General features: G+C 31.5%; 19 protein-coding genes across 38 annotated transcripts; 9 read left to right on the top strand and 10 right to left on the bottom strand.

The window, feature by feature from the left end:
- Nucleotides 1-7,385: 7,385 nt before the first annotated feature.
- Nucleotides 7,386-8,624, bottom strand: LOC110611769 (ethylene-responsive transcription factor TINY). The gene has a single exon (XM_021752236.2). It carries the CDS (start codon nt 8,379-8,381, stop codon nt 7,542-7,544), a length of 840 nt encoding a protein of 279 aa, XP_021607928.1. The 5' UTR covers nt 8,382-8,624; the 3' UTR covers nt 7,386-7,541.
- Nucleotides 8,625-14,493: 5,869 nt separating this feature from the next.
- On the top strand, nt 14,494-14,823 carry LOC122723253. The gene is given in 2 exon segments (XM_043955020.1): nt 14,494-14,610; nt 14,612-14,823. Coding segments are annotated over 2 exon segments (240 nt in total). The 3' UTR covers nt 14,735-14,823.
- Nucleotides 14,824-14,982: 159 nt separating this feature from the next.
- Nucleotides 14,983-22,839, bottom strand: LOC110611768 (xylogalacturonan beta-1,3-xylosyltransferase). Its single transcript, XM_021752235.2, has 6 exons — nt 22,525-22,839; nt 21,131-22,147; nt 20,912-21,042; nt 16,017-16,365; nt 15,880-15,943; nt 14,983-15,120 (listed from the first exon to the last, which is right to left on the bottom strand). The coding sequence occupies exons 2-5, from the start codon at nt 22,061-22,063 to the stop codon at nt 15,926-15,928; spliced, it is 1,431 nt and encodes a 476-aa protein (XP_021607927.1). The 5' UTR covers nt 22,064-22,147; nt 22,525-22,839; the 3' UTR covers nt 14,983-15,120; nt 15,880-15,925.
- Nucleotides 22,840-23,062: 223 nt separating this feature from the next.
- LOC110612385 (sugar transport protein 14) lies at nt 23,063-25,202 on the bottom strand. The gene is made up of 4 exons (XM_021753160.2): nt 24,821-25,202; nt 24,409-24,731; nt 23,697-24,326; nt 23,063-23,597 (listed from the first exon to the last, which is right to left on the bottom strand). The coding sequence occupies exons 1-4, from the start codon at nt 24,960-24,962 to the stop codon at nt 23,163-23,165; spliced, it is 1,530 nt and encodes a 509-aa protein (XP_021608852.1). The 5' UTR covers nt 24,963-25,202; the 3' UTR covers nt 23,063-23,162.
- Nucleotides 25,203-28,273: 3,071 nt separating this feature from the next.
- Nucleotides 28,274-31,812, top strand: LOC110611826 (ninja-family protein mc410). Of its 2 annotated transcripts, none has more exons than XM_021752336.2 (3): nt 28,274-28,412; nt 29,413-30,538; nt 31,102-31,812. In XM_021752336.2, the coding sequence occupies exons 2-3, from the start codon at nt 29,497-29,499 to the stop codon at nt 31,596-31,598; spliced, it is 1,539 nt and encodes a 512-aa protein (XP_021608028.1). In that variant the 5' UTR covers nt 28,274-28,412; nt 29,413-29,496; the 3' UTR covers nt 31,599-31,812. The 2 variants fall into 2 exon arrangements, with proteins under 2 accessions (XP_021608028.1, XP_021608027.1); XM_021752335.2 differs by having other exon boundaries at nt 28,284-28,412; nt 29,381-30,538.
- Nucleotides 31,813-33,878: 2,066 nt separating this feature from the next.
- Nucleotides 33,879-36,106, top strand: LOC110612299 (E3 ubiquitin-protein ligase ATL42). Its single transcript, XM_021753047.2, has one exon. It carries the CDS (start codon nt 34,710-34,712, stop codon nt 35,970-35,972), a length of 1,263 nt encoding a protein of 420 aa, XP_021608739.1. The 5' UTR covers nt 33,879-34,709; the 3' UTR covers nt 35,973-36,106.
- Nucleotides 36,107-41,283: 5,177 nt separating this feature from the next.
- Nucleotides 41,284-43,322, top strand: LOC110612397 (anthocyanidin 3-O-glucosyltransferase 7-like). The gene is made up of 2 exons (XM_021753170.2): nt 41,284-42,705; nt 43,097-43,322. The coding sequence occupies exons 1-2, from the start codon at nt 41,330-41,332 to the stop codon at nt 43,320-43,322; spliced, it is 1,602 nt and encodes a 533-aa protein (XP_021608862.2). The 5' UTR covers nt 41,284-41,329.
- Nucleotides 43,106-49,795, bottom strand: LOC110610914 (casein kinase 1-like protein 3). Of its 8 annotated transcripts, none has more exons than XR_006350188.1 (16): nt 49,545-49,795; nt 49,417-49,457; nt 49,184-49,253; nt 48,945-49,093; nt 48,767-48,862; nt 48,587-48,657; nt 48,338-48,399; nt 48,134-48,197; nt 47,872-47,956; nt 47,664-47,790; nt 47,483-47,565; nt 47,230-47,296; nt 46,474-46,589; nt 46,045-46,232; nt 45,749-45,924; nt 43,106-44,593 (listed from the first exon to the last, which is right to left on the bottom strand). XR_006350188.1 is itself a non-coding variant. In XM_043954804.1 (15 exons), exons 1-14 carry the CDS (start codon nt 49,618-49,620, stop codon nt 46,053-46,055), a joined length of 1,287 nt encoding a protein of 428 aa, XP_043810739.1. In that variant the 5' UTR covers nt 49,621-49,795; the 3' UTR covers nt 43,106-44,593; nt 46,045-46,052. The 8 variants fall into 8 exon arrangements, 4 of the variants coding, with proteins under 4 accessions (XP_043810739.1, XP_021606681.1, XP_021606680.1 ...); XR_002487290.2 differs by having other exon boundaries at nt 43,106-44,580; XM_043954804.1 differs by lacking the exon at nt 45,749-45,924.
- A 5,976-nt stretch (nt 49,796-55,771) lies between these two features.
- LOC110610573 (transmembrane protein 234 homolog) lies at nt 55,772-56,555 on the top strand. The gene has a single exon (XM_021750552.2). The coding sequence runs from the start codon at nt 55,837-55,839 to the stop codon at nt 56,245-56,247; it is 411 nt and encodes a 136-aa protein (XP_021606244.1). The 5' UTR covers nt 55,772-55,836; the 3' UTR covers nt 56,248-56,555.
- Nucleotides 56,556-56,713: 158 nt separating this feature from the next.
- LOC110610572 (probable xyloglucan endotransglucosylase/hydrolase protein 26) lies at nt 56,714-59,141 on the bottom strand. Its single transcript, XM_021750551.2, has 6 exons — nt 58,937-59,141; nt 58,720-58,792; nt 58,300-58,601; nt 58,058-58,158; nt 57,602-57,795; nt 56,714-57,340 (listed from the first exon to the last, which is right to left on the bottom strand). The coding sequence occupies exons 3-6, from the start codon at nt 58,478-58,480 to the stop codon at nt 56,932-56,934; spliced, it is 885 nt and encodes a 294-aa protein (XP_021606243.1). The 5' UTR covers nt 58,481-58,601; nt 58,720-58,792; nt 58,937-59,141; the 3' UTR covers nt 56,714-56,931.
- Nucleotides 59,142-60,927: 1,786 nt separating this feature from the next.
- LOC110610946 (aldehyde oxidase GLOX1) lies at nt 60,928-63,059 on the bottom strand. The gene is made up of 3 exons (XM_021751028.1): nt 62,541-63,059; nt 62,277-62,437; nt 60,928-62,092 (listed from the first exon to the last, which is right to left on the bottom strand). Exons 1-3 carry the CDS (start codon nt 63,057-63,059, stop codon nt 60,928-60,930), a joined length of 1,845 nt encoding a protein of 614 aa, XP_021606720.1.
- A 2,408-nt stretch (nt 63,060-65,467) lies between these two features.
- On the bottom strand, nt 65,468-67,513 carry LOC110612364 (protein SPEAR3). Its single transcript, XM_021753134.2, has 5 exons — nt 67,052-67,513; nt 66,852-66,965; nt 66,134-66,204; nt 65,916-66,000; nt 65,468-65,805 (listed from the first exon to the last, which is right to left on the bottom strand). Exons 1-5 carry the CDS (start codon nt 67,256-67,258, stop codon nt 65,689-65,691), a joined length of 594 nt encoding a protein of 197 aa, XP_021608826.1. The 5' UTR covers nt 67,259-67,513; the 3' UTR covers nt 65,468-65,688.
- Nucleotides 67,514-81,095: 13,582 nt separating this feature from the next.
- On the top strand, nt 81,096-87,089 carry LOC110611968 (polyprotein of EF-Ts, chloroplastic). The gene is given in 5 exon segments (XM_021752560.2): nt 81,096-81,218; nt 81,221-82,903; nt 83,409-84,227; nt 85,251-85,962; nt 86,186-87,089. Coding segments are annotated over 5 exon segments (3,927 nt in total). The 5' UTR covers nt 81,096-81,151; the 3' UTR covers nt 86,832-87,089.
- Nucleotides 87,090-87,280: 191 nt separating this feature from the next.
- LOC110611969 (rRNA N6-adenosine-methyltransferase METTL5) lies at nt 87,281-90,130 on the bottom strand. Of its 2 annotated transcripts, none has more exons than XM_021752561.2 (9): nt 89,970-90,130; nt 89,842-89,898; nt 89,591-89,688; nt 89,321-89,390; nt 89,013-89,061; nt 88,749-88,837; nt 88,593-88,640; nt 87,755-87,814; nt 87,281-87,602 (listed from the first exon to the last, which is right to left on the bottom strand). In XM_021752561.2, the coding sequence occupies exons 1-9, from the start codon at nt 90,027-90,029 to the stop codon at nt 87,492-87,494; spliced, it is 642 nt and encodes a 213-aa protein (XP_021608253.1). In that variant the 5' UTR covers nt 90,030-90,130; the 3' UTR covers nt 87,281-87,491. The 2 variants fall into 2 exon arrangements, with proteins under 2 accessions (XP_021608253.1, XP_043810508.1); XM_043954573.1 differs by having other exon boundaries at nt 89,842-89,894; nt 89,970-90,108.
- An 878-nt stretch (nt 90,131-91,008) lies between these two features.
- LOC110611100 (DNA-directed RNA polymerases II and IV subunit 5A) lies at nt 91,009-95,666 on the bottom strand. 9 transcript variants are annotated; one of them, XM_043954662.1, is made up of 8 exons: nt 95,434-95,666; nt 94,699-94,774; nt 94,384-94,432; nt 94,132-94,231; nt 93,491-93,770; nt 92,641-92,820; nt 91,763-91,876; nt 91,010-91,538 (listed from the first exon to the last, which is right to left on the bottom strand). In XM_043954662.1, exons 5-8 carry the CDS (start codon nt 93,686-93,688, stop codon nt 91,413-91,415), a joined length of 618 nt encoding a protein of 205 aa, XP_043810597.1. In that variant the 5' UTR covers nt 93,689-93,770; nt 94,132-94,231; nt 94,384-94,432; nt 94,699-94,774; nt 95,434-95,666; the 3' UTR covers nt 91,010-91,412. The 9 variants fall into 9 exon arrangements, with proteins under 9 accessions (XP_021606922.1, XP_043810597.1, XP_043810599.1 ...); XM_043954664.1 differs by having other exon boundaries at nt 94,699-94,768; XM_021751226.2 differs by having other exon boundaries at nt 94,699-95,666.
- Nucleotides 95,667-96,589: 923 nt separating this feature from the next.
- LOC110610819 (auxin-responsive protein IAA27) lies at nt 96,590-99,407 on the bottom strand. The gene is made up of 5 exons (XM_021750898.2): nt 98,418-99,407; nt 97,751-97,980; nt 97,377-97,518; nt 97,088-97,149; nt 96,590-96,932 (listed from the first exon to the last, which is right to left on the bottom strand). Exons 1-5 carry the CDS (start codon nt 98,894-98,896, stop codon nt 96,895-96,897), a joined length of 951 nt encoding a protein of 316 aa, XP_021606590.1. The 5' UTR covers nt 98,897-99,407; the 3' UTR covers nt 96,590-96,894.
- A 9,326-nt stretch (nt 99,408-108,733) lies between these two features.
- On the top strand, nt 108,734-112,308 carry LOC110611742 (transcription factor bHLH68). Of its 3 annotated transcripts, none has more exons than XM_043954518.1 (8): nt 108,734-109,307; nt 109,451-109,775; nt 110,032-110,109; nt 110,324-110,389; nt 110,635-110,700; nt 110,858-110,929; nt 111,639-111,722; nt 111,962-112,092. In XM_043954518.1, exons 1-7 carry the CDS (start codon nt 109,006-109,008, stop codon nt 111,717-111,719), a joined length of 990 nt encoding a protein of 329 aa, XP_043810453.1. In that variant the 5' UTR covers nt 108,734-109,005; the 3' UTR covers nt 111,720-111,722; nt 111,962-112,092. The 3 variants fall into 3 exon arrangements, with proteins under 3 accessions (XP_043810453.1, XP_021607869.1, XP_021607870.1); XM_021752177.2 differs by having other exon boundaries at nt 108,735-109,307; nt 111,639-111,683; nt 111,962-112,308; XM_021752178.2 differs by having other exon boundaries at nt 108,735-109,307; nt 111,639-111,678.
- Nucleotides 112,309-115,442: 3,134 nt separating this feature from the next.
- Nucleotides 115,443-116,419, top strand: LOC110611747 (peroxiredoxin-2). Its single transcript, XM_021752183.2, has 3 exons — nt 115,443-115,680; nt 115,831-115,910; nt 116,020-116,419. The coding sequence occupies exons 1-3, from the start codon at nt 115,526-115,528 to the stop codon at nt 116,271-116,273; spliced, it is 489 nt and encodes a 162-aa protein (XP_021607875.1). The 5' UTR covers nt 115,443-115,525; the 3' UTR covers nt 116,274-116,419.
- A 4,412-nt stretch (nt 116,420-120,831) lies between these two features.
- LOC110611745 (peroxiredoxin-2) lies at nt 120,832-121,733 on the top strand. Its single transcript, XM_021752182.2, has 3 exons — nt 120,832-121,067; nt 121,199-121,278; nt 121,380-121,733. The coding sequence occupies exons 1-3, from the start codon at nt 120,913-120,915 to the stop codon at nt 121,631-121,633; spliced, it is 489 nt and encodes a 162-aa protein (XP_021607874.1). The 5' UTR covers nt 120,832-120,912; the 3' UTR covers nt 121,634-121,733.
- The last annotated feature ends 5,418 nt before the right edge of the window (nt 121,734-127,151 follow it).

The raw sequence follows: 127,151 nt of genomic DNA, 5'->3' as shown, positions 1-127,151 counted from the left end.
AGAAAATTATTGCTGCTAATTTTAACATTTAAAAAAAAAATTAAATGAAATTCTAATAAGCTCGGCTCATTAACTTTTTTGACCATATTGTTAATTTTCAATAAATAATTTCTAATAAACAGAGTCATTAACGTACATTTTTTACTTTTTATTTGACATAATTTATTTTTTAAAAAAAAATTATAAATTCATGCAAGATTTAATTTTTTTATAAAATAAAAATTTTTTAAATTAAAAAAATTAAAATGTTTTTGTCAAATAAGAAATTTTATTAAAATTATTATAAAAAATCAATTAGATTGTGTTCGTATAAAATGTTTTAATTTTATACAGAGGAATAAGACTAAAATTTAAAATACTTCTATAAATAATTAAAATTAATTAGACTAGATATATTATTATATCAAAAATTACTAATAGTAGAGTTAAATTTTGAAACTTCTAAAAAATTTAAAACTTCTCAAACTAAATAAAAAATTTTATTGTGTGAATTAATTGCTTAATTGGAAGGGTTATAGATATACATAAATCAAGATTATGATTTTTGTATGGATTATGATGACTGCCGGATACATCCGGACGTGATAAAACTCAATGTAGAAAAACCGAGTCTAAACTCCTAAGGACTTAATATGTGATTTTAAATTTTTATGGATTTAGACTCTGTTTAAACTAATTGGACTGGATATGAATTCATCCATACGATTTTAGCCTTAAATACTTATTTGAATCATGTACAGATGATACAGAAAATAATTAAATGGCTGCTTGATAGGAAAAAAAATACGGTATATTTATATATGTTGTCAACATAAATATTGAAGGATAATTACATATTACTTAAAAATAAAAGGGTAAACTGTAATTTAGTCCCTCTGGTTTAGTGAAATATAAACTTTCGTCCCTCTATTTTAAAAAACCTTCAATTTAGTCACTGTGGATTTTAAAAACTATATAATTGGTCCCTCCCGTTAGATTTTCAGTTAAATCACCATTAATTTTAATTAAAAGACTAAAATACACATTCTCTCTCCTTCCTCTTCCTCTTCCTCTTCCTCTTCTTCTTCTTCTTCTTCTTCTCCTTCCCGATCTTATTCTTCTTCTTCTTCTCCTTCCCGATCTTCTTCCCGATCTTCTTCTTAAAAATTTAAAAATTTGGCTAACTACTGATTACATACTGAAATAAATGGATTGCGAGTACTCTGCGAGACTGCGATTGCGAGTACCTCTTTTTGCTTATCATTATAAGCTTCTTATTTTCTATCGCCCTTATTTTTCAGTTCTTTGATTAGTAATTATTCAATTTCTTCCCTAATTTCTTCTTTTCATTTTTGTGTAATGCTAATACCCATTCTTTGCAGGCGCTTTTTGGCATTACCCTGATGGTAAAGGCTCGGAAATTGGGATTTTTCTCAAGGGTTCTTTGCAATTTTCATTTTTTTTCTACTGGTATGCGGATAAAGATCCTTACTAGCAAACTGACCACATCATCATCGGAAAAGTGAAGAAGAAGAAGAAGAAGAAGAAGAAGAAGAAGAAGAAGAAGAAGAAGAAGAAGAAGAAGAAGATCGGGAAGGAGAAGGAGAAGAAGAGGAATGAGAGAGAATGGGTATTTTAGTATTTTTAACTAAAATTAACAGTGATTTAACTGAAAATCTAACGGGAGGGACCAATGACATAGTTTTTAAAAATCACAGTGACTAAATTGAAGGTTTTTTAAAACAGAGGGACGAAATGTTGTATTTCACTAAACCAGAGGGACTAAATTACAGTTTACCCAAAATAAAATAAAAATAGAATTAAAAAATAATAAAAAAATAAAAATTAAGTTTATCAATATATATCTTGAATATAGACTCATTCTTATCAATCATGGGATTAGAAGTTGTTATGAGTTGAATTTTTGAACAAGACAGATAGCTTTGGATTTGTTATCCATCACATCGACCTTAAATTAATTTTACATAGAAGATAAAACAATTGATGGATCTTGATTAATCATCGTTCTAATAACTCTACGCACCGACAACTAATCAAACCTCTAATCTAACTGTCCGTTATAATTTGCTTATAATAATAGTAATATCCTCTTCACTATTTCAAGTTCGTCAAATATCTGCATTGATTTTAAATTATTTAATCCTCCATTAATTTAAAATCTCAAATTCAACTTTTGTTTAAATACATAATATTTTTAAAATTTAAAAGGTACTACTATATTTTAAATTTAAAATAATGATATCTTCACAGCAATTATGAAATTCATAGTATAAAAATTTAAAAAAGACAAACCAAACTATCCCTTAATATGCGAGAATAAATCATAGTCATAAAAAGAATCAAGTGAGATGATGAGTATTTGGGCCAAAAGGAAAGTTCATGCAACTCTCCTATCTGCAGTACTACTCAATGATGTGTTTTTGCTGTAGAGAGTGACAAAAGTTGTCATACAATGAACTAACAAAGCAGAAAAAGACATGTAGTTCTCTCTTTTGAGCTCCTTCGTCCGCAAATGAAACACGTTTTTGCTTCTTCTTGATTATACAATTTGTTAATTTCAAGTTTTGAATAATTATGTTCCTTAAAAGTAGCTACTCATGCTCTGTTTGATGAGCTTTATATTTGTCCACTTCTTTTAATTTCTAGTTTTATCGAAATTCTATATTAATCGAAAAATATATGGATAAAATTTGATTTTATTAAAATTATCATGATTTTAATAACGGTTCAGATTTATTTTTAATTTTTATACGTATATTTTTATCTTTGAGAAAAAAAATTTTTTTTCAGATCATATATTATTCCTTCTAGCTCGTGTTAAAAGTTTCAATAGTAGATGCTTTTTGTCTAAATTTCAATCCTTAATGTTTACTCTAGCCACCCACCTGCCCACTTCTCCATTTTGTCAACTCTTTTGTTTTCTTGCCTCACCTTATTGCTAAGAATTTATCATTATTTACTTTTTTTTTTTCAATTGGTGGGCAATGTAGAGCAAATTATGTTCTGGTTCAGAATTAATAGAAAAATCGATTCGATTCAAAATTAAAATCGATTAATTAATTAAAAAATTAATCAAAATAGCAATCAAACCCATTAATTATAAAATCGAATTGAAAAATTTAAAATTGATCGGGTTTGATGACCGCTGGATTCCTCCATCCCATTACAAGGCCGGGCCGACAGTAGCAGCCCACAATCAGGAGGCTCCTAAGCCCCCGAATAAATCAGGCCCAACCCGTCCATCCTCCTGATCGGATTCCTATTTAAGTCACTCAATCAAACCGGTTCAGCCCATTTCAGCCTTAAAGCCAGCCCTTTCCTAGGTTCCTGTTCTTTTCCATCAAATCCGGTCACAAGAAGAAAAGACTGTTAGTCCAGTCATTTCGCAGTCATGTCCACTTGCACGCCGAAGGGAATTAAATGCTTGCCTAACACAGGGATGGTCCTAGAGTTGTCTGTACGTACGGACCTGCACCAAGGGGTAGGTGGTCCTATAGCAAAAAGGCCATCTCGCGTGACAGAAATGAAAGAGAATAAAATGGAGGAAACACTCTCCTCTAGGGTCAAGTTTTTGTAAGTTCACAAAACTCTTATAAAATCCTATTTTCTGAATCTCAGATCGATTGATTATTTCAATTAAATTGAATTATGTTCATCCACTGAAAAAACAATGGAGTTAATATATTCAGTAGGATTAAATGCAATTAGGACACATGCAGAGGCCAAAACTACTAGAATCCATGATATTTCTCTTTCAAAAGACTAAAAGCTTGAGGAGCCCACTCAACTCAAAAACTGAAATTGCATTTGCAAGTAAATAATGCTCAAAATAAGGAATAAATCTTGTTAGAAAGCATTTCTTAGGAACTAGAAAAATGTAAGTTAGGACCACTTTGAAACAGATAAGATTCAAAGAGTTGGGAGACTGTGTCCTAATGAAACCCCAATAGCTTAGGGTATCAAACTTGGTAAATGCTGATAAATGACCAGCTACCTGTTAGGAATTAAAGGTGACTGCTGCTGAAATGGCTGTGTCACTAATTATCTTTTTGCTTTTAATTTCATGGATGCATCTCCTCACATTCTTCATGCCTCATTTTCTGCTATACCTAACACTTAATACTCTCTGTTTAATTTAATTACAACCATTTGACTACCGTCATATCTGCATTTATTACCTAATTTAATAGAACAACGGTTCAATAATATTTTATCCTACTTCACGTCAATTTAAATTAGTTAAATAAATATTTAATTTAAATTATAGAGATTTATAATTTAATTCCTATATATTGTCATTATTAATAAGTCAGTCTCTGCATTTTCATAAACCTATTAAAACGTTATTATATTTTCTCTCCGTCAACAAAATAGTTATTTCGTCTATTTCTACCATTAAAAATATAGCAAAAAATCAAATCGTTTTAATAGATATAAGAAAAGATAAGAATACTATGAGAAAATATAAGAACGTTTTAATAAATTTCTGAAAATGTAAGGATTGACGTGTTAATAATAGCAATATTCAATGACTAAATAAGGAGTTTTATTTGAGGATAAAATTGAATTTTAAAAATTTTCTCTCTCATCCTTTATTTATTTTTAACCGAAAAAATGATGAAATGACTATTTTATTGACGTTTTAATAGATTTTTGAAAATGAAGGGACTGATTTGTTAATAATGACAATATTCAGGGACTAAATTATAAATTTTCCTTTAAATTATTATAATTAAAATTAGATATGATTGTAGTTAAATTTAAGAATATATTTAAATGATTTTGTAAAGTTGTTGCTATAAAATCAGAAGCATGATTGATATATTTTGTGATAGAGGAAATGTGAGAGTGGAGTCCACCCAGTTATTGGAACATAAGACTAATTAATGGGGATGCAATGAATCAAAGAATGGGATAATCTTTAAAGATATGGTGACCACTCCTCTTGGTCTCAAAATCTCAATTACCATCAAATCCCAACCACCTCCCATACAACTCACCTTCTAAATTCAATGGTTATAGGGCTACATATTAGCTGGGGTACCCTTCATAACATCGTAGGACATCTTCCTTTACTAAATTTATCCCTCTAGATAGATGGTACGGTATATGGGGAACGGGTTAGGTTTTTTTTTTTTAAAAAAAATTAATTGAATGCTTGATTTGAATGATTACAAGGTTTTTTTTTTTAAATTTCTCATTGATTAAATTTTAATAAAATTTTAAAGTGTCAATATATATTTGATATAAATTTATTAGCGTTCTTGATGATCTGAATAGGATGAGTATTCGATCGGTTCATTTTAAAATCAAATCGAACTGGATGAATTAAAAATTAATATTTTAATGTTTATAAAAATTGAACTGATTTTAATTAGAAATCAAATCGAATCGAATCAATCTGATTCAGTTCGTTTTGATCAATTTAAATTTTTAATAATTTTTATTTTTTATATTTTAATTTTAATATAATTTAATTTCTTTATATTATTGAAAATAATTTATTATTATCATTAATTAGTTGGATTTATTTTTTTAAATTTTTTCGATTAAAATCAAATCGAATCGAAATAATAAAAATTTTTAAAATTAAAAATTTAATCAAATTAAAATAAATTAAAAATTAAATTAAAATTTTAAATTAATTTAATTCAAAAAAATTTTTTAATTTAAACCAAATCAGCAACGCTAACAGGAATACTAAAATAATCTAATATTAATTAATTCATGAGTGATGGATGTAGTATGGTTAGGCATTAAATCAGTATTTAGGAATAATTAGTTGATTGATTTGACAACTAATTGATTTGTTAAATTAACGAAATCAAATCGCATATTCTATTGGGTCTACATCATAAAATTCATGATTGTTAAATTAAAATAATCACACATGATTAGTCCTCCATTTTTGAAGCATGCAACGTGCTTTATATTACGTTTGCTTGTGTACGGACACTGTTTCACCTGATATTACCCATTTATGTAGCTGCGGGTACCTGTTTCCTATCTGCAGCCCACTCTATTATAATTTAATTTATGAATTTTTATTTTATAAATAAAATTTATTATATTAAATTTATTATTACTCAATTAAAATTAAAGAAGTAAATTTAAATTAAAGAAACTAAATCGATATAATAGTAAAATTTAAAAAATAAAATTTAAATAATTGAGTGAAAAAGAAAAAGAAAAAGAAAAAGAAAAAAGAAAAAACTCCTCATGATAACTGTCTGTCTACCTTCCTTAATATTTCCAATTGCTAGATTTAGTCTTCTACATAAAATGGTAATAAATAAATGGTTATTATTAATTATTAAAATTTCTAAATAAATAACTAGACAAAGGTATATATATAGTATCCTATAGCTAGGCAATGGGTGACCATGCTTTGACTTATATATTAATTTTATTATTAAAAAAATTATTTTCTTCATCCATTTTATTTGTCATTTAAAAAAAATTATGTTGTTCATAATCATAAAGAGAATAATTGAAATTGAAATAATTAGGTTAAATAAATTAATGAGAATTTTGCATTTTGTTCTACAATTTCTGGATTTTTACCAAATTCCAAGTTTTTTTTTTCTAAATTAAACCTAGTGTTTTATGTGAGAAAGATAAAGGGGAAATTATGGAAACCATCCAAAATTTTGTGAGCTAGATTTTAAGCAAGTAGGGATATGCCTTAATTATGCTAACAAGTAGATGAGATTGGTGGGGTTCTTCAATGGAAAATCAATAATTTATTCACAATAAATATATATATAACTGGGTGTAAAATAAATCCTAATTAGTATATAGTAAGTAAATAAATAAATTTAATAAAAAAAAATTTAATTTTAACATTTAATAAAAAAAATTAGGGGTTCTTCTAAAAGGAGGTATTGAGAATTATTGTGGAATTCTCCTCCTCCACAAGAAGAGAATAATATCCAAAAATATATTACAGCTATTTATTCTGTCACCCTCCTAGACCCTCTTAATGAAAATTAATATTACTATAATTTAAAATTTTTTATATTACCACTTTAACATAAGAAAAAAGAAAGAAAAGGTGCCAACTTTAACCAGAATGGCTTCATTAGTTTTAGAAAAGCAAAGGAAACTGGCAGCTGGATTTAATGGGTACTTAGTTTCAGGGTTTTAACTAATTAATATGATTATAAAAAGTCCAAACACTTCTTTAGCCTAAATCATTTAATGGTATAATTGGTTTTGATACGGTGCGAATTAGTACTTGTCAACTTTATAGACAATTATAGTACTAATGAATTAGAATCCATTAGAACTGCTTGCTTGACAAATCAATTAATGAAAGAAAAGTTGTTTAATACCCAAAAGAAAGAAAGAAAGAAAAAGAGCAGAAACTACAAGAAGAGAACACCTTGACAAGTAAGAAAGGTATTTTGAGCTCTTCATATAAAATTGGAAAAAGGGCTCCTCACAATATCAAAATCCCCAAAATATATTTTTTTATATATAAAAATAATTAAGTCACTCCAAAAAGCTAAAAAGAAAAAAGAAAAGGGTAATTAAACACACTAATTATCCCCCAAAAAAACCTCAAAGCCACCGGTGATCATGCTTTCTGGTATTATTGGTAACTGATGATCGCTGAAGTACCCGCTGCCCCCGTAATAATCCTCGTACGCCGGTGGATTATATAGCCACGTGTCACCGAACACGAACTCGTCCCTCAACTCAAGCGATTCTTCCAAACTCGATCCCAAATTCGGTAACTCTACTATCTCGCTCAGCTCGTCAGGTGTTGTCACGTAACAGGGTGATGACGTCACCTCCGCTGTTGATGAGGAAGAAGATTGCGTTATCGTTGAGGATGATGATGCATTGTTGTTGCTGATATAGTTGTTGTCATGATCGTGACGACGGTGGGGATGATCGTCGACTACGCTGTTGCTGTTAATGCTGAACTCCATTGAAGCAGCTTTAGCTGCGGCAGCTTGAACGTCCCTAGGAGAGTTAGAGGCAGGTCGAGGCAGAGAGCTGGAGAGTTCCGGGAAGTTGAGGATCACCGAGTCGCCTTTAATGCTCAAAGCAGCAACGTCGTGAGCACGAGCTGCCATTTCCGGTGTAGAGAAAGTGCCAAGCCAGATCCGGTTCTTCTTCCGAGGCTCCCGGATCTCCGATACCCATTTACCCCACGTCCGCATTCGGACACCTCTATACACCGGATGCTTGCTATTGTCCCTAGCCCTCTTGGGCCTTCTAGGATTCTCTTCCGAACAGGGTTTGTTCACCGGGTTCGGAGACAATAATCCAGAGGACGAAGGAGAAGAAGGAGAACAGGAGGAAGAAGACGATGAAGAGTTAAAACTGGACTCAGTCTCAGAGTTAGAGTTTGCTCGTATGGGGCCAGCCATTGTTGGTGATCACAAAACTTCAAGTGAAGAGTTGAAGAGCTTTGGGCTTAGTATAGGAAAAAAAACCCAGAAAGCAAATTGATCAGTGTGATGTATATCGCAGAAAATGGACGAAGAACGGTGGGCGTTACTGGGGAGGCTTTATAGAGGACGTTGTCGTTAGGAGAGAGAGAGAGAGAAGGTGAAGTAGTAGAAAGTAGAAAGCAGAGGGCAGCGAGTGGAGAAGATGGGTCAAAAACGACAAGGGGATGCAAAACGTGTAGTTTATGACACGGTGAAACCGCGACGTTTAGATTTTAAGTTATGATAATTTATAAATTAAACGAATAAATTAGTTTAATAAAATATAATAATATATACAGCCATAGCCCACTTTTATATATTTTAATAAAATTAGTTTAATAAAATATAATAATTTTCTTAATTTCTCTCTTAATTTTCTCATATTATCTTAATAAATTAATAAAAAGAAAATTATTCATAAAAGGAATTGGAAGATATAAAAAAATAATTTAATTTAATTAAAAAGCATTTGGCTATTAACTCTTTATAATCCCTCTATTTTCAAAATACATTAAAAATTTATTATATTTTTAAAATATTGCTATTTACTCTCATTTATTAATTATCATAATTAAATATATATTTTAAATTATAAAAATTAAATGGCTACTTTTTAAAATTAGAGATATTAATTAGAAAATAACATCTTAGTCATTTTGCATATACTTAAATAAATAGAAGGATTAAACATATAACAATTTAAAAAAGATAATTATTGAGTGTGTTTTTGAAATAAATAAATAAAATAATTAATTTTATAAATTATATAGACTAAATAATATTTTTTATAAAAAAAATTCTCTGAAAAAATCTTAAAATATATGCAGAAATGAAAGAAACAATAAATAATATATAGAATTAAAGATTTAATATTCTTGCAAGGGAAGTTATGTAAATAGAAATAAACATATTTATTTAAAAAAAAAGTTATTTATACTTCAAGACTTAATCTGATGGAAAGTGCATCTTATAGTGTTGAAAGGTCTAAGCTTCGACTTCTGAGCCCTATTTTTAAAAAAAAAAAAATCGTTATTTATCTATATATATATATATATATATATAATTAATGGTGAAAAGAGGTATAAGAGGCGGCCCAAGGATGAGAGACGAAGGTGGTCACGGACACAGCTGGCAGCCGACTGGTAGGAGTGGGCAGTGAGTAGGATTTTAACATATGGTAGAATGGGCTCTAGTTTTTATTTCTTCTCACCCTACTTAAATATCCTCTTCCTTCTTTATTTCTGATTTCTCCGCTTTTAAAATTTTCATTTATCTATTTTTATTTTTTATATTATAATAATATAAAAATTGATTATTATAATTTTATTTTATTTGTAAAAATATTTTAAAATATATATTAATATTTAAATGTAACAATTTATAGTTTTTAAGATATTTAATTCAAATTTCATAGTATTAACTAAATTATAATCTCAATAATAATTTATGATTATTTAAATTTGCTGCTAATATGGTATACTGTGTTATTTGAAATTAGAGTTTTTAATTACTAAAATTAACTGCTAAATTTTATATGAAAGTGTATTCATAAACTTAATATAATAATAAATATATCTAAATAAATTTAAAAGATCTCAAATTACACTCATTAATTTTTAAATTTTATTTTAAAAAAAACTTGTTCAGAAACTAGCCATAGCCTTTTTTTTTTTTTAAATAGGGGTTGAGGGAGTCGAATCTTAGACTTTTCAAGATTACAGAATGCACTTTCCACCAGACTATAAGAATAGCCATAGCCTTTTTAATTTGTGTGTTGTTTTCGTGTCCACATTTGTTTTTTAATGGTGAGATAAGGTGTGAAGTATGACAGAAAAAAACAAATTAAAAAAAAAATCACTTTCATCAATGTACAGTCACAGGATAATATACTTTAATTCTATGATTTCAGCCAGTTTTCCTAGGTTTAAATTACTAGAGAGAGACAAAAATATTAATGAAGAAAAAGAAATTCAGAGAATGAAAAAATAAAAAAAAATTAATGAAGAAAAAGAAAGAGAGAATTGGTCCAAAAAAGTGGAGACTGTTATTATATTATATATGTAAAATTAAGAGTCAACTAATTAATTAATTAATGAGAATTGTTTAAATTAATTAAATGGGGGTTTCCAGAATTTGTTGCTCTAGTCTGTGGATGTGTTGTCTTTTCTTTGATATTGAAAAGTACAGGCAAGATAATTTTGCAAGTCAAATCAAGGGCCCCTTTGCATCGCATTGGATTGACATTTTCCATCTGTAATTAAAATGTGGGCGGAATTTGTATAAAATCAATAACCTTTTATTTATTTCACATCGGACCAAATCACTCTCTGCTTGCAATCCTAGCTAATGGAGGTTATGTTTGTCCAGTGATTTTCTTTCCTTAACTTTACATATATAATAATTATAAAAAAAAAAATCAATTTTTTCAATTTCACTTTTACTTGCTGTCAGTTTACAGTTTAGTGCTTAAGATTATTGATTGAAATTACCTTTTCCTCTTCACTTTCTCTAGTAATAAGAGTTTATGACAACTTCTTCGAGTGATCCGTCCGGTTGTCCTATGGCTTTCTCTCTGTAAATTTATTGTTCTAGAGATTTATTATTTAATTTTTAAATATTAATATTAATATTATTTATAAATTAAATTTTATATTTTAAAAAAATTATTAGAAATATATAATCATTTTATCTAATTTTACCACCGTTAATTCAAATGAGAAAAATTAAATTATTCTTATTTCTTAAATTAATTTCTATTCTTCCTAAGGACTATCAACCTTTTAATTTTCTATATCTTTGACTCTTCATGGCTATCATTATTTTTTTTTTCTTTTCTCCGACTATCCTTCTCTCCTTATTTTTCACTCTTTTATTGCCTTCTTCATTTTCTTTTTCTTTGACTACCCTTCTTTCCCTATTTCTCACACTTTCATGGCCTTCTTCTTTTTCTTTTTTTTCTTCTTCAACTATTCTCTTTATAAATTACTTGATTCATCGGTGTCACCTCTTTCGTCAGTAGTAATAGAGAAGAATACTAATGCAGATAAAATCTTTGAAATTGACATGAATATTAAGTCAAAGGAAAACTTTTCACATATGGTGAAAGTTAATCTCTCAATATAAATGGAATTACCGTGTCCAATTGGAGAGCACCGAACTAGCATCCAGGTATAATTGAAGTAGAGTCTGATTAAATCTAAACAAGGATGAGAAGAAATATTCGAGCGAAGACGAAGCACAAAATGAAGCCAAAGCTAAAAAGGCTTCTGAATGTCATTAGTAATTCCATCCACACAGAATATCGACAGATCAATCTTTGCATTATTTGATTTTTATTGGAATTTAGCTTTTAATTTTGGTTTGTGGGTATACTTTAGGTTTGCTTAATTTTAGGTAGTTAATTTGATTTAAGAATGTTATTGTTGAGATTATTGATTTGTACCTTGATTCAATGTTTCAAATCAAAAGCTGAAGATTTTTGTAGCTTTGTCGTAAATGAGGGATTTTTTTAATTTTGTTGGATATTATATTCAATTTTTTTAATTTTGCTGGATATTATATTCAATTATGCTCTAATGAGTGAAGTGTTGAGTTTATGCCGTGGCTAAACAATTGTGATGGATTCTGATTTGTGTTTAGAATGGAAAATACTTTCGTTGTTATGAATTTTACTAATATGTTATATTAGAATAGAAATTATGGTAATCTATCTAATATGCAAAAAAGAAGGTGGAGGATACGGTAATTTTGATTTAATATAGTGGTGTTAGTAGGAAGAGGATGCTTAATGATTGTAAGAGTAGTTTAAGATTTTAAAAAATTTACCTTTCCATTTACCACAATTTTAATGTGAAAAGTGATTAAAATTACACGAAAAAAATATTTCGTTAATAAAATAAAAATTTAATAAATTTTTAAAAATATAAAGACTGACGTATAAATAATAATAATATTCAAACTAAATATAATAAATTTTCTCTATTGTTTTCGTGTCTTCATCTTGTTTTGGGAGTTACCTCAGATTCTCAAAATAGTTTATCCATTTTGGGACCCTGATTAGGGGTGTTGATGGTGGTTTTAATTGTGAATTTGTGAAATGGGTTTTTATTGGACTTCAAGCCATGGAAGGATGCACTTCTATTTAGGTCATGAGGATGGCTATCTTCGAGGTCTTTAACTGATAAATTTGTTGGTCTCTTGACTCATGGCAATAACAAAGTTTTAGAAACTCTAGCCATCGACTCTTATGTTGTGTTTGGATGAACCTCTTGTGTCTATGAGTGATGTGTGGATGGTGGTGAGAGGGAGAGTTGCTTGGTACTACTGACGCCAATATTCTGATTGGTTATTTCCTCTTTCGGTGGTCTAGGTTATTCAGTGAGTCTTGGGTTGTTTCAGATTCAAAATTATAATTGACATTATACAAAAAATAGTATTAGCAACAAAAAAATATTGGTAGTAGATTCACTATTTTTTTTATGGTGTATATATAAAATAATATATACATTATAAGCTAAACAAATTAATTCTTTGCCAATTAAAGAATTCAAAATCAATGGGCCACTTGTATTTATTTGAAATTTTTTATACTTATCTTAAAAATATCAAATTTATACACTTAATTTATAAGGGATAAAAAAAAAGAAAAGAAAAAATATATTATAAAATTTTTTATATGGGCAAGTTTGCATGACTGCATTAAAGAAGTGGAGCCATTTGATAATTTATTATTGTTTGATGAAGTAAGATATTTTTAAGAGAAGAGAGTTTAATTATTGTGGTGGATTTCACATGCCAGTCATGTGACACCCATACCCAAAGGTAATGAGGACCTCTCATGATTTGTTTCTCCAATCTTGAGGTCCCTTGAGTAATTTTTCCCAGCTACCTTGGTTCTTGCAACCATATGGCATCCCATATATTATGGACCCATTTGTTATTTCACTAATAAACAAATGTTAACTTGCTTCTTGCTTCATCCTTTGCTATAAACCTTCTCATCATCAAGATTTAAGAAATAAAAAAAGATTTGATTTTGGGTAGTTGGGTATTTTGAAGATGAATTAAAGGGCATTAGTTAATGGGCTGGGGTCACTTTGGGCCTACCAAAATTTAATGTATCTGAAATTTTCAGTTCCTTTCTGATGGGCTTTAAAAAGCAAGAATCAGAATTGGTTTTGGCCTCCATAGTACATGAGAATTATACACACCACACACCCATGATTTTGTTTTCTGCAAGAAAATATTCTTCCCTTTATACCAATTTTGCATTCACCTCACCGAGTGCTTTCCTTTGGAGGGACCATTAACCAAAATTAAGAAGCTACTTGATGATCTACAGTACAAGTACTTCCATGAATAATAAATAAGCCTATTTAGGGCTTCAGACATTGAAGGCTGGTAACCCTTTAGAAGGCCCAAAAATCTGACAAAAAATGATGTTCAAGTGTTTTTTTTTTGGACTCATATGGTTGAAGATTGAAATTGATGGTGGTTTGCAGTAGCAGAGCTGGGTAGCCATGGTATTATAAAACCTTAATATTTATGAAGAGTGATGGAGATGGGCTGGCAATGGAATAGTACACATATAAATACACATCATCAGCCAGCTACACATCAACTATTTTTTTTTTCTTTTTTAACTCTGATTTTGTTTCCACTAAATTTTAACTTGAAATTTCATGAATGGTAAAGAAGATTTTAATAATATAATATTATAAAAATAAATTAATTGATACGATGTATTTTTTAAATATAAATTATTTTTAGCAACTAAGCTGTTTTCTTCTGCTGACAACATCTGAGAGCTTGTGCATTGCCAAATGAATCAAAAATTTCTTTAACAAGAGGAAAAGTGTTGTACACAGATACTATGATACAAGAGATTTTACATGTTATTTCTCAGATTTAACCCGAAATCTCTCTGCAGCTCGACAGTAAATGACCTCGTCTTGATTTCCTTCGACCTTCCTCCCAATTTCCTGGTTGCTTTCTCACTGATGCCCTCTTATCTTGGTTTTATCTGATAAACTCTATTATACCAAATAGAATGAAGTGTCATGTGAAAGAGATCGTACTTCACCGGGTTAGCGTGCCAAAGAAAATGACGTTGAACCTTCTTGACTCCGAGTTGCATCTCAAGATACTTCTTCTGGGGTATTGAAAGTAATATTTCTTTCAGATTGGGAATGTCTTTCTCTGCGATGATTACTGAGAATGCTCCCCAGTTGAAGACTTCAAAAAACGGTGGCACAAAATTATCAGATATAATGACAGGTACACACTCGTAAAAGATGGCTTCGACAACTCTCGGGCTGTTGACCTCGTAACCCTTGGGACAAATGCAGTACTTGCTGCTCTTCATGTGTTGGATGTAATTCATTTTGCTTGCAACACCAGGGGGCATTGGGCCGAACATCTTCATTGAAGGGTCTTTGTCTTTCCAGTACTTCAACAAGATGGGCCGCAGATAGCCATGCATACTACCAGCATAGAAGGCAAGAATGTGCCTCTGAGAAGGTGGGTTTCCTCCAAGATCCCGGAGAGGATTTCTGGCGGATCTGACATATGTTTCAGGAAGAGACACATCCCTGCCTATTTTGAAGCCTGCCGTGACGTCAGCATTGCATAGGGCTTTGATGCAATGCTCCATATGGTGCCTTGTTTCGTATGGAGCCTGTAAGAATTCCATGCATCATATGACATAAATGGCTAGCAAAAGATCAAAGGCATAACTCACAATGCAGGGGCAAACATGCAAATCATAACAAGAAAACACACCGTGTTTTGATTTACTCAGGTTAGTATAGGGAGAAGCCATAAAAGTGGATTCCGAAACTGCTGCTTCAGAAATTCGCTTTTGTAATTTTGCATGGACTTAGTTTAACAGACCAAATTACTACATATCACGTAGATTTTCATTTGCATTGATTAAGGCAACCTGAATATCATTAAAGTATCAGTGAAAATGCCTTAACATGGTGTCAGTAAGCGAGAATATCTCTCTCACGCAACAAGGCCTCATCACATCAAACAAGCCAAACTCAAAGCATACAACGAAGGAAAACCAAATAAATGACACAAAGTGTAGTTGACCATTTACTTGCGCAGATTTTCTGTATCTAATGCTAGAGATTCTTACAATGTAAATCCTTGATGTACTGTAAATTTGCATAAGTATAGAATTCTCCATGCAGTCTTTTCATCTCAAACCATCACTTATGAAGTTACTTACGGTATTAAAGCAACTCCACTTAACAAGCCTACGAGTCTTCCTTGAGTATTGTGATTGATGCTTACTTATCAATATCATTTTTTTTCTTTAAGTCCATCGTTATGCCACACGTTACTCATTCCTTCAACCCCCCCCACCCCCGCCAACAAAAAAATACAACAAGAATTTTAAGACATCTTGATTAATATACCAAGCTTTTACCATTGGGATTGTTCCCTAGGGACTCTCATTATCATGATTTACGTCCTCATCTCCCAACATTATCCTAGCAAAAGAATATGCTTCATGAGCATTAAAAGTAAAGAAAGACACAGAGAAAGATTAAACGAAGAGAATACCCAATCATGGCAAGCTACAAGAAAATGATCTGCTCCACCAGTTCTGTTCCAGTAAGGATATTTTGCTGCAATTTTCTCAGAGTACTCCTTCAAATATTGGCGCAGATTTGTCCTATTATGGGAGTTACGCACGTAGAGTGTGTATTCCAGCATTCGAGAACTGAATGGCATATAAAATAGGTGAGCCTTTCGAGGGTCTTTCACAATAAAATGCTTGCTTCCCTGCATCAGTTTCATAAACCACCCCTCTGAGGCATACAATCCCTTCAATATTGGTAGATGAAAGATGGGTTTCTTTCCATCCTTGTAGATGTAGACTTTGAGAATGCGTTCCATGAGTTCATAACTCCTGGAATAAAATAAAAGGAAAAGTTAGGTTTGAATTTATATGCTGTCAGAAGAATATATCAGCCGTTCAATTTGATCATCAAACCATCAGAACTAGGTGTATAATTGAGCAGACTCAAATAAATATAGTATACTACTCAGACTTGAAGCTCAAAATTAGAGTACCTTGATCAAGTCATAAACATATTTTCTTATCATGCATGAACTCAAACCATTGAAATACTTCAGTCAACTCGATCACCATTCTAAATTAGGTAAACTTGTATGTAAATCTCGAATTGAAGTTTAAATAAACTTGAATATGCTTGAGTTTTAGCACTAAGTTATAGAATATTATTTAAATATTACATAATGTTAAAGTATATTTATTACTAAATATTATATAGTAGAGATATATATTCAGAATTATATAAAAATATAAATACTTGATTAAGCCAGGTTCTTCAGCTTTTATTCTTGAACTGGACTCTACTCAACTTGCTTCTTAAGCTACTGGACTTTAAAACTGAGTTGAATTTGATTATTTTGGGGGATGAATTGATGTAGGACTATTTAGACTTCGTCAGGAGTTTTAACCAATATCGTTTGGTTAAGACGAAATAAGAGAAAAGAAGGACTATTTAGACTCCGTCAGGAGTTTTAACCAATATCGTTTGGTTAAGACGAAATAGGAGAAAAGATAAGCTGAAAGACTAAAAGTCTTATTGAAATTTCTCAAAGATTGAAAAGTGAAAAGTGCCTTTCTAATAGCCAAGGGAGGCTATTTATAATAGAAATAAAATAATCATAATCCTAATAGGAGTCTAAAATCCTAATAGCCAAGGGAGGCTAAATAGAAATAAAACTCTAATATGCAAAATAATCCTAATCCTAATAGGAGTCTAAAATCCTAATAGTCAAGGAAGGCTATTTACAATAGAAATAAAACTCTAATATGCAAAATAATAAAAATACCCAAAATATCCAAAATAATAATTAAAATATAAAAGTTAACCCCGGTCCAACTCTGCCGTAAAATCCAAGACTAGTTGCCCCGTATCATTTCCTTCCACTTGTAAATAACTCGTCCTCGAGTTGTCATCAGTAGGGTAGTACTGAAATAGATCTGCCACATTAAATGTCTTCGAAATTTTCATTTCATGTGGGAGGTCAAGAGCATAGGCATTGTCATTGATCTTCTGAATGATCCGGAATGGACCAATCTTCTTGGCGTCAAGCTTTTTCTGTCCTCCACCACGCTCCTGTTTGAAAACATCCACGTGCTGCTTTGCCAATTTGCTTGCTGCAATACTGTTGTAAGCAAATTCCACCTGGCCTTGGAGGTTTTCACTCTCCTTTGGACTCATCTTGTAATGAGGCAAATTCGGTAATTTTGATCCAGGAATGAGATCAATCTGATGTTGGATATCCCGCAGGGGTGGATGCTTTGATGACTCCTCCACTATCTTAGGAAACTCCTTTAACAACTCTTTGACGGGCGGTGGTAAAGATGGTGCATCCTCCATTGTACCTTTTGCTCTCATCAATAAGGCTAGTGTGCCTTCAGATTTCTCAACTGCGCCTGATAGCTTCTGCACTTCCGTAGAAACAGCAACAGTATGCTTCCCTTCCACCTTAGAATGTTTCGCAGAACCGGAAGGCAAGATAGTAATCTTCTTTTGATTCCACATGAACATGTATGAATTCTCCTTCCCTTTATGCAAAGCATCAACGTCGAATTGCCAAGGTCGACCTAGCAAAATTCCACAGCAATCCATATCCACAACATCACAATTAACAAGTTCAGTATAAGATTTACCGATCGAGATAGGCACGCTGCAGATTCTGTTGACCTCAATTGTCGGTCCTTCCTTGATCCATCCGACTTTGTAAGGTGAGGGGTGAGGCTGTGTAGGCAACTGTAATTTTTCTACCAATTGCTTAGCTATCAGATTCTCACAACTGCAGCTATCTATAATTAGCCTGCAAATTGCCTCTCCTACTCGACACTTTGCCTGGAAAATCTTCCTCCTTTGTGTCTCGTCCTCCTGTTTTGTTGAGCATAAGATCTTCTTCACCACATAGGTGACCTCTCCATCTTCAGAACCAGCAATAGATCCGTCATCGTCATCCACTTCCTCGTCAGTTTCAGCCACCTGCTCAACTATATTAACCTGCCGGCGGTCAGCATTAACTCCTCTACGTTCTGGACAATTATTTGATCGATGACCAGATTGCCTGCACCGGTAACAGATGTCTCCCGTTGGCTTCTGGTAAGGATTGGTCCTGCCTCCTTTGTCTGTTGTAGTGGTGACTGCCTTGCCCTTACTGTCTCTCCTTTCTTCCATGGTATTCGGAGGGTTGCCAGAATTTACAACCTTAGAAGGCTGCCCGCTGTAGTTGCCTCTATATTGCTGCGTCCCTGTTGAACTAGAGTTTCTGTAATTGAAATTCCGGTTGTACTGCTGCTGTCGTGGCTGCCAATCAACACGCTCTTCTGCCCTTTTTGCCATCTCAATAGCGTCTGCCAGGGTGAAAATCGCAGCTACTCCCATCATACAACGAATTTCGTGATTCAGCCCCCTCTGATAATGAGCAACCTGTTGGGCCTCGTTCTCACAGTTTTCACATCTCGCCTGCAGCCTTAGAAACTCCTCGGTATACTCATCCACCCTTCGGTTCCCTTGTACACAGTCATGATACCGGTTATATAAAACCTGAGCGTGATCGCTAGGCAAGAACCGTTGTTCAAACATCTGCTTCATCAGCACCCAGTTTCGTATGGGCTCCAGCCTCTTCCGATAGCGTTCGTTTTGAATCGAATTCCACCAGGCTGCTGCACCCCCTTTCAACTTATAGGCCACAATTGGAACCTTGCGTTCCTCTTCCACGTTCATAATTTCAAAGAAGCGTTCAACCTCTGCCAGCCAATCAAGAACAGATTCAACATCTAATGAACCAGAAAAGTTTTGAAGGTCTACCTTGATCCTGTAACCTTCCTGATAGTTCTGTTGGGGATTTGCAGGCATAGGATTGACGACCACAGGATTGGCGGCCACAGGAATGGCGGCCACAGGATTGGCGGCTACATGGGGATGTGCGGCGGCGGCGGGTTGGTGGATTCCCTGCTGCAGGGTCAGTTGTCCGATCATCTCCCTCAATTCTGCCAAGGATGCCTCAATCGCAGCAAGTCGCGCCTCTTGGTTATCTGCCATGGTCGAACTTCGCTCTGATACCAATCTGATGTAGGACTATTTAGACTTCGTCAGGAGTTTTAACCAATATCGTTTGGTTAAGACGAAATAGGAGAAAATATAAGCTGAAAGACTAAAAGTCTTATTGAAATTTCTCAAAGATTGAAAAGTGAAAAGTGCCTTTCTAATAGCCAAAGGAGGCTATTTATAATAGAAATAAAATAATCATAATCCTAATAGGAGTCTAAAATCCTAATAGCCAAGGGAGGCTAAATAGAAATAAAACTCTAATATGCAAAATAATCCTAATCCTAATAGGAGTCTAAAATCCTAATAGTCATGGGAGGCTATTTACAATAGAAATAAAACTCTAATATGCAAAATAATAAAAATACCCAAAATATCCAAAATAATAATTAAAATATAAAAGTTAACCCCGGTCCAACTCTGCCGTAAAATCCAAGACTAGTTGCCCCGTATCATGAATCCTAGTAGCTCAAACCATAATTAAGACATAGATGAAAACAGAGATGTCAAAGCTTTCATAGAAAAAGATCTAGGTTTAACTACATCAGGCAATTAGTATACAAGGTATCTAGGTTCAATATTCACCGATCAAAAACATTAAAACGTGGAGAGAATAGATGCAAGGTTCAACAATATTAGGTGATTCGTGTATAACATATTAAGATGTTGAAATTTGCCTATGATTTTCAGGCTGAACTTAGATGCATATGAATGTATAAGAGCAATCCCACGATAGAGTGTGCTATGCGCCTGGAGGACCTTATGCCCAAGCAGGACTAGAAATGAATATCGGTGACTGGTTAATTCCCAAAAATAAGACACCATAAACAAATAAATATAAAGATAAAGGTAAAACCAAATTACACATTTCTCCATTCTAATTGTGTACTACCTCAACCGAATAATTTAGCATCCTTAGAAACAAGGTTGGTCACTTGACAATACATTTGATTCAAGTCCATCCTTGACACCAAGATTACAAGTTGATAATTCTATGGAAACCTAAAGCAGCATTTCATAACTCAGAATGAATCAGAAAAGCATAAATTAAAGAACTCAATTTTCAATGTCATCTAGATTTGCATGTCAGTAACAAATTTTGACAAATAAAATCCAGTGAAAAATCACCAACGTGACCCGGTCCCCCCCCCCCCTTTCCATTGCTCTTTTACTGTTTCCAGGCCTTTACTTTTTCATGTTCTACTTCACCTTCTATATCATGGCACTAGACCAAATCAATGTTCATCGTAATGGCAGTGCAGGAATTAAAACTGAGGCAAAGCTGTTCAGAGCAGAGGCAGAATAATTTTTATTGATCTGATGATATATGCCATGAATTAGGCCTACCTTTTAAACTTGGAAACATTTCGAAAGAGGGGAGCATAAAGATCTCGATCATTCACTGGAACAGGAGCATTCTCTATCTGTGACTTTGCAGCCAAAATCTCCTGATCATGATGGGAAGACCATCTTGGTCTCTACAAGCAGATACAAAATGGTTCAGATTTCCTGTCTACAGATAAAGCATCAAAGCAAATACTCTGTTGTTTACTAAAGAAATGATACCATTGAACGTGAGGACCGACGATGTCGCACTAATATGCGGTTCATCTCATCTATCAATGTTATTGATTTTGGAGGCATCTCACACCTCATCTTTTTCCTGCCAGGCTTATCCATCCTTGCAGAATTATTTTTCGAAGAAAAACCAATTTTCTGAATAGCAGAACCAACAGAGGAACTTCCACTTGATCTTGAATAACTGATGTTTGTTGATGAAGTTACTACCTCTGGTTCTACTGACGGTGACAAGAGAGCAATTTTTATGCGCCCCAACTCTTTCTGTGGCGGATTACTGTCTGTAAAAAATTCAAGGTTTGATTTGCCATTTTGACCAAGAAGAGGAAAGTCATGTTTGCCTTCAGTGGCAAATTCAATGACAGAAATACTTTCTTGACGTTTGATGCTTTCGAATGTAGAATTCCCACTGCTATTCCCAGATGAGAAATTACTTACATTTCTGTCTACAACCAGCTCAATAGGATTGTCCAGATCCTCTTCTACAAAATCATCATCATCTCCATCATTATCCACTGCAACCTCAATAGGATTGTCCAAGTCTTCATCCTCAGATGCAAACTCAATCTCTGTCTCTCCACTGTTTCTCTGTGATCCCATATCATGTGTAACTTCTCCACTGCCACCTGAAGAGACAGCATCTTTCACCACCACCCCATCAAGGATGGAACTTTTATTCAAACTTGAAGGATCAACAGTGAGAGGATTGCGAACCATCAGAGACTTTGTGGAAAAGTGTATGATTGGGAAGCTGCTTTTATCATATATTAAATCATGGCTGTTGGGCAACAAAGAACTGAGAGCATTTCCATACGGAAGCAATAGAGATTGAAACAATGTATGAGTTATAGCTACTGCCCCCACTACAAGAAGCCATCTTCGAGTTTTAATTTGGCATAATTTATGAAACCGGAACTCCATAACAGAACAGGAACCGAGTACCAAGTGATACAGAGATCACCTGCTTAGCATTGAAAATAAGTTCCAACTTCCTTCTACGATTCACTATCAAGAAGTAGAAAGAGAAAAAAAAAAGTGTAAGGAAGATATAGCCAAAAATAGTGTACTTGCAGACTGAAATTTCAATTGCAAAGAAGAAAAGAGAAAAAGGAAGAAAGAATGGGAAAACTCAGTGAAGAAAGATCCCAATTATAGATTTTTAATTGCATTGAACAAACAAACGCATTCAGAAAAGAATACCCAGAGCGTAAAAACCAAGTTAAAAAATTAAAATAAACTGGATAAACTCAAAGAAGTAACAATAGGTTCAATTGAGTTGAGCAATACTTTCTCGCAGCCAAACAGGCACAAAAGCGATCGCACGCAACATGACCATACTAATTTTAAGTAATGAGAGCTAAGAAGTGAGAAATGAAAGATACCCCAACCTCCGTAGCTTGTCGCCGGCGACGCCGAAAAGACCAAGGTTTGAGCTTTAGCTTACAAAAGTGCTTAACAAGATGCTCTGTGCTGCCTCGTCGCTGTAGGGACCTAACCCAATTTTCCTTTTAAACTTAAACCCATTAAAAAAATAGTTTTTCAGAAGAGGAAGAAAAAAAAAATCAGTGAGAATTTCTCATCGGCTGTTTGCAGATTGCCATCGTTGTTTAAAAAGTTCTCGTTTTTGGATCATTACTTTGGCCTTTTTGTCATTTGCATTGCGCATGAAGAAGGGATTGGGTTGGTTGCATTTATTAATTTACTTTGTGTCAACTTCAGCGGAAATGGTAACTGTGAGAAAGAATAGAGTGAGGTGCAGACAATGGACAGTGACGCAGTGGTCCCATCTGAATTACGCCAATCTAGAGAAAGAAAAGGTCCAAAACGTCGTCGTTTTTCCACTCTAACCCTGTTGCTCTCTCACTAGAGGCATGACCAGTGACCACCATTAATTGCTTTATTAAAATGTCGAGCGGAGAGAAAATTTAAAATTATCATTAATGAGAAAGCAGGATACATAAACAGAACAATTCCTAGAAATGAAACAGAGCAACATGCGTTTCCTCTTTTCAGAAGATAATTAAACATGTAATTCCAACTTGCCTTGTTCTGACACTATTTTCTTCCAGAACCAGTGATTTTGCCAGAGAAGATAAACCTCTTCAATGGGTACTTGCTTCGTTTCAGGCAAGAGGAAGAAGACAAAGGCACTCATGATAAAAATCAACCCAGCAAACAGCAAGAAAATTCCATATTTAAGGTGGCAAAGAGAAACCAGGAAGCACTGCGCAACCAAGGCAGTGAAGATCATGTTAACGCAGACCACAATGCTCTGCCCAGCCGATCGTGCCTCCAAGGGGAAGATCTCGCTCGGAACTAGCCACCCAAGAGGCCCCCAGGACCGCCCGTAAGCCAACACAAACAAACAAATCACAACCACAAGGAAGACACCAGTTCCTTTGGAAATTGGTTTCCCATCTCCAAATTTCAAGGCCAAAGTTATGCCCACAGCAACCTGAAAAAAAGAAATCAACGGGTTATACATATGCAAAGGAACTGAGCCGAGCCAAACATTAATAATCTCAAATTTGGTTGATTTAGCAAACAAGTTTACCATGACGATGAACATCTCAACCCCAGCTTCCAAAAAGAAAGCTCTTCTGCCAAATTTGTCGACGAAAGCCATGGAGATTAGAGCACCAACAACAAGTGCTGCATTGGTTATAACAGCTGAATACAAAGCTGCATCATTGCTGAAACCCAAGCTCTGAAAAATGACAGGAGCATAGAAAAGTATAGAATTATTCCCAGTGAGTTGTTGGAATGCTGGAATCCCCAAAGCTCCAATCACCAGCTGTGGACGATTCTTGCGTTTAAGAAGATTCTTGAAAGGATGCTTAATGTCTCTTGCTGCATTACTTGCATCCACAAGATCATCAAACTCAGCATCAACTTGTGTGGTTCCTCTAACTTTCTCCAGGATTTTTCTTCCTTCTTCTAGCTTGCCTTGTTCTATAAGACTGTTTGGGGTCTCAGGAAGGAAAATTCCACCAACGAACATTATAGTTGCAGGAAGAGTTGCTAAACCAAGAGATAATCTCCATCCCCATGGATGAATCTTTTCAGTTCCATAATTTATAAAGTTTGCAACCAGGATTCCCAAACACGTCGTTAGTTGAAACAGCTGGTTAATTGCTCCTCGGATTTTCGCCGGAGCCATTTCTGAAAGATACAAGGGAACAGCCTGCACCATTTTTCATCAGAAAAGCTTTCAGTAAGATAATATGAGATTTTCTTTTTCTTTTTGGCTTGGATTTTGTGCTTACCTGGTTGCCAAATCCAATTCCTGCACCAAGAAAGCATCGTCCGATGATCAACATGGCTATATTTTTTGCAAATGCATTGACGAGTGCTCCGATGAAGAAGCTGGTGGATCCGACGAGAATGCTAGCTCTCCGGCCTCTAGTTCTGGTTACATATGAGGCTCCGAAGGTGGTAAAAAGGGCTGCAAAGTACAGTGAGGAAGTAAACAATGTGAGGATTTGGTTATCATATTTACAGTAATCTGTCTCGTGAAGATGTGCATGCTTCTTTTCATACACAGTTGGGAAGAACTCCTTCAAGAAGTCATCCATAGAAGTGACTCCACCTGAAAACAACCACCGCATAAGACCAATAACTTAAATTTTTGAAATCAACGTCAACAGACCTAAAGCAACAGGCAAAAGAAGAGATTACCTGAAACACCGAGATCGTAACCAAAAAGGGATCCACCTGAAGCTGCAATAACGCAAGCGAAAATGAAGTAACCTGTTATTCTATACTCATAAAGATGAGCCCTTTTAAGGTTTCCTGTATCTGTAAATCCTCCACCAGCCATTGTTGCTTCAAGAACAGAAGCTAACCCAAAAATCAGTTATATACTAACACAAAGACTAAGCTAGTTTACACAGAAAGTCACTCGAAAATCAACAGTTCATCCCCGAGAACCCAAGTGGAGGAGAATTGTTGGTATTGTTTGCATAGAAAGAAAACTAAGTTGTGTACTTACAGCCCATTTGATATTAGGCTGAAAAATTGGAAGAGATTATAAAGGAATCCTTCGGGATTAACCGATAATATCGGCAGATACAACAGCCGAAGAGAGCGAGTCCATTGGTGATATTTATCTTGAAAGATAATTCTCAATTTTCTGACATGGCTATAGGCAGTATTTGTAGTTTTGAGAATGGTTTGACGTGGAGGTTGATCTAATTATTCAATTTGTTTTCTATGTCAAAAATGCAAAATTTTAACCATATCCTCACGATAATACCTCAACTGGTATTACTTATCCTCTCTGCTTAGCTACCCCGAAAAGAAAAGCATTACATATTTTTCCATATTAATTCTACCAGAGTTGATTCCATCTGGATCCCAACATATTAGGGAAATTATTGGATGCTTCTAACGTATGATTATATAAAATTTATTTATTTACTTTTTTTTTATAAAATGCCTTTACCCAAATAATTTTTCTCACTGATCGCCACTGGGTTTCATCATCCCGTTATAAGGTCGGACTCATAATGACAGTATTTATCTGAGGGCCTCTAAGTCTCCTGAATGGGCCGACCCAATCCGTTCGGCCCTAAGATTAGACCTTTTCTGGACCTCAGTCTCAATCTTTCCTTCCAGCTCGGTCAAGAGGGGAAGAGGTAATTAGCCCATTCGCTTAGGGGGTCCGTTCGCATGTGTGCCAAGAAAAATTAAATAGCCGTTCAACGTGGATCAGATATCTAACACCTTGATACATACGAATCCGTATAGCAGAGATAGGTGCTCAATAAGAATAAGGCCGTTACACCGTTACTGGTAGGTAAAGGAAAAGAATAAAAGGAGATGAGCAAGTCTCTCGGACTAGGCTTATAAATCTCTTGTAAAACCCTATTTTTTGGATCTCAGGTTATCGCTTCCTTTAAACAATGTAGGATTCTTATGTTTGGTTGAATTATTTAAAAATAAAATAAAATAAAATAACTACAATATAATCTCTTATTTCATATATATATATATATATTACATAATTAAATTTAAAAAACAATTAATTATCATTTTATTTTATCTCATTATTAAAAGTTTTTATTATTAATAAAGAATATTATACTATAATCATTAATATTAATTACGTTATAATTCTATAATCGGTCGTTAAAATTATAATAATAATAAATTTAATATAATAAATATTAATTATATTATTGGTTATTATATATATATACCGACATGATAAAGTTAAATCAAACTTTTTTTTTCGTTAAAAGCTATAATTGTGGTGTATCTCTCTTTCTGATTTATCTAAGCTCAAATTTTTAACTTGGGGCTAGGGAGGTTTTCAACAGGAGTAAGGAGAATAATCGCAACTTGATGTCTATTTTCTATGGTCATTATGAAAATGCCAAAATGCTTTTGTTTGGAGAGGATCCCTACCATTCATTTTTTAGGTAATGTCTTAACTCAACGACTCAATAATGAATGCAGAAATTCAATTGAGAAATCTAATTTAAATAAATATTTTTTATTTTATTATTTTATTGATTTTTTTATTATTATTCTAAAATTATTATTTAATTTCTTTTATTATAATATCATATAATTCACTATTATAATTCTATTTAATTTTAAATTATTTTTAAATTAATCAATCATTAATTATTATTTTTCTAAATAAATATTTAAAATATTTTTTAATATTTAATAAAATTTAATATTTTTAAAATAATATAATTAAAAAGTTAATAAAATAAATTATTATTTTAATATATATGAAAAATTAAAATGGATAAAACGTATAAAATAAAGAGAATGTAAAATAAATATATATTTAAAAAATAAATTTTTATAAAGAGTGAATAAACCATTATAATTAAATCAGAGTAATTTTTATCTATTTTTTATTTATTAAAATATATTTTTAATGATATTATTATCAGTAATATTTATAAATATATATTTAATATAAGTTATGGATCAATTATTTATAAATATATAAATCTGATTATCCAATTATTTTTTAATTTTTTTTATAAAAATCTTTAATATCACTTATAATGTAATAAAATGAGTATTCAAATTTAATCTGATGGTAAATAAGAAATCTCATATTCTATTTTTTCAATTCTCAATTCTTATTTTAATAAAATGAGTAATTAATTTTAATTATTTAATATTTATTCTGCCATTGAGATATTAATCCCTATATACAGCAATTTATTGTCAATGAAGCTGAGGTGGGTTGAGTTTGGTTAGACAGTTGATTGAGATTATATTTTATATTATATTATATTTTAATTATATTCTTTTTATTCTATAATTTTTGTTTAAATATAATTTTATTATTATATTCATCTTAAATATATTAAATTTTATTAGATATTAATAAATATTTTATAATTTTTTAGAAAAAAATAAAATTAATTATTATAATTAAAAAATAAATAATAATTTTAAAATAATATATATAAATAATTGCGAATATAAATTACGGCCTTTTTATGGCCTCATTTTAATTTTTGATAATACTATTTTCTCATAATTTAAGCTGAGCGCGTGGTTTGATTTAATTTCTAAGATTATATCACTGTCATTACTGTATTTAAAAAAAATTCAGAGATAAATAAGTGGAAATAAAATAAGCTACAATTTTGATTTAATATAAATAAAAAAGTTTTAATCTGAAAAAGTGGGAAGACGAAAAATTACGATAAATAAATAAAATAGAGATATTTATAAAAATTAATTATTTTTTTATAAAAATAATACTTTTTATAATTTTATTTTTTTATTAAATTTTTAATTATATTCATTTTAAATACAATAAATTTTATTAAATATTAAAAATATTTTTTTAAATAAAATAAAATAAATTACAATAATTAATTTATATATTATTATAATATAAAAAAGTAAATAATTATATATATTATTTAATATTTATATCATTTCAACCCTTAATTTTAACTATATATTGATATATATATATATTATTTAATATCTTTTGTTTTAAATATATATATATATATATAATATTTAGTTATTCTAATTAAAGTAATTTCAAAATGAAAATGAATTATACATTTTAAAAATTTAAGGGTTTAATAGTAATTCTTGCTTTGCACGAAAATCACATGCGGAATGAAAAATAAACAAGAGTTAAAAACAGGTGGTTTTGAACAGTTCTTCCACTGGCCGAACATCTACCTTGTTTTCCCTTCTCTTTCTCTCTCTTCTGTTCACAGGTCTCTCTTCGCTTGACCTTTGTTCCTCTCTCTCTAACCGTCCCTTGATTCAGGTATTTCTTTCTACTTTCATCTTTTCTCTTGATTCTTAATCTGCGTAGGAGGTTCTGATTTATTATAGATTCTTTCCCTCTCCTGTTTGTTGATTGAATCTGTGGGAATTTGGTGAAGATTTTCTTGCGTTATAGTTTGCTGTTGAGTGTTTCTGGATTTTATTTTGATTTCGGAGCTCATTCGAACACGATATTTGCTGCTTACAGACATATGCTTAATGGGTACTAAAATTTTCTGTAGTTTTTGGTCTTGCAATCGTAATTTGATGGGGGACAGATCTGGGTTATCTTTTTTACTTGCTGATAAGAAAATAAAAGGAAGGTGACGAACAATGAAATTTTGGGCCCTTCACTTGGAGTTAAAAATTTAGCTCAGCTGAGCCACATGGGTTCCGTCTGTTAATGAATATTGAGAGATTTAGGGTCTTTGCTTGTCGATTCCTTACTTCTTTCTTACACATACTCTCACTCGGCATGGAAATAGGTTCTCTTAATTTGGGTCCTAGTTCTAAGTTGGTGTTGGAGAGAGCTTGTGTTTGAAGATAGTTTATTTATGTTCCATTCTTTGGATAATTCTGCATAATTGTTATATCCACAGTTTGTGTACTGCTTAAACTAAACCACTGCAGTTTCCAAACGCTATCTATAAACTTGCATGAGAATTGAGAGCACCATGAATATGTCCTCTGCAAAGTGTGTTTGTGTGTTTTTTTTTCCTTTGCAAGTTCAGCATTTTTGTAAAACAAAAGTCTCACTTGTAATGATTTAAAGTGAATCATGTGGGATGTTATTAGATACCGTATAAGGTTGAATTGGATTGGGATTTAATGTTCAATTATTCAAAACCTTGTATTTGAATTAATGATTTGTATGTTGCATCTACTACAATTTTATATATCAAATCTGTAGGAATGGAGTTTTTTCTTCTTCTATCTCACTTACTTGAGTACTATTGACTTTTGTGCTAGGTTATTTTGAGATGGTTATTTCTTTATACCAGGTTACCATTTGAGGGCTGGTCTATATGAAAGTGGGGATTGCAGGAGGTCTTACTTTGCAAAGTTGACATCTTTTGATTGCTGACATGGAGGACGAGAATGGCCTTGAGCTTAGCCTTGGTCTAGGTTGTGGAGGATCATCTATAAAATCCAAAGGTAAAAATGGCTGCTCTTCAGATTCTAGGACAGAAGAAGGTCATAGAGGCAACAAATTGATAGATAATTTCAAAAACTTCCTTCATGCTGGCGCCCAGAAGCAGGATTCAACTATTGGATCTCAAATAAGTGATTCGGTGAAACATCAGGAGAACTTTTTTAATGACCTGTCCAAGGCCAATGCTGATGCAGATGGTTCAATAAACTTGAATAATAGGGGGCTTTGGGTTTCGAGCAGCAAAATATCTGCTGAAATTGAAGAAGAAAAAAGGCCAGAGGTAGGTAAAAAACGTAAAACATTGTTTGATGAGATAAATAATCGGAGGAAACAGGAGAGAGATGCTCATCATTTTGATGTACATGATAAGAAAGCTTCACATGTTTCCATAACAACAGAAGATGGTTCTACTGCTGAAAATGAAGATGTCGCCGAGTCTGATATAGAGGGTTCAACTTCGAGGTTTTTCCATCAACATGATGATGGCCCCAAGCGTTTTATTGGAGCTGGTGGTCCTGAGGTTCCAAAGGAGGTCCATGGATTTTCTGATTCCAGTGTTGTAGACTTAAAAGGGCAAAAGAGGCCTAATGGTTCATCAGAAACTGAAATTAAGCATGGGAACTTGAATTATGGAGTTCCATTCTCTGTCCGACCAGTAAATATCAGTAACATGCCATGCCCATTTCCTGTAAAAGAATCCAACTCTATCGGAGTTCCCAGCTCTTCTGGCCACCCTCTGCCAGGAGTAACACAGGTGATCCCTACTTCAAATAGTGAGCAGAGAACAGGGACTCAGTCTGTCAATCCTGGAAATTTGCCAGTAATGTTTGGCTATTCGCCTGTCCAGCTTCCAACATTGGATAAGGATAATTCATGGGGCTTGGTCTCTCATCTTCAGCAGTTCCAGCCTTCCAATGCTGGCAGAGTTCCATCAAACTCAGATAAGCAAAATGATGGATTGAAAATTGCTCCAGGTATTCTTCACTACTTTACCATGAAATTTCTTTTAACGCATGGATAATACATTGAAAATGTCAGTGAATATGCCTGCTTTTCACAAATGTATACCCTCTTCCACAACTATCTTTATCTCCTTGCAGAGTTTCCTTTGAAGACCAGAGAACTCAAACATGCTGTTCCTAGGAGGAGTGTGCATGCTAGTTTCAACTAGTCAAAAGTATCGCCTCTAGACTAGAACAATGTCTAAGATGCTGTAAAAATAACATATATATATATATATATATATTCTTTTTCCAAAAAAAAAAAAAAGAAAGAAAAACCATTGCTGTTGATTATATATATATTCTTTTTTGTAAGTGGAAGCTGATTCTAATAGTTTGGTTTCTCATATTAACGATCTGATATATTAGCTTAGATTTTGGGTTATAATATGGGTACAGATTTTGGAAGCTTTACTGATGCATTGGATTATTAATATTTTTGTTTCCATTTTGCATTATGCACTCATGATTATGGATCGGTTTCTTATGATTTGAAATCAATTATTTTCTTTAATTTAGTCTTTTTCATCTTCCAGCCATGCAAGTAATTTCACGAAATTCATCTGAAGCTACACTGTATGATGGGAGGACGCTAGAACAGGTCAAAGGTGATGGCAAACAGCGCATTGCAGAAGAAGGCTCCACTTCACAAAATGAAGAAGATGTAAAAGGAAGCAGCATAAACCTTCGGGCAAAAGACACATCTGGGGCATCAACATCAGAAGGTTTATCTTTTGATTTTCCTGCCATAAAACCAGGTATTGCCTCAGACGTGAAATTTGGGGGTTGTGGTTCCTATCCAGATTTACCATGGGTTTCAACCACAGGTTCTGGTCCAAATGGCAGAACAATTTCTGGTGTAACTTACAGATTTAGTGCAAACCAAATTAGGATTGTTTGTGCTTGCCATGGTTCCCACATGTCCCCTGAGGAATTCATCCGGCACGCAAGTGAGGAGAATGTTAATCCAGACAATGGCAGTGGTTTAGCCTCATTTCCGAGTACCAATCCTGCTGCCTCTGCTCAGAGCTGATTGTAATAATCTTTTCCAACAATACATCATATATGAGACGGTTTGTCAGGTTTTGTTGCTTGCTTTGCTTATGTATTTGCTTTTACCAACTTAGTTGCTGCAATTAAACGTTGCAGGTGTATGTAGTGATGTTGTAGCATATCTGAAGTTGTTTCGTGTATATTAAAGCCAAAGCTGTTCAATCTAAAATTCCAACCACCTCATTTCTTTTTTATCAACTGTGATCATGCTTGTATTGTTGATGATTAATGTACAACTGTGGATGTCAAATGGGTTGGTTTTGCTTGATCACTGTTCACCTTCATCATCATGGAAGTGATGCTTTTGAATCTAGTAGGTTGAAGTTATAATATTTAGTATTTAGAGATTAAAAGGAATAGATTGTGAAAAGCTACTTGTTTTAATGAACATTACATGCTTTGGTATATTATGATGGAGTGTATTTCCGTACATCTATTTTTTTTTTTTTAATAACTTAAGATTTTAAGTATTTTTAAAAATTTTCTGCACACTTACTTCCCCTGTTTATATACAAATTTTGATTCGCACACTACTTATAATTTAATATAATTTGTCCCTTGTAAGTTATTGATGACTATTGCTTCAATCTTGTCGAAAGGCAAGATTATTTATATACACAAAGAACCTTATCAACAAAAAATTCCCTTGTTTTATTATTATTATTATTATTGAATTGAGTAAATTAATTTTTCTATTAATTTTAGTTATTTAATTTTCAATCTCAAATTAATAATTTTACAATAAATTAATTCAATAGATTTATTTTCTAATAGTTTTTTTATTTGAAATAAAATAAATTTATTTTTTTAATTTTAAAAAAAATATTTTTATATGATTTTATAAGAATTAATTTAAATTTTTTTCTAAATAAAATAAATTATGATACAGCGTAGATATACTATAAAAAAATTATTAGTTACTCTTTTAATTTTATAAAATATTTTTATTAATATCATAATATTTTAAAATTTTTATAATATTTAACGATTAAAATTAGCGTCTTCAAATTCTGTCCTCTTACAAACAAAGTTTTTTATTTCTCAAATAAAATTGAATTCCTCTCATTAATTTAACTTGGAGAAACTGAGTTGTTGAGACATGAGATTGTTGAGGTACAGACAAGAATTTGCAACCTGTAATGGTTTTGTGATTCTAGAAGAAGGCATGTGGTTGTTTAGGAAACACTGCCCGGGTTTTGTGTTTTTGTCTTGGCCTTCCAAAATTGATTGAGGGAGGAACATGCTTCCTTCTTCTTCTCCTCTTCTTTTCCTTCACCATTTTTCCTTTATCTTTAAGCTTTTGATTTTTCCACCTCCGTCCAACATTAGCAATTATGCACTTTCTGATTTTCTTTTTTATATTTTTATATAGATAAGTTGATTAGCATGTATTCACCCTTTCTATATTGCTGCCATTGACATACTTCAGCACGCATGATTCTACATTCAAGTTTTGTTTATGAACCTGAAACAGCCAACCAGGAAAAAGGTGGCAGAATGGATTGGGTTTATAAAATAAAATTTTATTTATTTATTTCCAACAAAAATAAATTTTTACATAAATGTTATTTTGGTAATATTATTATCATTTTCAAGATCATAAGGTCTCATCATTTAAAAAAAAAATCATAAGGTCTCATATTTGAAATTTATCAAAATTTATCTTAAATATAATTTAATAATAAACAACTTTATGAAATTAAAAATATAGAATAGCAAATAAAACTTTTTTTTTTTGCTTTTTCTTTTGTGTTTAAAATAATATAAGAGGTGAAGTTTATCATGACGTTTGAGGTTCATGAATTCTTTTTATTTATCATGAAAGTCCCTTACTTTGCTAGTCACGTAATCAAATTTAATTAATTAGAGATTCTATTTGAAATTCTAAATATGAAATATTTTTAAAAATTTAAAAATAAACGCTTTCTATTCTACGTGAATCGAATTAGTCAAAATCAGTAGATTTTAAACAATAAATAATTTATAAAAAATAAAATTATTTTCAATGTCACTGAACAGTAAATAAAAATGAAGAGTGAATTATAAAATATAGTTATTGTCTAAAATTTAGATTCAAAATTTTATAATTATAAATAATATTATTATTCAACAACGTGAAAAAAAAAAAAACTATAATTTTAGAAAATTCTTATCTATGGTTGGTCTAGTATAAATATTTGAAATTTTATAATTTATATCTATATAGACTTAATTTATGTGAATTTTTTTAATAATTTAGATTAAATGGCTGACTTTTGAGTACTTAACCTGCCCAAAATTTCAGCAAAGTTACATAACAAGAAAGAATTAGAATAGCAATAATAGAAAAAGAAGTATTAATTTGAAATGATGCAAGTTGCAGCTATATTAATTTGCATGGATGATGACTTATTTGGCTCCTATGTAATGAGATCAGCTGCCTGCTTTCAATGGCCAGGTGGGGACTGCTTGACTTTGTTGGTTGTTTCTTATGCAAACTTAACATTGACTTTAACTTCAACCACACATAATACCTTCATAATCTCTGATCATTGCCCAAATTAATAATAAGCTGTCTTAAAATTTATTTTCTAAGCATAGAGAGACACAAACCATAATAAAATATTGTCAATAATTAGAAGTGGTATGAACAAACATCTTTTGAGGTGTTTGGACGAATAAAAGAACTTCCAATTTTGTAATTTGGATGATTCTGCCTTTTCTTTATAATCTAGATTTACTACTTTATGTAAGAAAATGGTTACCAAGTCAGAGTCCAAATTTGCATGAAATTATTTATCCTCTTTCAGTCCCCACCTTGTCATCACTACTGAATTCCAAAGTTAAAAAATCTTGTATTATGATTAAATAAAATTTTTTTTATCAATTTGGACATCCAGAGAAAAGCCTAATATAATCATGAAAACTGCCAAACCATATAGATACCCTTTTGGAAAAATGACATTTTAAAAAGGCTCACATGCTCCAATCTCCATTCATTGACCTTGAAAGAGTTCTGCAGAAACAAGATTCACAGTTTCTTCATTTCTGACAGAATGCTTTCTGTAGAATATTGAAATCCTGACAAGTTTTGAAGGCCTTGATTTTTCCGATGATTCGATTTGGCTTGCTGTTTCTGCTGCATCTCTTTTTTGTGTTCTTTCATGTTGAAGCACAAGTTAATTCTGTTGGAGATGAAGGATCTCCAAATTTTCAACCAAGTTTAGCTGTTGTTATAGGAATTTTATGTGTCATGTTTGCTTTAACTTTTGTTCTCCTTGTCTATGCCAAATTCTGTCATAGAGTAGCTTCTGTTCGTGGTGATTCTCAGAATCTTCCTGCACTAATTAGATCAACATCAAGATTCTCTGGAATTGATAAAACAGTGATAGAATCACTTCCTTTCTTCAGATTCTCTTCTTTGAAAGGATCTAGAGATGGACTTGAATGTGTTGTCTGTCTGTCGAAATTCGAAGATATTGAAGTTCTTCGTTTGCTGCCTAAATGCAAACATGCTTTTCATATTAACTGTGTTGATCAATGGCTTGAAAAACATTCAAGTTGTCCTCTTTGCAGGTGTAAGGTCAGTGCTGAGGACCCCACAATCTTCACATATTCAAACAGCATGAGATTCTTATTTGGTAATCAATCTGAGCTTCAAGCAGACTCAAATGTTGAGCTATTTGTTCAAAGAGAAGAAACCCATCGAGGATCTTCAAGATTTAGCATTGGAAGCAGCTTTCGAAAAGTCGAAAAGGGTAACAAAGATGAAGAAGATGCATTAATTCAAGTAGAAGAAGAAGAAGCTGATACTTCTCCTGATGATGATCAGACAAAGATCTTTGATAAGTTCAATCACAAGATTGTACTTTCTGATGTTGTTCTTAAGAATAGATGGAGCAGTGTGAGTTCTTCAGACTTGATGTTCCTGAGCTCAGAGATGCTTCAAGAAATGTCAAGCAACAGATTCTCTTCTTTGGATTCAAACAATGAGGAATTTACAGCTACGAGAACCATTGAAGGTAAGCAAATAATGAAGATCAAGGAAGAAATGGAGATGAAGAGATTGTTTGAAAGCAAATTTAGCTCAATTAACAACTACCCATTTCCAGATCATCCTTCTACATCGGATTCAAATGCGACATCAAGTATTATGAACTCAGCTGGCAGAAGATCAGTGTCTGAAATCACAGCTCTTTCAAGATTTAGAAATTTGAGTGTGAAGAATACAATTAGAGAGACACTTTCAGGTGGAAACAACACAAATTTGGAGAGGCAGCAGCGGCTTTGGTTGCCAATTGCTAGAAGAACAGTTGAGTGGTTTGCCAATAGAGAAAGAAGATCTGGGAAAACAAAGCATACTTTGGATGTCTAAAAAGATTGAACTTTCCTTTCTTTTCTTGGGAAATTTCACATGGCATGAAGCTGCTCAAATTTGAAAATAGTTTCAGATTCTGGAATAGGCTTCTTGAATAGGAATAAATACAGAATTTTCTTCTTAATTTTTCATTTTATTTTCTTGAATTTTACAAAATCTTCATACTTTTCTGCTAAACAGATGAATCAATCACACATGCAATCATAGAAAAGAAAGTACAGAAAGTGATTGATGATGTATTTAACCCATCAGTAGTAACTAATAATTTAATAATATTAAAGTCCTTTTCAAAACTATTGGATTTATAATTAAAATTTCAATCAAATTTAAATGATTTTTTTTTTTTTAAAAAAAAAAGTGAATCTGAAGATTTGAATCACTTTTGTTTTCCTCTTTTTTAAAGGTCCAATCACAAGGCCCTATTAATATTTTTTCATCAAGTAACATGTTCTTGATCTATATATTTTTTTATTATATTATATTTTTATAAACTAATCCTTAAAAAAAAATAAAAAAATAAAAAGAACTTTCAACATTAAGTCTCAAGAAATTGCTTTTGCTTGCCACACTGGCTGTGTATCAGGCAAGGATTTTGTGTATATATAAATATTAATTTGCCTGTGAGCTCAAGGTAATTTATTTTGTATTGTTTAATTTTAATTTAAAAAATAAAATATATTAATTTTTTCTCCTAAAAAAATAAAATATTTTTTAAAAATAATTTTTTTAATAAAAAATATTTTTTGTTAATTAATTTTTTAAATATTAGAAAATATAAAAAAATATTTTGTTGATAAATATTTTACGGGAGATAAATGGAGGCTAAAGTCATAAAAATTATATATTTTTTTTCATCAAGCCCTTTGGATTTTTAATTTTAGGGCTTTGACTACTTGCTTGTTCCATGAATCACGTTTTTTTTATTTTTTAAAGATATATTCACTGAATAAACTGGCACAAGGCCGATTACGCTTAGCATTATAAGCTTGTAGAAACGGCTACAGAAGACCCAAAGGAGTTTCTCAATAAATAAGGCCGACGGTCCATTACAACAAGAAGCCTAGTTTAAATCTGCGAATTCGTCGAGTTTAATTTTAAATTAAATTAAATGAAATAAATTAAAAATTAAAATTTTAATATTTATAAAATTAAATTAAATTAAATTAATTTAAATTAATTTAAAATTAATTTAAATTAAATCCATTAATCAGTTCAATTTTATTCAATTTGACACTTTATTTTTAATATTTTAAAATTTAATTAAAATATTTTAATTTTAGTTATCACCCGATTTTTATATATTATTAAAATAGTATAATATTACTCACAAATTAATTTGATTTTATTAAAATCAAATCGAATTAAAATAATTAAATTTTTTAAAATAAAAATTAAATTAAATTAAAAATAATAAAAATTAAACTAAAATTTTAAATTAATTCGATTAGTATAATTTTTTCAATTTAAACCGTTACACTCACCTGCAGGCTAGCAGAAACAGAAGTCAAGCACGATCGATGGTTACTTGATTGATTGAGCAAAACAGGGATGACTAAAAGAATCAACCTTGAGCCTAAATTTTGTCTAAGAGCCTCTAGTAAGTAGTAACCCACAACTATAGTTATCCAAGAGCAAAGACCCCAAAGGCAAACAATATTGAAATTTAATTCAAATAGGTTGATTTGGTTTTAGAATATCTTTAGGATTTTGGATTGTATATTTTTTTAATTTTAAAATTTTAAAATTTATTTTCATTTATTTAAATTGTCTAACATAAAATAAACATAACTATAATTTCTTAATAAAAAATAAATATATAAAATAATAAATAAATAATTTATCTTATAAATATTTTTAAAAAAATACTTAAATTTGAAATCTTAAAAATTAAAAATAAATTTTTTGAATGCAAAAAAAAAAAAAAAAAACAGAAATAAGGTGATTAAAGTTGCAATTTCCTTGATGAAAAAATTATTATTAAATTTCTGAATTTAAAAAAAATTCACTATTTCATCTCAATATTAAAATCGCTCGAGTAAAATTTCTCTTTATTTTATAAAATTAAATTGTATAGTAATTTATTTAAAAAAAATTATTAGTCATTTTATCCTTATCATAAAAATTAAATAATATAAAGATTTAAATTTAAGTATATTAAATAATATGTGTAGTTAAAATTATAGAATTAAATAATATAAATATTTAAGATACATCCATAAATTTTTTGATAAAATGATTAAATAATTTAATTTTATAAATAATTTTTTTTTTACTTGTGTAAATTTCAAATCAGAATGAAGGAATGAATTATTTTAAAATTTAAAGGCTTAAAATTTTTTTTAAAAAAATAACCTAAACGCTCATAAGTAATTTAAAATATAGAGGTGATCAATATTCGGTTCAAATTAAAAAAATTGACCAAACTGAATTAATTTGAAAATTTGATTTGATTTTTTATTTATTTCGATTCGGTTTGATTTTTAATTTTAAAATTTTCGATTATTAAGTTTTGATCTAAAAAATCGAAAAAACTGAATCGAACTGATTACTATATTATTTTTAATAATTTAGAGAGATTAGATCGTATTAAAATTAAAATATTTTAATTAAATTTTAAAATATTAAAAATAAAGTGTAAAAATTAAAAAATTAAAAAATTATTAAAAATTTAAACTGATCAAACCGAATTAAATCAGACCAATTCAATTCGATTTAATTTATGATCAAAATTGATTCGATTCAATTTTTATAAATATCAAAATTTTAATTTTCAATTTATACGATTTGATTCGATTTTAAACCGAATCGATCGAATGTCCACCTCTATCAATATGAGTTTTTCTCTATAAATAGTGTCCGTAAATAGTAATATATACTTTAAATTTATTTTTAATAGATTCTATTTATATAATTAAAATAAAAATATTAAATAATTCTCTATAGATAATAGACATGAAACATCAAAACAAATGCACATCAATATCAAAATACTCTATAGATAGCTTAAAATTTAAATCAAAATCATAATCAAAGGTGTTACATCCAGCCTAGCCTAGCCTAGGGGGGTCCAAACTCCTTTTTCGGGCTAGGAGGAGAAGCCTCCAAGGGAGAAAGATTACACATAGCAGAAACAAAAAGACTAACCCTGAAAAAGAAAAAAAGTCAAAGAAAAAGAAACTTTTTCTAGAGGAGGAGAACTCCCATGAATCACGTTTTTTCAGGTTTGTAGGATTAATCCCACTATGAAACGTACCAGTCACTTAGCCATATTCTTTTTTTTTTTTAAATGGAAATTAGTGATTGAAAATTAGAAAATAAAATCTGAAATCTCTTAAATTTATTTAGATATACTTACCGATATTTAGCTATATTCTTTTTTTTAAAATAAAAATTAATGATTGAAAATTGAAGAGTAAAATTTGAAATCTCTTCAATTTATTTAGATATACTTATCACGATACTAAGTCTGTGAGTGTATTTTTTTTTTATGATGATAATTCTTAAATTATAAAAAATATAATATACTATACTTCACCAAATAGATTAATAATAGGTTTAATGCAATTGAAAAATTTACACAGTATTCATTTATTTTAGACTCAAGATATAAATAAATATTTTTTTAATATGAAAATTAAGTGAAATTTATGTTTTATATTATATATTTATTTAAAATATAAATAATAAATTTTCATATATTTATATAAATAATTAAAAAATAATAAACTTGGGTTTAACTTTTCAAATGCTCTTCATTTTTTAAATAATGCGTACACGACTTTCTTCCTTTCTCTATTCAAATAATTTGGACAAAATTGGGTTGTTAGATTTCGTTTTAATCATAAATTGGGTTGTTAGAAGGAAAATTACTTTTTAGGTTAGAGATATATATCTTTTTATTTTTAGAACTTAATAATTTCATTATTAAAATTTAATTTCATCAAAATCAAAATTTAAAGTGTTTTATAAAAAATTTTTGTTAAATAAATGAATTTTCAAAAAAAAGTTTTGTTAAATAAATAATTTTCATTTAGTCAGAAAGAAGCAAAAAGGAGAATAAATATAATTTTAAAAAAATATCTTTATTAATAATAAAATAAAAAAATTACTATTTAATTTCTATAGTATAGAAAAACTTGCTATTTAGTTCTTCAATTTTAAATTGAAAATATATTAAAATGTTTCTGATATTTTAAAAAATTTACTAATTAGTTTCTCTATAATTTTATCACTAAATGTTTTACTATTTAATTTCTATAATTTAAAAAAAATTATTAATTGGTCTATCAAATTATTAAAAAGTTTACTAATTAGTCCTTTCATATCAGGGGTATTTTAGATTTTTTTAATAATATTTAACGACTAAAATTAATGAAAAACTAACCAGTAGACTTTTTAAAATATCAGAAATATTTTAATAAATTTTTCAAATAGTGAGTAGTGATCTACAACGAACCACATCACAAAAATAATTTTTATTGAGTTTTAACTTTTTATTTTTAATAATTTAAATTTTATATATTTAAATTTTTATTATCTGAATTTGAATCTTAAATTTATTAAAATTTTTATTTGTTTATGAATATTGAATTTGAGATTTTCTTTAATTTTGACGAAATTAAATTTCAGAAACTAAAGTGTTGAATTCGAAAAATAAAGAGATAAATATGTTAATTATATAATATTGTAAGAATGAAAATTTATTTTTCCTTTAATTTTTTGAGAAAGAAATTTATACATTTGTAAAAATTAAATTTTAAAAATTAAAGTGTTGAGTTTTAAAAAGGATAATTCAGTTCTTTTCTTATCATTAACGGCATTTTATATGGAGAGAGCTCTAATTTTAATAAAATTAAATTTTAGAGTAAAAAATATTGAGTTCTAAATATAAATGTATGAATCTGTTAATTATATTATCATTAATTTTTTTTAAATAAAATAATTTAATTGACTTCTAAATTAAAATTGAAGAAATTAATTAAGTTGACAATTACACCCATATGAAAAATAAAGTCTCGTTTGAAAAAGTCGTTGATAACTCGAATATTATTCTCATGACATCTCATAGTTAAATTCAAATATTAATTTTTAGCTTTTTATTTTCAATTTTTGTTGAAATCTTTATTTTAAGTTAATTTTTAACCTTGAAATTTACAAAACAGATCGCGTAAAAACAGCCAAATCCCTGCAAGAAGTTTAGAGCTTGGGTATGTCATGTCATCAATTGAATAATTAAAATATTATTATTATTATTATTATTATTTTAGGCTTTGGTTACGGTCTTCTTTCGACGCTGCATAGGGTCAGTGAACACAAAACTCAATCTCATCCTCGAACTGTTGGCAACCTCCGCAATGTCGGTAACCACGAGTTCAACTCCGGCAGGGCATGTTGCCGTCTGCGCATTTCCGTTCACAAGTCATCCATTGGCTCTTTGTAGCCTGGTTTGTAGACTAGCAGAAGAGGCTCCTCAACTGCACTTCTCTTTCCTCTGCACGTCAAGAGCAAACTCCAAGATCTCAACTAAAACTACTATCCTCCCCACCAATATCAAAATCTCTGATATAGAGGACGGCTTGCCGGAAGGGTTTGAACCCGAAGATCTTGCACAGGAAGCTAGTAACTTCTATAAACAGTTCCCGGAGAACTTCAAACGCGGTGTTGATGCGGCGGTGGAAGAGACAGGAGGTAAAAGGGTAACCTCCCTGATAGTAGATGGCCTTTTCTCATTTGACCTAGGCAATATGGCCGAGGAGATGAATGTGCCGTGGGTGGCGTTCACCGTACCTGCACCTTATGACCTCGCTGCATGGCTCCAAAAGGATCTCATTCAACAGCTCTACGCTAATGCTCAAATGGATCATGATCACCCGGAAGATCAACTCATAGATATCGTTCCAGGATTGCCTCCATCGCCCTTTAAAGACTTTCCCCATGAATTGTTGGAGAGGAATCCCAGTAATCAACTACTTGCCCAAGTTTTGTTGTCAATGATAAGAAAAATACAAGAAGCATCTGCTGTTGTGATGAACTCTTACGAGGAATTAAATCCTCTTCTGCTCACAAATTATCTCAAGTCCAAGTTTCTAAATATATTCTATGTGAGTTCGGTAACCCCATCGAAGCTAGCATCAGGAACAGATGCAACAAGGTGCTTGTCATGGCTGGATGAGCAAAAGTCTGCATCTGTTGCTTATATAAGCTTCGGAACAACGGCACCTCTGAATGGTGAGGAGGTAAAGGCATTAGCTGAAGCTCTTGAAGAGGGTGGTGTTCCATTTCTTTGGTCAATCAACGACAAGTTCAAGGAGTATTTACCAGATGGATTTACAGAGAGGATTGGAACTCGTGGAAAGTTGGTTCCATGGGCTCCTCAGAGGCAAGTTCTGGAACATCCTTCAATCGGTGTACATGTGACGCACGGCGGATACAATGCTGTTTTAGAGAGCATTATGGGTGGTGTTCCGATGATATGCAGGTCAGAGTGGGCGGACAATCATCTGAATGCAAAGATGGTGGAGGAGGTTTGGGGAATTGGAGTGAGAGTTGAGAATAGATTAATCACCAAGACAGGGATGTTAAAGTGCTTGGAGATGATTTTGCATCAGGAAGAAGGGAAGGTCAGACAAGCTTCCACTGCCCTTAAACAAGTTTTTGAAAAGGCAGCTGGACCTGATGGTGTTGCTGCTAACCATGTAAAAACTCTGTTGCATATTATCTCGGAGGAGAGGTAAACCATGTTATGGAGGTTTTTTTTTTTTTTTTTTTTTTTTTTTTTTTTTTTTTTTTTTTTTTTTTTTTCCCCTGGAATCTTGCAAGTTCATAATCAATAAATTCAAATATCTCGTTATATGTACCTGCAGCTCCAGTCCAATCTGAAAAATCACATATCTGTGGCCTATGGGTGTCTACGCCTACGCACATTGGATATATAAAAAAATAATGCTTTTTAAATGATTAACACCGACATTCATCATAAGAATATAATGTCCGAATTAATAAAATTGGGCGTGCCACTGGTAGTAATTATTGATAAAAATTGGTGAACTTATTGTTCATTTGTTTAAGCATAAAACAAGTAAATTTTTAGTAAAATCTGAATATCGTGTTTATCTTTGCAGATGCCCAAGTTATAAACTTGAAGTTGTATATCAAATGCATGCTCCATTGGTCATAAGAACTCCAAATTACAAATGGCAATACTCAGCCCTTCAGCAAACAGATTGCAATCCTGCACCAGCACACATTAGATCCCTAGTTTTCCTGGTGGAAAATCATCTCCAAGCAATTGAAAATCATCTCCATGCTGTTTTACAGAATTTCCACCTCTTATTCTCTCACGCATAAGCAAACGCACACAATAATTAGTCAAATCCCTAGTTTCCCGGCTACCGTCTTTCCAACTAGATCAAACACACCTGAGAATCACAGTAGCTAATATAACAACCAACAAGAAGAAACTGATCCAAAGAAAGTAAAAGTAAACCAAGTTATCTGTAGAAGAGCATGAATGGATACAAGAGATGCAGAATATTATTGGCAGCATTACTTTAGGAGCCATTAACCATCCAAAACGTTGCAGTACCCTCGCCTGTGACTGCGAAGAGAGTACAGATTAATGCCATTAACCAATTAAGTTTTGAAATATTTAAAAACTGTTACCACCATAACATTTCGTAATAGAGCAGCTAAAATTTCCAAGGAGAGATCATCATGCTGAACCATACAGCAGCCTGACATAATCAAATCCCACGGTAATAAGTTGAAAAATGACGTCAGACTACTGATAAGTCTGCAAGTTATCCTCAAATACAGCACTACCATAACATTCAAACTAAGGATTCAAAGTCAACGCTAATCACCTCTGATCAATAACCATCACACCAAACATAAGAACTGCCTGAAAGTCTCAACAGAATTCGAGATGTAAACTACCATTCAACCGCAAAGCTGAGAGATATCCCAGACTGTCATCTATTCTGAACTGAAGTCCAATAATTTCAGTTCCCTGAAAAAACTTGTACCTGAAGATCTCTTCAAAAAACCACGCCAAGTAATCCAAGCTGGATATAACATCCCTCCCAAACAGAAATAAGAAATATCTGCAGAATAACACTCAATGGCAAGTAGTTTCCTTTGTATGCTCATGATAATCCAAATAAACGAAGGAATATCCAACTACTCATCCTCCATCCAGCAACTTTGACAAGCAGCTGCAATTGAAATCTCATGATTACCAAAGTAAGGTTACTCACTTGAAATTTGTAGCATCATCAGACAAACAAGCTTGAATGGTAACTCTTACATCTCAAGTTCTTGGCAAAATAATACACAGGCTAACGTCTACTTGATAAGAATAACCAATTCTGCAATCTCTCATTTAAATCAAGTATGCAGCACAATAATTGCAAGAATATAAGCACCCTGCAGAATACTGAATCCACACAAGACTGGCATCACAATTAGTATTCTTTTAACACCTTGTACCCCAGTTGGCATTAGTAGTGTCTTCCAAGAATACCGCAATGAGAATCCAAAACTGTACGTACTATGGCCTTCAAATGTCATCCCTGCATGATAGCCCCCTGTTGGGAGAAAAAGAATCCTGCAAGTATGAACTGACAATTGAGAGGATTATCTATAATTGCTATGCACTAATATTAGAATGCTACTAGATCATCTACCTCATATGTATAGATGATAATACCACAAAAATCATTTGACAGTTAGAGGAGTCCTCTTGTCCATGTCAAAAACTCATGTAACTTTGACATTATTTGAATTGAAATGTTAAAAAAAAATAAAAATGACAAGCTACAGTATAAAAAAAAAGAACTTGACATTCTTTCTTGAATCTGCAAACAGAGAATTAGAAAAGTATATTTTATTTTAAATGCAGCCATGAAAACCATAAGGGTGCAAAAAGATCCCAAAATATTAGGTCAGAGATTACATTAAACTATAAGTTTCATTGCTATAGTAGGTAAAAGCAGCATTTACATGCTAAGTCAGAAAAATGAGGCAACAGTCATGCGATCTTAAAAGAAAGCAAGCATAAGTTGAAGAAGAAATATATTTATTTTTTCTACCCCATCACATTAAAAAACGGCCTTGTGCAAGTGGGAGAAGAAAAACACAGTTGAGAGTTGAGAAATCAATGAAAAATTACAGATGAAACAACATTAAAAACACCGGATGACTGTTCAAACTATTTGGGGGACAGTATCTAAGTGAAGGTTAGAATGCCAAAGTCATACATTTAAAGGGATAAACCGTATTTCTTAATGCATGAAATATGAGCAAACTTCACCAATATATAAAGTATGCATAATACTCTTAGCTCCTTGAGCCATAAATTTCCTTTGTAAATTAAACACCAAAATAAGTAAGAAAAAATTCTCCTGTAACATAGGTAATCATGGGCCCACATATGCATAACCATGATTTAATGACCATCACAACTGTTATCATAATATGAATAGGAAATTGGAACAGTTGGTGATTGAAAAGAAAATGCTCCTGAGAATGCCAAGGCCTGGTAGCATGATATCAAAATAGCAAGAATACACTATGAACTTTTAATGAAGCCAAATTAAAAAACATTGCTGTCAACAACCATTTGGCAAAGGGAACATGGGGGAAGGGGGCAAAAGCTTCAAATTACATGGAACCATGAATACAGTATTTTTATGAGTTACTATGACATCTATGTACAGAACAGAGACCAAGACTTTGGGCTGGCAGTCCATACCAACCAATGTGTTTGTAGTCACCTTAAGAAAAAAATTATGTGAGCAGCTATTCACAAAGGAACAAAGCACATTGGATCCCTTTAAATGCAACACTGGAAACTTCTTAACAGATAAATAGCTGAAAGCATGACACCAGTCACCAAAGGTTTGCTGCCTCCAATAGATGTATCACTAGTATCTTCTTGACCAGATTGCAGCTAAAACATAATATACAATATCAAGTCAACCATACAGTTAAAATGGCAGTATAACAGCGTTCCCAACAACAAGGAAGAATCCCACTTTATATACTACTGACATATAGCAAGAGAAATTACCATGCAAATCACTTTGCAGAATGAATGCGTTGCAATGATGAAATCCAGCTATTTGAAGGACCAGCTTTGCTGCTGTGTCCCTGACCAGGGTTTGCAGCTTCAGTGGGAAAAACAGGCTTTGGGGCATTTCTTTTTGAGGCCCCAGCAAGCGAAAATGAAGTGGAGGGAATATGTCCTTCAGTTCCAATCTGCAAAATAAAAATTTTCAGGTCATTGGTTTTCCATGGTTTTGAAGAATCGGAAATTTGGTGTTATCAGACAGGAAATATGACATTAAGCATTTCAAGGTTGCAGAAGCTCTCCATAAAAAAAAAAAATTCTTTTAGAAAAATCATCTTCAATTGGCAACCTATTCATAAATAAAGGTGAAGTTCTGGTAACTATCAATCACTTTATGTTCTTATTTGATTGAAACACAGCAAGACTTACATTCTTGTAGCCATGATTATCAGAGCTCAAATTCTTGCCCGCTGCTGATTTTAATTGCATGCGCACAGGACCACTAGATCGCATGATGTCAGAGGAATGGGGAGCAATATTGCTTCCTGCCATTTAGAATGAGTCATAATGTTACTTTTGGATAGTGATATTAATAATCAGATTCAGCATTCAAAAAAGACCCATGCACATGTGCCTCAGAATTGTTAGGCTTGTTCTAAAACCTTCTTTCACTGTACAAGAATAGTAAAAGAATTAAACCTCTTTCACCACTCAGCTATGATAACCTTACATATCAATGTCAACAACCCACAGATTGGAAATTAAATATGAGTAACTTCTGAGTTACAGGAAAAAGTGATCTCATTTTCATTCAACCATTCAAATATAAAGCCTAACAATTAACTAACATGTGCTTACAAAAATGCAATCCAGTTAAAAGTACAGTCTGTTTTCCACAGAAAGGTAACACCAACATAAGAAAAAGAAAGTGCATATCTCTCATACAAGTTCCAAGACCTTAATGCCACTCATGTTTTGAGTACCATGAATACCAAGAAATTGGCATCATCAACCTATAAAGTTGAAGTATAACTGAATTAAAAGTTCAAATAATATTGAACCAGCCGTCAACTTATTTAACTTTTGAGACTACTACTTTCGAACAAGTTACTTGAATTATAAGATGGTAGGTCACAAGTAACATTCACCCATTGAAATTCGCATAGTAGGTCAGCAGCATCTGACCTTGATGGTTCTCCATATCTGTTGGCGCCACATGAGTCACATGACTGCTACTTGCTCCAGGAACTGGCTGAAACATGTAAATGTTCAACCTTGTTATAAGTAATGTTAAAATCTCAATTTAAACTATGCCACATATAAATGTCCATAATGGAATATCACATGCAGCAACAAATTGTAAATAAATAATACTGAAAAAAAGTAGCTGGACATGGAGGAAAAAAAATAAAATAACACAAGAAGCAAAGATACTAACAGATGAGCGAGGTTGACTTCTACTCTTTTGTGCCTGCTGATATTTTATGATAGTCCAATCAAATACATAATCAAATTCATATCCTGCCACAAAGATAACGAAAAGGACAAATTATATTAAATCAAAATACAGACAAAGACTTAAAATACCCTCCCCCACATTGCTAGAGGTTAGCCAATACCTTCACGGGCAAACAGATCTCGAAACAGGCGCTTCAAGAATCCATAATCAGGTCGCTGATCAAATGTGAGTGAGTGACAATAATGTAGGTATGAAGCAAACTCCACTGGATGAGATTTGCAAAGAACCTGAAAAATAATAGATGCATTTTTTTAATGCATGCAAACAAATTGACTGTTTCCAGGCATGTCAGCATAGTAGGCCATCACCTCAATAGGCGTTGACAATTTTTTTTCACAAATTTTGTCATATTTCTGTTTCTTTGTGGCAGCTTTCAAACCCTGCCATGGAAGGCTACAGATAGAAACATTCAAGTTAGCTCACTGCCAAAAAAAAAAAAAAAAAACCAACACCCCAAAACATAAGTTGATGGAAGTCTCATCGATCTGACTATCTAATGCCTCACATATTTAAAATTCTAAGAGACATGCAAAACTGCCATTGTCAAGTAAATTAAAAGAAATCCAGTACCTTCCTCTAAGAAAATATAACAGTACATAGCCAAGTGACTCCAAATCATCCCGCCGGCTCTGCTCTGCAACAAAAACCAACAAATGAGGTTAGACAAGGGCATGCATTAAGTTTAAATACTCATATAGAGAGAGAGATACTGATAGGGACATAGAGATGGAATGATAGATATCGGAAAGCTAAATGTAATAATTCCTTGCTTACCAATTCCAAGGTGAGTATTGCAACTGGCATAACGTGCAGTTCCTGTCAAGTTTTTATTCTCCCTGAAGATGATGTAAAATTGAATACCTTGTATGTCATTTTTTTTCCTTTATAGTAACAATCGAAACTAAAACACACTTCTCAATCACAAGAGTGTTGAACATATAATCAGCAGCAAAAAATAAGCCACATCCTTTGAGGGAAGAAAACTCAACAAGTAAATTTAATAAAATAAATTGCAATATTTACCGATAAGGAATATGGCGATTGGTTGCGGCATCTCGATATCTTTTAGCAAGGCCAAAGTCAATTATGTAAACCTGACATGCAAATATAAGAATGAGAAAAGTATATACTCCATAACAAATAATCAAAGGTCCATTGGCAAGACAAATTTGACAAAGAAAGAAGACATCACACAACCATCACCTGATTTGCTTTACGACCAAGACCCATGAGAAAGTTATCAGGTTTGATGTCTCTATGCAGAAACCCTCTAGAGTGCACATATTCTATCCTTGTAATCTGCAAGGGGGAAAAAAAAGATAGCTGAGAATAATAATAACCTATTTGGGTGCCAACAGGATGTAAGTCAAGCAGTTCTTACCATTTGATCAGCCAACATCAACACTGCCTTGAGCGATAACTTCCTCCCGCAGTACACAAACAGGTCCTCCAAGCTCGGCCCCAGTAAATCAAGGACCAGCACATTGTCCTCCCCATCAACACCGGACCATTTTATGCTAGGAATACCACCTACAAAATTGGCCTCACGATAATCAAACTCAATTCTGAAACTTTACTAGCCACAAAGTTGTCAAAACAATCATGAGTAATGCGACATACTGCCACCCTGAAGAAGATTATACAACTTTGCTTCGTAAAGCAATTGCGGGTGCTTTGTCTTACTGTTCTCCTGCGAAACACAGAAATAAATCACAATCAATTAAATCAAATTTACTTAAAATATAAGCTCAAGCAAAGCTAGCTCCAACTACTACAGTAGTGTAGATGATCAGATCATCAGGATCCTAGAGCAAAGGTTAACACAACTAGAATATCGAATAAGAGAAACTTACGATCTTAACAGCAACGATCTCAAAAGTATCGATATGAGTGGCTGCAAAAACAAAATTAAATAAAATAAATAAAAATTACGAATTAGCTTCAAATAGAATAACAGACAAAATCAAAAGCAGCAACCGACCGAGAAAGATTTCACCGAAGGATCCACTGCCGATTTTCCGGCCGAGCTTGTACTTGCCACCGACGATCCGTTCCATGAGCAATTAACCTACTGATGAGCGGATTGTTGATGAGGAAGTAGGAATTGGAGTGAGATTTGAGGAGAAACAGAAAGAGACTTTGGGGCGAGAGAGACTGAAACCACAAAAAAAAGAGGACTCGGTAATAGACGACCTAGAGAGCTAAGCAGACGTGGCTGTGGATTCATCGAAGAGGATAAAGTGGGAAACTTCAGGGGTATTTTTGTGATTTTGATACGGTGGGAGTCCCTTTGACGCATTGACTAATCAAAGGTCTGTTCTGGCAGGCACAAATGAGGGTAAATTAAAAAATATATATATATTAAGAAAAAAATATTTCTAAATTAAAATTATACATATTAAATAACGATTTATTAAAGTTAATAATTAATTAATATTTCAACAAATTAAATAATCTGTTATTTAATATGAATAAAAATAAGAATAAAATTATTTTTATAAAATTAAAAAATATTATATATATATATATATATATTTATATTTGCCTATTTTTTTATATTTTAATACGTATTTTTATATGATAAAAATTTATATGCTCTTTGATCATCACCCTTTTTTCTCGTTGAAATCTTTTTTGTTTTCATGGAAGACGATCTCACTTTAACTCTCCATGGATGATGAGAAGGAGATAGGTCTTTTTCTTCCAAATCAACCTAATAACTCCCGGTTAATTTGTATAATTTTTGTCTTGTTGATATGTTCTTGACATATAATAGGATCAATTTAAATGTCATGAAAAACACGTTGGCAGATGTTTGGCATCCCTTAGGTGGGATGGATATTCAAGAATTGGGTGCTAAACGTTTTCTGTTTCGATTCTACAATTAAGTGGATTTAGATAGAGTGCTTACAGGAGCACCATGATTCTTCAATAAACATCTTCTTGTTTGAAAGCAAATTCAAAAATGGAAAAATCCATTTGAAATACCTCTTTTGTTTGTCGATATTTTAGTCTAGGTTAGGGATTTGCCATCAGGAAGCATAGATGAAGGAACGACCAAGGCTCTTGGTGATTTTCTTGGGAAGTTTATCGAATACGATTTTAAGACCTCTATGGAAAACGATTTTGATTTTTCTAGAATTAAAGTGATGTTGGATATTAGGAAGCCATTAAAACGTAAAAAGAAGCTGGTTGGACCTTCAGGCGAAGTTTCCTATGTTCGATTTCAATATGAGAAGGTGTTTACTATTTGCTTTATCTATGGTCGTCTTGGCCATACGGAATCCTTTTGTGATATTTGATTGACTAAACCCAAGGAGGAATTGGTTCTAGCTTGGATGATAGTATCCGTGCTCCGGCGAGGAGATCAGTGAGGCGCTATAGTTCATGGTTACGTTCTTCTGGGAAAGCAGAAATCTCGGCAAATTGGAAGGCGAATTCACATGCTAATTTGAAGGAGCCTGTTATGGAAGGTGGAAAGCAATCGGGTATGGAAGGAGATACTAACGTGGTGCGCACATTCCGTAATTCCTTTTATGGTGCAAATTCAAACTCTGAGGATGGCGGTAATTCTGATAAAATGGAGGATGATTTTCTCGAAGTGGGCTCAAATAAAGATATGAGCCTCAATGAGGAGTTGGAACTGGGTAAGCTATATGATAAAAAGAAGAGACAAAGCATTATAACTAAAACTCATCCTACCTCTATCGTTTCAAGTACTGTAGATTCAATAGATGGTACAAAATCGTCTTTCACCAAGTCGAAGAAACAAATATCGGTCGTTCATGGAGTGCAGGATGGCCGGAAGCCATGAAGGTCCTCTCGTGGAACTGACGAGGGCTCGACAACTCTCGGAAAGTACAAGCACTTTATGATCTTGTTTGTTCTTATCATCCTGTAAATTTATTTCTTTGTGAGACTTTAGTTAATAAAACGAAGCTTGTTGCATTGTGTTCTTTATTACACTTCGATTCTTGTTTTTCGGTTGACTGTGTTGGGAGAAGTGGTGGTTTGGATTTGTTATGGAAGAATAGTGTAGATGTTGCTATTTCGGGTTATTCAAATAACTGTATTGATGCTATGATTTCTTGTGGTGGGGTGCCTTGGCAGTTTACTGGTATTTATGGAGTTCCGGAAAGAAGCAGAAGACAAGATTCCTGGAATCTCTTGAAGGGTCTTTCTCGCTGGCATAATGGTCCTTGGTTATTATTGGGGACTTTAACAACTTAATGGTTGATTCAGAAAAAAGTGGGTAGAAATAGATATCCGAGATTCTTGTTGAATGGCTTTCGTGAAGCAATTGCAGAGTGTGAGTTGTGTGATATTCCTTCTAAGGGTTATAAATTTTCTTGGTTTTTGAAGAGGTTTGGCCGCATTATTACGCGGGAGAAACTTGATAGAGCCATGGCTAATGGTTTGTGGTCACAATTATTTCAATATGCTTCTGCTACGACTCTAGTTTCGCCAACTTCAGACCATGATCTACTTCTGATTTCGACTGAAGCTCAGGTGGTTTGTAAAAAGGAGAGGATGTTTAGGTTTGATAATGCCTGGTTACATGATGAGGAATTATTTTCAGTGGTTCGAAATAGTTGGCAAGCTTTTGTGGGTGTTGATTTAATGGCAAGAAAACAATCCTATATTGATGAGTTGCGTTGGTGGGGTGCAAAAAAGAATTCTAGATTGTGGAAGAGAAAAAATAATTTGAGGAGAGCCATTGACCATGCAAGGGAGGCTGATCCTTTTGATAACTGCTCATATTTAAATCGGGAGTGGAATAATATTCTGGTACAAGAGGATGCTAGAATAAGATAAGTTGCTAAATAATTTTGGCTCTGCCATGGTGACCGTAATAGAAAATATTTTCATGCTAAAATTAAAGTAAGGAAACGTAGGAACTCCATTGAGAAATTGAAGAAAGATGATGGCTGTTGAGGAATCAGATAAGCAGACTTTATTTATTGAATATTTCAGTCACCTATTTGCGCATAATACTATAGATTTTGCTTCTATTTGACGCCTGGCCCGATGCAAAATTGATAATGAAGAAAATAATTTTTTGACGGCAGTGGTTACAGTGGAGGAAGCTAAGGTGGCTGTTTTTCAAATGGGGCCAGACAAGGCGCTTGGTCCAGATGGCTTAAATCCAGCGTTTTATCAAAAATTTTAGCCTTTGATTGGTGTGGATTTAATGGCTATGTATAATTCTTGGCTACAACAAGTTATTTTTCCAGATTCTCTTAATGAAACTTTGATTATTTTGATCCCCAAAAAAGACAGTCCAAAATCAGTTATCTATTTTAGACACATTTCTTTATGTATTGTGCTGTATAAGATTGTGTTTAAAATTCTAGCTAATAGATTGAAAGTAGTGTTACTGAAGATTATTTCTTGCTATCAATATGCTTTTATGCCCGAGAGGCTAATTACTGATAATGTTCTTGTTTCTTTTGAGATGATGCATAATTTGAAAAGGCCAAGTAAAAGTAAATGTGGTAGTTGTGCTATAAAGATAGATATTAGTAAAGTTTATAACATGGTATGTTGAAACTATATATCTGTGCCATGCTGAAAAAATTGGGTTTTAATTCTACTTGGGTCCATTGGAAGAGAATGTGTATGTCTTTTGTGAAATATTCAGTGCTTGTTAATGGTAATTCTGTGGGTTCTATTATTTCGGGAAGAGGTTTACAACATGGGGATCATATATCGCTGTATCTTTTCTTGATTTGTACTGAGGGTCTATCACTGTTATTCTTTGAAGCTGAAAGGCGAGGTAAGATTCATGGTGGTAAAACTGGCCGTAGTTGCCCCAAAATATCCCATTTCTTTTTTATGAATGACTTGTTATTCTTTTTTAGAGCCTTCATTTTATGAAGCAAATAATGTTAAAGATATTATGGCAGTTTATGAAAAAGCTTCTGGTCAGTCTATAAATTTTCAGAAATTTGGGATTTCTTTTAGTCCCAATACGAGTAGTGAGGTTAAGGATGCTATCCGTAGTATTTTTGGAGTTTTATGACTCTTTTGAAAGTGGCACTTATTTGGGGTTTCCATCGTCGATTAGCAGAAATAAAAAGCAGGTGTTTGGTTTCCTTAAAAATAGAATGTGGAAGCGTATTAATAGCTGGTCTAACAGGTTTCTCTCTATAGCTGATAGAGAGGTCCTTATTAAATCAATGGTTCGAGTTTTACCTGCATATTGCATGAGTGTATTTAAGCTTCCTTTGTGTCTCTGCGATGAACTGGAAAAAATGATGAATAGCTTTTGGTGGGGTTCGAAGGAGGGTGAAAAAAAGTTACATTGGCTTGTATGGAATCACATATGTGTGAGGGAGAAGGATGGTGGGATGGGGTTCAGAGATATTCGTAATTTCAATTTGGCAATGTTAGCTAAGCAGGGTGGCGTCTGTTGATTGCGCCTAATACTCTCTTTTTTAGAGTTTTCAAATCTAAATATTTCTAGAATGGGAATTTACTTGATACACAGACGGGTTTTAACCCTAGTTATGTTTGGAGAGGTATTTTGGCTTCTAACACGGTCTTAAAACATGGAGTTCGGTGGAGGGTGGGTAATGGTAGTAAAATTAATATAGTGCGAGATCCATAGTTACTTATAGATGGTTGATCTTTTTTTGTGGAGGATGACAATATTTTTTATGAATGATAGTGTTATGGTTAAAGATCCCATGATGGAGGGAGAGCGTAAGTGGGACGTTAACAAGATAATTAACCTTTTTTCTTTTGAGGGATATTCAAGCTATTTTAGATATTCCTCTTATTGTTCGAGATAAAGAAGATGAAATTATTTAGTATTATGAAAAAATGACATTTTTAGTGTCAAATTTGAAGGTGTTGGGTAGAAATGGTGACTGTATAGATGGGAGTGATGGGGTAGTATTTAGAACATGTATGTAGCATTGAAGGTTAAAGATTTTGTTTGGAGGGCATTGCAAGATATCTTGCTTACTAGATCGAGATTGAGGAGGATGGGTGTAAATGTTGAAGCTAAATGTCCTTATTATGATGAGGAAGAGGATCTTAACCATGCTTTACTATTATGCAATAAGGTGATGGAGGTTTGGAAGGTGTGTAGGGTGGAAGAAGCTTTTACTACTAATACATTTAAGAATATTTTTTTGCAGGTGCAAAAATAAAAAAATTAAGAAAATCTTTCATCTCTAGCTTATGTTGCATGGTTTACATAAGACACTAGGAATAAATTTATATGGCAAGACAAAGATTGGACAGTTCTGGAAGTCAGTGCAAGAGCTTCTTCTTCATTTCTTATTTTCAAGTAGGCTATGGAGGATTTGACCACGGTGCCAACTTTAGCTCCTCATACAATAGCACCAGTGACCGATTTGGGCGCCTGGACATGCCATGTTGATGCGGCCATTTTTTCTAGTACTAGATTAGTAGATTTCAGTGCAGTTTTTGAAGACAACGAATGACACTTTTTGCGAGCTTATTCTGGTTATTATGAAGGTATTCCATCCCCACTTTTGGCTGAGATATTAGCTTTGAAGTCTTTCCTATTATTTATTTAGGGATATATGCAAACTGTAGGTACTATACTCATTGATTCACAATATATTTTTTTGTTATTTCTTCAAATACTAAGGATTTGAGTGAGTTTAATATTGTCATTTCAGATTATAAGTCGTTAGTAGTTTTTACACTCCTTGTTAAAATTAGATGAATTAGACGTCATGATAATGTAGGTGCTCATTATCTAGTGAAAGTATACTACCATTATAATCGTATTCATTTTTGGGATGTAATACCCGATTGTTTGCTGGATTATTTTTTCGTAATATAATGATGATTATTCTCTTTAAAAACAATACATATTTTAGAAGAAAAACATTAAATTAGAGTCAATTGTTTAATTTCAAATTTTTATAAATATTTAATTAACTAAAGTAAAATATGAGCTATTGATTAAATTTGAAGAAAAACAATTAAACGTATAATTAGTAAATTAATCTTTAAATTAAAAGTAAAAGTGTAAATTCTAAATTTGCTTTTATATAAAAATGAATATTATGATTTATTCAAAAAAATGAATATAATGATTTTAAAACTTTAAGTTTAGAATTTATAAATATTTCATTTTACGTAAATTAAAATTTTTAATTTAAGCCAAATTACTTGCACCTTTAATGGAGTCCGGCCCAATTACGCGCGTCTGCACCAAGCACGAAAACGAAGTCGTTTAACGCCATGCCCACCTAAGGAACCAGTACTCCGGAGACATCGCAGGGACCAGGATGGCAAGAGATATAGAGAAGATGGTGGCAGTAGGCCTCGTCTGGGGCGCCACCAACGCCTTATTGCGCCGGGGAGCGCTTCTATGGGACCAGCGATCCCGGAAATTGTCTTCCTCTTCACCAAATCCACCAAAGCTCCACCAAAGGCTCCTCTCTTCCGTTCAAAACTTGCTTAGTGTTATATTTTTCTGGCAATACTCTGTCCCTTTCTTTCTAAATCTCTCAGCATCTGCTACTTTCTTCGCTCTACTTAGTGATTCACCGATATCACTGGCTGTTCCCGTCACCAACGCTACTACGTTTGCTGCTACAGCTTTGTTCGGGACGCTTTTAGGGGAAGAGACCAGAATTGGGTTCGCTTTGATGGGTACGGCTTTTATTGTGGCTGGTGTTTGGCTCTGTATTACGTGACTGTGTGAAATGCTTCATCTTCACTCGTAATTTAGCAATCATTTGGATTTTAAGATCTTACTTGTTATCTGGGTGCCCTCTGTTTGGTTGAATTCTTTTTGCCCTTTGCCTAATTAAGATGGCAAAAGGAATAAATTTTCTTCTTGTTTGCCTCTTGTTACTTAATGCTTGTTGCAATGAGAGCTTTAAAGGCTTGCTAATTGAGCAATTGGATTCCAAGAATAATTCTAAGTTTGTTATATGGAGTAATTCGAAGTTTGGGTGGTCAATTTCTGGGAATAAAGATGATAACTTTGCTTTGATTTTAATGTTGACCTCAGAGTTCTGATTTGCTTAGGATGTTATAATTACCTCGTCTGGACAATTAAATTCATGATTCTAATTCGTATTTGTTTTTATTTTTGAAGATTTACTGAACACTAATCAACTTAGACAGAAATGTAATATTTTTCCATGCATCATATAGTTTATATTCAATCACTATGTTGTATTAATTGAAAATTTTGAATGAAAACAACAAATTTGTGTAACTGAAACACGAAAGGAAGAATGAAATCAATATGATTGAAACACAAAGAACCATGAAAATTTTATTTCTCGGTTGTTATCTTGTACGTAGATAGTGGGAGGAGAAACTGGAGCTGCTTCATCATTTGTCTTCTTCTGGAACCAGGTCCCATCATTTTAGAACTGTGGTTTAAAACATTCTGGTGGCATCTGTCCATTGAACCTTTTAAAATCCTTGCAGTAGTCATAGATCATGTAGTTGTCTCTTACCCACTTCATTTGACCTTGTTTTGCATAACTCAACTGACTGTATGTTGGTGATGTCCACCAGTTAGCAGGAGTAATTGAAGCACATTCACTGATACTGACTGGTCCATTCCACTTGCAAGCCCTTGCCCTAAAAGTGCGGTATCTTGCTATGAAAGGCGCACTATTCCAATCAATCTTAACCAGCCCCCCTCTAGTTGCCCAGTTATCAGCATTCCATAGGCTGGAGTATGCCCTCATACCTTGTTTGTTTGGATAAGCAATTCCTTCACTCTCGTAATTACGGAAAACACGGATGGGCACACTGTCAACATACCACCTGAAATTGCAGTTATGAATCCTGAGTTTAGGTATCTTTTGGCTTCTAGATTAACTATGAAATAGATAGCTTGACTGGAGGGTTTAGTGAAAAAATCTGGAATAATAATTGTTAATAAAACAATGTTGATCAAATTTACTCTGTGATCTAGTAGTGATGAGGAGTTGAATCCATCTTTCACCGTACTGGCTTTGGTCTTAACACTGGATTAAGGATGATGTTAAACATAATGCAGGTTAGCTTCATAGTCTGTCAACTTACACAATTTCTGAAGGGTTCCAATGAATAGTGTAGTTGTGGAAGTCTGCAGTTGGGTCAAACCAGGGATAGAATTGCTGCTCCCTGCTTCCATTTCCTTGAGTGTAGATGTTTGTGTGAATGATATATGGTTGGCCTGAAACATTACCTAAGAACTCAAAGTCTATCTCATCATGTCTATCCCCACCAGAAGATACCTGCACAAATTCCAATTAGAATTGAAGTATTTGAAACAACTTGTTGATTTTGGGGCTAGAATGTTTTGCTTGCTTTTTCTCTGCAACTTCATCAAACCATGAAGCTATGGTTGTGGATTGTTGTTAATGAGTAACAATATTTTTGCAGTTCTAAGAGAACAATTAAGTGCCTGTCTCATTTCTTTCTGTCTCTTCGAATGATCGACTTATGATGGAAGAGACAAATTTAGCCTGGAGATGTTAGAATAATTACTGGACTTACATAGTAGGCAGTGACTGTTCCAGCTGAGTTTCCAGGTACCAGCTTGATTAACATCTGAACGCTACCAAACAGGAATGATCGCTTTGATTTAATACCAGACCCTGCAATCCAAATCCAAAGTAATTGTCCATGTAAAGCTGATAACTGGTCTTACGATTGATTACTTTGTTCAAAATAACAAAGAACCTGAAGTACTGAAACATATAGACTGATGAATTGATGAATGCTGATCAGATTATTACCTGATGTTTGATCCAATACAAGTTGAAGCTCATCTCCAGTTCCCAGAACTGTAGAATGCTGAGCTCCCCAGTAGAAATACATGCTCTTCACGAAGTTGGCATCAACTGGACTCAGATCAAATGCTGTTAGGAAGACGAATAGAGCTGCTAACAAAGTTCTTGAACTCCCTGAAATTTTCATCTTTGCTTCTATGGTTTTGCCGAATCCTTGGAGTTGAAATGGGGTCCTTGGGTACAAAGTCCTGTGGTTGCTTCAAATATAAATACTTGCAGCCAGCAAATAAGCCTTGCCAAGATGAAATCTGGTTGAAAACAAATTAGTTTCATAAGATATTGACGATGTCAAGATATTTGACATTCATGTTGGAAATATATTATTAAGAAAAAAGGGTCAGTAGTAGTTGAGAAGAAATATAATGCCTTATGCCTAGGCTAATTGGGTGCCAAGTTATGCTCTCCATGAAGATGATGTCCAAAAATGAGTTGGGAAAACCTGTACAAGAGGTTGGAAGAGTTCATAAACTGAATTAATGTACATTGGGAGCGCACGGTCCTTCGGTTCTAAACACAACTAAAAATTATACCAAAAATCAAATTATATTAATTTATACCAAAATCAAAGAACTAAAAACTATACCGAATCTGAATAGAAAATTATACTCAAATTTCAGTTTGGTTTGGATTTTTAAATAGATCTTGATTTAAAATTGAAGCAAACACACGGCTTCATGTAGAATGTTTGATGGGACTGTGCATGGCAGAGAATGGGAGGATGAAGATGATGGGTTGGGTCTAGCTGTAAGCCGAGACGCGGTTGCAGTAGGAGAAGGGCAAATGTCGTGCGTAAGACTAACGACCCAAACGGGGAAGAGACGAGTATGGGCCAGCTGTGAGCCGTGATATGGACATGCACTCCCATATGGCGATAGGAACAGGTCTAATATCTCGAGTACTTATCTGACTGAATTTTAACACCACAGTTTAAATGGTTATAATTGAGTTTGAATTTTTGTGAATTGAATTTTATATATAGAATATTTATTATTTAAATTTATTTATATAAATATTTAATTTAATATAAAAAATATATTTAACAAAAATATTTATAAATCGTTTATATATTTTTATTTAAAAATTAAATATTTTTTAAAAAATATTAAATTTTTAAATAAAAATTATTAATAAAAATATATTTTATATAAATTATTAATTAAAATATATAAAATTAAGTGGATTTAAATTTTATTTAAATAATAATAATTATATTTAAATTAATTTTTTTTCAAATTTAGTGTGTTGATATATTATTAATATAAATCAAATTCAAATACAAACAATAAACAATCATGTCTATTTGAATATTTACCCATATATAACCTTGTTCAGATTTCGTCTATTTTCATAGTGAAAAAAGAAAAAGATTTCGTCTTTTAAGTCTACGAACAAATCATAGTGTTTTCATTTGTGGAACTGCTGCTTCTCTTTTTTTTTTTTTTTTTTTTTTTTTCTGGAATAAAAAGTATAATATTTGTTAGAAAAGTGAGGAAATTATTAAAAAAATGTATATATTTATGGTTTACCACTTGTTTTAGAAAGGGTTATTAATTTAATTTGTGAAAAAAAATTATAAATTGAAAATTTTTTTTATTTGACACCTGAGTTTTGATAAAATTTAATATTTCATAATTGTAAAAGAGCCTTTGTAGTAGTCATTAAAAATAATTGGAGAATAATCATGAACTAGAGATGCAAAATTACCGTTTGCTTCCCTTCTTTTGTCAAAAATTCTGTTAATTAGTTGCACTTTATCAGTTGTTTAATTCTTTATAATATATTCATCTTCCTCTTCGATAAAAAAAAAAAAATAATGCATTGATTTGAAGTTAGTATTTGTTGTTAATTTTTATATTTATATTTTTATAAATTATTTACAAATAAACGCTTACATTTTTATTAATTAATCCTTCATATTTATTAAAGTTAAATATCTTATGTTTGAAAAAAAATAATGAAATGGAAAATAATAAACAAATTTAGCAATTCTTTTTCCCTAATCAAATCAGAAAATTAATGTATGGAAAAAAATTAAATATGAAAAATTAGCTATAAAAGATTCAATTTAATTCAATTATTTTTAAATGGGTCAAATTTAAATATAAATTTTTAGACTAATGAGCTAAATCGAAACTTGCACAGATTTAGAGCACATTTATTTCAGATTATATATATTTATATTTTTTGAGTTAATAATGAACTGAATCCACTTAAAAATTTCCATTTAAATTATAAGTTTGTTGTGATTATAAAATTGATTGTTTATTTAATTTTTTTAGTTGGTAGGATAATTATTTATTTTTTAATATATATTAAAAAAAATAAATCAGATTTTATTTTATTCTTTTTCGTTATTTTAATTTATTTTTTTATTACACATATTATGATACTATTGGGTTACTATATGCAAATATCATAATAAAAAATCACTTTTTCGATTGATTACTTTTTTATAAATAAGCATAAATTTAAATTTCAACAGTGGAAAGACACACACATGAACACGAAATTAAAAAAAATAAAGAAAAAAAACACCAAAAAAAGCACAAGAACCTTGAACATGAATCGGAATCATCACTTGATCTGCACCCACTTGGAAACGCTGGGGATACCTTGATGAACAGCAGAAAGCATATAATATCCAGGCGGAGCAACGAGGCCGCTTGGTGGAGCTTGGGCCACAACCTTATGGCTTTCATTGCCATCACTCTGAACCTCTTTTATTCCCAAATCAAGGAGCCTTTGATTCATCGAAACTCCATGAGTAGTAAAAGCAGGAGCATACATTGTCACCCTCACATCTTGCTGCTGCACATGGACTCCAGCTAACTTAATCTCCAGTTCTATGGGACCGCCATAGCTAATCATTTCAGCAGTTTTTATAATCTCAGGTCTCTTCTCTGCCAGGCCAGCGTTCAAGTAGGGTGGAGAAAATTTCTCGATTCTCAGCTCAGTTGGATACATTGCGTTGTAGATGTAGCCATTGTTTGTGTTGCTTCCACCCACCAAAACTTTCCCATCTGGCATAACCGCTGAGGATGAATGATACATTCTTGGAATGGTGGATGGTGCGAGCTCAGTGAACCTTTCGCCTCTTGTGGCTCGTGGGTTATATAAGACTGGGGCGAAATTTGGTTCTCTGGCGAACCCCCAGCCTGAAGCTCCTCTTTGAGCACCGTTGAGTATGAGGACGTCGCCTGAAGGAAGAATCATCGTGTCGCCCATGATACGAGGTGTTGGCATGAGCTCTCTCTTCCAAACTGGATTTTTAGCTGTGATTTTAATTCTTGCGCAGTCTTGAAGAGCTGTGTAAAATATTCCTCTTTCAGCTTTTGAGTATGAATCTTTATGTGCTGAACCGCCACAAACCAACACTTCTGCTTGGACCGTCTCTTGATTCTGGGCGTGAAGTTTTATTGGGAGAAGAGCGGACATTCCAGAAGCGGGGTAATTCCTGCAGCCACCGGCGAGGACAGGTAACTCACGAACAATCTTGTTAGACTTGGGATTGAGAAGCACAGAACGACTATTGGCGAAGATGAAGACATTTCCATCAGGGGAAAGATAGACAAACGGGTACAAATTATTCTCCTCTGGATCGCTGGTTTGCCGGAGGAAATCGAACAAGAAGGGTTTGGCATTGGACTTCCCTTCCGCCGGAATGTACTCATAGCTGAAGGCGTCACGGCCGCCAACCACGATAAATCCACCGTCTGGCAATTGTGCTTGTGTTGAGTACCTTGAATGGCAAGGAACAAAGCATTGAGCCCATTAATTCCTCATGGTGACAAGCAAACAAAATTAATCAAGTAAATTCTTGTGCAGATCAGATCATTATGAACCCGTAATGTAAATCTGTAAGCTTCTATTAATTTCACGTTACATATTTATATAGATTCATAAAATTTTTTGCGTGAAAATACCATCTACGATCAGCAAGAGCCGTTGGGTACTCTCTCCAAGTGCAGCCATCGCACAATCCCAAGTATCTAACAGTATTTGCACCACCTTGGTACCCACCAGTACTCACAAAGCTGCCATCAATTTCGAGACCTCCTGATGAGCACCATGTATCTGTGTTGAGCTACAATAACAGAATGATTTCACATCGTCAAAATAAGCAGTCAAGAAAGTTTAACAAAAAAAAAAAAAACAAATAAAAGAATTTGAAAGATTTGTATAAATACCTCAAGAGGGGTAAGTTTTGCATCGTTAATATCAAACAACACAGAATGGCACCAGCAATCTTTTTCACCAGTGGTTTTGTTAAGAATACGGCAATGTCCTTTAGGTAATGGGAGTTTTGAAATCTTCCAAATGGTGGCATCGTACATCAACACCTTATTAATTTTAGGAAGCAAAATTGAATGCATGGCTGAGACACCAGAATTCTGAGAAACCAGCTCCCATGATCCTTTGTATCCAAGGGCTACCCATGGAGCATCAGGAGAACGTTTTGGCTTCTTTGTGGGAGCAACATCATCACCTTTGTTGATGGGTGTCCCAACATCATCTGGGATTTTTTTCTTAAAATCATCAGGGTTTCCAAATGGGTTTCCAAACAATTCATGAGGCCCTAGAATATGTTCTTCGTTGAAGACCTGGTAGGCGTTTGGTTCTTGCCAAATAGGCTCACCAAGATGAGCAAAACCAGAAACGAAAAACAAAGGAAGAAGAAAAAGCAGAGATTTTATTGTAATTGCCATTGCAGCTCAATGATAAGAAATAACAATAATAAAAAAAATTTATTGTAAACACTTCGCCTCCGCGTGACTCCTCGCGGAAGCCTTTATTGTTTGTTTTTTTTATTGGTGTGTATAGCTTTTGTCCCTGGAGGGCTTTTATAGGTGAAACCAGATCGTTCATGGCCATGAAAACAAAAAATTAGAAAGTTGTTACCTTGTTTACAGTGGAACCACATATGCAAGATCTGTTCCTTAATCTTAGGAAGTGGGAATCTTTTGATTAATTCTACCAAGTAAATTTGAATTTTATCAACAAATTCCAAGCTTTTAGGAACTAGTTCTATGTTTAAGTGATCTGTTATTAATTTTATCAAAAATTATTTATTGTATGCATGAACATTCTGCCAAGCTTTTATGATGCCATATCTATGGCTTGAACATTCTGCCATTGTTGTTTTTATTTCTTATTTAATATTTAGTCAAATATTTCAGTGTTGGTTTAATAAACTTATAATAAAAGTGCGTTAGAGTATCAATTTTTTTATTTAGACTAGAGAAATACATTCATAATATAAATATATAAAATTCAATTTATCAATTAAATCGCATAATTAATTTTAATTTTATATAAATAGCTTTTTTTATTTTTTTATTTATTTAATATATATGACGTTAATCTGTCTACTTATTTGTGGACATTAAATCAAAATTATATATAATAGTCATTTAATTAACTATTTTGAATTAAATAGAAAATAAATTTAAAAATTATTTAAATTAATTTGGATTGAATTATTTCGACATTAATAATTAATTTTAAAATTTTGATAATAATTTAAATATCATTTCTCATAATAAAGATTTTGCATATCATTACTTTAAAAAGTAAAAATTATATCAAAGCGAAATTAAAATAATAAAAAATTATACTTAAATATTATTAAAATTTTAGATTAATTTCAATTTTAAAATAGACTCTGAATCAAATCCAAAACCATAAAAAGTTGGAGAGTAACTGTTTTTTCCAGAATATTCCTTGCCAAAATTGGAGATATAGAACAGTAATTCGAACAATAATTAATGATTACTCAACTCTTATATTTCCCTAAACAATGTTGATTATTACTTTTTTTTTTCTACATTTATCTTTTTCTTTGAGTGATTACTTTTTTTTTTTTCTTTTCTATCATTAATCTTTTCTTTGATTGAGATTTGAAAAAGGCCCTTTTACCATCTATGCTTACCTGGAAACAGCCTTTCATAGCTGTAAATCTTCCTACTAAAGTTACTAGCTTTTTTACAACTATTGTAAAACCAAATAGCAACCTACAACATTCTTAAAAAGACCAAATACAACATTAAACTAATCAATAGTTAATTTCCTTCTCGTCCTTTAGATGGTTGTATCTCTCAACTTCAATTTATATCATAAAACTATCTAAATTTTAATTTAAATTTCATCAAATATCATTTAAAAAAATAAGTGAAATTAATCAATATATCGAAGGTCATTATACTGGTCGACTATCGCGTTAGAGCATAATATCGAGCGATTATCAGATTAGTACCTTCGATATACATATTCTCTAAAATTTTTTTAAAATAGAGTTTCTATTTATATGATACATTGAATGTATTATATAATTTATTATATTTTAATAGATAATTTTTGATAAGTATTTAGTTCTTATCTTATAATTTATGATTTATCAGTTTTATTTTCACATATTTTATAAGGTTTAAATAATTTATTTATTTATGGCTGTGTCAATGATATAAGAAATTTACTTGTAAACATTGTGGGAATGGCTTTCTTAACTTCTTATTATCCGATAAGAATATTGAATTTAGTGTTAGAAAAAGTAATATATGCTAATTCCTCTTTAACCTCATGTATATAAATTCCATGAAAATCAATTTGAGAATCATATTTTGGTGTGAAACAAGCATCTAGCCACACCCTAAATTAGGTTTAGTGTGTTTAAAAAAAAGAATTTAAATTATTTATAGTTGATTTTTTTTGAAGGAATTAATTTATTTTTTTATAAGCAAATATTTCATTAATATAATTAATCAAGAAAAACTTAATATGAGCCTTTCAGGAAATGAAATTAAGTTGGAAATCAAAGGAGAGAAGGAGAGAACTTACATTCTAAATTTACTGTTGAGTTGTCTGTTAAAGCGTTTCCTTACATTCTAAATTTTAATAAAAATTTCGGATTATGAAAAAAGATTATGGAAGGAAAATAGATTATTAGTGAACAATTAGTACTATTGAGAAATAGGAGCAAGAGAATATTAACATTAATTTCTCAATCCAGTAAATCAGATTTGATTCATTCAAGAAAGTTTTGGTTGATACCTACGAATATGTTAGATGCTGTCTAATAGAAAGCAAAATACCTAAATGAAAAGGTGAAGCAAATTAATTGTAAGAACTATTACTTTCTCATTTCTTTCATAGTTCATGAACAAGAAGAAAATTTTCATGTCTTTTTGCAGAAAGTTAACCTATTTTTCATTACACAAGATCCCTTGTAGGATGAAACTTCAATCCATTACCTTGCTTGCTCATCATCAGAACCAGCATCGTGAACTTCCAATGGAATGTAAAAGATTGTTTGTTGATCCCCATTTGATTGGAAGATAATTAAAGGGACAATTTCAGCTCCAAATCTGGTTCTTGATTGTCACTCGATTCAGAATTCTGGCTGCTGGAACCAATCGAGTTACTCCGATGTTTCTTGCTCTTCTTTGGCTGTGTGTCCTAATACATAATAATCATCCACAGATAACATAGATCAAAAGGTGTGATCTCCCACATTAAGCTCTCAGTATAGAATTAATTAATGTTTGGAAAACAAGACAGCTAATTACCTCAATTTGTAGATTTAAAAGGTGTCTAGTTGAGCCTGGCTGTGAGAAATTTTGAGCCTCCATGAAACTATTTCCAGAGTTCCAACTGGTTTAAAGAATTTGAACATTTTGATTAGAAGGCCTAAATATTATGTCCATGAGAGAAATTTCCAAGAGAAATTTTAAAATCAAGACTTAAATCATCAAGAAATTGAAGTGGCAAATGATGGTTTACATACTTTGCTCCTGTGGGTGGTTGGGTATCACCATATCTTATGTTGAGTCTCTCATAATGATCACCTAGCCCCATCTGATCAAGAAATCAAGATTTGATGGTTTAGGACCACAAAAAATAGTAGGATTAGAAAATACATAATACAACTTTAGCAATGGTCTTGAAAAGAAAATCTGAACTCTTCCTTCATGATGAGGCAGAAGGTGTTGATTAATTCACATTTTGATAAGCAAGGATCACTAAAAACCAACACACAATCTCAAAGCTCATCAAGTCATCAGTAAGGATCCAAACACGACCTAGGGTTAGTGCCAATGAGCACGCGAGTTTTTCAGAGAAATTGGAAAAACAAAAAAATTAAAGAAAAAGAAAACATCCCTTTGGAAGATCTTATATAGTAGCTGTTGAATCTGAATTTAAAAGGAGAAGATTGATCGGAAACTCGTTTATCAAAAATTAAGTCAAACCAGTGCATCAATTTGAAGAAGATTATGCATCATGATGATGATGGTGAGTACGTAATTTATTTGTATATATAGTTTGAATATATCATCGCTACAATTCTAGATGATCGGAATAAGTTGCAGAGTTTTGAAGTTCATATCTTCTTATAAATGGTTGTGAAGATTTCCCATCTAAGAAGACACGCATATGCTGAAATGATATTTGGGTACCCAAAACAGGCAAAGAGACAAAGGAACACAAGTCCACTGTCGACATACCATGATGTTAGGGTGAAGACCATGGGAAACTGAGGAAGCAGCAGATGATGAAGTGTAATTAAAAGAAGTTGATGATGGTACGGATGAATAAGCTGTTTGTAATCTCACATCCTCCTGCATGTTTATTAAGAACTCAATAAAACCTTTGAAAATTAAACTCTCTTAAACATAACGTCAAACACAAAAACACCATGCACTACCTGGTTGAAATTGGAAGGATAAGAACCATGAAGAGAGGGATGATAGCTACTACCCATTTCGCCATGTAATCTGATCTTCTCCAATTGGGCAACTCCAAGGCCTCTCTGTGGTTGCTTAGGCTTATCTGAGTTACTCTTCTTGCCTTTCCTTGAAGACCCACCTCTTTCATTTCCCAAATTTGGATCTCCATAGTGACTGCTACCCATATCTCCTCCTCTTCTTCTTCTTCTTCTTTAGAGAGATGATCTGCTACAGAGCTTAATTTGGTATGAGAATCTCAAGCTTTTTCTTACAGCAAAACTTTCTGAAAAACACAGCAACTGCTGAGAAATCAGAGATCTCCAACACCCATTTTTAAGCTGTTTTCTGCTCCTGTATTTATTGCATCGCTGGATCAGATTTTGTAGAGATTTAATAGAAATATATACTTAGATTTTATGCTTTTTTTTCTTGACCCTTCTCTTTTGCCTGTATCTTTAGAACTTGTATATAAAATTAATTAATTTATTTTTATATTATAATATGAATGACCATTTAATTCATTAATATTATATTAATTTTTACTTATGGACATCGTAGACTATGACTTGATTGCGATTGTCTCTGATTTAATGTCTTATAAAATTCATAATACCACAATAAGTTTATCTCACGCGTTATTATGGCGCGTTCATGCTGATCTCGTGCATGATACCAACGGTTAATATGTAAAATTTACTCCAATTTAATTTAAACCAATTTGATTTTATTTAAAAATGGAGTCGTTGCTTTTTTGGAATTTAAATTTTTAAATGGGAATAAATTAAATATAAATTTATTTTTAATAAACTATTACATTTAACTCCTAATTTAAAAAAAATTAAAAAATTTTGTATTAATTTAATTAAATAAAAATTTAATAATTTTAAATTAGAAAAATTAGAAATTTTATTAAATGTAATCCTATTTAAATTATAATTAATTTAATATAATTATATTAAATTTGAATATATTAAATATATATTTTGCTTTTATTAATTATAGAACAAAATGAGGAATTTTTTATAATACAAAATAAGCAACTAATTAATATAATTTTAAAACAATAAACAATTCAAATAATCAGTCTGATAAAAGTAAAAAATAAATAATAATATTCCATTAAAAAATAATAATAAAAAGAAACATAAAATAAAGTTGGAGCAATTTGAATTTACCACTATTGATTATAGATTCTAGAAGTCTCTTTCACATCGTTGGGATTGACTTGTGATAAGAAACCGATATTTCTCGGGAAGAAAAAATAAAAAATAATAAAAAAAAAATTTAACTAATCGGTCCTTATAATTTTTACCAGCAATTAAAATATCCCACATTATTTTAAAATAAAATAAATTAGTCTTTTTATAAAAAATTTCATTGAAAATTTTAATTATAAAAATTAATCCCCTTTACCTTCATTCTCAAAAACATCAAAATATTGAACCGAATCTCATATCTACATCTACTTTTCTCTCATACTTCAATAGTGTGACAGAACTTGCTCTCAATATAAATTTGTGAGTATCGACATGAAGCGATTCAAAATAAAGTATTTGAGTTGTGAATGAGTTTTGTAGGTTTTTAGTCCTTAACGTCATCTGTGAGGGAGCCGCTCGTGATTTACTCATGAATGAATGTGCAACTTCCGATTTACATCATCAACAATAGAAGTTTCTTTCAGTCAAACCGATTTAAGGTGAAATGTTTTATAATAAAGAGAAAAGGAGTAGATTAATCTCGATCACTACCTTTTATCGTCGAGAAGAGAAATGGTGAAGGGAAAAAGTTTGGTCTATAATATGTAGTGATAGTGTATCGATAGAAAATCAAATACCAAAATGCAGATGAAGGGGATGTTACCGTAGCTAGATTTAGATTAGATTCAAGTGAGTTTTTTTTAAATTTTTTTTACCTTTTGTAAGTTGAGGATCTTGATGAATTATTGTCAATTTTAACTTTACTTACTTATTCTGAGTTTCCATTGTTTTTTTGTGTTTATATTTATAAGCAAATACTAAGAATTTTGTTCTTTGCTCACATATTAGGTTAATGGGTTTGTATTTTATAAATCAAATTTTGTTGATGGAAATATCATTGATTGCTTGGGAGAATATTTAATTTCAAGAATTTTATTTTGATGTTCCTGAAGACGAAGAAGAAACAGAAAATATATTTGATTGATGAGAAAATTCGAAAAAAAAATAGAGAAAATTCAAAAAAGCAAAGAAAATTGAAGGCATAGAAAATTAAAATTTTTTTTATTAAAATTTTAAATTATATAAAAAAATAAAATTAGTAATTTTTGAACAGAAAGACTAATTTATTCTAATTTAAGATAATAAGAGATATTTTAATTGTTGTTAAAAATAATAAGGATTAATTAATTAATTTTTTTCAAATTCAGGGACCTATAGTAATTTATCCTATTGTAATTGATTATATTAACTACATCTTTATAATCTAAGGGACAATCAATAACTATAAGACTGTGATTGTGGTATTGGTGTAGTACTTCTCATATTGGTTATTATATTTTAATATAGTAAGAATATACTAAATATAATTTTGATTTTATATAAAAAAAATTTGATAATCATTAATTAAATATTTATCGTTAAAATTTATATAAAAATAATTAAATATATGTAAATATTAAACTTAATTAATTACTAGAAATGTATTTTCATATTAAGCAATGGAGTTTTTGAGCTGCAATGTATATTAATGATAAATAAATAAATTTAAAAAAAAAAAAAAGAGGTGATAGTAAGAAGAACAAAATCTAATTGAGCTGTTCCATGCATGATTTGTGGGTCATATTTAATGAGTTGTTTGTGTGGTGGAAAGTGAGAATCCTCCAATTTCTTAAACAGCCATGTGAACACATGCAATTACCAAACACACCTCCCAACTAATTAATCCAATCTCTTTCAAAATCATGCCATTTGTCACTTAATTAACCCCAACTTACCCTTTAATTATTAATTAATTAATCATATGTTACCAAAACTTCTTGTACCTAGCTGCTACTCCTTTTCATTTTTGAATGATTATTTTTTTTACTTAGGGTTAAGAGAATTGGGAGAGTTAAATAATTAACCATATAATTAATCATTTATATAAAGTCATAAATAGTTTAATTTGTCCGTAATTATACTTGAAATTTTGTTGATTAAAATTTAAATTTTAATAAAATAATAAAATTATATTCAACTAATTTTATTAATTTATAAATATTTATTATATAATAAATAAAATTTAGATTACATAATTAATTTTTTACTTTTTTTCCTATAAATTATTAACAACATTACTTATTTGTATTTAATTATTATGATTTTAATAAGCAATTGTCGAATAGGTTACAATTTTAATTCAAACATTCAATAAGTTATTATCAATCAGTATAGTAGTAAATGCATATATTCAATCAAGTAATATAATTTTATACAATAAAGAAAAACTTTCTAACTTAATTGCAAAATACCTAAATTTCTTAGATGAAAGAATTTTTTATAAATAAAAAAGTTTTGAGAATGTGCTATATTTCACTTATGATTACAAGAATTATTTATAGAATAAATCTAAATAAACTCTCCACAAATCTCTCCACTATTTTAATACACTCACTAATAAAATAGAAATAAACTAATAAAATTAATGTAAACAAATATTACATAAATAGCTTATTAACTTAGTAAAAGATGAATCAAACTAACTAAATAAAATGACTCAATTCTACTATTCTCACCACGTGTAGTAAGCTGCACTGACCTTCACCAGAGCCTTAGTAAATATATCAGCAACTTGAGCATTAGTACGAATACTTGTTAGCTCAATTTCTTCACTCGAGACTTTTTCACGAATAAAGTAATGCCAAACTTCAATATGCTTTGTTCGTGCGTGGAACACTAGATTTGATGCTAGTTTGACAGCACTTTCATTGTTACACTTAATTTTTATAGCATAAAATTAACTTGGTGTGACATGTCTCCAATCAATCTTTTTAACCAAATGCATTCTTATGCAGCCATGGTTGCTACCACATATTCTATCTCTGTGCTAGATAGAGCCACAACAACTTGCTTCTTACTAATCTAAGAAATTACTGATGATCCAATGTTAAAACAATATCCAGAGGTTGAATGACGATTATTTGTATTCCCTGCCTAATCTACATCAGTAAATCACATTTCTTATACCAAAGCTCATGATTAAGAGTTCCTTTCACATAACATAATATATCCTTTTTGTAGCATCTAAATGAGAAGTTATTGGATTCTGCATAAACTGAGAAACAATAGAGATCGAATATGAGATTTATGGCCTTGTGATGGTTAAATAAATTAAGCACCCAACAAGTTGCTGAAATTACTTGACGTCTTAAATGGCTTCCATTCGTCCTTTTGCAACTTTAAATTGGGTTCCATTGGAGTAGCCATTGCTTTCAACTCTCCCATGTTGAAATGCTCCAAGAGGCTCTTTGCATACGCTTTTTGAGAAGCAAAATAATCCAGATCTGATTTTTTCACTTTCAGACCAAGAAAACATCCAATTTTCCCTAGATTTTTCATTTCAAAATGAATAGACAAGTCATTCCTCAATTTAGAGATTTCTTACTCATTTTCTCTACTTATAATCATATTATCAACGTACAATAATACTAGGAGATTCACATTTGATTCTAATTTAATGAATAAGCCAGAATCTGAATAAAAAACTCTAAAACCACAGAAGATGAAATATTGAGAAACTTTACATACCATGCTCGCGGAGCTTGCTTTAAACCATAAAGCATTTCTTCAAATGACACATATAATTGGAAAACAAATGACACATATAATTGGAAAATTGTTTAGAAACAAAACCAAGGGGCTATTCTATAAACACTTCACGATCCAAATCACCGTAAAGAAATACATTCTTTATGTCAAGCTGCCACAATTTCCAGCCTTTAAAAGCAACAAGTGAAATTAGTGACCTCATTGTTATCATCTTTGTTACCGAGCTGAAAGTCTTCTCATAATCTAACCCATAATTTTGAGAAAATCCACGAGCAACTAAACGAGCTTTATACTTATCAATGGTTTCATCTAATTTTTTCTTTAAGGGAAAAACCCATTTGCAAGTAACCGACTCATATTTTTTTAGTTTGGGAACCAACTCCCTTGTCTCATTCAATTGAAGTAAGATAAACAAGATTCCTTTCAGCAACTCCATCATGCTGAGGAGTGTCTGGACAAGTCATTTGTCGAAGCATACTGTTGGCATAGCAATATTTAAAGAAATCATCGGACATGCACTCCCCACCATTGTCACTTCGAAGACATTTTATTTTCTTCCCAAACTCTTTTTCAACAGGCTCTTTGCACTCCATAAACTTAGATAGAGCTTCACTTTTCTCTTTCAAAAATTTTATCCAAGTGAATCTTGAGTGGTCATCCACCAATACCATTACATAACGATGCTCGCTATAACTTGATGTTCTTGTTGGTTCCATCAAATTCGTATGAACTAGCTCAAACAACGAGGATTTCTAATTTGTCGTCCTTTTGAAAGGAAGACGATGAGATTTGCCATATTGGCAACCTTGAAAAATTACATCTTCACGAACATTCTTTAGAGTTGGCAAACTATCTACTAGTCTGTGTGAAGAGATTTGCTGCAATAATTGATAGCCTACATGACCCAACCGAGCGTGCCAAATTGCAGCATTATCATTTTGGCTTGTTTTCTTCACATAAGCCTCTCCTGGAACATGATAAACATCATCCAGCTTTACACCTTTCATACAGGCAATGTCAATTATCACAGCCCCTTTATTTGCTACTGGATGAATAGAATTATCGACCGTGACAATAACCCGATCTCCATGGTGTTCATGCATCTCTGAGAACAAGATGTCATTACTTATAACATGGTTAGAACAACCAAAATCTACGATCCACTCTTCCTTCTGTTTATTAGCATAACTAACAAAAGTTTGAGATGGTTTTTGTTCAGTAGCCTCAACAGAAAAGCATTGTTCCCATTTGAGTTGATCATCTTCTTCACTTGTAGATGCAGCATTGGCCTTGACAAGCTTCACCCTACAATTTTTTCTGATATACCCAAGCTTTAACATGTAATGAATTTCTTTCCTTGCGAATTGCCACCTTTTTCCACACTGGATTCATTTTTTTCAGCAATAGAATCTTCCTCTTTGTTGTTCTTGTTTCCAGATGTATTTCTTTTAGAGTGCTTTTCTTTCAAAAAAAGAATAGCATCAGACTCATAATTCTTTGCCATTTATTTCACCAAAGCTTCTTAGTTAGAGAGCAAATTCTCTAACTCTTTAACAGAAGGTTGTTGTGACCACCCTTGAATAGAAATGACAAAAGGCCCGTACTCCTTCTCCAAGCCACGAATAAGAAAGCGACGTAGACGGGATTCACAAATTTTCTCATCCGCATCTATTTCTGAAATCTCAGCACAAATATTTTTAACTCATAAAAATTATTCTGAAATTGACATACTTCCTTGTTTTAACATTGCCAACTCATTCTCTAAAAATTGCAACTTTGCAGTATTCTTTTTGGTAAATAGCCTTTCAATCGTTTCCCACACTTCTTTTGGAGAGCTTACAACACGAACATGATCAATGTAATCTTTGTTGATAGAAGTTCTCAATGCAAAGAAAGCCTTTCCACACTTGATCTTCCACTTCTTTCGTGAATCAACATTCTCAGGAGCTTCTATAAGAATTTCGGTATCAACGCCAGCCACTAACTCCCAAAGATTTTGGTCTTGAAGGAATGATTCCATACACATTCTTTAATACTTATAATTGTTGTCTGCAAATTTCTCCATTCTGTACTGTGTAGTACCATTATTTGCCATTTCTATTATTGCAAACAATAAAACTTTTCTTTTCCACTCAAACAATAAAAGTTTGAACGACCGAACCTTAGACCAAGCTCTAATATCATAAAATAAAGAAAAGCTTTCTAATGTAATCGTAAAACACAGAAATAATTTCTGAGATGGAAGAATTTTCTATAAATAAGAAAGTTTAGCTTCTTATTACAAGAATTACTTATAGAATAAATCTAAACCAACTCTCTACAAATCTCTCGACTACTTTGATGAGTTGCACTCACCAGTAAAATAAAAATAAACTAAAAAAACTAATATGAACAAATCTTACATGTATAGCTTATTGACTTAGTAAAAAATATAAAACAAATTAAAATTAACTAAATAAGAGGACTCAATTTCACTATTCTCACCACGTGGTGCACTAATTTTTTGACATATTAACCTCCAAATCAAGTCAGATTATGCATTACTAAGCACTAATAATAGATTAATTTATATATTTAGGTTCTATTTACTTTTGAAAAATAGTTTATATCTAAAAATTGTTTTTTAAAGAAAATAATTTAATTTTTAAGATCTTTGAAGTTTAATATATGACTCTTAATTAAAATAAGGTATTTTTTTTTAACAATTACTTAATTTTCTATCTAAATAGAGAAATATTTTCAAATGATAACTTTTTTAATTACTTTAAAATTTAAAAAATAAAAAATATATACTTATAAAAATAAATGAAAAATTAATATAGCTAGGTAAATTTTCCTTCAGTCTTAACCTTATTAACATGTTTAATTAATTCTACCACATAGCTATATACACACTTGGATTTATCTCCATTATTAAAATCACATAATTTTTATTTATTATGCTTTTATATTATGTTATTAATTATATATTTACTTGTATTGATTATTGGAAAAAAAAAAACCCAAACTTAATAATAAATTAAATTCATGCATGGCAATAAGAGATTGAAGAGAGAATTCCATAAATATTAATTAAATTATAGCTAGCTAGGGTTTGAATTTCCCAACAAAATAAAATACATAATAATAAATTATCCTTCCTTACAAGCAAAAGCCAATAGGCTATGACTTTTTTTTTTAAAAAAATAAATTTACATTAGTCAAAACGATGAACCCAATTCCAGCAAGACCCATGCATAACTCGCATTTCAAAATGTTAGATAAGTGAAGCAATTAGAAACCCTAAAATATTCATAGAAATAAAAAGTAAAATTATTATATAATTGTTTATTATTTGGTGCAAAGATCTGCATGAAGCCAATGCAATGACACTGTTGGATTACCAATGCTTGATGCAATCTGTAATTAAAAGACATCTTCACTTTGACAAATGATGTTTCCTTCTATTACTATATTTTTTTTTCTTGTTTTTATTTATTTCATGTCGTGAATCATAAGCTTCTTACCAAAGTTCTATGTTGATAATATATATATATATCTTTAATTAATTAATTTTTTTTTAAAAAATTGTCAGCATAAGCAGCCGACTCTTCCATTCTATTCGAGAAATTGGCTAATGGTAATATGCCATGTCTTACGATGTTTAGTACAAAAAATCATATTATATAATCATTTTATCATATAAAATTATCTAAATGATATAATAAATTAATAAAAATTAAATAAATATATATGCCCACGAGTGAATCTTGAGAAGATATCACTAATTAGTAGTTTTTTTTTTAATATATAAATATTTTACATTGTAAAAAAAGTTGGATTTTGTAATTTTTCAACTTAATAGTCAGTATAAAAGATATTCTTCCTTCACAACCATTTATTATAATATTAACTAGCTTCTAATTAATTATAGTATAGCATAATTATAATATTTACTAGAAATTAAATTATTTATAATTTAAAAATTAAAATATAAATAAAAAAAAAGAAAAATAACTTTTTATAAACTGGTGGGAGGCCATATTATATATTCATTCTCGATAAAAACATATTAAACCATAGTTTGAGTTTTAAAAGTTTTTATTACGGTATTTGAATTTATAAAAATCATATCAATTAAATATAAATTAAATATATTATTAATAATTTATAAAAAAGTAAAAAAATAATTACATTTATATTTAATATATTTTATAATTTTATAATTTATCCCGATGTGCCACGGTAATAAATATATTTGTGCTATTCTATTTTGTAAATTTTCATTTTATATATATATATATATATATATATATATATATATATATATAAATATCAGAATTAATTATTGATTATAATTATTAAAAATACTAAAAATTCTTTAATAATTTAGTCTCTCGTCTAAATTTTTTAAATTTAAATTTAATTGCTAGTCAAATTCAATACTATATAAATTTTAGGTATAATTTTAATATTATCAAATTGATGACAGTCGAACTTCTTTTATTCTGAGTAGGACCGGATCTAAGAGAATAATGCTGGTCCAAAATCAATGAAGACTCTCTTCAGCTGACTGGTCCAACATCTCAAGTCTCGGTCTAGACACGCGGGGCATGCCGGGTCGATCGCGAGCCCAGGTTCAGTGGAAAATAATCCAGTCCGATGATGTGACGTGGAGGAGAGTAGCTGACCAGTCATTTCGCAACCCTACCCGCATACACACCGGAGAGAATTAAATGGTCGCATGGCGTGAAAAAATATTCTGACACATTTATACGTACGAATCTAAGTGACAGAGATAGGTAATACTGTAGCATAAAAACCGTTAGACGTCACTAACAGATAAAAAGAAAATGGATAAAAGGAGAGCAACATATTCCTCTCCAATTAAGCGTATACTAATATCGTAAATTTTATTTTTTAAATTTTAAAATATTAAAATTAATATTTAAAAATGTTTTAGTGATATATGTAATATACCTTGATGGTATATATATCTAGATTGATTATGAAGAAAAAAAAAAGGGTAAACAAGAGAATAAAAGAAAAGATTTTCCTTTTTTTTTTGTGATTAGGTATTGATAATTGATATGTAATCAGGAATATTAAAGATTAAGAGTGTGTATTATATTCTATTAAGCGAATAATTTCAGTATTAATGAATATTAAACAAATTAAATATTGATCTCTAAGAAAACGATAAGTGTTCTCAGGCCCTCAATATCTTATATTATATAATTAATTCGGATTCTCATAATTAAATGCCAATTTCAATTTATATATAAGTAATTGCTTCATGATTATCAAATTTGTACATGCAAATTTAACTTTAAACCTTTTTTTTTAAAAAACTTGAGAGGAAAGTTGGAAAAAAATCATCTAAAACATCGATTAAATAATAGTTATTGTAATTAAAAAAAAATAAAAATAAATAAAATATATTTTTCACTTCTCATAATTTTTATTTATTTTATTTTTTTAGACGCTATTTAGAAAAATAATACTCATTTAACTAATATATATATATATAGTTAGGTTTCAAAACTTTTTTCCGTTAAATTTATGATGTGCTCGATAAACTCTATTGTGTTGATATCGGATACAATTATTAAATTTACTATATTTTTTTTAAATTTAAAAATTGAGGATTAAAGATCAGAGAGTAGAATCTGAGATTTTTTAAATTTATTTAAATATATTTATCACTAAATTAAATCGATAAATACTATTAAGTATATATGTTTTTAGTTAATTTTTTTACAGAAATAGTTATCCTAAGAGATATTTAATAAGAAGATCAAATCTTTAAAAGGTAAGGAGGCATCTTTACTTTGGTATGAAGAAAGCTATAATTAAGACAACACAGATCATATTATGAACAACAATACTTATTATAACCTTAAATAAATTTGATTAATTAATTATCCAAAATGTTTCTCTTGCATAATATTCATCATTGATAATAATAATGTAAGAAAAGATAAGTGTTGAATCTTGAAGAATCTGTAAACATGTGGGGACAGGATCAGGATTGAGGATCAAATATCTTAATTTGATTTTGTTCATTATCCTAAGTATACATTTCACAGAGACATCTCTAAACTCATATTATAATACAAGAAAATCTTCAAATTTTATTATTATTATTATGATTCGTGGGTGAGGCTTGCAGAAGATCTAGGTATCTTCAAGATTCATCACCTCAATCATCCACATTAATTTATTTAAATATTATCTTTTAAAAAAATTAAGAAAAATAATAATAATAATTAATTATTCCTGAGAAAATGTTGGAAAGTTTTGTTTGGCAATATTGAAAATTAAAGAACAAGAAGAGAGAGTATGTCTTGAAAAACGACATCCCATAATCATGATGCTTATTATAAAGTTTCGTAATTATTATTAACTTGCTAGAATTAGGGTAAAAAAATAATAATCATCATTTCTTTACACAGATTTGCAATCAAAAGAGGGTGACAAAAAGTTATTATTGATAAGAGTTCATGAGTTTAAATATTCATATAACGATAAAAAATTTTAAAAAAATCACCCTTCATTACTAAAAGATAAATTTACAGTAATAATAGAAAATTATTATTTTTATATATTTTAATTATAGTTATAAATTAATAGTATTTGCAGGTGAAAGTAAGCCAGCCATTTATTTATTTTTAATAATAAATAAAAATAGAGTTATAATTATAATTTTATTAAATATAAAATTTTTTTTATTAAAATATATTATTATATATTATAAAAAATAATTTTTTTATAATATTTTTTAAAAAATTTACTATTTAATTTTTATGATATTGAAAAATTTACTAATTAATTCATTAAAATATTTTTATTAATTAATCTCTATTAATTTTAACGGTTAAGTATTATTATAAAATATTTTTTATAGAAAAGAATTAATTAATAAATTTTTAAAAAATTTAAAAAATTAATTAATAATTTTTTTAAAATTATAAAAATTAAATAATAAAATAATTAACGATTATAATTAATGAAAAAATTAATTAGTAAATCTTTTAAAAGTAAAAAATATTTTAATATATTTTTTAAAATTAAAACATTAATCATTAAATTTTTTCATATTATAAAAATTAAATAATAATTTTTTAATTTTCATTATTGTTAAACTATTATTTTAGTAATATTAAAAATAATAATTTTATAATTGTTATTAAAATATTATTAATTAAATTCTAAAATATAATAGTTGCTGATCGATAATAAACATTTTTTTTCTGAAAAGTATAAAATTTATTATTATAAATTTACGTTTTTAAATTATAATTTTAGATATTCAGTAATAAAGTGTGATTACTGCTAAAAATAATAGTTAGCAAAATAGTTATTGCTAACTATAAATATTATTAAAAACATAGTTATATTTATTTATCTATTAACAATATTAATTTTTATAACATCAAATATTAATATGGTTTTAAAATTTTTTTACATTTAAAAAAATTAACATAAAAAATTGTGGGACAAAAGTAAAATTAAGAATAATTATTTTATATATAAAACTTAAAAATTAAAGCAAAAATGAAAGAAAAATATATTGAGTTTTGAGGTGATACTCTTCATTCAGCAGGCCCACAACAGAAACACTTAAAAACTGAAATAGACCTTTAAGAAAGCCCAAGTTAGCATTCAGGTCCCTAGCTAAATCAATTTTCTTCTATGGCTGGTGGTAGCCCAGCCTCGTAGCCTCGCCTCACTGTGGATTGTCTTGGTGTATTGGCTTTGGTTTTCACTTCAATGGGTACCATAAGATAAGGATTTGAAGCCCCACCTTTCATTTCCCTCTCTCCACTGCCCCTCAATACGTTGCTCTATACTTTATCAACCTTCCGCAGAGACAGAAATTCTTTTCCTTTCTTTCTAGGCATGAATACTTCTTGAAAGAGTTTAAGGTACTCTTCTCAATTGATTATCAGCTGATGGAACCTTGCTTTGAATGCTTCTTTCAATGGTTGCACTGTTGTGTTGTTAATTGAGCTTTTTCTTTTGGCTTCTTGAGTGCTACTTTTAAGTTTTCTTCTCAATCTCCCTGGATTTTGAATGTGTGTATTTTGGCAGTCATTGAATTGTAAAAGGGGGGTGTGGATTGTGGATGTTATTCAATGTGTTGCTTTTCTAGTGCTAGCTTGGATTAAGGGTTCTGTCAATGGAATCAGTAGATGCAGAGTTGATGGTTACTTTGCAGTTCTAAACGGGTGCTTTGATTTTGATCAGGAGACTTCTGCTACATAATAATTTGTTTGCAAATTGAGGTTTTTATGCAGCGTGATAGTAATTTCAGCTTAAATTTGCATTATTTTTGTTGAATATCACCATCAAGGTGCCTTAATTGAGTTGGTCAATCTTACTGAAATCATATCATATGAAATTCTCATCAGTTTTGGACAGAAAGTGGGAAAATTGTGGCTTGTCAATATATAACCTCTGTACGTTCTATTACAATTACATTTCAGCTGAGAAGTAGGTGCTCTGATTTCTTTCTGCAATTACTCTCTTGGAGTTGTGCCTGCTGCAACTGAACTTGATTTTGATAAAAAAAAAAAGGCCTTTTCTGGAATGATATCCAACTTTATCAATGACTTGTTATCTTTTAAGACAGAAGAATGAGAGTTTGCCAACCTTTGATTACTTTGACAGATACTGATTATTTTGACAGATATTGTGTGCATAGGTGACAGTCTCTTGATAGCAAATAATTTAGAACTCAAATTTGGGGATGATTGTATAGGATGAAGACATGGATAATTGCTTGATTGTATCTAACCATTTGAAAAAGTATGTTTGACATGAGACTTTTAATGGGCTGTTACAAATGCATTAATAGAAAAACTAGCTAGTGACCTTCTCTGACTAAAAGAACAAAGGCATAACTTATGAGCAGCACTCATGACACAGAGTTGCAGGCATTTTTCTTGAAATCTCCGCCTCCCTACATGACTTGCTATTGTTTGTTGTGTGAGTTGTGAATTAACACTATGTTTGAAATGTAATTCTATAATTGGGATAATGAGAGCCAGATATATCAGGATAGATGTAGCTTATGTCCTCATCTGATGATGAGGATCTAGAACAATATGTGTGCATGTTAATTACTTGGTTTTTTAGTATATATAAGGTTGTGCGTCCTGATATTACCACAATGCCTGCCCTGACAAATCACATGTCCTTTAATTTGAGGGAAATCTGATTTACTCTAGTGCATTATCTGCTATGAGCAGGTGAATATTGGGATGGAGAGCTTATTTTAATGGCAGATTCAGCTTTACTATTCAAGTAAACATGACAAGCATAGTCTCAAGTTCAGGAACCAGTATTTCTCTCATTCCTGGAAGAGTCTTTACAATAAAAAAAATGGTCTCACAAAATGCAGTTTGCCAAGGAAATCTTTAAAACATACACTATCCTCACAAAGACTAGTATTACCTCTTCTGCCATCTGTTGGATTGTTCCCACTATACAGAAGGGATTGTGCATCACTTCATAGATCTATTTTACATAAAGTATCGGCCACAGAAACTGATACTGATGTTGTGGTTGAGGAGCCAGAGTCAACTGTTGAAAATGAAGACTCTGTCGGTGCCGCAGAAATTCCAGCAGATGCAGTTGAAACAAGTGAAAAAACCTCCATCAGGTCAGATGCCAATCCTGCTCCAGCTCAAGCAAGACGTTCAAGACCCAGTAGGAAAAGTGAAATGCCAACAGTGAAGAATGAGGACCTCATTCCTGGTGCAAAATTTACTGGGAAAATAAGGTCAATCCAACAATTTGGTGCTTTTGTTGATTTCGGAGCTTTCACAGATGGTCTAGTACATGTTTCCAGGTTAAGTGATAGCTTTGTTAAAGATGTTGGGAATGTTGTATCTGTTGGCCAAGAGGTGACAGTCAAATTAGTTGAAGTGAACATGGAAACTGGGCGTATTTCTCTTACCATGCGTGAAAGTGATATTACCAATAAGCCACAGGAACGGGTAGACTCTCCTGGCACCAGCGGTGACAAGCCAAAGCCTGCTCGGAGGAACACACCAAAGCCTAGCCAGAGAAAAGAAGTGAAGTCCTCGAAGTTTGTGAAAGGGCAGGACCTGGATGGCACGGTGAAGAACTTGACCAGGTCTGGTGCTTTCATCTCTCTCCCTGAGGGTGAGGAAGGATTCCTGCCTGCATCAGAGGAATCTGAAGATGGACTTCTAAATATGACAGGGGGCTCATCACTACAGGTTGGCCAGGAAGTTAACGTAAGAGTTTTGCGTGTTGCAAGGGGACAAGTTACCTTGACAATGAAGAAGGAAGAAGACAATGATTTTGATCTGGAGGTTAGCCAAGGGGTTGTCCATGTTGCAACAAATCCATTTGTGCTGGCTTTCCGTAAGAACAAGGATATTGCTGCGTTTTTGGATGAGAGGGAGAAAATAGAGATAGTGGCAAAAGAACCTGTGAAACCAAAGACTTCAGTGGAAGTAGGACAGGTAAACCAGACTGAAACTGTATCTGGTATTCCAAAAGTTCAGGATCAGGATCAGCCTCCAAGCAGTGACGAGGAATTGGTATGTGTCTCTTCAACAGTGGTTGAAACAGTAGAAGATGTTGAAATTACTCCAGAAGAACTCAATGTGGAGTCCAGTAGCTCTGGCGATGATGAGCCAGAAAGCATAGAGTCAAGCACATCACAATTCGTTGGAGAAGTGGTTAAACCAGTAGAGGATCCTGAAGCAACTCCGAAAGATGTTGCTGTGGGATCCAGTAGTGCTGGCGATGATGAAAAACCAGAAAGCATAGAGCCTAACTCGTCACAAAGTGTTAAGGGGGTGCTTCAAACTGTTGAGAAAGAAGCAGAGGAAGGGAGTGTATCTACTGCAGATAAGATAATTGAGAAGGCTTCTTCAACGGATGAGGTGGAAGATGGAAAATCTGGCTTAACTTCTTCTATTGTACCAGTTCAAAATGAAGGCACAGGAGCAACAAGCGCTGATGAAATTGGCAGTATTAGTAGCTCAGGCGGGCAAGCAGATATTCTTCCTCCCCAAGAAGCTAAAGGTGACCGCTCAAAACCTAAGATAATTTCTGCATAATTATCTTTGATTATTATAAACTCGCATAGTATCTACCATTTGCAATATAAATTAAAAACTGAGATTTTATTTAAGAATCCTTTTAAGATATGGGTCAATGTTCTGTCAAGTAAATAATTATTTTCCCTTGTCCTGGAAGTGAAGAAATATTAAAGCTACAATTATTTGGTAAGAATGGTACTAGAGTCTTCTTTCTATGATATATTGTTGAGGACTCGTGGCCTCATGGGGCTGGCTTGGCCAAGACAATTTGTGGTGGGAATTCATGTTTGCTTATCACCTGAGATGATAACAAATGAAACTACAGATGCCACATCTTCTCATCTTCTTCTGCTTCAATTTAAGGGTAGTATTAGCTTTCCCTTGAGATTTTGGTATCCTTTTAGCTGAATTTATAGTTGTACATAGTATTTTACTGTTGCTTCTTCACACTATTATTTTTATCTTATTCTTTTCTTGCTTGTCTTCAGAAAGTCAGGATTTTGGAGTAGTGGAGAACCAAGTTGATAACGTTAAGGATGAACTGGCTACTCAAACGTCTGCTGCTGATTCTGAAATTTCTTCTGCAATACAAGTTGAAGATGAAAAACAAGTTGAAAAGACAAAGGATGAAGTGGAGATTCAAACATCTGCTGCTGAGGCGGAAATTCCTTCTCCTGAACAAGTTGAAATTGAAAAACAAGTTGAAAACACCAAAGGCGAAGTGGAGATTCAAACATCTGCTGCTGCGGCCGAAATTCCTTCTCCTGAACAAGTTGAAATTGAAAAACAAGTTGAAAACACCAAAGGCGAAGTGGAGATTCAAACATCTGCTGCTGCGGCCGAAATTCCTTCTCCTGAACAAGTTGAAATTGAAAAACAAGTTGAAAACACCAAAGGCGAAGTGGAGATTCAAACATCTGCTGCTGCGGCCGAAATTCCTTCTCCTGAACAAGTTGAAATTGAAAAACAAGTTGAAAACACCAAAGGCGAAGTGGAGATTCAAACATCTGCTGCTGCGGCCGAAATTCCTTCTCCTGAACAAGTTGAAATTGAAAAACAAGTTGAAAACACCAAAGGCGAAGTGGAGATTCAAACATCTGCTGCTGCGGCCGAAATTCCTTCTCCCGAACAAGTTGGAAACACCAAGGATGAAGTGGAAATTCAAACATCTACTATTCAGGCTGAAATTCCTTCTGCCATACAAGTTGAAAATGAAAAAGTGGAAACTGTCCCCGACGAAAATGGCACCTCCAGAAATTCAAATGCACAAGGCAGCAGTTCTTCCACTCAGGAGAGTGTGGCTAAAGGTTTCTATCTTCTCCATGTTTGTTATTCTTTGACTTGTCTATGATCTTGCATCAAACTTCACTTTTCATGTACATTAAACTGCAAATCATGTGTCTTATCCTCTATCTGAAAATTTTGAAGAAAACACCATACTAATTTGCCTAAAATAATTTTTGGGAATCCTTTTTACTAAATATGCAAGTGGCTTAGTTTTTTCTAGAATTACTTCTGTGTAGTTCCATTTTTTATCAGTCATCTTCCTAAGAGTTTGGTGCTGTAAACAGATCAAGTGAAAAGTTCTGAGAATTCTGATCCATCTGGAGATAGATGAGTAATGTAGAACTGCAAAGAACATTCAAAAAGAAAGAGAAAAAAAAAACATTTTATTTTTTACAAATTCTCAATTGTCAAGCTCAATAATAAAGCTCTAGGAAAATATTAAAATTACACAAGTATTTATAGACTAATAATTACTCCTAAAACTACTTGGATTAAGGATCCTCAAATTGGATAAAAAACTAAGCCAATTTAAATAGGAAAATAGTAACCTAATAGAACTTCTTAAAATTCCTAAACAATAACAGAATCCCTCAAGTAATAGAAATCTGAACTTCTTAATTATAATTAATGAAAGACATTAATTTCACAATTAAACATTAAATCAAAATAATTGCTACTTGTCCATGGCTGCATTGCTGAGGCTCAAGTCCTGTCTTTTGGACAAGCAAGAGTTTGTTATCTAATACCAAATCATATCATTGGCTGCAAGTCTTCTTGTGATTTGTCAATATATTAACTTGTATCATGCCGTTGTTGGGGGCTAATGCCAAGACAGATACCATTGTAATTATTAGAAACATTTCCTAGTATCACCCCTAAGATGAGATCAATAAGACATAAGGATGGGGCTTTATTAATAAATCTAAAATGCTGGTCCCAATCTGATCTTTCACATCTTCAGCTGTGTTTGCTTGCCTATTAAGTTACATCTTCCTCTAGTTGTGTGTTGAGTCTGTTGACTTTTACTTTTCCATGGATTGCAGCAACTATATCACCAGCTCTGGTGAAGCAGCTTCGAGAAGAAACAGGAGCAGGAATGATGGATTGCAAAAAAGCCCTTTCAGAGACTGGAGGGGACATTGTTAAAGCTCAGGAGTTCCTTAGGAAGAAAGGATTAGTTAGTGCAGAAAAGAAAGCCAGCAGAGCCACAGCTGAAGGAAGAATTGGTTCTTACATTCATGATAGCAGAATTGGAGTCCTGGTAGAGGTGAACTGTGAAACAGATTTTGTCTCCAGGGGTGACATTTTCAAGGAGCTGGTAGATGACATAGCAATGCAGGTGGCAGCATGCCCTCAAGTACAGTATCTCGTTACTGAAGATGTTCCTGAAGAGATTGTTAACAAGGAAAAAGAAATTGAGATGCAGAAGGAAGATCTCTTGTCAAAACCAGAGCAGATCAGATCAAAGATTGTAGAAGGACGAATCAGGAAAAGACTCGAGGAGCTGGCATTGTTGGAACAGCCATACATCAAGAACGACAAGCTTGTGGTAAAGGACTGGGTGAAACAGACAATCGCAACTATTGGTGAAAATATAAAAGTGAGGAGGTTTATTCGCTACAATCTTGGTGAGGGCCTGGAGAAGAAAAGTCAGGATTTCGCTGCTGAGGTGGCCGCACAAACTGCAGCAAAAACATTTACAACACCAGCAAAAGAGCAGCCTGCTTCAGCAGAAGCCAAGGAAACTGTTCAGAAGTAAGTGCATGCTCAATATGTATTTAATATATCAATAGTATGGCCAACTCAATAAAGAATGGATTTTCTACATACAATCTAACAACTAAAAAAAATAAAAATAAAAACCAATAAAGAAAAAATCTGAACACTACTCAGGAGGAAAAAATCTGAACACTATGTTTTCAGGAAATTGCACGGGTTGAAAATGTATAGTTTACATATGCGTTATCCTCTTTTGTAGGCCGCCAACAGTAACAGTTTCTGCTGCTCTTGTTAAACAACTGAGAGAAGAAACTGGAGCCGGGATGATGGACTGCAAAAAAGCACTGTCTGAAACTGGAGGGGACCTTGAGAAGGCACAGGAGTATCTCAGAAAGAAAGGTCTTTCAACTGCTGACAAAAAATCTAGTCGGCTTGCCGCCGAAGGCAGAATTGGCTCCTATATTCATGATTCCCGCATTGGAGTTCTGATTGAAGTTAACTGTGAAACTGACTTTGTGGGTAGAAGTGAAAAATTCAAGGAATTGGTTGATGATCTAGCCATGCAAGTTGTGGCTTGCCCACAGGTGCAGTTTGTGTCCATTGAAGAAGTTCCAGAGAGCATTTTGAACAAGGAGAAGGAGCTGGAGATGCAAAGAGAGGACCTTTTATCAAAACCAGAGAACATAAGAGAGAAGATCGTTGAGGGCAGAGTTTCAAAGAGACTTGGAGAGCTTGCTCTTCTAGAGCAACCCTTCATTAAAAATGACAGTGTTTTGGTTAAAGACTTGGTGAAGCAGACTGTTGCCGCTCTTGGGGAGAACATAAAAGTGCGGCGATTCGTTCGGTTTACTCTTGGGGAGGCTACTGAAGATGCAAAATCTGAAACTGAAACCTCGGATGAATAAAATTGCCTGCTCAAAGATCAAACTCGGAAGCAAATCAGTATAGTTCGGCTGCTGAGAGATGCCGCCGAAACTAATTTTGAATGAGTAACGATTATTTTTGTTGTGATTAAAGCAAGTTCTTTATATTCTATTTTTTCGTATCTTTACCTCATTATTATGATTTCTGAATTCCTTTTCGCATCTATTTTGTAATATGAGATGAGAAACATCAATACCCAATATGAAATATATGAAAACAGAGTCCTAATTATTTTCAAATGACTATTATAAACCAGCAGGTGAAGTACTAGTTTACTGGTACCTAATAGTTACCATAATTAACTTGCTCAAGTTATAACATTATTGATGCACATTTTCAGCCGCCGGGGCAGCAGGCAGCGGGACGGGTTGGGAGGGGGGGTCTGTGGAGTCAAACGCCATAAAAGTGGCCAGATCCTGCAAATCCTTAGTTCCTCGAGTGAACATACATTAGTTTCATAAGCTCCCCATGAAATGTTGGGTGAATGAATGATAAAGGAAAGAGTTTCTCTTCAAACTGTTACTGATAAATACAATCTAGTTTTTTTTTTTTTTTTTTTTTCACATGGATTTGTTAAATATGATATTTTACATGCATCATCATGATGCAAAGTTTACCCCAGACATAATTTTGATGCAGTATTAAATACCCTTTCCCTGACTACTTTTGGGTACAAATCGCCAGAGATCTACTGCGATATCCACCTCCTTTTTCTTATGAAATTTGTATAGTTGTGGTACATCAAACCGAAGCTGACAAGAAAAAGGAAAAAGCATAAGAACAATGGAGCAAAATTATAAAATGATTGAATCAATACTGTTTTTTTCTCCCGGCGAGTAATGATGATGATAAATATTATAAAACAAACTGGATTTTGAAGTAGATATGAAGACAGCTTTCATACCTCACACAGAACCTCAGCACTGCTAGCACCAAAGTCTCGCAAAGCTGTCCTTTTCACATGCTGCAGTGAATATAGAAAAAAGGTTCATCTACTATCATTCTCACAAGAAAAAACCTCACAAATACTGCACGGTTTTGTAGCTTCACACGTGGAATATATGTGCGATAGAGACCAAAATAATGCCCTTCCGTTCAATAGACAGACAAGAAAACCACTTAGTTTAAGATAAAGCAATGAGCTGCAAGGACAGTTTCCCTGACTGAATCACAGGAAAAACAATTTCAGCCTCTATAATGAATAATCATCCTAGTCTATGTCAGAAACCTAAGCATGCAATGAGCTCAGCAAGTTGCGGAAAGTACTCCATAATGCAGATATAACAATCAGGTACTATATTGGACTTCTTTCCAGACAATGGGGAAACTTTTTTGACGCAATAATAGCTTCTATATTACATAGTTCCCAATTATTTCATCAAGATAATTCTTAATTTGCCAGTTCTACATCCCCCAAATGTCCTGTCTGCAGATCCAACTGAAACACCTAAGTATGCCGTGGGCAAGACAGTTGTGGAAATGCGCCAATATAGATATGCCCCTTGCTCAATAATGTCCAACTGATGCCATAGACAACGAGATGAACTAAATATGCTAAACATTCTCAATGTACAGAACTGGCTCCTCAACAAATGTTTATATATAGGAAATATTAACAATATTGATTCACTGTCATTAATTCCTTTAAAATATAAATGGGAAGTGCATTTCAAATCAACCTGATTAGATGTAACAATAAAAAGTTCAATTTGCAACTGCTAGGATCACGAAAAAAAACTTACATCTCTTGTTGAGGTCTTGTGCAAAGAATAAACTGCCTGAGAAGCAACCTGACTCCAAAAATAAGTTGGAACATATAATAATTGGATAAAATGAGAGCACATTTGCATTTTGAGAAAAAAAATGAAAATAAAAAAAAGATGCATCCCCATATTTACCTTTAAAGACACAAAAAGAAAATCCATATCAGCACCCTTTTTCCGGGTCCCAAATGGAGGATTCATAACTACAGTGTCAACAATGCCACCTAAAAAAGAGATTGAATGAGATGAAGACATGAACTCAAAGACAAATTCCTTGTTAACAAATGTAATACTAAGAAATTAATTCAAGAACCTTTTTTTTAACTCTCTTATATAATCCAACAGATAAATTAAACATAGGATATGGTGAATAACAAATAAAAAAGTCATTCTTGTTACCTCTCCATCCTAAGTTCCTGACATCACATTGAAGAAAATCTATGTCCAACTGCAGGCTCAACCATTTAACAGGGCAAAGGTACATCAATTAACCATCAATAATGCAACATTTGACTAAGAATGCATAACAGATAATGTAATCAATCTGCATTTTGGAACCACATCTTATATCTAAAATACATATGCAAACAAGCAAAGTGATCTTTTTCCTGCGCAAGCAATGTATTCAATGAAAATAACATTGCAGATTAACCCAACAAAATCCGCTGACATCATAATTTCCCAAAACAACCAACAAGTTTAAGTACCTCAAGTTCCTCTGCATTTAGCGATGCTATCTCAAGGGATTCAGAATCCATGTCAATACCAATCACCTGTCTGTTGCAAAAATAGTAGACATAACAAGCAACACAATGAAAACCACTCAGACTGATGTTCCAAAAATAACTCAGCTTACAGATGAAACTCATAAATAATTCTAATAGAAGTCGTCTGACCAAAAGCATCATAAACGTTAAACTATAATGATAGTGAAAAATGTAAATACAAAAACAGGGGAGAATCAAGATGCAACTCACTCTGCTCCCAGAAGAGCAGCTGCAGCACCAAGGGTGGCACACCCGCAACCAAAATCTGCCACTACCTTGTTGCTCACATCACCAAATGAATTCTCTGCCTGTACAATTAGAAATCAAGATACACCCAAAAGCTGACTTGTCTGAATAAATGACGCAATGTGCTCATATCGAACAATCCAAAGATATAGAAAAAAACCCAGAAGAGCAAACAAATGAACTACTAGAAGTGATTAAAGGGTAGAGAGTGATACAGTGTAGAGCATGCGAGAAGCAATGTGGGATCCAGTTGGGTACTGCTCTAGCTCTATCTGTAGGTGAACAAAATCAATTAGCAAGTGATGTGATTGATTTGAAGAAGTAATATCTGAAAGAGAGAGACCTTTGGATTGGAGAACTGCTGAAGATCACCTAAAAGGCTTTCTAATTGCTTCAGCTTCATCTTCTCTCTTTGCCCCCTTCTTTTTCAGAGTGTAGAGAGAGAAGAGATTCAAAGTGCTGGAATTAGCTTTTTGTTCTTCACAACCCTAATTGAACTATGACGGATATACTGGAATTTTGCTTTTAATTATTTTATTTAGAAAACTTAGTATTTAGTCACTCTCAATTTTAAAAATAAATTAAAACGTGGATAAAATTTTAGAAATTTTATTAATTAATTTTTTATTAATTTTAATATTATTATTTAATTTATGTGATTTAAAAAATTTTATTAATTAATTTTATAAAGAATTTAAATTTTTTATAATATTTAATGATAAAAATTAATAAAAAATTAATTAATAAAATTATTTAAAAATAAATTTTTTTTATTGTAGGTCATTTCGTAATTTTTTCTTTTTTATTATTATTTTATTGTATTATTATTTCGATTGATTGAAGGTTAAAAATTATTAAATTTCTTTTTAAACTATGTAATAAGAATTAAATATATTAAAATTTTAATTTTTAATCTAAATTTATATTTTAAATTATTATGAAAAAGCTAAATAAATGTTATGATTTTAAAATATAGTTTATACTTTTAAAATTATAGAAGGTGATAATCTTATTTAAATTTTTAGGAAATTTATGATTTAATTTTTAAATATTATAATCAGTTTTTATATTTTTAAAAATATATTAAATAAAATTATTCTTTCTCAACAATAATGAAGTTTCTCTCCGATTTTATTCAGTTATACCGTTAAAAAATCATGAAAAGATCAAATTATCATTTCTCAACTTTTTGAGAGACATGCGCAGCAACAAAAAGCCCCAAATTCTTTTTCAAATTCTACTCTAATAAATTAAAAAAATTAGAGATCTGAATTTTGCCCAAATTCAACAAAAACCAAAACTACATCTTCAATTAATCCGTAAAAAACCATCAACACATCACAAAATTAAAAAGATTAAATAAAATAAATCTATATCTAAATAATTATATTTTCACAAATTTAATGTACAATATGAAGCAAATCTTAAAAAGTAAAGACTTTGTATCGAATTTGCAACATCCATTAACAGTAAATCTACGGCATGCATCGATAATACCGATGGAATTCAATTAGTCGATAAGAAGAATAAGAAGTAGAGGAGGAGCTAAGAAAGATTGACAGCTCTGGTGAGGGATTGAGTGTCTTATTTGAGTGTGACAGAGTGAGAGGGACAGGGAGTAGCTGAACATACTTTCATATTCACTAGAAAATTTTCAACATCAGCACTCTAAGCTATGCTTAGATCAATAATATCACTGAAATTTCTTCATTTGTTATGTCCTCCAGCTTTTGCTTTGGTCATATCCGTTCCAATCAAACCATCCGCAACAGTGAATATATTCGGTTCATATAACAAATCTATAGGTAATATGTCGTCCGCCAATTATACTTGGCCTGATGATCTTCACAACTTGTCCCCTTTGCAGCCCATAATATCTAGAAATCGGATCAGACACATGAATACGAGGCAGCTGCACAATCACTACTATAACGTCAGATCACCATCAAAATCAAAACTTTTAAGATACAACAGTGATTATAATGAGTCCCATATAAATTTTATTATAATTAATTATTATACATAGTTGTATACTGGAAAAATCTAATCGCAATTGTCAAAATTATTACAAAGTAATACAACCAAAATTTATAATCAAACCAAACATTGAAACTGCAATGTTAAGATTTCTCTTACTTGAGTTTCTTTCAAAGAGTATCTCTGCAATATTGTCTTCTTTTCTTTATCTGTAAGCACTTGATGCTCTGGTACAAGAACATGCTCTTTGATGTTGAACAACACTTCTGCCTCCTGTAACAAATTAAGAAATAGAATTTGAGAGAAACTGCCATATAAGTCTATTAAAGAGTTAAAGTATTCCCGGTACTTTATACTCAAATTCGAATTTAAAACTTTTAGTTAAAAAAAGACAAGATTAATACTTAAATTTGATCACGATCCAATTTAGACCATTAATTGAACTAATCAAACTCAAAATCAGTTCAATCGATTCTGTCTTTTAAATTAAACTGGAATCTTGTACTATAAAATTAGTTATGAGCCCTATTTTAAACCAAAATTGAAACTACCAATTCAAACCGATAATTCAATTAGGTTTTCATTTGAATTTAAATTTTTAAAATAAAATAAATAAAATTTTTATCACTTAATAATAATAAAAAAATTATTTATTTTTATATAAAACACTAATTAGAATTTAAATTTAATCGGAATCGAAACCAAAATCATAAAAAAAAAAAATCATAAATATTACCGCTTTAAAACTGATTAAAAACATAACGAAACTGTCAAAAAATTAAAATTGTTTCGAACCATCAAAAATCAAACCTAATTCTAGTTTAATTTACAAATCAGATCAAACTGCCTATTCCAAAACGAAACTGGCTTTTAATAGGCTTACTGATGCAATCTCATCTAACTCGTTGGATTCAACTCCCTTTGACTTTAAAAATTGAAAATAGATTGATGTGTCCATTCAGAATATTGATGAACAGACAGGATATCAAATAAATAAGATGATTTTGCTCACAAGTTCAGTTACAAATTATATTTACCCGGAAAACCTCTAAGTGGAATTTTGAAGCATTCTCAAATATATGTTTTCGAGCAAATGGAGACAAATTCTGTTGAACAACCAATATTGCTCGACAAACATTCTCAGTTTTCATGCGGGTGGTATAAATTTCCAGTGTCTTGATTCCAACCTTCTCTTCTTTGGGAAAGAACACATAAATCTGAAACAGAAAAAAGACATCAGCAAAAGCTTGCAGAGAATCTAGGATGTTGAATGCTATATTGCATATCACCCACGAATTCATGTTCACAAGCAAATTAGAAAAATATTTTAAACTTTTAAATAAATTATTATAGGTGAGTGTAATTTGTCAAAACTAATAATCTGGTCATTATTTTAAAAAAAATTCTATATTTTATAAAATCAAACTTTATAATTATTTGTGAAATTTTTATACAATAATTAAGAAGTAATTAATCATTTAAATTATAACAAATATTATTAATTTGACTAAATATTATCATTTATACTAATTGCTCCAACATCAATGATTAAAAAAGTTAAATGATTGATGGAGAAAAAAATATAAAGGACAGCTTTTAGAAAATTAGGAAAATAGTTATAATATTTAATAAAAATAAGGTAAAATCAGATAAATTCAGTAATACTTTTTAATATTCTTAAACGGATAAATAGTTTTAAATAGAATAAATTTAAAAAGTGATAAATAAAATTGAATAAAGACAGAAATAACTAAGTAGAACTTTAAAAATTGTTATCTTATGGCATGTTTGGATAGAAGGATGGAAAAGAAGGAAAGGAAAATAATTTTAAAAAAAACCAAGAAAACCATACATGTATTGAACAAGAAAAGAATATGGAAGACATGCCTGATCAGTGTTATCATTGCTCTTTGCTCGGTTGATAACAAGATCTTCCCTTTTCATGTTCTCACCATATTTCAAAATGAACTGCTCTCTCGTCATGTTGATTTCAATGTCTCCAACAAGATAACCCCTATCCTTCAGCATTTGCAGCATTGTCTTTCTGATTCTGAAAAGCCTCTTAATTTCTTCTGATAGAATCATATTCTCTTTCTTTTTTTTATCCACTGATGATGGCTAGATGATGGAAAAGAATTACCAGGAAAGCGATGCTTCGATAATTGCACTAATGGCAGTGAAAAAGAGATTTTCGTTACTGATTTTGTGATTTCTTTAGGGTTTTTGACAAGAACGAACTGGAGAGGAGATGGGAGGTCGTTTTCTCCTCTATTCATATTTTCTTTTTGCCTTCCTATTTCATTTTTAAATTTCCCTCATATTTCTTTCTTTGCCTTTTCTTTTACCTTTTTTTCAACTTTTAAAATTATGAGGTATATAATATTTTAAAAGTTAATAAATATATCGATAAAAGAAAAATGGTATATAATATTTTGAGATAAATAAAAAAAAATTATGAGGTAAATGGAGCATCACTTCCTCTCCGACAGATTAAAACTTCCGAACAATAGAGTAAAGCGCCATCTTACCTACTTGCAAGCCTAAAATCCACTGGATGAGTCGGCAAAACATGTTTAGAAATCCTTAATGATCAAGATTCGATTTCCCTTTCTCCCCTTCTCCCAACACCTACCGACAAAAAAAACATCTTACCTACTTGCAAGGTAGACGGAAATGGCAGTTGAAGGTCCAAAATGCAAAGAATTTTTTAGTACAAGAAATATTTCTCTTGTACAATCCAACAGATAAACTAGACATCAAATGTGAGTCATTATTGTTACCTCTCCATCCTGAGCTCCTGACATCACATTGTAGAAAATCTATGTCCATCTGCAGGCTCAACCATTTAACAGGGCAAATGTACATCAATTAATCATCAATAATGCAACATTTAACTAGGAATGCAGAACAGATAATGTAATCATCTGCATTTTGGAACCATATCTTATATCTACAATACATATACAAACAAGCAAAGTGATTTTTTTCCTGTGCAAGCATTGTATTCCATGAAAATAAAGCTGCAGAATGACCCAAAAAAATCCCCAGACATCATAATTTCCCAAAACCACCAAGTGACCAACAAGTTTAAGTACCTCGAGTTCCTCTGCATTTAGTGATGCTATCTCGAGGGATTCAGAATCCAGGTCAATACCAATCATCTGTCTGTTGCTAAATTAGTAGACATAACAAGCAACAAAATGAACACCACTCAGACTGATGTTCAAAAAACAACACAGCTTACAGATGAAAATCATCAATAATTCTAATTGAAGACGTCTGACCAAAAGCATCACACAGATTAAACTAAGATGATAGTGAAAGTGTAAATACAAAAACAGGGGAGAATCAAGAAGAGCAGCAGCAGCACCAAGGGTGGCACACCCGCAACCAAAATCTGCCACTACCTTGTTGCTCAAATCACCATATGCATTCTCCGCCTGCACAATTAGAAATCAAGATACACCCAAAAAGCTGACTTGTTTGAATAAATGACGCAATGTGCTCATATCGAACAATCCAAAGAAAACGAAAAAAACCCAGAAGAGCACACAAATGAACAATTAAAAAGTGATTGAAGGAGAGAAGGAGGCAAATCAGATATCGTTGGAAGGGGAAGAGAGTGATACAGTGTAGAGGACGCGAGGAGCCTCTTAATTTATTCTAAAATTATTTTCGGAATTTTCTTTCTTCCCACTTTTTCCCCTTTCCAAACATGGTGTTAAATAATCTTAGTTTATTCTACTCCTCCCAAACTTGATAATAACACAAACCACAAGAAAACCATACACGAATTGAACAAGAAAGGAATTAGGGAAGATATGCCTGACCAGTGTCATCACTGTGCTTTGCTATGTTGATAACGAGATCTTCCCTTTTCATTTTCTCACCATATTTCGAAATGAATTGCTCTGTCGTCATGTTGATTTCAGTTTCTCCAACAAGATGACCCCTATCCTTCAACATTTGCTTCATTGTCTTTCTGATGATTCTTTCAGAAGAAGAAATTAAGAGGCTTTTCAGAATCAGAGTGGAGAGGAGAGTAGAGGAGAGGAGAGGTAGTTTTCTTCTGTCCCTCTATATTTATATATATTTTTTCTGTTTTTTTAATTCATTTTTAAATTTCCCTCCTTTTCTTAATTTCATATATCATTCTTTTCTTTTTTTTTTAATTTTTTAAAATTTAATTTTTTTATTGAGAAATCTACTATTTAATTTTTTAGTATTGTCATTAGTAATAAATCAGTATATTTTTAGAAATCTATTAAAACATTTTTATTTTTTCTCTCCGTCAACCAAATATTTCTTCCGTTCTTTTTTCTATTAAAAATAAATAAGAAATGAAACATAAAATTTTTAATATTTAATTTTGCCATTAAATAAAATCTTTTATTTAATCGTGGATATTGTCATTATTAACAAATTAGTCCCTATAATTTTAAAATTTTATTAAAATTTTCTTATCTTTTCTCATATCTATTAAAACGTTTTTATCTTTTCTCAGATCTATTAAAATGAAATATTCTCTCCTTCTCTTTCTTTTAAAAAAAAACAAAAGAAGAAAATAATTATGATAATAAAGAAGAAAAATAGCCTCTTTCTTAAACAAGAAAAAGAAAAAAAAAAATTCGTCCAAGAAAAAGAGAAAGAGTCGAAGGAAGAGAAGAAAAGAGGATAGTTTGATTTTTTATTATATTTTTATCGACAGAAATAGATGAAAAACTACGGAAATAAAAAATAAATACATTTTAATATGTTTGTGAAAATATATATTAATTTTAAAGTTTTTTTTATTTTTTTTAATAATAAACCCCAAGTTAAAGACCTAAAAAGCTAGCTTGTAGTGGTTAATGATTATTAGACCTTCCCACCCATTCAGACAAGAAAAGCATTCGTCCTCATGATAATATATCTATCCTATCCACAAATTTGCAATCAATCACAATAAACAAAGATAAGAAGAAGCTACTTGACAATTAACATACATTAGCATGAAATCATCTAACATCCCCATTGATAAGTGAGCAAACAAATCATATTTGCACAATAATAGCCTTGATCATCCACAAATAAAACTTACACAAACCTATAAACCTCAGTGTTCAAGATATTTTTTGTCTTGCCTGCTAGAGAGTTTCTTATTAAATTTTCTTAGTACAAACAAGTCTTAATGCAATAATATCCAGAAACCAACGGAAAATGTTAAAAGCTTTCGACAATCAAACAGCAGAAGCATCTACGATCATTTTCCCAGATAGAGTATTTGATCCACTGATAGCAACAATGTCCGACTAATTACAACTTCTACACTTCTCCATGGCTCTTGGGGCTGCAAAAAAAAGCAGATATTGAAACGCCCAATATTCAACTGTACGAGGAAAAGACGAAGGAAAATGCATCATTAGTTCCAAGAAAATTCCTGCCCATACCAAGGTTTATAAATTTTTTCATTCATAACCCATCCAAAAAGCTAACAAAACATACCTAGGCCAATTGCCTCTGAACTTTTCATTATCCTCAGTCTCCTACAAGAGTCAATGAACATCCTGCAACAACAAAAACTAGTAAAATCATAAGGAAAAGGTTGGTATGAAAATCAGATAAACAGTTACAATTAATGGAGCAGCTGAATCTATGAACTAAAGCTGTTGACACAAGATGTTTCTGTAATTGCTTGCCAATCCATAAATCCTAATCGCTTCCAATAAACTAGTTCATCCAACCTACATGTGCTACTTCTATATTTCAGATATCTGTAGGAAAATGGACATACTTCCATGGAACATCACCAACAAGCATCCAATCACCATCTTTGTCTTCATAGGTGAGTACATATTCAGAACCATGCAAGAGATCCATCAATCGACTCTCACTCAGTCCATCTCGGCTGGGTATTCCATGAGAGCCACATTGACCTGAACCAATTAGTTATAACAGAACATTAACTTCCCTCAAATTGCATTCGCAGATATAGTACGGTGCTAAGTGCATTAAAATGAACTTGGGAGGTGTCAGATTCAACACCCTCAATCCCCTATCCCTTGTAACTTTGGTAAAAAGAAAAAAAAAAAAAAAGAAGAAGAACACAAGTGTTGAGAGAGAGAAATAGACATAAAAGCCATGAGTTCTGTTACAAAGAGAGTTTACCAATTGTAAAGCAGCTGAACATCTTTTCCAATGCTGAAGAAAGTTCAGTATAACTTCCATTGGTTTTGAGATCAATCTTCCTCAAATAAGGAGCACCATCCATACTGACCTTGATATATAGACATCCAGTTCCCAACTTGGCTTCTGAATCACCATCATTCTTTGGATGATGAGAAGCCATTGTGTTCTTTCGAAATGAACGAATTGGTGGCCATCCCACAACTTGTGCCCTGTGACAAACAAACGCAAAGAAACCAGAAAACTCTTAAGTAATGCAATTACAAGTTGTATTATAAAGTAGGTGATTCAATTTTCTCTGTGAAAGGCCAGACAATAGAATTGGCTTGAAAGGTTATCACTATTTTGCCTAATTAAACTTGCAGCACTTTCCTGAAACAAAATATTATCATTTTTTTTCTATAAATAGAAGAAAAATAACAAAATACAAGTCAAATTCTCATTCATCTTTTTTTTTTTTCAAATTATGCAGAGACCAAATCAAAACCCAAAAGCCACTGAAATCGAAACACGAGACAGAATAACGCATGAAAGCAACCAATAAAGCCTTCAGAGAGGTAGAAAGAAAAACATGTAAAAACAAAATCTTCCTCAAAAAAGTTAGGAAAAAGAAAAAGAAAGAAAGATAAAGAAGCAGATAGCAAGCTACTTAGAAGCAGAAGCAACTCCATAGCCGTTAACTCCGGCAAATTGATTCTTCTTCTCCTGCGCCACCAGCTCCGGTGACTGGGGCAACCCATCAATGTTGGTCGGAACCGAATCCAACCCAGTAATCACTTTGCCAGCATTAGAAGCCAGGGGAGAGAAATCCGGCTCAGGTCCAGCACTGCCTGACAAAACCCAATTGACAGAGCCACCGTGAATAGCAACAGAAAAGCCCCTTTTGGCACCTGAGACGAAGCTCTTATTAGTGTTGTTGCAGCAGCTGCTGCTATTGTTACTGTGTACACCAATACTCAGTTGTGAGTTCCCACTCTCTCTCTCCTGTGACTCGGACCCAGGTAACCCAAGTCTCAACTCGGTGGCTTTCAAGTAAAGACTACCACCAGAGAACTTTGCATCAGAGTTCTCCATTGAAGGAACCTCCGATGATAAACCTATGTAGTCATGATCTAAGGGCATAGACATGAAAAATAACAAACCATGAAAGTTTTATCAAGAACTGAGTAGAAGTAGAACAACAAAAAGATCCTTTCTTTTACTTACGAATCGATTGAACAAGAGATATACAGTGTAAAATGGGAACTGGGGTTTGGTTAAATTACGAAACAGAGAAGCTTCTGTGGCTTCGCTCTATATTAATCCTAAGTTCCTCACTACTGAGAAAAGCGGGAATTTTTTTTTTTAATTATTGTATTAAAAAATGGAGTTTTTTTATAATTATCATATTATCATTTTTTGTGGGCGACCACCCCGACAGGTCGGCAAACTTTCCGATACTGCTCATTTTGGAAAGCTAAAAGTGCGCCAAGAATGCTAAAGTGCGCTGGAGGAAAACGACGAGGTGTGTGCACGAATCGCTAAGATGCGCCGGAGAGGAGGTGGGTGGGAGAAAATGATGGAACGAGAGTAAGATAGCTTGGCATATCTGAGAAATTGTTTCGGATTTTGAAGCTTTTCAGGTGCGCAGATGAGAGCAGAGGAGAAACTCGCTGGCGCAATGCCTGAGAGTGAAAAAAGGGGAAAAAGAAACTAATGAGAAACTGTTTTGGACGATATGTTGTTTGGACACTAAGAAAACGAAGCAATTAATAATTAACAATAAAAAGGATATTATTTAATTTTTATATTATATAAAAATTATTTAATTAAATTTTAATTTTAAACGATATATTAAAATATTTTTAATATTTTAAAAAAATTATTAATTAATAATTAAATTAATTTTAACCATTAAATATTTTAGGGTAATTTATGATTTAGTCCTTGGATATTACCATTATTAACAAATCAGTCCCTGTATTTTTAGAAATCTATTAAAACGTCCTTATGTTTTATTTCCGTCAACGAAATAGTCCTTTTGTACTATTTTCCGTTAAAATTAAATAAAAGAGGAGAGAAAAAAATTTTAAAATTCAATTTTACCCTCAAATAAAACCATTTATTTAGTCCTTGTATATTATAATTATTAACAAGTTAATCCTTACATTTTCAAAAATTTATTAAAATATTTTTATCTTTTTTCATATCTATTAAAACGTCCTTATTATTTTTTTCCATCAATAAAATAGTCCCTATATTTTCTCACATCTATTAAAACATCCTTATTGTTTATTTAAGTCAACGAAATAGTCCCTCCTCATTGTTTCTTTCTGTCAACGAAATCGTCTCTCCTTATATTTTTAGAAATATATTAAAACGTCCTTATTGTTTCTTTTTGTCAACGAAATAGTCCCTATCTTTTCTCAGATCTATTAAAACATCCTTATTGTTTCTTTTTATCAACAAAATAGTCTCTATCTTTTCTTTCCTCTTCCTCCTCCTCCTCCTCCTCCTCCTCAAAAGAAGAAGAAGAAGAAGAAGAAGAAGAAGAAGAAGAAGAAGAAGAAGAAGAAGAAGAAAAAGAAGAAAAAGAAGAAGAAGAAGGAGAAGAATGAGAAGAAGAAGAAGAAGATAAAGAAGAAAAAGAAGCAAAAGAAGAAAAAGGAGAAGAAGCAGAAGAAGAAGGAGAAAAAACAGAAGAAGAAGAAGAAAAAGGAGAAGAAGCAGAAGAAGAAGAAGCAGAAGAAGAAGAAGCAAAAGGAAGAAGAATTGATAAAGAAGAAAAGGAAGGAGGAGGAGGAGAAAAATAATTGGGGGTAATTTAGTCTTTTACTATATTTTTAACGGCAAAAATAGACAGAAAGACTATTTCGTTGACGGAGAGAAAACATAAGGACGTTTTAATAGGTTTTTAAAAATACAGGGACTGACTTGTTAATAATGGCAATACCCAGGGATTAAATCGTAAATTACCCAATATTTTATTATTTAATTTTTATAATTTTAAAAAATATTATTTATTAATTTTTTTATTTAATTGTTAAAGAATAAAATTTAAAATTTCATAAATTTATTTAAGTGGACTCATCAAATTAAATTTGAGAATATATTATTAATTAATTTTTAAATTTTATAAAAAATTTATAATTAATCTCTTTCTATTTAATATATTTTTAATTTTTTAATATTTAATTATTAAAATTAATAAAATACTAATTAATAAATTTTTAAAATATTAATAATCTTTAATGTATATTTAAAGGCTTGATAATAATAAATTTTTTTATAATATAAAGATGAAAAAGTAAAAATTTCAAATAATAATAATAATAATATAGAAAAGCAAATGAAGGATTTGCCTGTGTCCTAGAAAGTGAGGGAATTTAGAGAAAGCCGACATGAGACATTTATTAAAAAATAAATAAAATAAAAACATTTCAAACACCTGACCTTGAAATAATAATAATAAAGAAATAGGAGTTTTTTAATTAAAATTTTAATTTTATAATTTATTATGGGTATTGATAAGAGGGATGAAAGGGAACCGACTCTGTGTTGTGTATATCTGTTTTTTGTACGCTTTATGTTGTGTTGTTGTTTGGGTTTTGGACTCTTGTGGGATTTTCCCGGAAAATGTGCTTAGATTCTTTCTTTTCTTTTCTGATTTCTTTCCTTTAATTTTCATTTTAACTTGTTTGGCTGAAAAGGATATTCCCTTCTGTTAGTTTTAGTAATCGGCATAAATTACTTAAAAAACGTCATTTCCAAACGTAAATTGATTTTTTTTTTTCCGAAAAATTTGAATTAAGGAGTAAAATGAGTAATTTTTTTACAAATAAAAAATATGATATTTTTAGTTTTTAAAAGAAAAATAAATTAAAATTTTCAAAAAGCTTTAGAAAATTCTAAAATTTTCATTCATTATTAATTTGGACAATAAAAATTGCAAAAATAAATTGTTTAGTTTAATATAAAATAAAAATTTATTAGTATTTTAAAAAAACTAAACTCATATGTTATAATTTTAATACAAATTTATAAATTTTAAATCTTAGAAGTTTATAATCATAATTTCCTCTTTAATATAATTTTTTAACTATTTATATATATTTCGAATTAATAAATACAATATTATAAATTAAGAAAATATAAATTATATTAATTATTTGAAATTTTTATTTTTATTTTTCTCTGATTTTTCACTAAATCGGAGATAATCGAGAGTTTTTATAATCGGAGCGATGCGGCCTCGTGCAAAGAGACAGGTAAAAATATTAGAAACACACAAGGAAGTAGGGCAGGAGCAGGCCGGACCCACAAAGTAAAGAGGTTGGTGGGACCCACTAGTTTTGGGTACGAAAAATTACCTTTTGCAATTTTTGTAGATGCAACAGTCGTATACGAAATTCAGGTTTTCGTTCTTCTAACTGTAAATTAGGGGAACCGGTTCTGATTAATGTTGTTTTTGAGTTAAAATCGAAATTGACTCAAAATCGAGTCGATTTTTTTATTTTCTAGTCATTTTTGTCATCACCCTGCAGCATGCCTTTGTTAAAACAATGCCCCCAGGGGTAGAACTAATAGTAGTCCAAATGTAAAACTCAGAATAATCAGTGAGTTTGGTACTTGTGAATCATTTTCTTTCTGCAACCAAATATATGAAATCTTCGTGGAATAGTTTTCCCAAAACAATAATGATATATGTATGGATGTTGAAAACAGCATCCTCCGTCCTCTGAGTGCTGACCCCATGCAAAAGATTTGATTCAACTGAGAATCACCAACTTTTCTATATACAAACTCCCAATTCTCGATATAATAATCACCATTTCACCTGCATATCAGACTTCAATTGACAGATCAGAGTGGCCCTCCCCCCACATCATATATCTCAAAAGAAATTCTCTCTTGCTCCCAACTAGAAATCAGAGGGTAAACAAGGTCAAAAATCATTTCTGCTAAACATATTTTCTTTGTTTTTTTTTTCGTATGTCAAAAACTGAAATAGTAACAGTGCTAATAGCAAAAACTACAGTAAAATTTTAATAAGTTTGTAGCAGAAGATATCAAATGTAGAATCTTTGTCGCATTCATCAGTTGTCAGTTGTCATTAACCATTAGAGCATACTACAAGAAAAAGAGAAAATTATCAGTAGCGTGCTTTGAAAACGATACCTAATGAAAATTGCTGCAAATAAGTTCCATATGCAATAATGATCAAACGAGTACTTGCTAATATTGGACATTAATCACATGCATGTCTTTTTTTTCATATTCGCACCTACGTATTCAAAAAAAAAAAATCTTAGATGAACTCAGTTTACTATAAATTCAAAGAAATGTTGAATTATTTAGGGAGAAATTCACATTAAATTTTAATAAAATAAATTTGAATAATATATAGTCGAATTTGAAATTGATTCAAATTTAAAAATTAATGTTCATATATCTATTTCTATAAATAATTATTTTAATATAAAGTATATATTTTATAATAATATTTATTAATTTTCTATATGTTTAGAATTTAAATATTTTTTAAAAATATTAATTTTTTAAAATTGAAAATTATTAATAAAACATAATTTTATATAAATTATTAATTAAATATATATATAAATTTAAATTGCTTCAGATATTATTGAAATAATAATAATTAAATTTAGAATGGATTCAAATATTAATAATATTCTAAGTTCAGTATGGTGATTTTTGCACATATCATATCCATTTACATCCTCTAGATGAGATGGTAGAGTAATTTCTTTCTTAATTACAGGTTTTAAATTTTAACCATACTCAATTTCAATCTGTATTATGTTTAGATAACTATCAAAAGAGAATTAGGATTATCAAGACACCTCAATGCCCTAATTCTCGGTATTATGTTTAGATAACTATCATAAGAGATTATGGCATTTTTAGCATCTTAACTTTTAAAGTTCGTGTTTTCAACCATTTAAAAGCCTGTTCGAAATGTAATTTTAAACGTGTGTGTTTTAACCGTTCAACTTAATGTATATCAGGATAAAATATAATTTTGACCAATTAATTATTAAATGAGCTAACTGCTCACTATTAATATAGTCAATATTAAAGTTTATATCAAAGTTACAATAACTTTTAAAAATATTTTGTATGCCCAATTAAAAAAAAAAATATTTTGTATGCCCATTTCTAAAAAAAAATATTTATATGGATGGTATAAAATCCCTATCCAACTTGGAAACGAAACTTTTATTCTCTTATAGACCCATTGAGTTATTAGATGGTATATAAAATTATAAAATAATAATTTCTCCAACTTCTACGGCACTACTAAATGCTTCTAGTGGAATTAAAGTTCCGAATGTCCTCTCCATTTGACATGATGATGGATGCTTAAAGTTTCACAATTCCTATCCCTAACAACAGAACATGCATATGGCTAGTAAGGACAGTTGAGACATCGCAAGGTTTCTACTTTTGTCAAACTCAATTGAAAAATAAAATTAAAACATTATAATAAAAATCGATTCTCTAAGAATTTATTTATATTTAATTAAAATTTAATATATTTATTATTATAAATTATTAAAAAATTTAAAAAAATGTAAAGAATTCACATCAAACCCAGTAAAATATGAACGGGTAATTGTAGATCGATCATGTTAGATGACAATCATGTCATTCATTTGAGTATAAAGCATTCAGAGCATTAATGTTTATCCAATAATTTGATTTGATTGAATATGGTGAAGATAAGTGTTTCGGATAATTATAATTATGATCCAATCAATATCATGGAGATTAATTAGGATTAGACATTGAATATCTTATCAAATAATGTATATCAATCAGCTTTTATGATTAATTAAAGCTTAAGAGCAAGGAAAAAAGATAATTAACAATTGTGTTCTCAGAAAATTAACATAATACGTAGGGCATTTCTTTGGCTGTATATATGGAAACTAATATTATCTCAACTTTTCACTCTGATTTTTGCATCGGCAATTTTCGGGAAGAGGATTCCGTTGATTCGGTTTAAAATTAAATTGAATCAAATAAATTTAAAAGTAAAATTTTGGTATTTATAAAAATCGAACTAAATCAATTTTGATTAAAAATTGAATCGAACTAAACCAATTTGATTCGATTTGATTTAATTTGATTTAATCGATTTAAATTTTTAATAAATTTTTTTTATTTTTAACATTTTAAAATTTAATTAAAATATATAAACCTTAATATAATCTAATATTTTTATATTATTAAAAATAATATATTATTATTATTAATCAATTCAATTGGATTTTTTTAATTTTTTTCTGATCAAAATTAAATTGAATCAAAATAACTAAAATTTTTAAAATTTAAAATTAAATCAAATCGAAATAATTAAAAAATTGAATTAAAATTTTAATTAATTCAATTCGATCAATTTTTTCAATTTGAATCGAATACTGCTCACTCGATAATTTTTATGTTTATTATATTCATATAGATTTAATCATGAATATATAAGGGTTTACAATTTTTTATATGAATTTATTATAATTATTTACCTATTTTAACATATTATTTAATTTGACTTTAATTTAATTATATTTATTTTATTTTACTTTGACTTTAATTTTTAAATATTTTAATTTAATTTAATTTTGATGAGAATCTTTTTTAATAATGCATTTAAATAATACTAAAGTAAATTATTTTTAAAAAATTACTTAAATTTCCATTTATAAATTATTATTTTTTTACGAAAAGATGCTTATGCAGAGCTATAATTTTTGAAATCCAATGGGTTGGAGCAGAAAGAAAATCAATAGGAGCCTAAAAGGCCCAATATAGTTTCATGGGCTACCCTATTATGAAAACTACGTTGTCCTCCACAATGCCCATTTTAAGCCGCAAGTTCAATTTTTCACAAAAAAAAAAGCAAGCTCAATTTCAAAATAATAATTAGTAAATTACACTACCAACATATAACACTCCCTTTATTTATCATAAGATAAATGTAAAAATTTGAGATCAATTTTTTATTTTTTTAATCTATTTATTTGTAAAAAAATAACGTATATTTTAAAAATATTTTTTAATTAAATAATTTATTTTTTATTATTTAATTTTAATTTACAAAATAAATTATATTAACAATTTACATATAAAAGTATTAATAAAATTTTCAATGTGCAGAAATAATTTTTTATATAACTCTATAAAAGAATATAAATAAAAATTATTAATGTTAATCGTTAACCATTTTCATTACTTACTAAAATTTTCCCGATGATTGCTGGATTTTTAATATTTGAGCTTAGATTGAATTTAGGAAAAAGGAAACATATCCAAAATTCAATAGAGCTCACTAAACAGGCCAATCTATCAGCGCGCCACCCAACTCGTGATTGAAGTAGATCGGACTGACTCAAGGCTTAAACTCCTCAGAAGAGGCTCCAGCATCGGTGATATAACGGGAAGCAGGAGAATAGGCCCAATTACACCCGGTCATACCAGTTTAGACGTCAAAAAATAATTAAATGGTTGCCTGGCGAGTATGAGGTAGCAAATATGTCTGTACATATGAAACTGCATGATAGAGACAAATAACACGATAGCAGAGTTGCGGTTATAAGTCACTAGAGAATAAAGAAAAAAAGAAATAAAGAGAGAATACTGATCTCTCAAACTAAGCTTGGACACATTTTTATAAACTATATTTTATCTGAATCTCATATCACCACTACACTACACAAAAATTAAAAAAAAAATTGTAAAAAAATGAAGAAAGGAAGAAATGATTAATGAGTTGAAGATTTATGATAAGAATATAAGGTATTAGAAAAGGGAATTGAAGTTGCAATTGAGTAACAAGTGGTAATTAGGTTAAAAGTTGTGATGATTGCTTTAAATTAAATTTGTTAGAGAGAATGAACATACATATTTTAGATGAATGCTAGGGTTGACAAAAATGAGATTGCACCAAATTGGTCAATTAAATTTCTCATTACTTCAATTTAACTATAATTATGTCTTGTTTCTTAGTTAATGCCAATTTAAATTAATACCTCAAAAATTCTCAATTCTCAAATTCAAATTTCAATGGGATCGAGTGATTATATTAAAAAAAATACTGTTTTTTATTTTTTATTTTTCATTATGTTTCCCTATATATAAGCATTTTTACTGAGGAATTAATTTTTAGTCTTAAACTAAAGTTAAGTAGAGCTCATAAACGTCTATCGACAATTGCACTTTACATAATTCAAAAAAAAAAATAAATTCAATTATGCTCACAAAAGAATAATATTTTCATTAGGGTGAGCAGTATTCGATTCAAATAAAAAAAATCGATCGAACCGAATTAATTTAAAAATTCGATTTGGTTTTTTATTTATTTCAGTTCAGTTTAATTTTTAATTTCAAAATTTTTTATTATTTCGATTCAATTCGATTTTTATAGAAAAATTGAAAAAATTAAATCGAATCGATTAGTGATAATAGTATATTATTTTTAATAATACTGAGCGATCACATCATATTAAAGTTAAAATATTTTAATTAAATTTAAAAATATGTAAAAAATAAAAAAATTATTAAAAATTCAAATTGATCGAATCGAATCAGACTGGTTCAATTCAATTTAATTTTTAATTAATCGATTTGATTTAATTTTTATAAATACTAAAATTTTAATTTTTAATTTATTTAATTCAATTTAATTTTAAATTAAACCGACCAAATACATCACTTCAATCTCAAACTCTTATGTCTTAACCCATTAGTATATGAATGTTTGAATTTAGGAGCTAAACTTCAGCTTAAGGATCCGGGTTCGGATCATTCGTTTTTGGTAACGAATGGGTCAATTATTTGATGAACTATATACCTAATCAAAAAAAGAAATTATATATATAAATTAACCCTTATTTTATAGACTTTGTAGCAACCAATTTGGTTTTAAAATAAAAAGGAGAGAGAGAAGAATATAAGAAAAAGCGGGTGAGGACAAGAGAGAATTGTTTGTTCCTAATTTGTCTTGTGATGGCCAAAACAACATTAAAAAAGACATTGGACTTAATTATTAATTTATAATAATTTTTTTTTTGAAATAATAATAATATTATTATTATATGTGTTCCTGTATATTGATTCATGGGATGCCTCGAGTCGAGATTTAAGGGTAAGTTTGTTCCTTTGTTTGTTTGCTTGTAATCTCGAAGTTCGGTTTAAGGGAATGTATGTCGTGGGAATAAAACCTTAAATTATATTAACAAGACAGAATAATTCCCTTCTTTAATCAATTAATTTAATAATGTCTATTAATTTTAAAAATAAAGAGTTAAATTTATTAATTATGTTATATTTTAAAAATTAGAAAATAATTTTTTTAAATAAAATAAAAATTCTTTGTAATTTCTCAAAACCCTATTTATATAAATATTACATAAATTCCTCTATCTAACTGCTTATTGTCCATAGTGATGACACCATCACATATACCACCAATTTCTATTTTTACCATCATCCTGACGTACTCCTCACCGTCTCCTTTTTCTCTTTTTTGTTTACTTTTTTTTATATTTTTTTTCCTTTTTAAAGTAAATTTAATTTATTTTTTTAGTCGGTGAATTCTGCATAATTTAATCCAAAATTTAAATTATCCCATTGTTTGTATACGGCTGTTAATTATTTGCATGTGAATATGATGTGTTATTCATTACCTATAATTATTATTTCTTTTTATACTTTAAATTTTTTTAAAAAAATAATATATTTTTTTTAAATATATAATGTTAAATATTTAATATTTTTAAAATGAACATAATTAAAAATTATTTTTATTAGAAGTGTATAATTAGACACATGGATACATAGCAAAATTGTCCAACTATTTGTTATTTTAGCAAAATCTCTCTTTTTGGGGATTTTTTAACTTGTGAGAATTGCTAGTGCCTTTTCTGTCCCACTTTGAGCTAAAGCAAAAGCGGGGAGAAAGAAAAAGAAAAACACAAAAGAAAGAAGAAAGAGAAGAGAAAATAAATAAATAAATAAAGCATAGCAATAAAGAAAGAAAGGAAGAGAGTGAAAGAGAAGAAAGACAAAAGTTTTCAACCCTCCATTGATTTAAATTCTCTCAACAACAGAAACTTGATTTCTTCTCCACTTAATCTAGAACAGCCAGTTCCCTCAATCTTTCTACAAAAACCCTTCTGGGAGCTTCAAGAAAATCAAAAGAAAAGGGCTAAAGTGAAGCAGTTTTCTTCAGGAAAGCAATGAATCGTGGTGTTTTGCAGACCTCACCACCGTTGCAGATGGCCGGAAACCCTAACTGGTGGAACATAAATAACATGAAGCCACCAACTCACCAACAAACATCTCCATTTTTGAACCCTCCTAGTTTTTTCCCCCAATATTACATACCTTCTGCTTCTGCTTCTTCTCCCTCTTCCTCTTCTTCTTCTTCATCATCATCTTCTTCCTCATGTTCTTCTTCCTCTTCTTCATCTTCACTTGCTCTTCCTTCTTGGCATGATAACCAAGATCAACTTCCAGAGTCTTGGAGTCAACTCCTCATGTAAATCTCTTTCCTTTCTGCTTCTCCCCATATGGGATTTTTTCTTTGTTTCTATAGATTTCTATATATTTCGAGCTTTCTATGTATTGACATTTTATGCAGAATATTGAAATTTGCTGGGTTTTTTATGTGATTTTGTTTAGGGGTGGATTGGTGGATGAAGATGATAAGGGAAACATGAGACATTTCCAAGCTAAGAAGATGGAGAATTGGGAGGCGCAAATCTTACATCATCAAGCTTCAACAACCTGTACTGTTGTGGATGTGAAGCGAGAAAACTCGGCAACCAGCTACGTCTACGGACATGCAAATGAAGAGTTTCAGGCAGCAAAACCTAGTTGTTCTCAAATGATTCCTCCTGCTTCTTCTTCCCCCATGTCCTCTGTTACAAGTTTCAGCAGCAACATGTTAGATTTTTCTACCCATATAGGAGATGCCAGACATCCACCATCAGATCTATCCTCTGAGGTGAGAAAACTGATAAAAGAAAGAGAATATCATCTACAGAGCCCAAAACTTTACTACCAAAACTAATGTCTTGCTCTTAGATTTCTGATAACTACTAAATAAACAAGAACATGTCCGATCTTGAAAAGTGGATTAAAGGAGACATCTTACAAATTTAGGTTAATGTTTTTGGCTAGATCCTTGTCGATTTCAGCTGATCATGCTCGTTAATGGCCACCCAGAACTCTTACTACTTAATTTCTTCGTTTTGTATTAGTGTAACAGCACTGCAACTGGTGGGGCACTTAAGAAAGCTAGGGTTCAACAACCTTCTTCAACCCAATCCACCTTTAAGGTAAAATACGCAGAATCCTATATATTTATTTCCGACAAAATACATACATCCCCACAACATGCACAAACACTCACAAACATAATACGAGGGATGGTCACTGTTGTCTTTCTTGATTGTCCATTTTCTTGATTCTTTTACACTTCCATTTTGTCCATAAATCAAAAGAAGAGAAAAATCTTGCAGCTAAAAATTTCGTTATTTTTGTTTTCACCAGGTGAGGAAAGAGAAATTGGGTGACAGAATCACTTCTCTTCACCAGCTAGTTTCTCCATTTGGGAAGGTAATTAGGTTTTTTACCCATCAATATGGTTAATTAGTTAAGAAAATGGAATAAAATATCAATAAAACTCTTTATGAGGATACCCATGAAAAGAAAGAATTTTCCACTATAAAGTTTTTTTCTTTTTTGGCTTGAATTTCTTTTAGATTTATTCTGGGAATTAGGGTTTCTTTTTAAACTAATAAAGAAGACAAGAAAATATGACTTTGGATTTATGCGATGTGGTATTTTTCTTTCTTTTTCAGACTGACACAGCCTCTGTCTTGTTAGAAGCTATAGGATACATTAGATTCCTTCAAAGCCAAATTGAGGTGATATTTCTTTCTTTCTCTTCCTTTATTTTTGCAAACAACCATGTAGCAGTGATGGCTCAATTCTATTAACATTCCTTTAGTTATTGAATTCTTCAAAATATACCCTGTCTATATATTGTTTTCTCTTCTGACTTATCCCCCCTTGAATGCGCAGGCTCTTAGCTCGCCGTACTTGGGCAGTGGATCCTCAAATATGAAGCAGCAGCAGCAGCAGCAGCTACAATCTGTAATAAACTCTATCTATTCTATTCATGTATAAAATCCTAATTGTTTTTCAATTCCAATTAAATAAACTGTTCAATAAAAGCACAGTACTAAAACACTTTCAATCACAATTACAGAAAAAAGAAAATTATGAGGTGTACTTACACGATTAATATAGAAATAAAGTTCCACTAGAATGAAAAAATGATAAAATATCAAAACTTTTAAAATTCAAACTCCAGTATTTTCCCAAATCTCATATAAATTCAGGGCAACAAAAAATATAATTATTTATAAAAAAATTTACTATTTAGCCTATATATTATGAGAAACTTATTAGTTGATCATTGGTTTTGAAAAATATATTTAAAAAATCTATTAATCCTTCTGTTAATTTTAACTATTAAATATTATAAAAAAAATCTAAAATACTCTTAGTATAAATAGACTAATTAGAAAATTTTTTATAAAATTAAGAGACTAGTTAATTAATTTTTTTAAATCATAAGGACTAATAATAAAATATTTAATGGCTAAGATTAAAAAAAAATACTAATTAGTAGATTTTTTTAAAATGTTAAAATATTTTAATATATTTTTTTATCGAAAGGCCAATTAATAAATTTTTTCATAATATAGAAATTAAATAATAAATTTTTCTTATTTATAACTCACTTATTGACTCTCACCCTCTGCTTTTAATATAAAATTTTCATTTCTTACTTGGATAGGTTCAAGGGGAAAGGAATTGTATATTACCTGAGGAGCCAGGTCAGGTATGTGCTTTATTGGATCCACCATTGCCTTCTTAAAAGGTTTGGAGAAGTTGAATTTGAAAATGAAAAAGCTAGCTCTCCCATGGAGTTTACTTTGATTTTTTAACCTTAAAAGAAGAATATGTTTTCAGCTTTATTGATTATTAAAGGCTGTTTTATTTTCATTAATCAAATGAACAAAAGAAAAAAGCTGTCTTAGTTTGAATTTCAAATTCTAAAATTTATTATTATTATTATTTCTCCGTCTAGTTGTTGAATCCCTCTTTAATATTTTATAGAACTACAATGAAGAACCCAAGGACTTGAGGAGTAGAGGGTTGTGTCTGGTTCCTGTGTCTTGCACCCTGCAGGTTGGAAGCGATAATGGAGCAGACTACTGGGCTCCGGCTATCGGCGGTGGATTCCAATAGAGAGTTATTATATTCCGGTGGCTGGGAGCACACAAGAGCTTCATCAATCGTTATAATATCATGAGCAGTCACTCTGCTAAATTCTAAGGCTGATTGCTCATGATGCTATACAATCAAGCTAGCTATACATATGTGTAATACTCTACTTTGGAGTTTTGTATGTTCAAATTAATACTCATTTAAGATTAAACTTATCTATGGATGTTCTTCTCTAATTTAGCAGCTGCGAATAATGATTAAGGGTAATTCGATCGTAAAATTTCGTGTTTATTTATTTTTATATTTTAATTTAAACGTTTTAATATCAAATAATAAAGATTCAATATTCTTACAAAATTACGATTAAAATGGTGAAAATTTTTTAAATTAAAAAATTTTGAATTCTTTTATTTTAAATAAGATTTTATTAAAAAATAAAATTGAATTGAATTAATTAGTTTCAGCTAATTTCTCAATCATTCAGAAACTCAATGATTATAAAGAAGCAAACGAAAAGAATGTTTCTTTTTTAAAAAAAAAAAAAAGAAAAAAAGATACTTTGCTCGTAATTTTATACAAATATTATAAAAATTGCAATATCTTTATGGGCAATAATATAAATGATGACGTGTACATTGACGGCTGCAAATAATGGAGAGGCTTTGCTTGGGCTTGAAGATTTCATGTACATATAAATTTTCTGTTTTCCTTGACAAGAATTCTCCAAGAATATATTGAAAAGACTCCATGTTTTGTTTTGTATGTAGGATCCTAAGAGTTGTAGTATGTGAAGACATGTGTAGATTATGTCTTCTACATAAAATAACAAACTACTTGCAAAATATCATATAAGCAACAAAGATAGTTGCAATTTATTTTATTAAAAAAATAAATAGAAATTATTAATATATAAAATTTGTGGAGAATTTTAATTAATAATATTTAATTAAAACCATATAATAAAAGTAAGAGACAAAAAATTAAAAAATTTTATTAAAATTTTTAAAAAATTATAAAGTGAATCTTAAATACTTAAGAAAATGTTATTTATAATAGAAAAAATTTTAATATATAAAATTATAAAATTATAAAAATATTTAAAAAATAATTAAAATATAAAATTAATCTCTAACTGTATCTCAAATTTTATGATACAGTCTGCGGCTTTCGTTATATTTTTAAAAATCATATAATTTAAATTTTTTTTAAAAAAAATTATCGTAATTTTTATTAGATGTAGATAATAAAAATTAAGTTCAGTTTAAATCTATTTTAAAATTCAAAACTAATTATTGATTTCACGTTTACTTTATTAGGAGTGAATTTATTATAAAATGACACATTCTCTCAATTTTTGGAAAAAAAATTAAATAAATTCTTAAAAATTTTATAAATTCTTTTATTTTAAATAAGAAAATTTGATATAAAAAATAAATTAAATTTTTGGGAAATTATTTGTTTCAAATAATGGTATTATAGTTTGAATCATCACTATTTCTATTTCCTATTTGAAATTAAAAAATTTTAAATAATTTAATTAAATTGATTTTTTTATTAATTTTAAAATTTAAAATTTAAAATTTTTATTTTAAAAAAATATAATTACTGTGAAATCTAATTCAATTGAATTTATTTATTATAAATAATTTATTCTAAATAGGAATATCTGTAATAAGTGGAATGGAAGTGAGTGATAATTATATAAATTTAGTATAAAAAATTAGGCTATGGGCTCAAGGCATTGGGTTGTCCATTGGGCCGATGAGGCCTTCTTCTTATGCATTGGGCCAGTATCGCTTTAATTTAAAATCTCCAACTCGAATCAGAAATAATAAGAAAGCATACATATTTTAAACTAATTTTAACTTTAATAAATTATATAATCTTAAAAAATTATTCATTTCTTTTTTAATTTATAAAAATTTACTTTCAAAATAAATAAAATTACAAATGATTTAGCAAGAATTATTTTCAATATTTCCTTATAAAATGAATTATGTTAAATAAAGGCAAGTGTTTTAAATATAAAATAAATAGAGCTTTATTGTGCTCAATTTCTTATAAAATAAATTATTATTAAATATCTAAATTTTTGATATATCTACTAATTCATATTTATTTTAAAATTACTTGAATTTTATAAAATCCAACATCTTAATCTTCTTATTAAGAAAATCATTAATCACATTATTATTTAAATTATATAAATTTAATTATGCATATTATAAAGTTTTTATAAGTTTTAATATTTATAAAATTCAGTTCATTTAATAAAGTTATAATAAATTGAATAATAATTTTTTGACAAGAATTCAAATTTATAAAATATAAAAATATTTAATTAAGTAATTTTAAAATAATAATAAATTAATATATTTTTTAATAGCTCTGATATAATAAAATAATATTATGCTCCTCAAATATATGAAAGTAGTGCTATAAAAACCTGAGGTCCTTTTATAATTTATAAAATAAAAAAAATTTATCTAAACTAAATTTATATAAATATGTAGTGTAAATCATACTGAATATAAATATTTAAATTGCGAAAAAATATGTATAATCGAATTCTAACTAAAAATTATAAATTTTTAATATATATTTTTTAAAATATGAGAATTAAATAATTTAATTTTATAAAAATATCTCGTTCATAACATATATTCGATCCGATTTGATTGGTTAAACTTTTTAATATATAATTTTTATATTTTAATTTTATTGTATAATTTTTTATATTATACAAAATAATATATTATTATTTTACTTTAATTTTTTTTATTAAAATTGAACCGAATTAAAATAATTAAAAAATTAAATCGAATTAAAATAAATAAAAAATTAAATTAAATTTTAAATTAATTAAATTCGATTTTTCACACTATAATTTATTTTTATCCCATATCATAGTTTCGAATTCTCCCATCTCATATTATTTTTTTTTGAAATAGGGGTTGGGGGAGTCGAACCTTAGACCTCTTATAAGGATGCACTTTCCACCAGGCTAAGCCTCGGAGTGTTCCCCATCTCATATTAACATATCAATAATTACTGATTTTACATTACTTATATAAAAGTATTAAATTTGTACTTCAAGCGATTATATGAGTGATTTATTTGAAAATAATTTAATAAGCTACATTTACATTAATTGTGTAGAAGTCAACTTTAAAAATAATTTTTCGTAAAATTTATAATGATAAGATTTATCAAGATAAAATTTATCCCAAATAAATTATTCAAATTATGATAAATTTTCATTTCAAAATTCGAATAATAAGTTAATAAATTCAAATTTTGAATTAGTAACCAATCTTAATTACTTTGTTTATACGATTCTTCAACATTTTGCCTATATATACACAGTCTTCATAGTCTCACAAACACTGCTCATCATTATTTACCCAACGATCAGACTATTCAGTAAAAAAATCAAACACCTTTGTTTAAGCTATGGCTCCCGTCGCCGTTGCGGATACTCTACCGGAAGGAACACTTGCTCACTTCGACGAGCAAGATCAGCTCCAACAAGTATCCGTTCACTCCCTCGCTGCTGGTAAAAAGGTTGTGATCGTCGGTGTTCCAGGTGCATTTACCCCTACTTGCAGGTAACGTTCTTTGTTTTTCTCTTTCATTTGTTGATAAGTACTGATCCTTTTGTCTAATCTTTTAAGGAATTGTCTTTTGGGAAATATTCGTAAGTTGGATTTGTTTAATTGAGAAATGGATTTGATTTGGTACAATTGGGTTTGTGTTAGCTTGAAGCATATTCCAGGCTTTATCGAGAAAGCGGAGGTGCTAAAATCGAATGGAGTCGGAGAAATTCTATGCATTAGTGGTATGTTTCTAAAACAATTTACTATTTTTACTATTCTTCTGAAAATTATACTATTTTCACTGGTAATGGAATCATGGACCAAAACTTTGTGGTTTTGGATCATTTGCAGTTAACGACCCTTTTGTAATGAAAGCATGGGCCAAAACTTATCCTGAGAACAAGCACGTCAAATTCCTGGCTGATGGCTGTGCAACATATACACACGCCCTTGGCCTTGAGTTGGACTTGAAAGACATAGGACTTGGCACTCGATCTAGGAGGTTTGCTCTCTTGGTTGATAATCTCAAGGTGAAGGCTGCAAATCTTGAAGAAGGTGGAGAGTTCAGCATTTCCAGTGTTGATGAAATCCTTAAGGCACTTTAAGTTCCCCTAGTGGTAGTTCTCTTCAATTTATTCATGGATGCTAGTTTTTGAATCCTGGTTGTACTGGGTAAGGAGTCATGTTTATTTTGTTATGGTTCAGGTATTTGTTTGAAGTAGTATTGATGATTAAGGAAATAAATAACTAGCTTTTTTTAAATCAAAATGTTTGAAGAAATAACAAAACAATAAAATACTATAAAAAACACTTACTTAAATCAAGTCTATATTCAACAAGTATAAAATTATTATATATTCACATTCAAAAAGTCTTTTAATATAATATTTTATTCAATTCTATAATTAAATTCATATAAAATTTAATTAAATTTTAAATAAAATTGATTTGATATTAATTTTGCAACATCGGTTCATTCTGAATAGGAGTTTGAATTCACGTATTTTTGGCAAATTACATATTTTCTTTTCGAATCTCAAAAAAAAAAAAAAGAGATATACGAGGAAAAGGAAACTGTGCTTTCACTCAAATAACACTTTTTAACAAGTAACGGTAGGGCTGTCCAATCGGTCGGTTTGGTTTCGAATCGAATCGAACCGATAAAACTAAAAACCAAAATGTTAAAATTTTAAGAACTGAAAAAATCGATTATGAAGATATAATCAACCAAATCAAACTGATAAAAATCGATTCGGTTCGGTTCAAACTGAAATCTGCTGGGTTGGACTTGGGGCCGAAAGGGATGGAGGGGTTGGGGTGCTGGATTGGGTACGAGACGCTTGAGGGAGGGCTTGGGCTCGGGCTTGGGCTTGGGTCTAGCCACTAAATCGGTTTTTCGGTTTGATCGATTATTTAACATGTTTAAATCGAATCGAACCAAAAATCGAATAATTTTAAATATAATAACCAAACCAAATCGATTATTCCGAAAAACCAAATCAAAAAATTAAAATCAATCGGTTTAGTTCGATTTTTCGGTTTAGACCGAAATATGTTCTTCCCTAAGTAACGGAAGAGGAATTCGATAGGGATAGAAAAGAAAACCTGTAACCATGCTTTCCCATACTTTACCATATTAAAAAAATACACAATCTCGAGAATATGTCATTAATAGTAAATACTAATAAAATTATTTATCCATCAGAAGAGACGTAAGAAGATAAAATTATTATTTATCCATCAGAAGAGACGTAAGAAGATAAAATTAACTTCATTACGGGTGATTTTATAATAAATGTCATCTTATCTTAATGTTATAGTGCAAAATTATTTTATGTTTGGAATTAAAAATTTTAAAATAATTTAATTCAATTATTTTGTTTATTAATTTTTAATTTAAAATTTAAAATATTTTATTTTAAAAGAAATATTGTTTCTGTAAAATTCAATTAAATTTTTTTATTGTGAACAACTTATTCTAAATCGGGATATCTGTAATTATAATAAGTGGAATGGAAGTGTGTGATAATTATATATTTTCAAAATAAGAAAAACGAGGCTATGGGCCCAAGGCCCAAGAGACACGCAAGAATGTATAGGACCTTTTCCATTGGGCCGATGAGGCTGCTTGGTATGCATTGGGCCCAATATAGCTTTAATTTAACTTCTCTAATTAGGGGTGAGCAGTATTCGGTTCAAATAAAAAAAAACTGACTAAACCGAATTAATTTAAAATTTTGGTTTGATTTTTTTATACATTTTGGTTCGATTCAGTTTTTAATTTCAGAAATTTCAGTTATTTCAGTTCGGTTCGGTTTTGATCAGAAAAAACTTAAAAAATCGAACTGAACCAATTAGTGATAATAATATGTTTTTTCAATAATATAGAGAAATTAAATATATTACGATTAAAATATTTTAATTAAATTTTAAAATATTAACAATAAAGTATAAAAAATAAAAAAATTATTAAAAATTAAAATCGATCAAACCGAATCGAACCGAATCAGATCGGTTCGGTTCAGTTCGGTTTCTAACCAAAATCAGTTCGGCTCGGTTTTCATAAACACTAAATTTCGATTTTCAATTTATTCAGTTTAATTCGATTAACGGAACCGACCGAATGCTCACCCCTACCTCTAATCATAAATAATATGGAAACCAAACATATTTGTTAAGTAATCATTTAGATAATTTTATGTATGTACACGTATAAGAATTGTGAAGTGAAAACTAACAAGAAATTGTATTTTATTTGGGTATTAATAAATTAAAGCTAAAAACAAAATAAAATAAAATAAAATCATGTTAATTTGGTGAATTGAAGGCAAATTTGCAAAGTTAAGATAATTCAACTTCTATCATCACCCATAGTTATATTGATAAAGTCATATGAATGCCTCTCTTAAATTAATAGCTTTTGCCCTCTTGGAAATCTGCTAATAGTAAATTGTAAAATATATCAATAATTTTATTTACACAATATTTATATGAAAATGATAAATTAATTATATAGTAATAATATTAATAATAGTAGTTATAACCATTAGGATTCAAATATCTAGGCTAGAGCTAAGTTCATGCAGGAAAATCAGGTTTAGAAAAAAAAAAACATATATTAATATTTAAAAAAAACAAGTATTAATATTTAAAAAATATATATGTATTAATTTTTTTAGAAAAAAAATACATATTAATATTTTTTAGAAAAAAAAACACGTGGTAATATTTTTTTAAAAAATACATATTAATATTTTAAAAAAACAAGTATTAATATTTAAAAAAAACACATATTAATATTTAAAAAATACATATTAATGTTTTTTAGAAAAAAACACATATTAATATTTTTTTAAAAAAAATACATAATAATATTTTTTAGAAAAAATAGTACGTATTAATATTTTTTTAAAAAATAAAAACACGTATTAATATTTTTAAAAAATAAAAATACATTAATATTTAAAAAAACACGTATTAAGTCAATACGCTAATCTATCTATGGAAGCGCAGTTTAGACATGTGCAATTAGGCCGGACAAAGTTTGGACCTTAGATGGATCCAATTCAACTGATCTGATGAGCGAGTGAGGCAACAAATTCATATACATTTGAAATTAAGTCTGCACGAATTAAATGGGACGAATCTTACTTAGAGGGATCCGGCTCAACTGATTTAATGAGTAAGTGGGGCAACAAACTCCTATACATTTGAGACCCCTATACATTTGAGATCAAGTCTGCAAAGGTGGAAGAAATTAAATAGCCGCTTAACGATAAAAAATGACACAATACATTACGGCAGTGTAACGGAACTGCAGTTAGACATTACTAGGAGATAAAAAAAAAAACATCAACCATCTGGATTAAGTTCACACTTACACACTTTAATCCTATCTTTTACTAAATCTCATGCCACTAAGTAAAATTTCCTTATGTTAAAATACTTCTTGTTAGGCCATCTCCAACACCAACGCTTCGTTAATTTTCAATTTAGCCGGAGATAACCCTCCAACGCACCACTAAAATTCAGCGTGACATGTAGTAACGCCATTTTAATTTTTTCTTTTTAATTTACATATAATCCAAAACTTATATATATATTTTTTAATTTTTTTCATTCTCATAATTTATTATATTTTTAATTTATTTTATATTTTTATAATTATTAAAATTTAATTTAAATTAATATATTTTTAATTTACTAATACGAGTCTATTTTATTTTTAATTTGCTAATTAATATTTAATTAATGTATGTTTATAATTAATGTTTAAGTAATATTTTTTTATAATTAATATTTAATTAATGTATTTTTATAATTAATTATTTTTATTTATTTATAATATAATTGAATATTTAAATATTGGATGAAATTATAAAATATATAAATATTTAAGGTGAATATAAAAATTATATGAATTTTTTTGAGTAAAATGTATAAATAAAATTAAAATAAAATAAATAATATAATATTAAAAAAAAGAATATAAATAGAATTTTTTTTTATGTTAAAAATAATACAGAAAATAAAAAATAATATTACATTATTTTAATATTTTACATCAAAATAGTGTAAAACATAATGCGTAGCATTAGAGATCGCTAATCTCTATAATCCATTTGTCATTGACCGGGCCTAGTCTTTTTTCACGATAAAAATATTACAATTCAATTTTGTTTTCATTTTTTTCCACATTTTTATATAAAAATAACTTGATAAGCTACAATGCTAACTCCTTTTTTAAAATAATCATTTATGTACTCATATCTGTAATCTACTTTACATTTCATGTACATAAAAAAATAATAATGTACATTAATTAAATGTTAATATAATAACATGAATTTAAAATATATTAAAAATAAAATAAAATTTATTATGTTGATTATAAATAATTATATTTTATTAATTTATGCAAAAATAAAAGTCAACTTAACTTTTAAAATAAAATTTTAAATTATTATAAATTTTATCATGATAAACATTTATCACGATAAGATAAAATTGATCACAAATAATTTATTCAAATTATGATAAAATTTCATTTTAAAATTTAAATAATAAGATAATAAATTCAAATTTCTAATGAGTAACTGATCTTAATAACTTTGCTTATACAATTGCTCAACGTTTTACATATATATACACCCTATTCATAGGCAGTCTCACCGACACTACTTGTCATTGCTTATCCAACTATCAAACCATTTAGTAAAAAAATTAAACACCTTTGTTTAAACCATGGCTCCTGTCGCCGTTGCAGATACTCTACCGGAAGGAACACTTGCTCACTTCGACGAGCAAGATCAGCTCCAGCAGGTATCTGTTCACTCCCTTGCTGCTGGTAAAAAGGTTGTGATCGTCGGTGTTCCGGGTGCATTTACCCCTACTTGCAGGTAACGTTTTTTGTCTTTTTATCTATATGTCTAATCTTTTAAGGAACTGTCTTTTGAAAAATATTCGTAAGTTGGATGGATTTGTTTAATTGAGAAATGAATTTGATTTGGCACAATTGGGTTTGTGTTAGCTTGAAGCATGTTCCAGGCTTTATCGAGAAAGCAGAGGTGCTAAAATCGAAAGGAGTCGGAGAAATTCTATGCATTAGCGGTATATTTCTAAAATAATTTAATATTTCTTCTGAAAATTGTATTATTTTCACTGGTAATGGAAGCATGGGCCAAAACTTTGTGGTTTTGGATCATTTGCAGTTAATGACCCTTTTGTAATGAAAGCATGGGCCAAAACTTACCCTGAGAATAAGCACGTCAAATTCCTGGCTGATGGCTCTGCATCATATACACATGCCCTAGGCCTTGAGTTGGACCTGAAAGACATAGGACTTGGCACACGATCTAGGAGGTTTGCTCTCTTGGTTGATGATCTCAAGGTGAAGGCTGCAAATCTTGAAGAAGGCGGAGAGTTCAGCATTTCCAGTGTTGATGAAATCCTTAAGGCACTTTAAGTCCTCTAGCGGTAGCTCTCTTCAATTTATTCATGGATGCTAGTTTATGAACCCTGATTGTACTGGGTCCAAGGAGTCATGTTTATTTTTCTTATTGTTCTAGGTTTTTGTTTGAAGTACTATTGGTGAAATAAATAACTAGCCTTTTTTTAAAAAAAATCAAAATGAATGAAGAAATAATAAAACAATAGAACACTACAAAAATTTTTTTACTTCTATATTGCCATTCAAAATAGTATGACTGAATGTGCTACTGAAATCCTAGTTTGTAGGCTATTAGAATTTCAGTAGCACATTCAGTCTGACAAACAGCGTCCATAGAATTTTTCCTTTTTAAATGCAATGGACTGTATGTAGCAGTATTCAAAAGAATTTGAATTCAAAGCCTTGACATTGCACAAAGCTTCTCTTGGAAGCTTGACTACGCAAGAGATGGTCCTAGAGACCATGAATCTTGTGAACTGTGCGACTGTACTTCTTTTTGACTCTGCTTCCTCCAGGTTTGGCAACGGACAAACAAGAAATCCACTGTTCGATGTTGTATTTGCTGAACAAACAAGTCCCTTTTTGGACCTTCTCTTTCTACAAGAATTTTCATTATTAAAATCGAATTAAATTATAGTTATAATTAAAATAGACTCGTTTCTCTTGAAATTATCTTTATATCTTCTTTTCTCAATATGTATTCATGTTGAAATTTGCATATAAAATTTAAATAAGAGACAAAAGATTAAATAACTTTGAAAAATATTTTAGAAAATCACTGGATAAATTCATTAGATGAACAATGCTAAAAGATTGAAATGGAGAGTAAACTCATATTATTTTGTATTAAGGGTGATAACCGCTGGATTTCTTAACCCCGAACCAGGGCCTCGACCATAGCCAAAAGCCCATCAAGCAGAGGCCCACACACGTGAGACAAGCCGGACCCATATGCCTTCAAAGGCCGGGCTCACCCATCTCCCCCATTCAGGCCGGCCCAACCCGCGCCAAGCAAGCCCTCTCCTCTTGGGCTCAGCATCTGGTCCGACTCTCAGCCCAGCCCAGTGTCCAGACCCAACTCAGACAGCCTGGCAGATCCGTACGGATGTACGCATGGGGAGAGTCAGAGGCCGTTACGCATGGAGCAGGCGGCTGATACCCTCGTACACCCAAATCTGCATGCCAGAGACGCGTGTTCCCATCACGGAGAGGCCTTTACACGTCACCATGAGCAAAGCAGAAAAGATAAAAGGGGAGCACCGTCCCCAGACAAACGAAGTTTTTGAGAGGAGTCTGAGAAAGTTGTATTAACCATTGTTTTGTAATACGAAACCCTTGTAAAACCCTATTCCATTGGATCTCAGATCATCAATTGGCGCCGTCTGTGGGAAACCGAAGGAGATCTTTTCATCCCCAGAGTTTCCACTTTCAAAACCCACTGAGATCCACGATGGCAAACCACCAAGAAAGTAATCTTAACCTTCCCAATGACCTGAGCTCTGCTCAAGAAGGGCAGCAGTTCTCTTTTTCTGGCCCAACAACGATGAATAACCAAACACTTGTTCCCCCTAATCCCTCGCCAAGCCTGGTAGGGAATGCTCCCCCTATGACCCTGTCCAACCAGGACATTCAAACCATGGCTCTCCAGTTACAAACCACTGCTCACTGGTTGGGGCAGATAATGCAACAGAGGGGTCTTAGCACCCCAGTGAATGCACTCCCAGTAGTGGAGGAACCCAGAACCAATGAGCCCCGACCCATCTCCGACCATCTTCGAACTAACAGTCATGATACCGGGGAAGACGAAGAACCACAGGCCCGCACCCATGCGAGGAGAGTCAAAGAAATGATAGACAACGAGGAGGTGGATAACTGTGCTGCTGAAACAACCGTCGAGACCGGAACGGAAGTGGAGGAGGAAGAGGAATGCAGTTCGGGAGACGAGAAGATGAACAAAAAGTTAGAAAAGTTGAAAGAACAGCTCTTAGCCGAGCTAGGTAAGAAAGATCAAAGCCTAACCTCCTTACCTACTTCTTCTCCTTTCTCCAAGATGGTACAGCAAGAGACTGTCCCCAAGAAGTTCATGATGCCATCAACAGCAGCCTATGACGGAGCTGGCAACCCGAGGGAGCACGTCATGAACTATAAGACGTTCATGGAGTTGCAGACTTTATCAGATGCCTTAATGTGTAAGGTATTCCCTACAACACTCTCGGGACCAGCACGAGCATGGTTCAATAGTCTGGAGGCCGGAAGTATCAAAAGTTTTGGAGACCTCGCTACTCGTTTCATTAGCCGGTTTATAGCTGGGGTGCCAGCAGATAGAAAGACGAGCTACCTGGAAACCGTGAAGCAGAAGGCAGGGGAATCACTTAGAGAATACGTTGCCCGTTTCAACACGGAGGCCTTACAGATTCCCGAGTTAGACGAAGGGAGGGCAGTAGAGGCCATGCAGAAGGGGACGACCTCGGCCGAGTTCTTCGGCTCTTTGAGCAGGAAACCTCCGACCACACTGGCCGAGTTAATGAAGAGAGCGGAGAAATACATAAGGCAGGATGATGCCTTAGTAACGAGCAGATTTGCCAAAGGGACGGCAGCAAAAGACAAAGCCCTGGAGGAGAAAAGGCCGGAGAGACATGAGAAGAAGCATGGGAAGAGGCACGAGCCGTATAAGCAGGCCTGGGAGAGAAGGGACCAAAGGCCTCCTCCCCATCCGCGGGTTCCTGAGCCAAGAACGCTCCCGCCTTGGGTCCCTGAAAAGCCGACCCCTCTCAACGCTTCCAGAGCCGAAGTGCTCATGGCAGTCCAGGATAAGGAATTCCTCCAGTGGCCAAAGCCCATGAGGTCGGAGGCGGATCAAAGAAACCCTGACAAGTATTGCCAGTATCACCGGACGCATGGTCATGATACAAATAACTGTTTTCAGTTGATTGCGGAAATTGAGAGGCTGATAAAAAGGGGGCATCTCAAAAACTTTGTGAAAAAACCGGAGGGGCAGAGGCCTCAGGCCGGACCGGCAACCCAGATGCCGAGGAGAACAGGAGCCGGGCCAGTGAATGATGGATCCAACGGGACCATCAATATGATTGTTGGAGGAACAGGAGGGCGGATGAACCGTCGAGGCAAGAAAAGAAACCGAGAAGGGGAGACCAGCAGCGGCGAAGTCATGCAGATCATGGAGCATTCTCCCACGACCATCACTTTTTCTCCAGAGGATGCACAGGGTATTCAGATGCCCCATGATGATGCGTTAGTCATCGAGGCTGTCATCAATAACTTTCGAGTGAAGAAAGTCCTGATAGATGATGGGAGTAAAGTCAACCTGTTGCCATATCGGGTTTTCCAGCAGATGGGAATTCCCGAAGAACAGCTGGTCCGAGACCGATCACCGATCAAAGGGATTGGAGGAGCGCCGGTGCTCGTTGAGGGCAAGGTGAAGCTGGCTGTCACCTTGGGAGAAGCACCTAGAACTCGCACTCACTACGAGATATTTGTGGTGGTTAAACTCTCATTGTACTACAACGTGATTTTGGGGAGGCCGGCGTTGTTCGATTTCGAGGCTGTCACTAGCATCCGGTATCTGGCACTCAAATTCCCAACAGAGGGAGGAGTGGGAATAGTTAAGGGCTGTCAAGAAGAAGCAAGGGCTGTATACTTGGCTACAGTGGCAGAGCCGAGCTCAACTGAAGAAGAACTTGACTCGGAAGTCCTGGAGGTCAGGGATGAGATCAAGGAAGCTCGGACAGAGCCAGTTGGAGAACTGGAGACTTTCTCCTTGTCAGAAGCAGAAGCAAGCAAAATCTTCAGCCTCAACGCCAACCTCACCCAAGGACAGAAAAATGAAGTAATGGCTTTAATCCGGAGTCATGCACAGACCTTCGCATGGAAGCCCTCAGACATGCCAGGAATTGACCCTAAGATAATGACGCACCGGCTGAATGTCCTCCCTGAAGCTAAACCAGTAAAGCAAAAGAAGAGAGTAGTGGGAAGGGAAAAACAACAGGCTACCCGGGAGGAAGTACAAAAACTAGAGGAAGCAGGTTTTGTTAGGGAGGTAATGTATCCGCAATGGCTGGCAAATCCTGTGTTGGTCAAAAAAGCCAATGGCAAATACAGGATGTGCATAGATTTTACCGACCTAAATAAGGCCTGTCCTAAAGATTGTTATCCCCTTCCCGATATTAATAAAATGGTCGACTCAACGGCCGGCTTTGATTACATGTCTTCTTTGGATGCTATGTCTGGTTATCATCAAATCCCGATGGAAAGCTCGGATGAGGAAAAAACCTCATTTATAACCGAAGATGGGACTTACTGCTACAGAGCTATGCCCTTCGGGTTAAGAAACGCCGGGGCAACTTATCAAAGATTGATGAATAAGATCTTTAAAAACCAGATTGGCAGAAACGTGGAGGTGTATGTGGATGACATGGTGGTCAAGAGTTCAACTTTCCAGCAACATGTTGCCGATCTAAGGGAGGTATTTGGGGTACTGGATCAATATAGAATGAAGTTGAATCCAGCGAAATGTGCTTTCTTTATCAGGGGAGGAAAGTTCCTGGGGTATATGGTGAGCGGAAAGGGCATTGAGCCTAATCCGGAGAAGGTGGAAGCTATACTAAGTATGTCGGAGCCGACCTGTGTAAGGGACGTACAAAGATTAACCGGGAGAGTAGTGGCGCTCAACCGATTCATGTCGAGGTCGGCAGAGAAGTGCTTGCCATTCTTCAAGAAGTTAAGAAAGGTGCCGAACTTTGAATGGACAGAAGACTGCCAAAGAGCCTTCACAGAGTTGAAGAGATATCTTAGCTCGCCCCACGTGCTCAGTAGTCCCTTAAAAGGAGAAGAACTCCTGATATACTTGGCGGCCTCAGAGCAAGCGATCAGAGCGGTTTTGGTAAGAGTAGAAGAGGGGGAACAGAAACCTGTTTTTTATGTCAGCAAGGTGCTCAGAGATGCTGAAGTCAGATACTCGAATGTCGAAAAGATAGCCTACGCCCTGTTGCTAGCAGTCCGGAAATTTAAAGTTTACCTGGAGGGTCATCAAGGAGTTGTAATGACAGATCAACCCTTAAAGAAGATACTACACAGACCGGAAACTTCAGGACAGATGTTGGCATGGTCCGTGGAAATCAGCCCTTATTGTCTGGAGTATCGACCTCGGACAACGATAAAATCACAAGCGCTGGCTGACTTTATAGCGGAGTGCACATTTAACAAGGAGAAAGGAGAATCAACCTCAAGCATGCCGAAGAAAAGGGGAGAGGGAGAACCTTCTCAAGAGTTTAGCTGGAAGTTATATGTGGATGGAGCATCAGGCGCTGAGGGCAGCGGTGCTGGGATAATGCTTAAAGGGCCGGAGGACTTCAAAGTGTGTTATGCCTTGCGACTAGAATTCAAAGCTTCTAATAACGTGGCTGAGTACGAAGCCCTGGTGAATGGGATGTTAGTAGCTTCGGAGGTAGGGGTAACCGATCTCGAGGTGAATAGCGATTCTCAGCTAGTGATCAATCAAGTGATGGGGGTGTACCAG

The sequence above is a fragment of the Manihot esculenta genome, chromosome 3, assembly GCF_001659605.2.
Source record: "Manihot esculenta cultivar AM560-2 chromosome 3, M.esculenta_v8, whole genome shotgun sequence".
In the NCBI taxonomy this organism is placed as follows: domain Eukaryota; kingdom Viridiplantae; phylum Streptophyta; class Magnoliopsida; order Malpighiales; family Euphorbiaceae; genus Manihot; species Manihot esculenta.
The sequence above is the reverse complement of the archived record's forward strand: the minus strand, read 5'-3'. Positions and strand labels throughout refer to the sequence as shown.

Bases quoted from the DNA above. Each gene is read 5' to 3' on its own strand.
- LOC110611768 (XM_021752235.2), bottom strand. From the start codon at position 22,063: ATGGAGTTCCGGTTTCATAAATTATGCCAAATTAAAACTCGAAGATGG. The intron at 21,043-21,130 runs GTATCATTTCTT...ATCTGCTTGTAG, and splicing joins GTCGGTCCTCACGTTCAATG to AGACCAAGATGGTCTTCCCA. The intron at 16,366-20,911 runs GTAGGCCTAATT...ATTTTATTCCAG, and splicing joins AATGTTTCCAAGTTTAAAAG to GAGTTATGAACTCATGGAAC.
- LOC110611747 (XM_021752183.2), top strand. From the start codon at position 115,526: ATGGCTCCCGTCGCCGTTGCGGATACTCTACCGGAAGGAACACTTGCT. The intron at 115,681-115,830 runs GTAACGTTCTTT...GGTTTGTGTTAG, and splicing joins GCATTTACCCCTACTTGCAG to CTTGAAGCATATTCCAGGCT. The intron at 115,911-116,019 runs GTATGTTTCTAA...GATCATTTGCAG, and splicing joins AGAAATTCTATGCATTAGTG to TTAACGACCCTTTTGTAATG.
- LOC110610946 (XM_021751028.1), bottom strand. From the start codon at position 63,059: ATGGCAATTACAATAAAATCTCTGCTTTTTCTTCTTCCTTTGTTTTTC. The intron at 62,438-62,540 runs GTATTTATACAA...CTGTTATTGTAG, and splicing joins CAAAACTTACCCCTCTTGAG to CTCAACACAGATACATGGTG. The intron at 62,093-62,276 runs GTATTTTCACGC...TTGCCATTCAAG, and splicing joins GCTCTTGCTGATCGTAGATG to GTACTCAACACAAGCACAAT.
- LOC110610819 (XM_021750898.2), bottom strand. From the start codon at position 98,896: ATGTCTATGCCCTTAGATCATGACTACATAGGTTTATCATCGGAGGTT. The intron at 97,519-97,750 runs GTAAACTCTCTT...TAATTGGTTCAG, and splicing joins GTTCAGCTGCTTTACAATTG to GTCAATGTGGCTCTCATGGA. The intron at 97,150-97,376 runs GTATGTCCATTT...TTGTTGTTGCAG, and splicing joins GTTGGTGATGTTCCATGGAA to GATGTTCATTGACTCTTGTA.
- LOC110612299 (XM_021753047.2), top strand. From the start codon at position 34,710: ATGATTCGATTTGGCTTGCTGTTTCTGCTGCATCTCTTTTTTGTGTTC.
- LOC110611769 (XM_021752236.2), bottom strand. From the start codon at position 8,381: ATGGCTGGCCCCATACGAGCAAACTCTAACTCTGAGACTGAGTCCAGT.
- LOC110611969 (XM_021752561.2), bottom strand. From the start codon at position 90,029: ATGAAGCTGAAGCAATTAGAAAGCCTTTTAGGTGATCTTCAGCAGTTC. The intron at 87,815-88,592 runs GTAAGTTTTTTT...TATTCACTGCAG, and splicing joins ACAAGACCTCAACAAGAGAT to CATGTGAAAAGGACAGCTTT. The intron at 87,603-87,754 runs GTATGAAAGCTG...TTTTCTTGTCAG, and splicing joins GTGCTGAGGTTCTGTGTGAG to CTTCGGTTTGATGTACCACA.
- LOC110611100 (XM_021751230.2), bottom strand. From the start codon at position 93,688: ATGATTCTATCAGAAGAAATTAAGAGGCTTTTCAGAATCAGAAAGACA. The intron at 92,821-93,490 runs GCATGTCTTCCA...TTTCTGTTTCAG, and splicing joins GCAATGATAACACTGATCAG to ATTTATGTGTTCTTTCCCAA. The intron at 91,539-91,762 runs GTAAGAGAAATC...GTGATTGTGCAG, and splicing joins ACTCTTTGAAAGAAACTCAA to CTGCCTCGTATTCATGTGTC.
- LOC110611826 (XM_021752336.2), top strand. From the start codon at position 29,497: ATGGAGGACGAGAATGGCCTTGAGCTTAGCCTTGGTCTAGGTTGTGGA. The intron at 30,539-31,101 runs GTATTCTTCACT...TTCATCTTCCAG, and splicing joins TGGATTGAAAATTGCTCCAG to CCATGCAAGTAATTTCACGA.
- LOC110611742 (XM_021752177.2), top strand. From the start codon at position 109,006: ATGAATCGTGGTGTTTTGCAGACCTCACCACCGTTGCAGATGGCCGGA. The intron at 109,308-109,450 runs GTAAATCTCTTT...GATTTTGTTTAG, and splicing joins TCTTGGAGTCAACTCCTCAT to GGGTGGATTGGTGGATGAAG. The intron at 110,110-110,323 runs GTAAAATACGCA...TGTTTTCACCAG, and splicing joins CAACCCAATCCACCTTTAAG to GTGAGGAAAGAGAAATTGGG.
- LOC110612397 (XM_021753170.2), top strand. From the start codon at position 41,330: ATGTCGGTAACCACGAGTTCAACTCCGGCAGGGCATGTTGCCGTCTGC. The intron at 42,706-43,096 runs GTAAACCATGTT...TTATCTTTGCAG, and splicing joins CATATTATCTCGGAGGAGAG to ATGCCCAAGTTATAAACTTG.
- LOC110610572 (XM_021750551.2), bottom strand. From the start codon at position 58,480: ATGAAAATTTCAGGGAGTTCAAGAACTTTGTTAGCAGCTCTATTCGTC. The intron at 58,159-58,299 runs GTAATAATCTGA...TTTGGATTGCAG, and splicing joins TGTATTGGATCAAACATCAG to GGTCTGGTATTAAATCAAAG. The intron at 57,796-58,057 runs GTAAGTCCAGTA...GAATTTGTGCAG, and splicing joins GAACAGTCACTGCCTACTAT to GTATCTTCTGGTGGGGATAG.
- LOC110612364 (XM_021753134.2), bottom strand. From the start codon at position 67,258: ATGGGTAGCAGTCACTATGGAGATCCAAATTTGGGAAATGAAAGAGGT. The intron at 66,205-66,851 runs GTATGTCGACAG...TTTCTTGATCAG, and splicing joins GTCTTCACCCTAACATCATG to ATGGGGCTAGGTGATCATTA. The intron at 66,001-66,133 runs GTATGTAAACCA...TCTTTAAACCAG, and splicing joins CAACCACCCACAGGAGCAAA to TTGGAACTCTGGAAATAGTT.
- LOC110610573 (XM_021750552.2), top strand. From the start codon at position 55,837: ATGGCAAGAGATATAGAGAAGATGGTGGCAGTAGGCCTCGTCTGGGGC.
- LOC110610914 (XM_043954804.1), bottom strand. From the start codon at position 49,620: ATGGAACGGATCGTCGGTGGCAAGTACAAGCTCGGCCGGAAAATCGGC. The intron at 47,791-47,871 runs GTGATGGCCTAC...ATTATTTTTCAG, and splicing joins AATTGTCAACGCCTATTGAG to GTTCTTTGCAAATCTCATCC. The intron at 47,566-47,663 runs GTATTGGCTAAC...TCTTTGTGGCAG, and splicing joins AGATCTGTTTGCCCGTGAAG to GATATGAATTTGATTATGTA.
- LOC110611745 (XM_021752182.2), top strand. From the start codon at position 120,913: ATGGCTCCTGTCGCCGTTGCAGATACTCTACCGGAAGGAACACTTGCT. The intron at 121,068-121,198 runs GTAACGTTTTTT...GGTTTGTGTTAG, and splicing joins GCATTTACCCCTACTTGCAG to CTTGAAGCATGTTCCAGGCT. The intron at 121,279-121,379 runs GTATATTTCTAA...GATCATTTGCAG, and splicing joins AGAAATTCTATGCATTAGCG to TTAATGACCCTTTTGTAATG.
- LOC110612385 (XM_021753160.2), bottom strand. From the start codon at position 24,962: ATGGCTGGTGGAGGATTTACAGATACAGGAAACCTTAAAAGGGCTCAT. The intron at 24,327-24,408 runs GTAAGCACAAAA...AAAATGGTGCAG, and splicing joins GAATTGGATTTGGCAACCAG to GCTGTTCCCTTGTATCTTTC. The intron at 23,598-23,696 runs GTAAACTTGTTT...TCTTTTTTTCAG, and splicing joins TTGAGATGTTCATCGTCATG to GTTGCTGTGGGCATAACTTT.